We start from the raw sequence: 144179 nt of genomic DNA, 5'->3' as shown, positions 1-144179 counted from the left end.
ATCCACACTGGATCTGTCCCACACCTGTTAACCCCTTGATGCTGGTATTGTCAGCCACGGATCAGCGGCACTTTGAGTTTGAATGTGTACATGCAGGCATTTGGATATTGCCCATCAATGAATGCAGCAGGAATGCGGCCACAGCGTTCCCTGGCTCATCACCCTTCATTGAGCTGCAGTCACCGCCGTCAGCCAGCGTTAAGGGGTTAAATGATCACCTGTCTTTAGGTTTAGGCATTCTCCTGATGACAGTCACAGATAACTGACTAAATCTTCAAATCTTCAGAACCACTTCTCTTGCTAGAGACTGTCACTTCACATGCTGTTCATATAGAACTTTTCCCTAGTGATTTCTATCGTATTCAACATCACCTACCTAGGCAGAGTCAGCATCCAGGATCTCTAGTAGCTACCATTAAACATCAGCTTTGTTAACTTGAACTTTGCTCCTCCACCCCTAGCTACCGACTTCCTCAACGGGGTGTGCTCTAGCGCCCATCGCATGGCAGATGGCAGAGAGGTTGGAGCATAACTACTTCACTGAAACATCCGTCTGTGGTGGCAAGAAATTGGAGATGCAGTGGAAGACCAGGAGACTACTGGTGAAAGATGCTGGTCATCACCTGGCTGTCAGCAACCTCCCTATGGATGCCACAGACAAAGAAAAGGAGACAATACCATCAACGCATGTCATTTGTAACCAGCATGCTTTATATGCAATTGTTGACCAGCTAGGAAGGCAGCTGCAGCTTGCGTGTGTCACACTTGATCGGCAAGTTTCTAATATTCAAACATTCGGTTAAGAGCAGTTTTGAAATCATCAAATACTAAATTATTTGAAAATGGACAGGCCTACAAGCCACACTTTAGTTGTAGCCAGCAGACCAGCAGTTTATAGTTCACAGTATTTCATTATAAGTTCCTCCTAACTGGAGTTGTTTCCTGCTTGGGTTTGTCTGCTTGTGGAGTCATTGGTTTGTAGATCATTGCTGTGCTTTTACAGTCATTTTCCAATAATGCTGTGTGGCTTTATACTTTTGTCCTACTGTCCATTTGTTTATACCTTAGTTTTTCTCTTATTCTCCTAATATTTTATCCAATTGTTTATTATTTTTATCCTTGGCAAAGTTTTATTTTTCTCCATTGTTTGATCCAGATTGAGATTTCTTTCAGTTAAGAAGACTGTTTTTTTTTTATTTAAGGATACAAATTGTTTTTGTGTGTGAAAGATCTCCTTTTTAATCAGACTAAATTCAAAATTTGAGAAGTCTGTTTGGTTTCCCTGATTCCTTTTCTTTTTTGTTCCAGTTTCTAGAAGTACATCGCGACATAATAATATCAAGCAGGACTTTTTCTTAGTGAGCCATTTTTTTCCGTTACACAAGTATCAAACATCTTGGAGAAAATATCACAATTTTATGTGTTTGCATGCAGTTAAAATAAATACATTTATAAAATACCAAACATTTAACTAGTGGTAACCTAGAACAACATTCCATTTCAAACCTGAAAACCGAGCTTTCCCACCACCACTTTCCAACCACCACTACTTCAAAAAGTTCTGATGAAGGTTGATTGGTCAGTCAGTTGTAAATCCACTCGTGAGAAACGCTCTCCTCTGCAAGGCTATCGTGCTGTCTGTGTGGACCACCTGCAGAGAAGATGTGAGATAGAAACAAAAAGGCATATCAGAGTCAAGTCAACTTGAATTGGATTGAGAACAGTGGGGTCTTAGAATAGTGTTTATCAGACAGGGCTCATAGTGGATCATCAGACAATTTCAGAATTTCAGAACATCTCAACTACAAAGAAGATTTTGAATTCATCAAAAATAAGACATCAATGTTGTAGTTACTATCAAGAGGACATGCAGACTTGAATTGATCTCAAGAGATTATGGAGACTATAATCGGATGACCACATTTGAAAGCAATTTCTGAGGTAGAACCAGTGGACACTTTCAGGGCATATGCACAATCAGCGAATCATTCGTAGTTTGAAAAATATGTTTACAACTTGCAAAACTGTCCTTCAAATACACATGTGTAAATCTTTGTGACCACAGCAGAGAGTCTACTCTCTACCTTGGAAGTCAACTACAATTGCTCCTTGATTTCAAAGCACAAGTGCAAAATCAGAGACCTTATTAAACTGGTAGTTCTTGCTAACAATGACTGCGGCAGATCTTGTCTCCTGCGTGTTTCTCAGAGCCCATACTGACTATCAGGAAAGGAAGGAAAGAAAAACAAGAAATTCATGTTTGATATCTGAAGGAAATAAATGATCAGGGCTGAGAATGACCAGAAAGCATAATTCTTGACAAACAGGGGAATTTTAAATAAATTTGCAAAAATGCACTGCAAAACCAATTTTGGAACCATTACATGTTGAGAATCAATTCCTTCCAAAGTTAGAATGCATGTGAAAAGTACAAAATCTGACTTGAGAATGTATTTTGCTCTGACAAGGACCTCTGAATTGGCAAATGTCCGATCATAATTTCAGCCTTTTCTTAGGTTTATCCGTTCCCTTTGCTGTCTTGAATTGATCATCTTCAGTCAGATGTTTTGCTCACCTTTGATTAGAATGATTCATTGTCATCACAACAAATTCCTCTACAGCCTCTCATCTCCAGTGGGGAGGGGGGGGGGGGGGGGTTAAACTGCAATAACAAAATAACTTGCAAAACAACATTATCCAGTGGCAAATTGGTGAATTTCTTTTTTAAATTAATCAATTAAACTGGAAGTTGTTCAGTTTTGAAACTGTTCAATTTGCCGAAGAAAAAAAACTGACCTGACAAAATCAATTTTAAAACGTCTCATGCAGAGCATCAAAAGCCATTAATTTAGAATGCACTTCAAAGAACAGAATTTGATTTGTTCACAGACAAATGTCCAATCGTAATTTCAGCCCGTTTGAAGATGTTTCTCCATTCCTTTTGCTGTCTATAATGGATCAGTTGCAATCAGATGCTCACCTTGGATTGGACGATTGGATTCCCCTGAAGTCGTTGGCTCATCGCTACTTTCCCACTTCTCTCCAGTAAGCTTCTCATCCGTGGTAGCTTGTACCTTGCAGTGTTATCAAAAACAAAACAAAACAATCATTCAAGTGGTCAAGTTTTCAAAGTACATTTTGCACACAAATCTTGTCCACAAATTTTGTATTTCCAATTATAAACACAAAAGCAATTTTATTTGTGTTGTTTTACTTATTTGTTCTCTTTATTCAGCGTGCCCAGAATTTTTAAGCTATAGATTCAGAATGCCGAGTTAAAACTGGAGTGAAATTTTGAGAGGTGGAATCAATTTCACTTTCAAAAAAAAAGGCCTTTGTTGACCCACTCTGAAGATTGTTTTCCATTGTAAGAAAAGGTTTTAAAATCTTTCTCCAACAGAATGCTTTGGTTTACTTGATGGAAAACATAATAATCCCAGAAACAAATGGAATGTTTTTTGGGGTCTAAAATTGAAGTCCATTTTGACTGATCGGCAATAATTATGATGTTTGTTGAGAATTCATTTTTCAAAAGTTGCTAATTGAATTTCACATTTCTTCAAAAAGTCATTCCTTCTTAAAATCTTACCTTGTTTTTAGATGTAACCCTTCTGGAAGCACATCCTGGTAAGATTAGTTTAAACAGGGCCACCACGTGAAGGTCCCAGGATACCAGCCCCAAACACGCTTTCAGTATCGTCAGGTCCATTGCTGGGCAAAAGGCCGGCCCCGGAGGGCCATGCACAGTTGCCGACTGTCCGGTACGCCCCCCCAACCCCGAAGGATCAGGAGAGTACCCTAACCTATATGCGTGCCCCCCTAAGTCCATCCCCCATTACGGGTTCATGCGGTCTGATAGGAAGTAGCAGCGTTTGCCGGCTGTGAATACAGGGCCACACCCCTATAAAGAGGGACGCACTACCTGCTCCTTTATGGCACGGCATCCTAGGGTTTCCAGGCCGCTGCGTAGGACCCACGCCCCACGTGGATGCCGGAGCATTCACGCGGACGCAACCCGTCCCTTGAAACTGGGTTTGCCTCGCACCAATCGGAGCACCAGTTCAACCCCGATTAACTGGGTTTACCCCGCACCTCAATCGAAGAACCAGTCCAACTCCGATTAACTGGGTTTACCCCGCACCTCAATCGGAGAACCAGTCCAACTCCGATTAACTGGGTTTACCCCGCACCTCAACCGAAGCACCTGTGGAGAAACCACCACCTATACCCCACACAAACCACCACCTACACCCCACACAAACCACCACCTACACCCCACACAATAACAAGCACACACCCACCACCAACCAGTACATCACAAACACATATGTCAACCACCCTGGACATTCTTATTGTTTAAGTAAAACATTAACTAAAATGTTGTCTGTTTAAAAAAAAAAAAAAGTAATTGTTAAAAATTTAGGCTGATAAATGCATTGCAGAATGTTTTCTCCCAATTTTCCTTTATTTCTACAAAATCCCGACAAACAAATTTAATTTTGTGCTTATTTCCAAAACATCGTTTAAACTGAAATTATTCCAGGATGGTTCATGTAACATATACATGTACAAGCAAATTTGAGGGTTTTTATTGAGAAATTTGATTACAAAATTGCTAAAAACTGCCGCGCTAATTGGTTCACATATTAAAAACATAATAATGTACTGCAGTTGCTTCAACTTTATAGAATCAGGATAGATTCAAATTTGCTTGCACATGAAAAAGTACAAGAATTGTGGTTTGACTTACTCTGAACAAAACGAATGACTCCACTTGCAAACTGTCACAATCCGGGGGGAACAAGTGCATGTGGCCTTGAGCTGCAAAGAAAATGGTTACCTCACCTCAGTTAACATGCAACCTTGTCCCCCGTGCGCCGATGATTCCGAACAATCCAACGAATGACTCCACTTGCAAACGGTCACAATCCAAGAGGGAGGGGGGGGGGGACAAGTGCATGTGGCCCTGCAAAGCAAATGGTTACCTCACCTCAGTTTACATGCAACCTTGTCCCCCTGTGCCGATGATTCCGAACAATCTATCGAATGACTCCACTTGCAAACTGTACACTTTCACAATCCGGGGGTCTCTTGTGCATGTTCACGTCTGAAGAAAATCAATGCAAATAAATTAATGTTCATTTAATTTGAAGTATTTTCCTTGTACTGCCTTTGGTCAAATAATAAAAAGCTGAAATTTATAAAATACCAGATTCATTATATCTGCCTTGTTACACTCTAAATACAGATTGGTTAACATAACCAATCATTGGTTGAATTAACCAACAGTTGTTTAATATGTGTTGAACTAATCGGGTTGGTTGGATACATTTTAACCAACATTGGTTATTTAACCAATCTGTTTTTAGAATGACAAATAGTGTCATGCCCCATAACATATGTTAATTTGTGAAACAAACCCAAACCTAGTTAAATGATGCATTGCTATAGCATCAGCAAAATCCTTTTTAAGTATCTGACAATTAACAATGATTATTTTTTTGGGAGGGGGGGGGGTTACCTCCGAGGTTTCCGAGTGATACAGGCATCCACAGGTAGCGAGGATGGCGAATTCCACTTCTCCCAACATCAGAAAGTCACCAGAATTCCACATCTCCCACACCGGGCAGTGTTCCTCAAGGTTCCAGTTGGTCCTTCCAAACAAGCATCGTCCTTCCGAACAAGCATCGTCCTTCCAAACACGCATCGTCCTTCCAAACAAGCATCGTCCTTCCAAACAAGCATCGTCCTTCCAAACAAGCATCGTCCTTCCAAACAAGCATCGTCCTTCCAAAAAAGCATCGTCCTTCCAAACAAGCATCGTCCTTCCAAACACGCATCGTCCTTCCAAACACGCATCGTCCTTCCAAACAAGCATCGTCCTTCCAAACACGCATCGTCCTTCCAAACAAGCATCGTCCTTCCAAACAAGTGTCCAAACAAACTTCCAATATTGCATGGAGTTCAAGGTAGGCATGTTCTTCAGTTGTGCTTCCAAGACGATTGTATCAAGTTATGTTGCAGTTTGCAACGAGTCCGCACTGGAGAACTGCAATACTCAACCAAACGTTCATGTCCATCCTTTGTTCCAAACTGTTCAGATGTGCAGCAGTATTGCCTGTACTGTTAATGTCCAAAGTTCATCCAGGGGCAACTTCTAATTGGAGGTGATTTTCAGAGTTTCTCTGTAATGACTCTCACATTTTACTGCTCCGTACTGAACATTGTCCCAAGTATGTCAAGGGCCAACTTGAGCAAATGTCATATACCTCAATTTTTAAATCATGTGGTTATGGCAAACAAGAAATGTGAGTTACCTTGTTTGTAATTACAGTTTTAAACTAAAATTCTTTCAGGTTTATGCCTTATACTAACTAGTCCTTTCAAACATTTCTTTTTATGAATGTAGTTTTTAAATTGAATTTTTAGATTGAACACATCCTTCATTGTTTGGCTATTTATCATTTATATCATCGTCGTATAGAATATAATTTCATTTCATTTGATTTTTTCGTCAATTTTTAACATTAAGATTTTTTTAAAGATTGTCCGTTTTTTAGATTATGCTCTGAAAGAATTTGTTTAAAGCATTTTCATTTCCTTTCTTGTTTGTGCTCATTATTTCAGCCAAATGTAAAAGTCGACTCAAATTGTTTGCTTTTCAATAAATTTTGTAAATGCTAGAACTGTTTTTACTAGCAATCCAGCTTTGAGAAACTAAGAAGAAAATGCACAAGTGAACTCAAGTTCCCAAGAAGCGTGGAATATTTGCCCAGTCCTTGCAACATTTGGACAGGTCTGGTTAGTGGTTAATTAGGTGGTTTATGTCGTCAGTGCCAGTGGTTAATATGACTGTCCGTCAATGGATGCATGCAGATGATTGAATGACCTAACAAATGCTGCAAGGGTCCACAGTTTTACACAGAATAGTGGAAACGAAAATGACTTTGGCATACTTGAATGCTACCACATTGTAGTCAAAACTGGATTGCCATCCCAAGTGAGCTGCCTCACATCTAAAGCTAAATTTGACTTTTATGAGCTTTGTCCTTAGGTTTTGTTACATTTACGGTTCTGCTGATGCTTTCTAATTTCATTAAATCACGAGGAAAACTTCGTTTTAGGCACTGAATATTGTTAAGTCCAAACAAATATTGATTTCATTTATTAAAGTGAATTGTTAAACGTATTTGAGGTTTAAAGTTACTTTTATGAGCACTGAACTAATGTTTAGGTTAGGTTTACTGTGCAACTTGTTTTCAAGTTATTTTAAAACTGGACTTAGTTTTAAGCATCTACGTGCTCGAGGTCTAAACATCATGAAGATTGAGTCCATTTGTTAATGTATTTGGAATCAAATCATCACTCATTTCAGATTTCAGTTTAACTACATAACTCATAAGATTATTTCCATGCCCTAAGAAGTTGGCCCTATAGTCTTTACTGGAGCTTTGTTCTAGAGCATATTAGTTCAATGAACAGAGTTTAACCATGACAAACCGAATGGCAAGGACTTTGAAAGTTGGGCATTCCTTCAGTTGAAGATCAGCTTTGTGTGGTTCACGTAAGCATTCTTGACAGCATCCACTTCATTGGCTCTGAGTCTGACTGTCATGCTAACCAGCTGTAAATAACAAGAGTGCAACTGATCAGTTTTCAATGGCAGACTTGTGAGAGCTACCATTCAGTACTGAACATTCAAGAGACATGCAGGCAAATAAAATAGACATTTGAAGGAAGTGTATAATTATTTTGAAGGCTAGATTTAGCTGACTTTCTTTCAGTAAACGATGTTTAGCCAGATAGATTATACAGCGCCCCCTTTTGACACGTATACGTGTAGGCCTACATTATAAAATGTATTGAATTACCAACAGTGTTTGTGCATGTGCAAGACCTGTGGCCTAGTGGATAGCATGTGAATCTTTAGCCCCATAATGTGGCCAGTTTACTGGACTGCCTCCGTAAACATAGGCCACACAGCCACCATCTTAGAAACTGACTCGGCGAAATTTTGAAAAAAAAGAAGTGATTTCCACATTGCGACTTCAAACCCAGTTCATTTATGCTTTAAAAATACACTTACCCTCTTAATAACAAAATTAAAACCTGCTGCAAGTGTCAGTTGCCCACCTGCTGCGTAATTTACGACATTTTCTGGAGCCTTCTTGGCAACTTGGTCCAACCATGGAGCTATCTCCATGGTCCAACTGAACAATGCCCTCGCGCAGATCGTTCACCTGTCAATCACGCGTGCAGGACGCACGCTGCAGGCCCAGTGGCAGTGGTAGAATCTTTTGGTCTGGGAACCGGACTACCACTGGGCCTGCGGCGTGCGTCCTGCACGCGTGATTGACAGGTGAACGATCTGTGCGAGGGCATTGTTCAGTTGGACCATGGAGATAGCTCCATGGTTGGACCAAGTTGCCAAGAAGGCTCCAGAAAATGTCGTAAATTACGCAGCAGCTGGGCAACTGACACTAGCACTTACACTTACACTTACACTTAAGATTTGATGGGAATATCAATTATAGGCTTAAGCCTTTTAAGACCCCATATCCAGATTCTTTCAAGTAACTGTCAAATCTATTCTTGAACTGGTTGACATTCATGGCATTTACGACGTAGGTTGGGAGGTTGTTCCAGTTGTCTATTACCCGTTGGGAGAAGAAGTGTTTCCTCAATTGGAGACCTTTATGCATTCTTTTCTTAAACAGCTTCAACCTGTGACCTCGGGTACTCGTACTTGACTTGGAAAAGAACTTTTCTGGATCAATATCGTCAAAGCTATTCAGGATCTTACATGTCTCAATTAGGTCACCCCTTACTCTCCGCACTTCAAGTGGGAATAGGTGTAGCTGCTCCATCCTTTCGCTGTACGGTTTTCTTCTCAATTCTGGTACTAGCTTTGTCGCCCTCCTCTAATTTTGTTATTAAGAGGGTAAGTGTATTTTAAAGCATAAATGAACTGGGTTTGAAGTCGCAATGTGGAAATCACTTCTTTTTTTTCAAATTTCGCCGAGTCAGTTTCCAAGATGGTGGCTGTGTGGCCTATGTTTACGGAGGCAGTCCAGTAAACTGGCCACATTATGGGGCTAGTGAATCTTATGAGTGACAGATCCCCAGCACAGCAGGGTTCAATTCCCAGCTCTCAACATTTTCAATTTTTGTTCATCCCAAAAAATTAAGAATATCCTTTTATTATTTCAAATCGACTAGAACTCCAACATTTAATTACTGATTTTCTTTTTCTGATTCTTGGCTCTGAATGATTTGTTTTAACCCTAACCGCCCTGAATCCTCCAAAATCCTTTTTGCAAATTGGAGGAATTTGCAGGATTGAGGTTACATGGCAAAAGTGCGTTGCTGATTTCGGAGTACGCACTGTGTCAAGGTCTTGGGCCGGACCTTGTGTTGTTTATGCTTAGCCGTGCATAAAGTTAGTCCTTGATTATACTTGACATCCTCCGTACTGCTCCAGGATGTCACTGCCTCTGCCTCAGCCTATTGACAGTCATAGCTGGAGGATTTTGCAGGATTCAGGCAGTGGTCATCCCTCCATGGACCATATTCAAGAAATAACGGAGGAATTTGCAGGATTGAGGCTATATGCTACTTTTCCATGAGGCCAATTGGAGGATTTTGCAGGATTGAGGCTACATCCTAGCAAAAAGGCCTAGGGAGTTGGGGTTAATTAAAGGGAAAAAGTCCGAAATTGTAAAATGGTCAGATTCCGTCTAGTGAATACGAAGTCACAATGACAATGTTGGCGCGGATCCAGACTAAGATTTATCACGGTAAAAATGAAAAATGTCACTGCGCATGTTCAGTGCCTATCCGGCAAAATATCGTTCACTTCAAGAAAGCCGGCCCCGGCTAAATATACTCCCAGTCCCACTGCCAAATTTGAACTTCAATAAATAAGACAAGTTTTTGCATCAAAATTCCTGTTTTTATCCATGCCCAGCATGCATTGCAAATGTCACAAATGTTTATTTTATCCTTTTTGCCCCTCCTGCCCCCTCCATATAAACCGTTCGGTGGGTCCCCCCCCCCCCTCCGCAGTCAAATTTCTGAAACCACGCCCATTTTCAGATTCTCAGAGAATGGAGAAAATAACTGACGGAGTTCCTTCTTTAAAAACTTAGGATTTCGAACCGTGTTTTCCACTGCATCAACTTCAGAAGAATCTACAGTAGTTCAGTCACTTCTACCTAACTTTCCAAGGCCAAATGGTTCACTTTTCAGGCCAAAATTGGCAAACTTACTTTGACTGTTGTGACGTTTTTTCGAAAGTCCTCCACCATACGTGCCCCGCCAATTTACGAACGCGCAACGAACCACGTGAGACTGGTTTGTGAACAAATCCCTGGTCCCTGTACTATTGCAATCATTTCAAAGGCATTGGGAGACGCGAACCAGTTATTTGTGCGGCGCCGCGCCTTCCATTTCGCTGAAAATTACCCGGCATTTGTTGTGGGGTAGTTTCAGTTTCTTTTAGCTTGGGGGTAAAAGTCGGTTTTTTCCTTCTAATTCACAATTTTTGTTTATCATCTTTTAAAATTCTCACAATTTTTATAAAACAATATTGGAGACATGTATCTAAGAAAAGATCGTCTGAAAAATAGTTTGCTTTGTTTTGTTATATTTTGAACTAAGTTCCCTTATTCATGGATGGTTCACCCCTCCATTAATTTGGTATAGCCGGGACTTTGCGGAATGTATATGCAAATTTACAGGTGCCAGTGTCTTTTCTTTCATCACGTGATAACTGCACCCCCTTCCCCCCGCGACGCCCACTTAGAAATTTCTAGAGTGCCGCGATTTCTATATTACTGTATTGTAATAATATTTTCTCTATTCAATATATATTTAATATCTAATATTCATCTATTTAATACATTCAGCCATAGAGGGCGGGCTTTCGATTAGTGCGGCCAAAATAAACTTGTCCTCGGATAACCCCTCCAACCCATAATAATAGAGTAAGATATTAAACTTTACAAAAATATATTTTTAGGGAATATGGAAGGGAGGTCAAACAAAATGCGCATTTCTGTTCTTTTAAAGTGGAGGGTTTTTTTGGTAGCGGGGTCTAGACAGCAAGTATAGTTAATTCATGAAAGGGATGAGGGGGGGGGGTATTTGTTGTTTACATGTTCCATTTTTTCGGTGTTGACCATTTGCTGCTAGAAAATATTTTAAAAGGCTTTTTGTTTTCAAATAAGAGTCACCGCGGTGTCACTAAGCCCACAACAGCAAAACTCAGCAGGTCCACAACAAAACAATGTAATGAAACAATGATTCATTCAAGACAACTTCAACTTATTTGAAGTTGTCTTGAATTAATCAAAGAAGCTGTCTTCTTGCAGACCGAAGTGGGGGCCACCAGAAATGCCTTTTAAGATAATTCCACCAGGGAACAAGTGAAGACGACTGTTTTTAATACGACATTGTGGTCTATTCATCCCCGTTGCCACTTTATAATACAAAGAAAGAACAGAAAGGAAACACTGCACCCCTCCCATAAAATGCAATCTAGCCCCGCCCCTCCACATAAAGAATTGGCAACAACTGGCCTGTCGGTGACCCCTTTCTTAATCCCCCAACAATAAATGCTTCTGGATCCATCAGTGATTTAGCTGTCTAATCATTTTTTTTAATTGCATGAAGTAAATTTGTGATTGGGTTGATATATTTTTAAAGGAATTTCTTTTGATATCCTCATTATGAAGCCAGCATGCCTGATTACAAAACCCAAGTGGTGACCCAGCTGTAGAATTCAGAGGCGGGAGATTGGTCCATCACTGAGGGAGGAATGGAGGCATAACACAACAATCATCTAACCTCAAAGATTTCTCCTTGATTGACTCAAGTCATTGCATGCAATGATTTATTACACGATAATAATCATACAAAGTACACAATGTCAAATAATAATCCCGGACGTCTTAAACTTTCCCCAAAATATCTGGAAAAACAAAAGAAGAGATCAGACATGTTTCTGCACCAATAACAAATAATACAAATGACTTACAAATTCCAACATATCTCTACTCATAGTTAACAAATAAACTTACTTCCGCCAAACGGTGCAAATATCAGATATTTAATTTTTATTTTCAAGTTAAGACAAGATAAGTTTGCGGTAGCGCCTTGTGAATAAATCTCTTTTGTGAGTATGTGTGGTTCTGAAAAGAACCGGAGGGACTTAACGTTTCGAACACTATGCTCTGCCCGTCGTCAGGAGAATGAGGGATTCCAACGATGATGAGATGTTATAAGGATGGGTGCGGTGAGGCGTGAGAAGGATGCAAACTGGTGAAGCTCGAAACCGGTGAAGCTGAGAAGGATGCAAGTTGACTGATTTATTCACAAGGTGCTACCGCGAACTTATCTTGTCTAAGTATCTTTCCACCATGCAAACCTTCAAATCTTATTTTTAAGTTAAATAAAGAAATTGACTGTAGCAGGATGACCGTTCCGGATTACCGTACCGAAACAGGAATCCGGAGGTCACAGGGTCAAACCAGCTCCAGTCAATTTCTTTGTTCAACTTTCACGTTATTATAATGCACCGAGTCAGTTCTCCCTTGTGGTTTATTTTTATGACTGAAACCAAACTATCCAGAAGTCAGCAGATTATCCTGACTTGGAGTCCGTGCCCGAGTGATGACCTTATCTTACAGAGTTGCACATTAATGATCACAAGATAAAAAATCACAATGATGATAGTTTGTAAACCATGGCTTAAAGGCATAGGAACATTTGTATTTCATGCAATTTGTTTGTTTCCAATACATGTAATATCATCACTGTCCCACAGAAGAATACTCTCAACCTAACATGTTGAGGCTTTGGATATTACACTTTTTAAGAAAAGAGTGAAATATCCATGCACAAACTTTTGATCAATAAATGCGATTTCGTCCATAGAACTCTTATTTCAAAAATCAGTCAATTGACTTATCATTGGAAATCACCTAAATTTCTTGATTTCTTCTTAATGACAGCAAGCCAGACGGAATAATTTCACGGGGTGTTTAGTACCAGTACGATCTTTAATCCAAGTGAGCTTTTTGATTATAATTTGGTAGGTTACTTTTGGGATAAATGCAAATGATCCCATCCCATATCCCTTGAAATGTGTAAATTAATGAGTACAAAAATCCCCATCATTTAAAATTGCAATCAGTTCGGCTTTGCAGTTACAGTGTGTAAATCTCATTTTAATCAAAATCTTCTTTCATGTGTCATGCCAGCAACAACAGTTAAACATTATTAACATTCAGTTTACATTTCCAATGTGAATAAATCAAAACGTTGATTCAAAGTATACTTTTTCTCTCCTGCAGAACGACTTTTACCAAATTGAATGGTTGCATTTGGGCATGTTATAAACGACTGCTATCACCTGGGCAACTGCAAAATATCAAAACTGTTAGAAACAAAAATGTCATTTTTGGTACGAGAAAATTTATCATACTTGGAACAAACGAATCTAGTGTCAATTAATGCTTTGAAGAGGCTTGCAATGATAAAAACAAGCAAATTGTCCACTTGTACCTATTTCAACATAATCAGAAACCAGAAACCTTTTCGCGTACACAACAATTGCAATGATTGGTCCTGAATGAGCAAACATGACTGTCCTCTGACAAAAATGCGTCATTTGGCAATGCAACATTCTACATGTATATATATTATACATGAATTGTTTGACAGTATGAACACTGGTTTAGTAACTCTCAATATGCACATAGGCCTACAGTTGAATAGTAAACGAAATCCACGTTATACTGTCCTTACACAACGGAACCACTTTAAAGGTATATTACATAAACAGTCAAGGTTAAAGATCTATACAAAAGTTAGCAAACTGGAATCATAATTTTTGCCATTTTATGCGTAATTTACATTAATTTACACAAACGATTTGATAAAGAATGAAGCACAAACGCTCAAAAGAAACGTCTGTTTGAAAGGCATGAAGTTGCAAGAATTTTCCGAATTTGTACATAAGGCAAATGCAAAACAATCCAAAAGTACCCGAGGATTGGAGTATTATTCTGTATACTAAGTTTTGCACAGCACTGGTCTATGGAAGGGTGTCGTGCAGCCGTTTGCGTGTGGTCACATTAGTTTGTTTGAATGCCATATTACTACATTGATCGGATAACAGGGTAGGAGGAGGCCTTTGTCACAAAAGTTGAAGACATCTCACACAACTTTTACCTAAGATGATGCGAAACAAGATATTTTCTCAAAATAAATGGAAAGGAGAGGTGGATTCTCCTGTTTAATTGACGATTAGATTGTAGATTTATAATAGTATTCAGAGGTCACCCAAGATACAAGGTCAATTTAATATCACTTTCAAGGGACACCCAGAATGCTTAGTACAGTGCTATTATGTTTGAAGAATTCAATGAATCATTTTGTACAGGAAATGTTGATAGACTTTTCACATTGATTGAATGATCAATTGATGGATTGAATTTTTGGGGGATGGAGGTTCAGTAGAATGAAGAACTATGCTGGGTATATTCGTATTCATAATGTAAGAGGATTCCGAATACTCTATTTGTATGGAAACTGTTTTGTTTACTTTTTCATTCATTATCAAGCCCCTTACTGTCATCTGAAAATAAAGTTGTTGTTGTTATTAATTGTTGTTGTTGTTGTTTTTTTAACTGATTCTTTTTTAGGGGGGGGGGGGGGAGGGGGTTGCAGAGCATTGACTTCACATAAAATGACCCATCATACATGCTACTTGCTCGTGAGCGTGGTGCATTCATAAGGAACAGAGTGAGAGTTATGACTTGGTGGGAGATTATTTAGGCTTGGAATTTTCCCTCTTGTGTTTCCGTCAGGTGAGGGAGGTCTTGACTGACAACTTGTCTGACGAGCTCAGGATCGAGGCCGATGTTAAGAAGTGACAAGTAATATAACTTAGGAAGACCTTGGAGATGATGGGTGAGAGCCCTCACTGCATCCAAACTGAATGCATTGCCATCAAGGTTAAGCCCTTGTAAACCATGCCCAGCAGGAAGGATGCTTATCAGGTCCTTCACGTCATCATCTACCAACCTGCATGCATCGAGCTGCAAGACTGTAAGGGATGACAGTATGTGGCTGACATGTCGCACCTGTGCATGCAGGTTGGTGCCATACAGTGCGAACATATCCAACCTGCATCCTTCCAGTGCCTTCAATAGATCAACAACTTCATCCGGGGATCGTTGGTGCATAACCAAACCAAGCCCGTCTATTTGTTCATGCATGCAGAAAAAGCTGTGTGATACACGCCCCACGTCAAACCATGACTTTGCCAAAATGAAAACCGTAATGTTTAATTGAGCACGGCACTGTTCATCCACCCCACCAAGTGTTTCCGCAATGAGGCTAAGCTCCTCCTCCTCCTGCTCAGACAAGTAGTAGTGAACCACTATCAGCCCAGCTGACTCCATGCTGTCACTCAGAAGAATTCCCCTGAGAAAGGTAAGCTCCTGCTTTCTTACATACATGTGAAAAAATGTACCTTCAAGTGGTGGAGTGACATGCTGTAAGTAGTAGCTGAGTGATTTCAGGTCTTCGTTACTCTCACAGTCTACCTCAGTTGGTCTGACAAGTTTGGTAGCCAACTCTTCTGAACCAGACTCCAACAACAGCAGCCGAGCCAATCTCTGCAGTTTGCTCTCGTCACCTTGCATCTTTTTTATGTGACTCAGAATGAGGCCAGCAGCCTTTCCTGATCTACCGCAACAAAATCTCAGCAGGTATTCCATTTCATGAACATTATGGGTTCCAATCCGCTTCAACTGGCGACAGAATTTTGTTTTGCCAAAAAAAAAACCGTCAAGCAATCGCACCAGGTGACATGCTGCGAAGTATTCTTGGATGGACTTGTGGGGGAAAGTGACCAGCACTTTTACATCCAGACCAATTGTGAACGTTTCACGTTGAACGAAACCCACACGACAACCCTCAGCTAAGCAAGACTGACAATTCTGAAATTCAGTTTCATCAAACATGAGTCTTTCCCCTCTAGAGTCTAATAACCCTTGCAATGCAACACGCCCCAAGCCATCAATGATGGACATCATGTTAGACATTAACTGTTTATCACTCATTTCTGTATTGCGGCGCTTGAAAAGAGCCACTGCAAACTCTTTGTACAGCTCAGTAATTCTCATTGGCAAGGACTTTTGATTCTTCCAAACAATGCACAGCATCTGGGAAATGACTGGAACTACAGATATTTCCTGCAGATTTGCATTGTCTTCCAGATATGAAACCAACGCCTCTCCCATGTCAGCATCATCAGGATGGTTTAATCTGATGTACTGATCTCTGTCTCGTGGTGTGAAACCTGATGTTTCAACCCGAGCGTAATTTGGGTGACCCCCCAATACATAATCCACCATGTGTGGTCGGGTAGTGACCAACACAAAACTTTTGGTAAGGACTCTGTTGTGTAAGATATCCTGAACCCTGTACACGCCCTCCTTAGATTGCAAAACATGAGACGGAATTTCATCTACTCCGTCCAACAGCAAAGCAATGCCTGATTCATGATCATCAATGAACCCTTTCACTTCTTGTCTCCTCAGTTTGGTGTTTTGTGCTAGAATTTGGTCAAATATGGCATCCAAGACACAGCTAGATTGCTGCATTTGTCTCAACTTTATCCAAAGCACAAGATCAAATCTACCAAGAAGGGGTTTTGATCTAAGTGTGATGCAAGAGTTTGCAACTTTCACTAACAGGGTTGATTTACCCGTCCCGGCCCCGCCAACAAGAAGAATCTTGATTTCTTTAACTTTTTCCTGATTGAACAAATCATCCAAGGAATTGAGAATGTCATATAGTGCTTCATCCAAGAATATTTTTCCTTCTGGTAATCTCACCGACCTCACTGATTTTGTTTTGTCTGGAATGTTCTTTTGTAGATGGAGCGGAATAAAGAATTTATCAATTTCTACATAACGTGTCTCCAGTATAGGGTGTGCAGGAATAGTCGTTGCAGTTTGCTTGTAGTTGTCAATAATTTCATGTTGCAAATCCTCAAAGGTACCTGGCCCCTGGAGACTGGTGATTTCTAAAAGAAATCATAAAATTAGTATGAATAAACTATTTTTTAAAGGGAATATACCTCATTTGCTTTTGCTGTAATTTTCAGAAATGAATGGAATTGGGGGGTTGGAAATATATAGCAAATATAGTTACACTGACTTTTTTGAGGTTTTGGGTTCGAAAATGCTATGAAAACCAAGAAAAACAATCATTTTCCTGTAGTCTGGTTCTCTGACTCCATTTAAGAAGAAACAGAGCAGTTTACATATATTGGGGAATTGTAAGGTCAGGGAACCAGTCTAGCTGGCTTGTACCCGTTCATAGGTGTGTAATCAATTGCAAACAAGTGCGATGGCCAACAGGGGCCAGTATTTGAAAAAAGCCAGTTTTTTTCCAACGCTGGTCGGTCAGCGTTGGAAATTGATACAAAAATACCACTTTTCTTGAAAATGACAGTATGCTAGGTACCATGATTTTACAGGATGCTTTACACTATCATTCACTAACAGTCCAGCAAGGTATTTCAAAATGATTTGGTAGTTTTTTTTTTGGATGTTTGCAAATGTTGTATTTTCCCTTTAAGTATACATGAACATGATTCATAACAATGCTTTCAAGCTGCAATTCATCAAAACCGAACAATCTGCATGCCCAGTTTTTAACCTATTATTTTTCTTCTGTAAACAGGTTTATTTGTTTTACCTGTATTCCGTAACATATTCGATTGGTTGAAGTTTCCAATTACATGCAGTAAAATGTACACTGAGAAATTTTGCCTGAGAATTAAATTTACGTATCCAGATTTCGTTTTTAAAGGGTCTATGTGGTGATTTTTTCTTATTTCTTAGGCACACAATTTGTGCAACTTTCTACTCCCTTAAATGTATGAAAACTATTTGACATCCCTATTATATGAATTTGTCATTTCAGGAAGACACTGTTCAGTTTAGGGGTTTTCTGTTCAATTAGGCACCCATTATTCGGTCAGTAAAAACATTTTTGAGAAGCTCATTGGCTTACTGGCATGTAGTGACCCAACAACGAATAACCAAAGAAAATTTACTTTGAAAAATCCTGTTGATCTCTTCCCCTATTAAGGTGCATATATATGTTAAAGTTCTACATCTCGAGAACTACAAGAATAGCTAAATAAGTCATGGAACTATTTTCAACATATAATATATGCTAAAACAGTACACCATCCTTCCCCTGCCCGCCCCCCCCCCCCCATACATTAACACTTGATTTAAGATATCAAAATACTTCATCGTATTGACTAAGATTATATTTACCTGGTCCTTCCAACGGCGAGTTGTAAGTGATATTAACTCCACTTGAACCAACAATGACAGGGTTCTGGCTACCGCTGACTGTGCCGATGCTTCCTATGCTGGCTCCACTTTGTTGTGGGTAATCTACAATTAAAAGCAAGAATTAAAATATCCTTCAATTTAATTCAATTCAATAATTAGGGAATAACAGTGTGAGGATCCGGTCTTCACTGCGTGACAATGACTGTGTTGGGGGATGCCCGCTGTTGAAGGTACAGTCCATCATTTGTAATTTGTGTATTATGTTCGTTTGAACTTTGAAGCAACAAAAGTGCTCAAAATCCAAAGAAGGTGCTGAACAACTAACCTGATGAGTGCTGAGCAACTAACCTGATGAACAATACACATTTTAGCATTTGGACATGATCTAGAATTAGTGTCCAAGCAAAATGGCAGCCACCGTGTGACACATAACTAATGACTCAACAAAAACTTCATATTCACCCTCAAAACAGCCACAAAATGATCAGGTAACCCACCTCAGATACAAGTACTTAAAGTGGAGATTGAGGATTAAGATCGAAGTAAGGTTTACTAACGATCTTGATGAAAAGTGACATTTCCTAATCAATCCTGAGAGCTCCCCTCGTCTCTGCTTTGCCATTCAAATGAATCATCGTGTACGCGAATGCGAGGGGAGTTCTCGGAATTGAATGGGAAAATTCATTTTCATCCAGATAGTAAGTAAAATTTACCATGTGATGACAGCGGTCTTGGCTGTAGTTGTTGCGTTGGTTGTGGCGTTGGTTCCTGCTGGGAAGGATGTCCGCTGCCAGACTGAGTCGTTTTTTGATCATCCCTCACTCCATCAGCCGGTAGTTGTTGGGTTGCAGCTGTGCTTGGACCAGGGTTAGTTTGTGTCTCATTTTGTCTTCGGGCTCTCTTAGCCGGTGGTTCTGCCATTTAGCGCTGGTGATGTACGTGGGCACAGTTTAGTTACAGACAGCTTCGGTAGTTCAACCCCGCATAATCCTGTGAAGAAAGTGCTGCCTTTTTCAGATGTCTACTTCTCGTGAAATTACCAGATTCATTTGCACACGTTTGCGTATCAAAATTTCAACATAAAATTTCACAAAAATTAGACATCTGAAAAAGGCAGCACTTTCTGATTAGCCTATGCATGCCAGGCCCTACATCATGTACATAACATGTCATGCATTGCCATTTGGCATTAGCCCCATAATGTGGCCTATTTTACTGGACAATGCTGGACTGCCTCCGTAAACATAGGCCACACATCCACATGTACAAAAACGTGTCGCACTTTGCCAAATTTTGATTTTCACATGATTTAGGCTTAGTTTGTAGGGGTTTTTTTGCTTTAGATGTTAGAAGTATACTCGCCGTCTTTACGAAATTCACTAAAGACTAAAGTTAAAAAAATAAAGTCAAAGAGGCGATAATTTGGGTCCCCGAGTTACTGAAGATCTTACTATCAAATCATAGAAAACCTTCTGCCTCTGGAAGTTTTCACTGACGTAACTGATGCCAAACTTTCCCTTTCTTGCTGAGCTTTCTAGGAGTAGGAGTTCCAACTTTCATCCTCACGTCACATGCATGTCTACGTCTAGTCTTTATAGTTTGATCATGGTGACCGGTGGTCCGCACGCACACGCACGGTCCTACTAAAGCGCGTCAACATCGTCAACAAACGTCACAACTCTCAACGGTCGTCAACGAGCATCAACAAATTTTGTACATGCTTTTGAACATTAAATATATGGTAGAAAAAAGCAACAAAGAACATTTTCTGTATATCAATTAAAGTTAAAATTATTTAAAAACTTGTTTTTTTAACGCGAAATGTACGATGAATTTGTCGATTAGGAGTTAAGTTGGCCGCCATCTTGTTTATGTGAAGCTTAGCCCTACTACGCATGCGTGAGGTGTACAGAGCCATACTACGCATGCGCGAAGTGTACAGCGCCATCCAAACAAGATGGCGGCCGACACTAATCGACAAATTCGTCGTACATTTCGCGTTAAAAAAAACAACAAGTTTTTGAATAATTTGAACTTTAATTGATATGCAGAAGATATTTTTTATTACTTTTTCTACCATATTAAGCTACTTTTAATGTTCAAAAGCATGTACAAAATTTGTTGACGCTCGTTGACGACCGTTGAGGATTGTTGACGCTTGTTGACGCGCTTTAGTAGAACCCCACACGCATGTAAATTTAGAAATCGAAACTTGACGGGCGCCCTCTCTAATTGGACGTAGAGATCTTACTTTCCGAGGGCGCCCTTCTCAATTAACGGTGGGGTGGATGTTTGGCACTTCAGTTACGGAAAAGAAGACTTTTAATAATGAATATAAGAATGTCAACTTTCAAGGAAGAAATACTAACTCGTTGTTCGGACATTAACTCAGGGAATACCTGTTGGAGAGAAATCGTCAACATGATTAAAAGTAGTGTGTTTTAGCGCGAAACATACAATTTGAATTAAAGTCAACTTTCTGGAAGAAACCCCCCCCCCCCCAAAAAATACACTCGTTTTCCAGACAAGGCCGGAGTGCCGAAAGAATAATATAATCCATTACAAAATTAGTTTAAGCGTAAAAAAGTCGAATTAAAGCCAACTAAAATTCTCCTTAAAGAGGGCGCTACAAAAATAGTGGTCACAATCGGCCATAGGCTACCTGTCGTATGGAATTGAAACATCGTCTATTGATCGTGATAAATAGCAAAAGCCATTTGACTATTAAGAGAAATAGTCAAACAATTAATGTTTAATCAAAACAAATTAGTGTGTTAAGCACGAACAAAAAATATACAATCAGTGGTTGTTAATTCTGTTCAATTATACAGGGTGACCCCAAAAAATCCAACCCCACATTTGCCTTTTAATAATAATAACGGGTTCTTATATATAGTGCTTTAACAAGGATCAAAGCGCTTTACATTATTATTACCCCTGATCATTGGGCCAATTAAACATCCAATATACCATCTCAGCTCCCTGGGGAGTATACAGCTCGAAAAAAAGTGTACAGCTTAAAAAAGGATCGCTGGATTTTTATATTTTTGGTATCAGATTAAAGCTGAGAGCTTTTTCTTACAAATACTAAAAAAATCATGAAAATAGCACTTTGGGTTGCTGAAAAAAAGGCCAATTAGGTAAAATTAGTCATTTTTGTCGTCCTGTACCTGCACACGAAAAGACCACAGTCGGTTCTGTGCAAAAGTGAGGCAACAGTTCTGTTTGGAGTGGGAGTGCAGCCCATTGCCATGTTTTCTCCGTTTTGACACAAGACACTGTTGATGGGAAAAATATTTTTTTTGTATTGTGTCCTTTTTGTCTATTTGTCCTGACCAATCAATTAAAGGTATCAAACTAAAGTGGAATTTCTTCACGGCTATACAGATGAGGTAGGACTGAAATTTCTCAATTAACTCCTCTTTTATAATTTCTTTTTCGTTATTTGGCTAACCCTTCCCGCTTCAAAAAAAACACAAAACGAGATCTGAAAACCCCGTTCCTGGTACTAGTCATAACGCATTTTAAATTTCCGCTACGGATTACAACTAAATGCGACCTTGAATGAAGACTAGGCAGACCAGGAGTTTAATTCAAATTATTCCCAGCTAGGGAGTCCATGTTCACGTCGTGCATGAAATCTCGCGCGATTTTACCCCATGCTATGCTCCGCTTAATTTCAACATGGCCGACAGTGGGGAAGCAAGCGCCGATGTCGGCAGTTCTTTACCCAAATCCTGGAAAATTGCTTTGGCGATCGGAGCTCCGATCGCCATCGGTGTTGCTGTGGGCGCCTTCTACTACAGCAGGAGAAGATCTGATCTGTCGAGCGGTGAAAAAGGAGGAAAAACGCAGACGAAGGGAAAAGCGAAACAGGGCGAACCTACCGCTCATGCCGCTGCAGCAGACGAACGGGTAATGAACGTGCGGTGTGCATTGGTGGATGGTGGGCGGGGTTTGGGAGGTGGGCGGAGTTTGGGAGGTGGGCGGAGTTTGGGAGGTGGAGGGGAGGGGTTGACCAGGAACAAGGTTTGTTCTGCACTACACTGTGAAGAGTAACATTTACCCCACGTATTGTGCCGATCGTGAAGTGTAGGGCCCCTGTTTTGTTTTGATTAAATTCAAGTCAAAAATGTTTTTAATGTTATTGCACCTTTCATGCCTTTTAAAATTTAGTTTTACAAACGCAGACTTTTCTCAATTCTAATGACACCCGTTTTGCAATTTTGAACAAATTCTGGGTAGAATTTACGATTTTCCTGCGTGATTTGTGCCTTGTGATTCAGCGCGCCATGCGTGCCGTGCTCACAGTCAGTACATCGCGCGGTGATCCGCTGATGCCATCGTTATTTTCGGGTCGCCTTTTGTCATCATTTTACCCCCAAATTTCCCTCAAAACAAAAAATCAAAACCCTGCCCTCCATCCATGACAATACATATATCATGTCGCCAATTGGTTTGGTAGGCCTAGGTCCAATATTTTCATAGGTCTAATATTTTCATATTACTTTTATTTCCAGACCCCTGAAGAGAAAGCTCAAGGAAGTAAGAATAAAGGCAACAAATACTTCAAAGCGGGGAGATACGAGCAAGCCATCGCATGCTACAACGAGGCAATAGAGCTGGTCCCACTCGACAAGACTAAAGACCTATCCACTTTCTATCAGAATAGAGCTGCAGCACATGAGCAATTGGTACGAAACACTAACACTCCTTCAGTCCTTGATCCTTTAAAATCCTACAGGAGGTTTTGTAAGAAGTTGAAGAATTTCAAAATTTAGAGTGAGCCATTTGCACAGTGGAGGATTTTGTAGGATTGGGGAAGGAAGGGCCCAGCCACTATTACTTTACATTGGCACTGATGCCCCATGAAAATATGCTGTTGTGTTCCTGCAAAATAGTAGATTTTGGAAGATTCAGGCAGATATTTTTCAGGTATTTTTGTTCAAAATCCACCAAAATCCAACATTGAGACCAATATATTGGATTATTAGGATTAATTCTGAGGAATCTTGGAAGTTTCAAAAGTTGGCATTTTGCTATTGTTTCCGTTTTAACTCAGCAGTGTGCAAAATGAACTTTGTTCTTTGTGATGGATTGCAAAGATTTCACACAAATCTTCATATTCTAAGAAAGTTGTAAGTAACTACAAGTTTTTTTGAAAAAAAAAAGAATAATTTTCTTCTTTTTTACAGAAAAATTATGCACAGGTCGTGACTGACTGTACAAAAGCGCTGGAGCTGAATGCACGCTACGTCAAAGCGCTGTTCAGACGAGCCAAAGCGTTTGAGAATATGAACCAAAAGATGGCATGTTTAGAAGGTAAGGGAAACACTAACCTGTGTACAAGGGCGGATCCAAGGGGGGCCAAAGGGGGCCATGGCCCCCAAAAAACAAAGCAAATTTTTTTTTTTAGATGACTTCGCAATAAAGGCAGGCAATGAGTACACCACCATCTTTTCCTCAAAAAACATTGGTTAAAGTGGTCAGAAATTGCCTCAGATCGCACCACAGAGCATCTAGAATCCAAACAAGTTTCGGGGCACTTAAGCGGGCCCCGAACCCCACGCCGTAATTTTTTTGGACACACTTTTTGTGGACCAAATTTTGTTTTGCCCCCCCCCCCCAAAAAAAAATTGTGCTCTTGATCCGCCCTTGCCTGTGTATAAGGCACAACAAAGGTATAAGTTTTGACTGTCTGTGGCTGTTTAAACAGGGATGTTTACCGGTTTTTGTTGTTGATGAAATTTGTTCGTTTTAGATACGACTGCCGTTTGTATCTTGGAGAACTTCTCCCACAACCAAAGCATGCTGCTGGCGGACAAGATGCTGAAAGAATTAGGCAAAGAGAAAGCACAGCAACGATACAAGGTACCAGACCTGTAATGGGATTCATGGGCTTTAAGAACCCACTCCCAAAGAAAACAAATACAAACCAAAACACATGACAAATGATCTTTCATGCTCGACATGACATATGTATTTTGTAACAATCCTTTGTACAACTGAAAATAGAAGTTTGTTCATAAAAATCTCCAAAAAACATACACATTTTAATTTGTGAAGTGATTGTGGCACTGCTGAAAATTCCTATTCATGATGGAAAAAATATCATCAGTTTTCACTGCTGGGCAAAAAAATGGTCTTAAAAGTTTTATGGTTGCAAAATTTTAAATCATAAAACACCAAACAAATACAGAACTGTCAATGAACGTTCCATGATCCTGGACGGAGACCAATTCAACAAAACAACTGGTTTTGTGCTGATTAAATATATCTGTGCGTAGCAACTACTAAAAATTAATTTGTAATTAATGTTGCCCTTAGCCTTATACTAATGCTGAATTTGCTTTGTTTTGCGTTAAGGAGCGAGTTCCTAGCCTGCCTTCTGGACAGTTTATCCGATCCTACTTCTCGTCTTTCTCTGATGATGGAATCTCCAGATCAAGCAATGACTATAATGATGAAGGAGCAGGGGATGTTGGGTAAGGTCAAGGGTCACACTTGGTTGTTTGTATACCCTGGAGACGTGCCCTAGATACAAGTATACAAGAACAGGTAACATCTTCGGAGCGATTAAAATGTGAGAGTTTGGAGAGTCAAATGTACATTGACCGGAAAACATAAATTTGTAGGAAAATCTGTATGTCAAGACTAAAAGGAAATTGAGAAAGTGGCATTCTTGTATCACGAACAGAAACACAGGCTACCGCAAGGCACATCGTCTCTTTACCAACGGCGATTACAACGGAGTGATCGAAGCATGTGACGAGGAGATTAACACGGATGGAGACAAGTTGGCCGAAGCTCTTCTCATGAGGGCGACATTCTATCTCTTGATGGGCCAAGCAGCTGAGGCCAGACCTGATCTGGATCGACTTATTGGAATGGACGAAAGCAGTAAAAAAGTGAGCATAAATAATATTTCTTTACAGTGGAAATGCTAACTCTAATTCCCATGGTATTTTTGGTTTGAAACTTACCAAGGCCTCAAAAATCTACCCCTTTTTGCCCACAAATTACAGTTGCGCTGTGTTTTCCAACTTTTGTTTTATTTTTCTTTTAGCTGCGTGCCAACGCTTTGATCAAGCGTGGCAGCATGCATATGCAAGAGGGCAACTCAAGCGACGCAATGAATGACTTCGCTACGGCCGTGAGAATCGATCCTGACAATGCAGATATCTACCATCACAGAGGCCAGGTAAATAGATTGCTATTGCCTCCATGCATGGACAATAGAGGGAAATAATGCAGATATCCACCTCAAGAGAGGTAAGGTAAATAGAATGCTATTGCCTCCATGTATGGAAAATAGGGGGCATAATGCAGATATCTACCATCATCGAGGTAAGGTAAATAGAATGCTATTGCCTTCATGCATGGACAATAGAGGGAAATAATGCAGATATCTACCATCACAGAGGCCAGGTAAATAGATTGCTATTGCCTTTGTGTATGAACTAATGAGGGCGATGATGCAGATACCTGTTGTCACAGAGCACGGGTAAATATAATATAATATACTATTGCCTCTGATAGGGGATAATGCAGATATCTACCACCATGTAGGCCAGCTAAATAGATTATTGTCATGAACTAATGAGGGCGCTGTACAGCCTGGCAACAAAGACAAGCCAATGGTTCTTACATTTCACTGGTTCACAAGCAGTTTTCATTCATTTACTTTAACAAATCCTTGTCTTTCCATTACATAATGGCTTGAGAAAGAGTTGGGAACCAGTCCAGGCGGGTTCCCATTCCCTCGGCCATATCCAAGACATTGAGAAAGAGGTTTGGAACCAGTCAAACCTGGGTACAAGTTAAAAGTAAATTCTTACCTTTTTTTGGTCAAACAGTTGAATCTTCTTTTGGACCGGATCGACGACGCAGCGCAGGATTTTGAGAAATGCAACAAGCTGAACAGCAACTTTGCCCTCGCACATGCTCAGTACAGCTACGCTAAGTACCGCCTCGCGCTTGTTCACCAGAGTCCTATGCAGCTACACACGGCAATGCAGGAACTGGAGAATAGCACCAAGAAATTCCCAACATGCGCTGAGGCCTTCGCTCTGTATGCACAGGTCAGTAGCTAAAGTGGATAAGGGATTCAGAGTATGAGAAAATAAACCAAGGATTAAGAAGATTCAGGTATAACATAATATGCCATTTCGCTATTTTGAAAGAACTACGCATGCGCGCATCACGTTCAACAATTTACTTTTGGGAGATAAAACAGTTCACCACACGTGTAAAATGATAGGGGCTGCCAACGAAATCCAGGAATAATTCTTGTTTTGAAGTAAATGCTAAATTTTGATGTTTTAAGATGTTTTGTATGCGCCAATTCTGTGCGAGCAAAAGTTTCAATCTTCGTTTTTATTGCAGAATGCAGATTTGGTTACCATATCACTAATACTAATTCTAATAATGTGTGTGTAAATCTGCTTTGTGTATCTCCTGAAAGTAAATGGTTCAATCTAATGCGAGCAAATGAAGTTGAAACGGCAAAAAGGGAAATAATATTTCCATTAGGTGCTGAAAATTTGTATAGTAATTTCTGCAAGGTCAACACTTTTATAATGGCATTTGAAATCGGTGCCCCTTATGTCACAACTCTCCGTATATGGCTCTGACATGGTCTAATGAATACTGCCCTCTTGTGTTGTACTTTGTTTAGGCTCAGAGCGACCAGGGCCAGTTCCATGTTGCAGATGAGTACTTTCAGAAAGCGATTGCTCTGGAGCCGGACAACCCGACAGCTTATGTCCATAGAGGGTGAGTCCGTAACTAGACCAGCAATTCATAAATTTCATACAGATGTGAATAATTTGAAATCCAAACTGATGTTTGACCAAAAAATTTATCTTTGAGCAAAAACAAACTATTGTCATAAACACCTTAAAAAATTACCATTGATCATGCTGACTGGAAAATGAAATGAATTTTGAGGCTTGGACACGATCTGGCACTAGGTGACGCTGTTCATAACGGCTACTTGTGTATAATCTCTCCGAAGTGGCTGTTTATTCACTGGTGTTGGTAGCTGAATGCATTGAAGTTATTGGTTGGTTTATCTCCTAAATACTCCGCGTGGGAGTTTATACAGGAGGCCAGAAACACCAGGGCAAACCCCTTCTCTTAGCGATGTGTCACTGGGTTCTTTTACGTGCATTGCATTACACAACACACGGGACCTACGGCTTTACGTCCCATCCGAAGGACGAAGCAATAATGGTTAAGTGCCTTGCTTAAGGGCACAAGTATCCGCCGGTGGGCTCGAACCTGAGCCACTGTTGCCTCTGAAACACCAGAACATGAGTCCGGTGTTCTCAACCGCTAACTCCAGAAGTGCACCAGACTTTTCCACCTGATGCACTGTGTTGCTTCTTGCAGGGTTAGGGATAATGTTACTTGAAACTTGGTATGTACAAAGAGTCTACCATTAGGTTTCTGTACAGTAGAGCAAATCGCGAGGTTTCAGAAAGATTCCTCGACATTTTTTTCTACTTAGGTAATTTGTTTCTTTTTCCGACAGACTTCTACATCTAAGTTGGAAGAAAGACGCAGACGGCGCGATCGCCATGATCCAGAAAGCGCTGGAAATAGACAGCAAATGTGACTTTGCTTACGAGACACTCGGAACAATAGAAGTGCAAAGGTAATCATACAGAAATGACAAAATGGCAGCTTTTAATCGTACAGTGCCAACCTTGTTCCCAAGGTATGCTGCATTTGCAACATCATTACTAGACCCTGGGAAGGCTTTCAATATCCTGATTGGTCCCACTAATATTAAGACGACGATTTTGCATCGCGTAGTTAGCGATTTCAGTTATTCAATTTGCATTTGATGTTTTACTATTAGGTGTGAACATTATGCGCATTTGTAGTTCCAATTGTCCCTCAACTGTTTTGCTGAACATCATTTTTAAGTTAAATAGTGGAGACTGAACGAGTTATTTATACCTTGCTTTTCCAATCAAAGTTTTGACATTCTTGCGTGATTATCACACACTGAGTTTTGAATGTCGTTTTTTTCTTTTATTTTTTCAGAGGCAACATGTCAGCTGCTAAGAGCTACTTTGAGAAAGCGATCGACTTAGCGCGAACCGAGATGGAAATGTCTCATCTCTTCTCGCTTAGCGTGGCAGCGGAAGCGCAGCGCAACGTGACCACCAAGTACAACATAACACCGCCCTCGCCCATCTTGTAGATGTCAATTCAAATCGTCAATTTCAAGCGTCAGAACTAAAGATTGTAGCAACAGCAAAGTGGCTGGTTTTCTCTCTTCGATGTATCATGTTCTTTCTACTAAGTTTCATACAGCTACTAAACACAGAAACTACATTGTGCTAAGTGAGAACAGGTTACCAGCCAAAATTTCAAGCAGTTTATTGTATGCAACTGGTTCCCGGCTGATTTCTGCTAAGCGCAAAAATTGCTTTTAATAGCTTTATTTTCTTGCAAAGCAGCACCATTAAAGAAAAAGTCTTAAATTACTCTGTATTATTTTGTATTCATTTGGTCAGAGTTAATTGTATGAATCATACTCAAATGCGCCATTTTGAGAACAGTTTGGTCAGAATGAGTCCATGGTACTCTTTAAGCGCCAAAAATATGTGCTTAGCAAAGCTCAGGTTGCCAGCTAAAATATCGTGCATTGTTTATTTCATGTGACTGGTTGTCGGCCATTTTCTGCATAGCACGCAAGTTTGCTTACCACTTTATTATTTTTTCAGCTCCATGAAATATGGCTAAGCTTACACTTAAGCATAAATTAAAGGTATAGTTCATCATTTGTAATTGGTACATTTTTGTTCATTTGAAGCAACAAAAGTGCTCAAATCTAAAGAAGGGTGCTGAACAACTATCCTGATGAAGTTTCAGCTCAGCTTCAGCTGTATATTGCAAGAAAAACAACAATCTAGGATCTCGATTTCAAATCAAAAGTTCTTTAATCATGTTTTGAATTGAGCCTGAATTCAGCATCCGAGACACGTTAGCACTGAGCCGATTGCAGCTACGCGATGTTGCGCACTGATCAAACGAACTAAAGCAAAAGCGCATGTGCGCGCTTCGCCAAATATTTCCAACGGTGCGTCTAAATGCGTTGGAAAGGGTTTTTTTCGATTTCTTCAAAATGACAGCTTGCCGTTAAGAATCATTTCACAGGGAGTTTAGTCCCCTCACTATCTTTCAACCAAGTATGCTTTTCAACAATAATTACGTCAGTTACTTTTTGGATAGCTGCAAATGATGGACTGTAACTTTAAGAAGTCATCTTTATAATTTAATTTTATCTGGTAATATTCAATCAGATATACAAGTGAACCAATTTCATTTGAATAAAAAAAGCTTGTACCAAATTTATGGGACTGATAAGCTCACTATTTTCTGCTAATAGCGAAGCAATATTTAGTTCAAATTAACTGCTTTCTATAATGCAAGTACAAGTACATACCATGAAAATTGCCATGGTGCTTTTCTATACTTCTTTACGCATATAACACCAACAGTTATGATTTTACATTTTATTTCCATCATATAGACATTTGAGTGGATTTTGCTTTTATATTTTAGTTAACTTCTCAATAATGCGAGCTGGCTAAATTTCTTTCCAAATTCCTATTGGAAAATATGGTTTTCAAGACTTTGTTTACATTAAACAAATTGTTTTTATAAAAGAAGTCTATGATTTTCAATGTTAAACCCTCAGATTTTATTTACTTTTTTTTCTGAGGTCTTTGAGGTACTAAAATTGATCTTTTAAAGTTAATTTGATTAAAAAAATGTGCATTCCTATAAAAAATATCAGCAAATCATGGTTTGATATCGAAATATCAAATCGCGTCATTTCAGTTTCCAGTGCTTTTTGCTATTTCTGAATTACTGTGCAGAAAATGCAGTGGTACTTTCTTCATACTTGAAAACTTGCATATTAAATGCACGAAGTCTCCTGTCAACTTATAGTGGCTAGGCACTTCCTGGATCCAAAATCCAACACTGTGCAGAAACCTAATGGCACACTCTCTGTACCTACCAAGTTTCATCGCAGTCCCATTAAAAGTCACAGTGATTGGGCCTTCCCCAATCCTTCAAAATCCCACAAAATCTAAGGTTTGGGTTACAGTAGAATTATCAAAAAAACACCAAATGTTCTGTATCAGTCTTCTGATTTTGTAATAAAAGTCAAAATTGTTAATTTTTCGTTAATAAATTGTTAAATGATCAGAACTTCAGAACATCATTTAAGTGTCAAATTTGTGATTAGTTTGTGTCAAGTATAGAAAATATTCATACATGTACAAAATGTTCAAACCTCATTTTCAAGAAACAATATTCTACTTTAAACTGTTGTGTCCTTTTATCATTTGCCGAATCGGACACGCGAGTAGACATACCACATCAATGTAAATCAGGTTGCTTATGGACAAGACTCAAATTTACATGACGTACGATTTATTGACATGTTGGTCAGTAATTTACATAGACTATTAATGATTGGTTGTTTTCTGTCACATGACTTAAAGCATGTGCCAATGATAAAGCCAGCTACTGCCAAAAAAGCTTTTTTTAAATATATACATGTATACTCAGAAAAGAATGTAATATCAACAAAAAAGTGTATACATGATAAGAACTAAAAGGGAAGAAAATCAATCTGACTATTTGGGAAAACTAAAGAAACAAAACCAGAAATATTCTAATTACAACAAACTTCGAGCTAACAAAAATTTAAATATCAGAAATTATTGAATTGCTAAGAACAAATGCGTGTTTTTGGGTGCTGCTGAATCAAATGTGACCATTCAAAAAAAAAAAAATTATTGTTACAGTATAGTAACAATGCAGTAGTAACAATGATTTTATTTTTCTAAATCACACTCTTCTTTTGGTTATTTCTTTTCGGGGAAAATAATTTCCATCGTAGTTACAAATTTCAGAAAAAAGGACAATTATGGCGAAGTACATGTAATGTTAATTCTATTGAAATGAAAAGATCTAAGATGTTTCTTACCCCAATATCTGTACACGCAGATCTACCCATGAAATAATACCAACTTGTGAGTAGCTAACAAAATGGGGCACAAGTTTAAATACGTTTGGGAATACAATATATTTACTACCATTTTACCCTTCAAACAACTGAATTTCAAGTTGAATTTAAGAAAGGCAAAGGTTCATCATACGGGTGAAGTAACAATGAATGTTAAAAAGAAATAGTTATTTGAACCAAATTTCAAATTTTGCAGTTCTTGGCTTTAAAGTTTGAAGTGGCGCAGTCCTTGGTATATCTACATAGAAGAGACAACCACAATCAGTTCTACCGTATTCATTCCTTTGAGCCTGTAAGCTGGACCAACATTTCTAAATCTATTGCTAGCAACAAAACAAATCTGAGGTTAAAAGGTCCCACTGAAATTAAAGGGAAAATACAACATTTGCAAACATCAAAAAATAAAACCACCAAATTATTTTGAAATACCTTACTGGGCTGTTAGTGAATAACAGTCTAAAGCATCCTGTAAAATCATGGCACCTGGTATACTGTCAATTTTCAAAAAAAGTGATATTTTCGTATCAATTTCCAACAATGGTCGGCCGACCAGCGTTGGAAAAAAAACTGGCTTATTTCAAATACTTGCCCCAATTGACCATATTTAGTTAGTCTTTATTTGTTTGCAATCGATTACACACCTATGAACGGGTACAAACCAGCTAGACTGGTTCCCTGACCTTACAATTCCCCAACATCTTTAAATTGCAGTGTTTCATTTTAAATGGAGTCAGGGAATCAGACTACAGGAAAATGATTGTTTTTTTTTTGGTTTTTATAGCATTTACGAACCCAAAACGTCAAAAAAGTCAGTGTAACAATATATACAGTATTACTAACCCCCAAATCCATCCATTTCTGAAAATGATGTATATTCCCTTTAACAAATGAGAATGGGTCTATTAGATAGCAGCCATACTTTGAGATTGTCCCCAAGAGTTGATCACTGAATTGATTCCAAGTTAGGTGTTTTTTTTCCTCCAAAGTTGCCCTTTCTAAGTACATTCTATTACACTGTACAAAACCAATCTCTGAATAGAAACATTATGTACAAATTTGGTATGTTGTAATTTTTTATCAATGACTGGAAACAACTGGTAGTGTTATTCAAATTAACCTAAAGTGCTAAAGTAGCCAGACAAAAGCACAAGTCAAGAATATACCTTTTTTTTACTACAAAGAGAAAAAAAATGTTAAATTAAGATTTCTAAACTTTAAAAGCTACACAAACGTTTGGATCATCAGATCTGGCTTTGACTACATTAAACCAGTACGAACCGGTTCCAACCAGTGTTGTAGATACACAGCCTGCTGTATATGCTCGTTTCACATCAAGTGAACAACTTTTCTCCATTCAATCAAATTGGTATCAACCGGTCCAAACCAGTGCAAACTGGTTCCAGCTAGTCTTCATCATGAGCAGTTCTAAATACACAAAACACAATGTCTCTGCTTCAATGTGCTGTAACTAGTCGTTCAATAATCCCCCAAAAAGCTTTGAAATTTGTAAAAAAATTCTATTCAACAAAAGCTTTCTTTAAAACAAAAAAATCATTTCAATTTCGAGGGTTTTGCAGTTTTCTTGAGCAAAATTCCACACCAAAACTTTTCTCACTGTAAATACAAGCAGTAATGAACCGAACAAAACATGTGCACTTTTGGGGGGATAAATGACGTACATTGCCAGTGAAAAAAATTCATAAAACAAATCCTATAATTTTTTATCATATTCTTGAGAAATACACAGAAAGTAAAATATATTTCTTTTACAATCTTTTCATAGTTTTTGTTTTTAATAGAGAATATACAAACTATTTGCATATGCATATTCAGAGGTCATGTGCACTATTGAATGTATAATGAATGACCAAGGTCATAACCTTTGACCTCAATGCTTAATATAGCTTTTGATTAAATGTCAACTAAGCATATTTTTATTGATAATCTAATTTTTTTTGGGCAACAAGCCACAATTAGGAGCACACAGTTAAATATTAGAATTTTATTGAATTGATTGAAAGCATCGACTACGGTTGCTAGGAGACAGGAATGGACAAATACATTAGCCGCACATGAAATACTAAACGTATAAGTATTCATACAACCATACATTTATGCGTTCTCTAGAAAATTCTTTTAAAATTTGTCTCTTTTTTTATCTTCAAATTGTACTAGATCAATATCTCATAAATTAAACAAAATATTTCACAGTCATTTGAAAAAATGTAATCACTGCTTTTCGTGTAAAAAAACCCAGAATTTTTATATAAAATTTTACAAAGTTAACACTGAATGTGTGGCATGCTATTTATAACTTTATATTAATATTCACAGATTGACTTTTTCGACTCGAAAACGGCATTCGTTCTCCTACATATTACACAAAAGCCTCACTGCCGGAATATAACCAAAAGAACATAAACGAATGAGGAATTCTTTTGAACTTGCTACGAATGATATCTTAGAAAATAGCTGGGGGAAATGGCTTACATATGATTGAAAATGTTTTTTTAAATTTAATTGCTTAAGCTCTAGTTTTAAATAAGAATAGTATTGTGTTTGATGTATATTTTGCTGTTGAAAAGAGGTTGTTTAAAATTACTGCTACGTCTGTAGAAGCTAGTTGCTAAGATACAGTACAAATATTTTCTACCTGGGCAGTGTACAACTTGTAACTTAGAGCTTAACGTTGTACAAAACCTGCAATATGTTGCAAGCCATTGTACTAAAACTTGCAGAATGTAGCTAGGCGTTGTAAACAAAAAATGGCACTGAATATGCTTTTTTTTTAAAAACAGGATAGATAGTCTCTATAGCATCCGACTGGCTTGTCCTCATAACAGAGACTGACTAGCTTTCATCACAAGTCTTTGAAAAGAAAAAAAAATCCCGCTATATCTTCAAAAGTTCTATTTGGAACACAGAAAGCACTGTGCTTTATATTTATCTAATCTTTAACATATACATATACGCACATGTTTGGAGCTATTTCAACAGTAGTCATCAGCATCATTTCAATGAGGAATACACATAAAGCTGCAGGGACTGTCTTCAAGTACTGATTATACACAGAATTTCTCCAACTTCTTTTAAGTACTTAGATTTTATTCGCAGTATTTATACACAGGAAACAGGATTTCATCACCAAATTCACAATCTGTTTTATTTCTCTCGGTGTGTAATTATCAAAACTTTTTTCACTGTTCTATACCATCCTTAACACAGAACAGGATTAATTTTTTCCCCATCTACTTAGCTTTTTACGTAACCGATTGGTAACATCTGGCATAAAGTGTTTCAATTATGGATGATGTGTCACTAAGTAACGAAGCAATCACTGATGAGGTTGCTATGGTGATACAGATTGGACCAACAACATCGCTGCTTGCATGGAAGCTTGGAACGAAGCACTAAGGAGTCTGCTGATGTTTCTTTGGCCATCCTGGAAGATTTCTCAGTGTTGGCATGGCGGCGACAATTGTGACTTGTACACTACTTGATTGTTTCGTAATCACCACTATCATCATCATCATCATCATAATCACCACCATCAACTTCAGGAATCTCACCAACACCACGACTTTCACCCTCGTTTCCTCGATCATCGTCTTCACCATTATCTTCTTCATCACTATCATTTCCATCATCTTCATCATCATTATCACTTTCACCACTTTCACCATCACCACTCACATGTTCATCCTTTTCACCACCTTCTTGGCTGATCTCCTCAACGTCTTCGTCGCTGTGTTTCTCATTTTCACCACCAGCCTCACTAACATCCACAACTTGGTTCGTTTCCGCAGTTGCTACATCTTGCTCACCAACTTCCGCTCCTGATGATTAAAAAAAAAATCAGAAGTACAAATTTGTGATTAGACTTTTGATGGAAGGTTACATCCGAAGAATGTAAATTCTTAAAGTTGAGTTTGCCATGTAACATTTGAACTAACAAGCTCAGTGTTTGAGTGGTTAAGATATCTGACCTAGTAAGCAAATGGTTGTGGGTTTGACTCCCACCTGAGCAAGATTGTGAGTTTTTCTCATAAGCTCCTGGGGCCAATTTCATGGCGCTGCTAAGCACAACAATTTGCTTAGCACAAAAAAAGTCTGGCTTAGTTGTAAAAGCAGGTTACCAGCCAAAACTCCATGCGATGTATATTGCTCGTGATTAGTATTCAGCTGTTGTTTGCTAGAGCATGAAAATCACATGGAGTTTTGGCTGGTAAACTGCTATAAGCCAAGTTTTTTTTGGCTAAGAAAGTTTTTTTTACTTAGCAGCGCCGTGACATTGGGCCCTGGATAACAGTGATTGAGTACACAGTGCTTATAAAATTACTCTCATGAAAAGCAAAACTTAATACTACTAAAATTACTGACTTGCACTATTTATTCAAATCAGAATTTGTTGAGTGACCTTTGCCCTTTACAAAGGAAATTTTAATATCTGGTTCACTATCTTTTTTGCGCATAGAACATATTTCAGCTTCGAAGTCCCCAGACTAAAGACTGTTGCTGTATCACAAAGTTTGAGGCTAGGTCTTGAATTCATAAGATGAAAATTGCTTCAGGGTGATGTAAACTGTTCTGGAATTGTTAATACATAAAGCGATGTCAACCATTATTGTTTCTCATGTAAAAGACTTGTCCACAATCTTGAGACACGGCAACAGTAAATTTAGCATGGGCTTGTGGGTGCTCTGGCAAGTGAAAAAAAAAACAGTGTTGGGACAGACATTCAAATTTAAAGTCAGAAAAGGCTTACTGACTTTGCACTTGATATGATATTAGCTTAACTCTTGTACTTTAAAGGTAGGTTAGATAATTTGTGCATTTCTTTTCCTTTGAAGCAACAAAGGTGCTTACAATCTCAAGACAGGTGCTTAACAATTGACCTGATGAAATTTTAGCTCTGTGAATGCTGTACATTCTGAGAAAACAATATTCTAGGATCTCGGTTTCAATTCAAAAGTTGCTGAGTCATGTTTTGAATCGTGCCCAAAATCGGTGTCCGGGACATGTTCTCATTCAGCCGATTGCAGCCTTGCGATGTAACGCACTGAAGCAACGAAATATAGAAACTGCACACATGTGCGTCGTCGTCAATGTTTGCGCGCACTAATTCACCGATCCGCCAAATTACAAACTAACTATTAACTGAAATTTCTAAAAATTTGTCACTTGTCGCAACTTTGGAAATGGCCTTCTTTTATTGTTTACCTCAAAATGACAGCATGCCAGAAAGAATAATTTCACAAGGAGATTAGTGCCTGTACTATCACTAAACCAAGTAAGCTTTCAAAAATAATTTTGTCAGTTGCTTTTTGGACAGCTGCAAATGATCTACCCAACCTTTAAACAAAATCTTTACATGAAAATATGTTATCTATAAAAACAATTACAACTTTCCACTGTCCAAATATGGCGACATGAACATGCTGTAAATGAGCCAAATATCATGGCTCTGCCAACGCGAAAGTATATTTTATTATTTTAAAAGTTGACAGGTAATTTTGAATGATGCATGCAGAATGGTGGTTAGCAGAGCCATGTAATGTAGAAAGTGCAGAAAATAGTTCTTCTTTGGACTAAAATCATAGTACAAAAAAGTAAATGTTATAATGCAGTCAACAACTACAGGGTGTTTGACAACCAATGTAGCAGTCAAACAACACTTTTTGTTTTAGAAAACTACATCCGTGTAAAAAAACATAGGATGATAGAATGTTTCTTTACTCTTGAAAGAATTTTTGTTCTGTATTATTTGGACTTTTGTTTAAAAGTTACGGCAAAGCTTGTAAAGAAATGTAAAAATCTGTTTTGGCTTTCTTCGCCTTCTTGGTATGTGTATGTGAATGCCTTCATTAGATACCAAGTGACCTACACTGTAACCTGGCATTCAAGTCACTTCATTACAAAGCTGTATCTCTGGACTAGGATGTCCAAATGAGATGGGATGAAGACCATTGTACCTTCAGATTCTACAGATACTTTTTGCAAAAAGAGAGTGCTAGCATTTTTATAATAATATTATGCTTGTATTTATATTATATTTGTGGGTTGACTGCTACATTTTTTGAGACACCCCGTGTGAACAACTACAATGCAGTCTAAAAAATGATATTAAAACACACAAAGAAATGAAAGTAATTAGCAAATGATAAAATGAGCATGCAACATTCAACGAAAGAAGGAAAGGAAAACAGCTTCACATACATGTATTAAAAGATTGAAACGATGTACCAAGAATTATGCATGCACTAAATGAAATCTCTTAACTTGAATCCAATTCAGATTTGATTAGTTGAAAATGGGCGTTATAAAACTAATTCATTTAACTCTTCATTCGGTCAGAAAACTTGAAACAAAAACAAATTAAATTGTTGCAAAATAAACACTAAGAAAAGAGGAACAAATAAATGCAGCTTTTTTTGTAACTACATATTGGAAATTAACTCATGACAAGTTATGAGACATGATTCTAGATTTTTACTGGATTCTTTTGGTTTCCACAGAGCTGCAAATTTTGTGCAGATAAGTTTTACAAACTGAAGTCAAAAGCTCTTTTGAAGTACCGAGTTGTTTTCTTGAAGTTTATGATAACAATGATAATAATATTGGGCTTATACTGCACTTTATACCAAAGATTTCAAACTCAAAGCGCATCAAAATGAGTGCAATTTGATCTCTATCTTCACAGCTACCCATTTATACTCCTGGATGGAGAGAGGCAATTGTAGTAAAGTGCCTTGCCAAAGAACACAAGCAGTATAATCGCGGTCAAGGTTTGAATACATGTACAACAGCACATGAGTTGAACACTGGTTGTTATAAATGGACGACAGCGCTCCAATGCCAACTTATGTGGTACATGCAGACCACAAAGAATTGGATGAAAGCCCAGGAGTTCTGTAGCACAGTCTACGTAAAGCTGTCAGCTACATGAATCAGCACTACACACAGAGACAATACAAATACAGGCAGATAAGGACATGCGCATGATGCTACATAGTACATGAGCTGTCAGCTACATGAATCAGCACTACACACAGAGATGCTACAAATACAGGCAGATAAGGACATGCGCATGATGCTACATAGTGCATGAACCCTTTCATGTAAAGCCCACTTCACTAGTTAAGATTTATCGTCGCAATACGCGTCTCACAATGTGTTCCTTTACTTCCCATCAACAGGGCACTTTCAGATCACACTTTCAAGTTTTTCAAAGCACCACATGTCTGGCAATGAAAGGGTTAATGCACAGATATTTTTGTTTAGCTCCGACACAGCAAGTACATACATCAGACAAGGTATGGAGGGTGAGTGTATGTGATGTTCTTTGGCTGAGAAAGAATGCCTGCAAGAAAAACAACATTGAATATTCATGATTTGAGTCAGGAGGAGCTCTCCCATTGGTTGGGAGAAGAAGCTGCTAATATTAATGAATACAGTATATGCACGAGGCTGACAGAGTTTTCCTTTGATTGGTATTTAAGGAAATTACATTAACATGACTATTAATGACTACAGAATTCCCATTGGTTAAAAAACAAAGGTCAGTGTTGGTGAATATAGGAACCAGAAAGCTCTTTCATTGGTTGGCACAAGCAGGAGTCATCAGTGAATATATGCACGAGTTTAGAGGAATTCCCTCATTGGTTGGTAGAAGGAAAGCATCAGTATTCATGAATTATGCATAAGTAAGTTATTACATCAATTAGTACAAACATGATTAATTAGTACATGTTGTTATGTAGATGATTTATTATAAATATTTATGAGTTCAAAGGTCACGAATGGTGAAATTAGCATAGTTTGTGATGACACACACATATTTATTGATGAAAAGTTTAGGACAGATTAACAGTTTTTGAAAAGAAGTGAATCTGAGATCTTGTTCAACAACATTCTTTCTGGAAAGTCTCTAGATTTGTATTCCCAAAAATGGAAAGAGGAATAAGCCTTTTCGGAGTTCCAACTGCGCGCATTCGTAACCTGTGACAACGCACATTGTTCATCTCAAATGCCCTTTGACAGTACCCACAATGCACAAACAGCCTTTTTGTAAAGTCAGTGGCGCGATGATGTCAAAGGCCACTTGTGACTAACAATGCGCGTTGTCACAGGTTACGAATGCGCAGTTGGAACTCCGAAAAGGCTTATTAAGTGGCTGTGAGTTCATCACCAAACGCTAAAAATCATATTATATCGTTCTTGGGCGCCAAATAGTTTTGAACAAGACTGGAATCAACACTGTGCAATGCCTATGGGCGATGAAGTCTAAGTCTTCAGGGAACCAGACAACATTTGGCTTTATTAAAGTCTACTGCTTTCATGCATGAGAGCACCAGTCTAATGACGCGAGGTGGGTATGACAAAATTTGATTTACATGGAATGCTACCGGTACAAAGACTGCTAACTTTTGTTTTAAAATCATGCAACTACATGTACAGTGGGACACTAAATCCAAATGAAGCTAGTCTCTTGGTGAACTGTTGATCATAGCATGAATTTTACAACATTTCACTGTTCATAAAAAGCTTACATTCAGGTTCTACCGGTACCAAGCACCATATCGTGGTTTTGCTCATGAATAGGGAAATTTGAAGTTTTTGCTCTAAGAACATGGAATTCTGACAGTTTTGCTCATAAATATTGAGCTTAACTTCATTCTTTTGCTTCTGAAAATGAAAATTTGATATTCATTCTTTTGCTCAATAGCGTAGAAAATTTACAGCAATGTTTTGTTCATAAATATGGAAATTCAAGTTTGTTTGGTTCACAAATGTAATTGGACATCCCTGTCTAGCTCATGAATATGGAGATTTGCCCCACTGTTTTGCTCATATATATTCAAACTTGTATCAGCATCAAAATCAAACTGACCAAGATTGCTCTTAGAAATAGTTTACTTGGGCAATCATGTAGATTTCATGGATTTATGAAACACATAACAATAAATTGTGAGTCTAACTGTAGAATCGGTAAATTTTGTATTCAGATGGAGATCTGTTTGCCTTCGATGTTTTCCTAATTGGTTTCCATTTTTGCGCGTGTCGTTACTCACCACTATTTTTTGCATCATCCCCTTGTAAACTAACGTGTCCTTCTTCCTGCCTTGTTTTTTCAGTTTCTGAGTCTGTAGTTGCTATAAGGCTTGTTGGTTGGCTGTTTACGCCACTAGGTTCGCCTAGTGAGGGCAGTGTAGTAGTGTCTGCTTCGTTAGGCAATTTAGGGGACTGTGCTTTTGAAGTTTGTGACAAGTTTGCGAAGTTTGTCTCCGATTGGGAGCTGTCAATCACGCAGTCCTGGTTAGTCGATGGGATTTGATTCGACGTTGAATCTGTTCCGCCGTTTTCATTTCGCGACTTTTCAGCACTTGGCGTGGATATTGCATTAGGGTCGCTTTCTGATGACGAGAATGCATCCTGCGATTGGGTGATTTCAGGACTGGTGTTTATCAAATCGGCGTCGTGTTCCAGCTGTTCCGTTTTAAAACTCCCACTAGCGACAACTGTTTCCTGATCACTATCGCTGTCCTCGTTAAGGAGATCGTCAAGTCTGGTTGCCATGCCAACCTCAACTGCTTGGTTTTCAAGCGCTTCTAATTCCTTTGGTGGAGTGCCCCAGTTTTCCTCGGCGAGGGCGACGTTCCCGATGGACAGCTCCTGAGCCGATTCAGTCATTTCTTCCATGTCTTCCGAGTCTGTTACTGATCTCAAGTTCTCGCCGGGGCCAGTCCGATCCTTGATTCCGTTCACGGAAGCTCTCTTAATATGAAGTCTTTCCATGATGTGGTCAACTTCGGCACTGTCCACGTCGGTGACTTTCCGAACTTGAGCGCGTTGGAGATTCACCAGTCCCTCGTTCACGATCGCGACCGCTTCCTGCGGTTCCGCTCGTTGGTACTGCGCACCAACATTCATTAACTGGTCCCCTTCCTCGCTTTCCATGACTAAACTACTCGGCCGTTCTTTTGGCGTATACGCTTCCTCAGGCTCGGACGATTCCACAGCTCCCGATTCTTCAGAATCTGTCGTGCTGCCGCCGGAATCTGCCGATGATGATATCCTATTGGCTTTCTTCCTCGCTGCAATCTCGTCCGATGTTTCTGTCCGGAGGGCATTGGGTGAGCGTATGTAGAACGACTCTGGTCCAGATTGGCGCTGCTCTTGTTGACGTTGCTCAAGTTGCCTCTGTTCTTCTAGTTGGTTTTGCGACTGCTCCAGTAACGCTTGCTGGGCACGCGTTAGTTCCTGCGTCTTCTGTTGCAGCTCTGACTCGATCCGAGTAAAGTCACCCTGAGGATGTAAACAATCCAAGATAATAAATGTACGTCTACCTTTAACCTTTCATTCCCAATTATACAGGAGATTAACGGCAAATTTCTCTGCGCTTCAACTTTTAGAATTGTAGTCACCTCCTCAACTCTCCAAAATAGGCCACTTTGCAGCAACAAATCAGATGTCCCTTTTTTCACTCACAGCTGACTGTTGTCAACTTTATGGAGACTGTTGTCACCTTACCCAAATTACGTCCAGTGTGGACAGCCTGCCAACTTCTTAAATTGTGAAGTTTGATTGTAAGATTCAAGGCCCCCCCCCCCCCCAGGGTTAAGTTTACAGCGATATCCAAGTTGCTGAGGAATTACTTTGTTAGTTTTATGTATGATTTTCCGCTGGTTTATTTAATCCAAGTGTGGGCGCGTGGTAGAAAAAGCACCATTTAATTTTAACAATCACTTGCGGTAATGATTTACAAATTAAATCCAATGCAAATGTGTGTTAAGGGCGTCACCCCTCACGTTAAATCTTTTCAACAACATCTCAAAATCCTGAATATTTCCTGGTATATTTCTATGGATCCATGGATATAGACCTTCACCAGGCTGCCACCATTTCAGTCATGTTCCATGTATTCAATAACAGTACTAAATGATGTTTTTTGTGCAAAATGGAACCAGACTAGTTTGCCTTCCAGCCTCGCTTTGGATACATTGATTTGAATGGGAAAAATCAAGATGGCCGCAACATGACAAAATGGTCTATTGAAGCCAATTTTCAGAGTAAATATGACCATGTTATTGTGTGTGTCTTACCTGCAGGCTTTTACTGAGTGTCTGGATCTGTGTGGTGGCTTTGTCTATCAGCTCCTCTCGCTTGCTGTCTCGCTTCTCGTAATTGGCTTCTGCACATGATAACAAGCAAGACGAGGCAAGCATCTTAAGGCTGTCACAGAGTGTACAAAACTAGTCCATCAATTCAGATTGGCTATTCACTGGAATCTTTACAATGGGCCGGATTTATAGAAATACTGTGGTGCTTATATAGCGCTTTATACCAAAGGTCTCAAAGTGCTTCACAATTATTACCCCTGTTCAGCAGGCCATGAGACCAGGGCCCAATTTCACGGCGCTGCTAAGCACACGATTTTATGCTAACAGAGTCTTCATCTATTTCACGGAGACCGTAAGCATAAGCACAGCAAAAGGCACGCTAACCTTGGGGGAAAAATTTGCTTAACGTAGTGACGTAACAATAGAAATCTGCATGCACGCGCGACCGTTAGCACGTCCACGCCGTGAAATAGTGCTTAACGTTAGCAAATTTTTCTGCTATGCTATACACAACTTTTCTGCTAACTGTTAAGCAGCGCCGTGATATTGGCCACAGTTTTTGCAGCAGCTCGAGATCAGCGCATTCTAGTCTTTACCTTCACAGGTACCCATTTATACTCCTGGGTGGAGAGAGGCAATTGTAGTAAAGTGCCTTGCTCAAGAACACAAGCACCATGTTCCCCGTCAGGGTTCAAACCAAAGACGAACACTCTAACAGCACTTCGTTTTATGGGGTAATCCTATACGATAGTACTGCCAGGCCCATTTCACCCACAGCCTAATTTTGCACGTTATTGGGCAAACAAGAAAAAAGTCTTACTTTGTAGAACAGACAGATGTGTGCTTAGCGCACTGATCATATAGGCCTTGTCTGTTGCACGAGCATCACTTGACATGTCCTGAGGAAAAATCCAAAACATGAAGATAATTATTTTAATGAAAATCATGCACTTAACTTTCCAATCATTGCACTTTCCTAAAAAAATATAACTGTATATTTTAATTATTTTAACGAAAACATCTGAAGCAGTGTCCTCAGATTTTGTGCATACCGCGACCATTTGTATCATGTAATTGGTTAATTGGCGTACCTCTTGTAGCAATTTGGCCATAGTTGACGAGGCTTCTAATGGTGACTCCTGTCTTGGTTCATCTAAAATTAAGAAAAAACAATAGTACAAAAATTTATTTCGGAAATTATATCGAACTGTCAGCGCTTTCACCCACATAATGTTTATTCATAAGAATGTCAAAACTCTGTAATATATAATAATCCGGACGATTCTTACGGACAAAGTGAATGAGGCTACCAGCAGCTTGTCTGGTACATGCCCGGATATGAATTGAGATGGCCCTAATCATTTTCTTTGCAAACTTATACAAACTTTGAATACTCAAAAGGTCCGGTTGTAGGTAAAGATCTGAAAGATGTGATGGAAGTCTGGCTGACTGAACGTACCTGTGACCATAGATCCTTGTATAACCACCTCCGGTTGACTGACTTGCGGTGGGTGGTTGATCTCTATGCTGGACGGCCCGGCTTCCATATGCTTAGCCGCACCTTCTCCCGAATCACTGGGGGAAAAAAAACCAAGAAAAAGGTGGTCCCATTACACAAAATTCTATTCAATCCATTCAGAGTGGCTACTCACTGGAAATCTGCATGTACCTGGTTGCAAAAGCTATTATAGTTCACTTTTTCTGTTGGAAAGTCTTGGTACCAAATACAGACTAGTCTAGTCACAGACTCCCCTGTTTGAATTTACCCACTTGTTATCTGCGTGATCGCAGCTAACAAGTTCCAATTGAATGGAACTTGAGGTCAACAATTTGAATTGTTTAATCGTCATCAATCCGCAATATTTTCAATGTGTTGACATGCTTTCTTTACTTTCAAAATACCCGTTCATTGCCCTTGATTGAATGGGCCCAGTCTGGACACGACATAAATGCACAATAATAGGACGCTACACATGTTGTAGATCCAATACATGGTGCCTGGATGTGCTGTATTCTCGTAACATCTCGCAGGTTTTTGAGGTCAGCTTACACACTCCATTGTGCGTTCTGAAATGTGTCTATACGGAGGGCGCTATTTCAGGAACGCAGACCAGATAGCACTCTTTGAAGATCTCTGTGCATATGCGCAAAGGGTACAGCAGCAATGCGCACAATGTGTTTGAGAATCCCCCCTCACTCTAATAATAATAATAATAATAGTGGATATTTATAAAGCGCACGTTTCCACCAGGACTGGTGCTCAAGGCGCTACATCATTATTACCCCTGCTCATTGGGCACATGAAACATTCCAAACACCATCTCAGCTCCCTGGGGAGTATACAGCTAGATGCAGCCTGTTAGGTACAAGGAAGCTAATTCAATCACAATAACCATCTCTGCCCTCACAGGTACCCATTTACTCCTGGGTGGAGAGAAGCAATGAGTGACAAAGTGCCTTGCCCAAGGGCACACGCACCATGACCCCAGCTAGACTCAACCCACAACCTGCAGCTCTACCCGCAGACCACGAATCAGTGCCCTTAACCACGAGGCCACAGTACTCTCTTGCAAATCAATAAGTGGTACTTCTGCACAAGTCCGAAGTAATTTTCTTTAATATTTATTCAAATAATCTAAGAAATCAGGTTTTTTTATCATCAGCTAAAATAGGTGGTAGATTATAAAAAAAAATACGATAGGCAGCAAAACATTCAAGAAGGCAGAAAACTTTGGCAAAGTGGCATAGCATCTGAAGAGAGCCCAACTGTTTGAACTCTCTTGTGGAGCACACTGAACTTACGGTTTGCCAGCGATATCTTCCGAATCCTCTTCGATGATCTTGAAGTAGCTGTTGGAGACCGTGCTGCTGGCCGCACCAGGCTCGCCCGTTTTGCCGTTCTTTCTGATCATTTCCTGAGTTCTTAAGATCATGTCCATCCACGCTTGGCGCTCAGAGGTCGAGATGGTGGTGAGCTCGTAGATTTGCGGCCCAGCGTTGGACGTGCTCACGAGAAAGAAGGCTCTCTTATCTGTGAAAGGAAACAATAGATATGACTTGCTTGATGGAATTTGGCATTGAAGGATTTAGCAGATGGGTAATTCCTCAAATTCGGTCATCCCAGCAGACTTGCATTGGTTTCCTTTTGTCCCTTTTCCTTAGAATTTCACTTCTTGGGTACCGTTTGTCTAAGGGTAAGTAGTGGGGTAGCATTGTTCCCTAAGTTTCCCTTTGTATGAGTACCCCACAATTAGCTGTCAGAAGTACGGCCATACATGTCAGACCCTTTAATGAGCTGCTGTTGGAAAAGTGAATGTGATACATCACTAATAATGTGACATCTAATGAGTAGAAAACAATGACAGACCAAACTAAGGTACCACCACCTTAACGACCTTACATCATGTGGTCGGACATACATGTACGTTGGCTTTTACAGTGAACTGGCCAGCCGACTCCGGCAAGCTCAGTTAAGACATATGTACTAGTAAGCAGGAGGTTGCGGGTTGGAGACCCACTTATTCAGTTTGTGATATTTTTTCTCACAGTCCGTAGAACAACACTGAGTTTACAGTGCAAAATCTCAATTCGACCTCTGCCCAGTTCCGTCTCATTTTGCCAGAACGCCTCGTATGTTATCATAATGAAAGCATATTCTTCTACTGATGCTCACGCAATGCTTTTATGGACTTACTCGTTGCCACTTCACGACACAGCACACTATTGATCTTAATGATGGGACTGTGCGTGTTCTTCTTCTCCTCCAGCTGCGTGGGTACCGTAGTGCTGTGACATTTCATGACGTAGCGATCGTCCTGCTTCTGAAGCACTACTAGGATGTCCGAAAACAGAAGCGCGTAAATATCTGAAGAAAATGAAAAAAAAATAGAGTTGTCATTTTTAACAAGATGAAACTGGAAAATATAAGTGTGTAAAATATCTGAAAAGAAGTTAAAATAGAATGGACGTTTTAACACTAGCCAGGTCTAGTAAAGTGGTCCCAGAGTGCACACAATTCTTCTCAATAAACCAGTTCAGTATTTCAATGACCCGAGGTTATTCGGGATAACATCGCTGACGTGATGTCACGCGATGTTACGCCATGTTATGCTATGTTACGCGCACGCTCATTCTGCTGGTAATTGACACGCAAGCGCGGTGCGCCCGCGTTCATGCGCTTAGATAACTTCTGATCTAAGTAGCTTGGAAAGATTTGTGTATCAATAACTTTGTTGTTGCTTTTTACCGAGTGTTTTGGTTTTGCTGAGTTTCCACGTCAGGGCGCCATCGTGAAGAAGTTTCCGTGATGTTAAGTCCAGACTCTGAAAGAAACACAGACAAGGAATATTAACATCAATTTTTTAGGAACCTTTATTGGTAGTTATCCGCAGACTAACAATTGTACATCAGGCATTTGACAAAATTGCATCCAATGCTAAAAAATATTGCAAGTAAAACTTGGGCGATCCCCTGGCAAACTTTCTGTCCATGTTACGTACGTAGCACTGTTAGCATAAATATCTTGTCAAATTTGACTGGAAAGTTTTAAAGTCTTAAAAAAAACACAATCCTCAACAATGGGGTGGGAATGTACAAGTGGGAAATCGGACAAACAACTTGATATTATTATTACAGTACTCCTAAACTGACAGTATTTGTCATTGCGTTGACACACCTCCAGAATCGAAGTCAGAAATATGTGTGTGCAGTTTCCCATAATGGTGTTGGAATTTGCCAGCATGGGTATGGTTCCTAGTAAATCATCCTAGGGAGTTGGGTTTAAGAATGTGCAGGAAGTGAGCCTGACCACAGAAAGAGGTGATGTCACATTTTCAGCGTATATGCAGCTCACTTGAGGTTAACTTTTTAGAGGATTTGCTGTGTAAATCACATCCTTTTAAAGGGAATGTACATCATTGGCTTGTGCTTCAATTTTCAGAAATGAACTATTTGAGGGGTTAGTACATGTATAATAGATCAAATTATTGTTACAGTGACATGTTTGAAGTTTTGTTTTCGAAAATGCTGGAAAAACCAAGAAAACCAAAAATGTTCAAGTAGTCTGGTTCCCTGACTCCACTGAAGATGAAATGGATCAATTTACAGATGCTGAAAAATTGTACGCTAAGGGAACCAGTCTAGCTGACCTGCACCCATTCATGAACATAAAACCAATTAGCAAACAAAATTGGACTGAAAAATGGTAAATTTGGAGCAGTAGTGAAAAAAAGTTAGGTTTTTCCTACGGTGGTCGGCCGACCACCGTTGGAAATGTAAACAAAAATACAATTTTCTTGAAAATGACTTCACACCAGGTGCCATAATTTTACAGGATGCTTTAGACTGTCATTTACCAACATCCTGTAAGGTATTTCGTAACAACTTGGTATTTAATTTTTCGATGTTTGCAAATGTTGTATTTTCCCTTTAAGTACTAGCGAGTTTAGTGGTTTAGTTCCTCACCTTGTATTCAGCAGCGATGGGGTGGTTGGAGCGCTCAAACGGACCCTTATCTAAGTGTCGGTTGATATCTACCAATCGTTGATGGTTCTCACATTCCTTGACTGCCTGGTTGACATGTGCCAGTAGCTTCTTGGTGCACTGTGAACATTTACCCAGGACTTCATACTCCTTTGACTTGGCTGTTGGGGAAAAAAAGTAACACTTGCATTACATTGTATTAAATTATACTACATGTACTTTTTATTACATTGTAATAGATTGCATTACATTGTATTAAATTATACTACTTTTTATTACATTGTATCAGATTGCATTACATTGTATTAAATTATACTACTTTGTATTACATTGTATTAGATTGCATTACATTGTATTAAATTACATTACTTTGTATTAGATTGTAATAGATTGTGTTACACTGCAAAAAGTCTGTTGAAACATTCTTATCTACAGAGTGAGTCAAAAAAAGCAGAACCCAAACCCAAAAAAAATATATTTCATATTTAACAAAATATGTTGCACCAACAATAATGACTGGAAAGCCAATTTCATAAGCTACTTTTAGATGAAAAAATTACTGAAAAATGCTCAATCCATTCAAAGAATATCACCATTTACATGCAATGACCCTAAAACTTGTTTCGTCAAAAAAACAGCAATTTATTGTGTATTCTGAATGTTTGGAACAACAAAGAAAATGACACAGAATACTTGTTTCAACAACTGCAGTACACAATATCTTCGTAAACAACCCTGGTTAGGCAAACAGTATGATTTATAAAATCCACTTTTTAAAAAGACGGGCCTTCAAAAGGACTTTGTTAAATATTTTAAACTTTTAAACTGAGGTTTTATCACTGGTGATGTTTCAAAACAATTGTGACAACGATTCTTCAAATCGCATTGGTTGGACGAAACAGGTTTTAGGGTCATTGTGTTTAAATGGTGATATTCTTTGAACGGATTGAGCAATTTCAGTTATTTTTCATCTTAAAGTAGCTAATGAAATTGGCTTTCCAGTCATTATTATTTTTGGTGCTACATATTTTTTAAATATGAAATATAATTTTTTGGGTTTGGGTTCCACTTTTTTTGACTCGCCCTATATAGGTATAATATCTCTATAGGTAAAATAGACACTTATCATCCTTTGCTAAGAGCTTTCTAAGTGCTTTTGTGAAGAAAAAAAAGATTACTTGAGTAATTTGCCAACACTAAAGGGATACTTACCTGGTGTATATTTCAAGAGGTTCTCGATGAGTAACGGGTACTTGGTTAGTCTCTGCATTCCAGTTGATATGATGGCTTGTAAGGGTAGACGCCGACATAACGAATTGGCCTCAGCATCCTGAAATACAACAAAAGACAATTCAACTGCTGGTGTGGAGACTAACTAGTGCGTGTACACTGTGTGAGAAATAAACAGTGTTTCACTTTTAGAAGGTTTCTGTGCAGATTTAATCCCAAATTATTCTCAGCATTTTGTCAGGAGCACTCCAAAATCCTCCATGTGCAGAAAACCAATAGCACACTCTTTGTACCTACCAAGTTTCAAGTTGCATCAAGCCCATGTGAAGTCATAGTGGCCGGCCTCTGCATTCCTCAATCCTACAAAATCCTACATTGTGCATGAACTCAATGGCACACTCTTTGTACCTACCACGTTTCAAGGAGCATCAAGCCCCATATAAAGTTATAGTGGCTGGATTCCGACTTCCACAATCCTACAAAATCCTTCACAATCTACTCGGGATTTTGAAGGATCAAGCTACAGGTGAGTTTAGGGTATGGTAGGCAAAGCAAAATCTTAATTTCTGAGAAAACTTCAACTTTGGAAATACGACACAAAAGCTAGTTGAGAACTGATAGTTGCAAAGCTTTGAGTGGTTATACTGCCCTCAATAGTCAAACTATGGCCCATTGCAGCTAACACTTAGACATGTAGGAATGATAGATAAAAGGCATTTTGTTTAGTGCCTACTGTTAGGAACTGCGCTAAGCGGCTGTCTTTCTTCTGTCTGTGCTTCAGCATCTCCAGAGCAGCTTTTTGGTTCTGGCAGAACGTGGCGCAAATCCGCTTAGCAGTTTCCCCTGCCTCACCGTCAAACTAGAAAACAACAAAAGGAAAAAAAAATTAATTTGTACCATTACAAAAGCTGTTTGAATCTGAAGTCACTGTTAAGTTATTATGGAACTATTGGGGCTGTTCATTAAAACTGGTATATTTTCTGGGACCAACTTCTCCAAACCACCAAGCACAAAACGTCTTTGCTGAACAAAAACAGGATACCAGCTGAAAATAATTTGCATAAAATGCGTGTATTATGCGTAAGTGGTTCTCAGACCATTTTTGCTCCAGCGTAAGTTTCCAAGCTAAGACACTAACAACCCATTGTAGCTCAGAACCTGATCCAAAGCAGTCAACGGATGGGTAGATCATTTGTCATTTTTTTTAAAGTTTGAAACGACAAAAGTGCTCAAAATCTACAGACTGGTTCTTAAAAACTTCTGATAAAGTTTTAGCTCAGTGAATGTTGTATATTCCGAGAAAACAATTTCTAGGATCTTGGTATCAATTCAAAAAGTTGCCAAGTTATGTTTTGAATTGCGCCCATAATCAGCGTCTGGGACAATATCTCATTCAGTAGATTACAGCTACGTGATGTCATGCACTGAACCGACGAATAAAAACAACCACGCGCATGTGCATCACGTCCAAAACTCACAAAAGAAATTTGTTACATGGTGCAACAGTTCACTTGCTTTTGTTGCTCCAAACGTTATGTTTCAATTGAGAGATGGAATCTCCCCTTACTGTTTTCAGGAGGACGTGCCCGACTTGTTGAATGACATGCGACGTCTTGCGTTCCTTCTTCATGTACTCGTTGAGTGGCCCATGGAGTTCCAGCATCTCGTTGAGATTAGGGAAGATGGCGTGAATCAGCTCCTTGGAGAGAACCTGCTCTCGTAGCATCGGCCGATAAAAAACCCTGTCAAGAACCTTCAGATTGCGAACGTGCGACCTCTCCGTGTGGAATAACTCTGTGGACACACACACGTTTTTGTAAGGTTTATTCAGCGAACAAAATTTGAAGTCATTTGTAAGGTGCAACCATGTAAGCCAGCAAGCCACATGGTTCTTAAAGACAATGCACGCACGCATTTTGGTAAACCTATAGGTTGAAAGGAGCACGGAGTGCGTCCGTACTACCAGAGCATGACCCCAGAAAATGGCTGTCACCTAATTAGTCCATCAATTAGCAATTTATTTAAGTCACTGTCGGACTGTTTTCTTAGCCATATCAAATACTGGACTCTCACCGTATTTAGAGGCACAATATTTGTTTACAAGCTTTCGACCAATAGGAATGGGTAAATTACCTAATTTCCATATAATGTGTCCTAAATTGTTGACCAACTTCAATTAAATGAGGCAAAATTTAAGTTCAGCAACTGCATCCATTTTTGAAATCAATCCCAAAACTCTCAACTCACTAGGCTTGTGCAGTATTGGATTTAAGAGTTCTTTGTATACCGCCATGAAAATATAGCAGTATTCGTTATTATAGAGTATTTTTCTGGGCCGACTATTATGTTATCAAAATACAAGAAAAACATGTAGAGTTAGGAACACTGCAAACACGCAGGATAGGTAGAACATCAACGGCTTTACAGGATTACTAGTAACTTACTAGAAGTAAGCACAATTTTCACTTGATCTATAATACCATGACCAACATTAAATAATTATCCATACATGTACGGGGCCTCGTAGCCGAGCGGTTAGAGCGTGGAGCTACGGAGTAGAAGGTTGGCGGTTCGAATCCCATTCGGACCAAAAACTGGAAAACTCTCTGTGACGACCCAACAGTAAAATGGGTACCTGATTCGTTCAGGGAAGGTAAGACGGCGAGAGGAGAGGACTGGGCCCCGCCACTCATATGCCGCGCCAAGACACAGTGGACCTCTAACATCCCACTGCCCCTACGGCCAGTAATGGCTATGGGATCTTTACCCTTTACATGTACATTGTAGGCTTTTGTGTGCAGGCCAAGTTGTTTCTGCCATCTTTTTTTCACAGGGCATCTGCACACATCTGGCCACATTTAAGAGGGCAAATCGCAGTAATAAAACTCCATACCAAGGTTGTTGGTATTTCGGTATTTAAAAAATTCAGTCAGTGTTGTTCGGTATCAAAAAGATTTGATAGGGCATTATTGAAATATAGTCCAGGCCTACAACTCACCATTGATAACTTCCTGCCTCTTGACTTCCTTCGGCTTGAGGCGCTTAACGATGTCTTTATCCACAAAGTCCTGCCAGTTGGATGGCTCAGCCTCAGCCTCCATGTCCGAATCCTCAGCCTGGTCTTCCTCATTGGGACGACAGGATAAGGAATCATTGGATGCAGACTGAGAATCCTGACTTCTGAATATTGCATTCACACGAATATACGCATAAATGGATATATGAATAAATGAATATATGAATATACAACAGTTTACACAAGAGAATGACACTCATACATTGATGTATATTACTTTCGACTACTTCATTCATGTTTATTTAGCTTGTTAAGTTGTGAAGCAGAACACGTATTTTCCACTTATAAATTATTGATTATTTTTTCTCTAAGCTCAAATCGGATAAGAACTGGTCAATACCCCATGCATGCCATGTAACCCGTTTTTTTCTTAGTAAATATTTGGAAAAAAAATGTTGCAATCTTACGCCACTTCCGCGATTGTATACAAAGTCTATGGAGAGCCAAGAAAATTTTCTTAACACTTCATAACAAAATTGGAAATGTTTCTCAGTCCAAGATTCATGTCTTTACTTTTTTTTACAATGAATGACCTTCATTGAGATGATATATGAAGAAAAGTGGCTTCAGATTGCAAACTCTTTTCCATGCTTAGCAGTTTGATATTAACGCTTGTTGATCAGCTTACCTCGTTGATAAGCTTGATGATGAACTGTCATGTGCTGTATTGGTGAGAGCAGTCACCACGCTGTGTCCATCCATGTCAACGTCACTGATAACAAAAAGAAAATACATTGTAAAAAACTTGTCTAAAATGAAGCTGTTCAAACTAAATGTATGAATGAGAGTGAATGTGAATTGCTTCTAGTCTACACAGAAGTGCTGACAGACAGATCCATCAAGCTCCACTCTATGCTGTTTTGACCAATCACAACTGAGATGAATGCGTGACATGAGGGCAAAATGTTTGGCATGCCTGCGCACGCTCATTACGCATATAGCTGGAATATGCAGTGTGGCATTGGAGAAGCGCACATGTTGTTGCCTATGTGCGCAGTGGGCGGAGCCTACGCAGTGTGGCATTGGAGAAGCGCACATGTTGTTGCCTATGTGTGCAGTGGGCGGAGCCTACGCAGTGTGGCATTGGAGAAGCGCACATGTTGTTGCCTATGTGTGCAGTGGGTGGAGCCTACGCAGTGTGGCATTGGAGAAGCGCACATGTTGTTGCCTATGTGCGCAGTGGGCGGAGCCTACGCAGTGTGGCATTGGAGAAGCGCACATGTTGTTGCCTATGTGTGCAGTGGGCGGAGCCTACGCAGTGTGGCATTGGAGAAGCGCACATGTTGTTGCCTATGTGCGCAGTGGGCGGAGCCTACGCAGTGTGGCATTGGAGAATCGCACATGTTGTTGCCTATGTGTGCAGTGGGCGGAGCCTACGCAGTGTGGCATTGGAGAGGCGCACATGTTGTTGCCTACTGGTATGTGTGCAGTGGGCGGAGCCTACGCAGTGTGGCATTGGAGAGGCGCACATGTTGTTGCCTATGTGTGCAGTGGGCGGAGCCTACGCAGTGTGGCATTGGAGAGGCGCACATGTTGTTGCCTATGTGCACAGTGGGCGGAGCCAAGTGGATCGGTCTCTTGTTCTTTGGCAGTCATTCTTAATAACTTGCATTAAAAATAGAGCAAGGGGAACTACAGATACTACTTTGATGCGCCATTTGAAAACTTGGTAAGTGTCGCGCTAAAACCACTATCCGTTTCAGACTGCATTCCAGATGTGCCAAAAAGGAAATTATTCCAACGATTTAAATTCAGTATTTGAAATGATTGCATTGGAACAGTGACGTGTGTATATTGTTTTTAGGAGCGACAATGATGAAAAACTGACTTTTGAGGTCATTGAGAACAATTGGAAATTATTCGTAAATTTTGCCTGTCCAAAACCAAAATCCATTTGGATCAACTTGAGTTCGTTTAGACTAATTCGACGACAGCCATCTTCTGAGGTGGCACTGCAGCAAGTGCGGATCCAGGGGGGGCCAAAGCGGGCCATGGCCCCCCCCCCCCCCAAAACGAAACCATTTTTTTTTTTTTTTATGTGACATCGCAATAAAGGCAGGCAATGAGTACACCACCATCTTTTCCTCAAAAAAACATTGGTTAAAGTGGTCAGAAATTGCCTCAGATCGCACCACAGAGCATCTAGAATCCAAAAAAAATTTTTTTTGACCCACTCTTTTGGGGGACCAAAATTTTTTTTTTGGCCCCCTCCCAAAATTGTGTTCTGGATCCGCCCTTGCACTGCAGTGGCGCCAGGCTCACGTGAGTCGCGCTCAGGTACCGGTAGTACGTAGTACGCACACACCCCTGGACTCCTGAGACTAACAGTGTTACCAAAATGCGTGCCTGCCTCGTCTCTAAGACTGAGTGCAGCGTGCGCGCCAGCGTGGCACCACCTCAAATGTGGCTTCTGATTTTGTTAGCCTGATTACACTTTAACATTTGGTTTGGAACGACTCTGGAACGGGAGTCTGAAATGGGGGAAATGGACTACATTTGAAGCAGAGTGTGAACAGTTGTTGAATCCAAAATAATCCATCTTCACAAAAGTGTGAAATCTGACTATCTGACTATATGCATGGTACAGGGATGTTTGTTTATCCCCATCTTTTCCCATGGAATGGTTTAATGTCAAAACGAACAAGTGAAGAACAACAAATGACATAATGATTCAATAGTGCACACTTGAATGGCCGTGTGGGTATTTTTTTCCTTAAAATAAAAATCTTATGAGTATGTGTAATCGTGATGACATAATGTAATTTTATGATGATGAAAGTGAAAAATGTTAAGTGTCCTCTATGATTGATCAAATGACCGAAAATGCACTGGTAAAATGGGGGAAAATAAAAGCTACACAAAGTAACCAAAATAATGCATAAAATAACACAATATTTTGTTTGAATGAAGATGTATGAAAGTTGTCATTTCTATAATGATTTTTGTCTTCGAATTTTCACTCGTGCCTACCACCCTATTCAAAAACGCTGGTGATGCTCATTTCATTCATTGAATATTCTGCAGGAAATGCAAAGCATTGTGGGAAGTTTTCTACCATCATATATATAATAGACATGAATACATTTCTAATGGAAGAGTTGACCCTGGATCACAAAATAAAACCTGTCCAATGAGGACTCAAAGAAATCAACATACACAGCAGCACCTTTCAATAGGGCAGTAGGTACACGCAATTGCCCCACTACGAACTACGGGGAACCAGTTTTGGTTAGTGATACCAGTTTGCGACCTCTGACCTCTATGGGTTAGTGAAATGAGATGGTATCAACTTACTCAGTCGATTGCGATGAGGTACGATCGTTGGAGCTACACGGGCATTAACGTGAAGAAAACAAAATTCAAACAACGGAAAGGAGAACAGAAAAACCAAAAGGAAAAATAAAAAAAACAATCAAAATGCAAATCTCGCAAGCGATTTATTAAAGAATACCAATTTTCTTTTGTGATTGTCATTACATTCATAATTGTATTTGTTTCATGCGGAACTATTTAAAACTGGTAAAAAATCAAATTTAGTGGGTTTTTGGGTCCATACACACCTTAACATGTTGATGACAGAGATTTTGAGTGATTATGTCCAATGAAGTTTGGTTCAAATGTGACTGGAATAGTTTATATCACATCACAAAACTGGAGTAAATTGAAATGGACTTAAAGCATGCAAACATGATCAGGCTTTTCAAGTGAAAATACTTTGCTGAGGTTTCATGGATTAATTCATGAATATTCATCATGCATTAAATCTGGGATAATATATAATTCATGCAAGTAACCTAAAACCCTCGGCACTTACATGTATGTGACTCTTATCCTAAATCTTACAAAATCCACCACTTTCTATGAATCTACAGCCCATTCTTTGTACCTACCAAGTTTCAAGGGGCATCAAGCCCCATGTACATGTATTTGGCTGGGCACTACCGTACCTTCCTCAATCCTACAAAATCCTCCACTGTGCAGGACCCAATGGCACACTCTTTGAACCTACCAAGTTTCAAGGGCATCAAGCCCCATGTAAAGTAATAGTGGCTGGGCTACTTCCTTCCTCAATCCTACAAAATCCTTCCAGGGCTTTCATTTTTTAGATTGTGGTTTTTATTTAACATGTAGGTTGTGGTTTAAGACCTTCTAAGGAATAACAAAGATTCAAAGACCTTGAATTCTCACAGAATCGTTCAAAATTAGTTTGGTTCAATTTTAAAAGCAATAAATGAAGTGTTCTTTCTTTATAGCCATTCGTCTTTTAAAAATTGGATATTACCCTTGGCAGAAGTGTTCGGGGGGGGGGGGGGGGGTGCATTGAGGTGATTTGGCATGTTTTTGTTTTCAAAAACTGTTATATCTTAGAAAAAGCAAACAAAATATAGAGATGTATCTTTGGGTGTGATCAAAGTTTTTTAACATCACTGTGAATGCACAAATGTTAACTACATGATCATCCATGGTATGACTATCACATAAGAAAACTGGTATTCAGGTGCCGACTACCAGGCAGCAGCAAGTGCACTATCATTGTCTTGGTTACGACCCCAAAGGTCAGATGTCAGGACAGGACTCGAGGTCACATGTCAATGTTGAACCCCCCCCCCCAAAAAAAAATGTAAAAAAAATATTGAAATAATAAAGACTTCTTCACAAAAACAAGAAGATCAGCAGTAAAAAAGACAGGAATTTCAATGTTTGAAATTGATGTTTTGGTGCAGGAATGGCACCAAAACATCAATGATGTTTTTGAAATTGTCCACAAAGATGAAGCAACATAAGCAGTACATTTAGCCAGTTTTCTGTTAAATGTATGAGTGCGTACCATGTGCTAACCCGCAAATTCAATGGTTTTTTTTTAAATCACATCCCAAAAATGCCCCAAGTCAAATGGTATGCATGACTGAACCTTTCCAATGGTCCTAACCAAGCCAATGATAAAATAAAATATCAAAACAGAGGGAAAAAGAACAGAAAGTAACTGTGCATTCCAAATGTTCTGAACTAAAAGTGAAGTAAAATCTGAAGCTGGTTGAAATAATAGCTAGATTGTAAACTGGAGTTGTGCATGCTAAAATGGCTACTGTTGTGCCAACATGATAAACAGAAAATAACGGAAACTTACGATGAAACAAGCACACTTGTGTCACAAACAAAAGGGAAACGAAAAAAAACAACGTCATGCATTAATTAATGGTGCCATAACAAAAGAAATCCATTTGCAGACAAATAAAACTCCATGTGATAAACCCTGGGCCCAATGTCATAGCACTGCTTCGCAGTTAGCGGAAAAGTTGTGTTTACTATAAGCAGAAAATCTTATTGCTGCTTAAGCACTATTGCATGGCGTGGACATGCTAACGGTTGCACACGCACGGAGATTTCTATAGTTACGTCACTGATTTAACCCTACCCCTGCCAGACGCAACGCAGTGCATCAGGTGGAAAAGAACTGGTGCACTTTGACGCATTCAGCTACCAACACCAGTGCATGAATGGCCAGGTCTGAAACAATGAGAGCTAGTCCCATTGAACAATGCCAGAGTTGTATCCTGCTGCGTGCGGTGATCACACACTCTGAGGCAGCGTGGCCGTGGGACTTTTCCCCCGATGGATCTTGCAGCACTTAGCAGGCTTGTCACTTAGTCAATTGTTGCACGTTGCTACGGTTTGGCCGGATTCTATTAAACATACCCTGGAGGTTAGGTTCAAGCAACTTTTTCCTCCGGGATTAAGCGTGCTTTTGCTTAGTTTACTGCTTACAGTTAATGGGGGAACGGTTAGCACAAAATGAGTTGTGAAGCAGCGCTATGAAGTTGGGCCCAGAACATGTGCCAAATTTATGAAATGCTTACAAAAAAATAAGTGTGTACTAAAACACAACCTGAACAGTGGAAAATATTGGAGTCAGTTCTGACATTGTGTCATTGCTTAAGAAAATTGACCAGCAACCATCCCAAGGAATCTAAAACAAACCCAGGACTACACTTCACATTCAACTAATCAGGGCACAACATGATACACCAAATCAAACAAATGCTTCTTTGTCCCAATGCTGACCACAACTAGTTTTCAAATTGCTTGATGTTTCCTACCTTCTTGATCGACGATCGCCGGGCGGTCTTCGTTCTCTCTTCTCCTCGCCCTAGAATAGAATAAAAAGTCACAGTATTTAAGGTACAGTCCATCATTTGGAATTTGTGCATTATGTTCGTTTGAAGCAACACAAGTGTTCAGAATCTAAAGAAGGGTGCTGATGAAGTTTCAGCTCAGTGAATGCTGTATATTCCGAGAAAACAATATTCTAGGATTTCAAATTCAATTCAAAAGTTCAAGAGTCATGTTTTGAATTGGGCTTGAATTCAGCATCAGGGACACGTTTTCATTCAGCCGATTGCAGCTACACCATGTCACGCACTGAGCCAATGAATAATAGCAACCACGCGCACCGACGCCTAAATAAACTTTTAACAGATATTTCCAAAAAATGCGTCACTTGACGCACACTTTGCAAATGGTCTTCTTTTACTGTTCTATTCAAAATCACAGCTTGCCAGAAAGAGTAATTTCACGGGAAAGTTAGTGTAACAGTCAGCCAGTAAGATAGACGCAGACGACTATAGAATGACCCACTTGGTCCCACAAAAATCTCGCTTTGACAGGAAACAAAAGTTGCACACACCTTTGTTTTGAGGCTTGCCGATCTGTTGAGGAAGGAGCGTTTGGTTGCAGTGGTCTCTCCCTCCGTTACGTCCTGCAGCCTATCATAGCTCTCTGAGATCCCGCTGTCAGTTTGCGAGGAGTGGGAACCGACGAGAGGGTCGTCTGTCTTGACTTCAAACTGTTTGACCAGACTGTCAACGTTGACTTCCTTCTTCAGTTGGGCTGTGGAAATGGTCAGAGGGTGGCTTCTGAATGAATATTCATTAGGGGCAAGCTTTGATAAATGTCAGATGTTGGCCTCTTAACCCTACCCAAATGCAACAAAGGTAACTATTTGTTGCATACCTCTGCATTTAGCAGGCAACTCATTTTGAAGAATACCCGGTGTGGTTGGGGTTTATGACTGAAATAGGTCTTATTCGTAGTACCGGTAGGTTAACATCACAAAGTCTTAGCCAGAAAACGGTTCATTAACGCAAAGTCCCTACTGTCTTTTACAAAGTACTGGACCAAGTCCGCCAAAATCCATCAATCACACTGCTTCCAATGCATGCTTTGCTTTAGGCCTCCAGGCCCAAGTCCATCATACTCCATCAATATTTAGTCAAACCAGGCCTGCAGGACCAAGTCCCCCAAATCCACCAAAATAGGGGGATGGATTTTGACGGAGTTGGGGAGGTCAGGGTATGTTCTAACAGACTAATGAGGAAACGTTTGTGAATTTGAACACTGGATGTTGCCCGTTTTGCTGTCCATGTACGGAGGCCTATACTGTCCCTGTTGATAATTTGCAACTGGTGCACAGACTTACTGATTTCTTCATCTTCGCCTAGCCCTGGCCTGATGGGTGGAATCGGTAGAGGGCTGATGGCTGCACTGGGAGATGTGGCTGTCTTCTCACTATCATCCTTCCTATCACCTGCGAAGAAGACTGGAGGTAATAAATAACAGGATGTCAGCACAGCACACCATGCAGACACGCCCATGCAGACACGCCCATGCGGACACGCCCATGCGGACACGCCCATGCGAATATGCCCATGTGTACACACCCATGCGGACACGCCCATGCTGACAAGCCCATGCCAACACGCCCATGCAGCCTTGTCCATGCGGACACGCCCATGCCGACACGCCCATGCGGACACGCCCATGCGGACACGCCCATGCGGACACGCCCATGGGTACACGCCTATGGGTAAACCCCTATGCGTACACGCCCATGTGTACATACCCATGTTGACACGCCCATGTGGACACGAGCTATACGTACACGCCCATGCTGACACACCTATACTGACACGCCTATGCAGATATGCCCAATAAAAACACCCATTGTGACACACCCATATGACAAGCCCAGTTATGCCCATGAGTGCATGCCCAATCAACTGTGCTGATTTGGACACACTTTATAAAGCCACATTAATTAATGCTGTTTATACCAGTCATGGCCATAGCCATGCCCATGTGACCACGCCCATGTTACCACATCCATGACTGCACCCATGTGACCGCACCCACATGACCACACCCATGCAACCTCGCCCATGTAACTATACCATTCAACCACATCTAAATAGCAACACCCATGCGACCACACCCATGTAAATAAGCCCAGGCTGCTGAGCCCATGTGGTCTTATTTACGTAGCGCTTTCAAACCAATGGAACCACACCTTTCTGACAACAATTGGCCACACCCAAGCACCTCAAACAGCGCCCTCTACAGTGATGGCATAGAACCACTATCATGCAGAAACAGCATGGCAAGTGCTCAATTCATCAATATGAAAGTAACAAGTGCTTAGTGCCTAACTCCATGCTAAACTAGATTATGTACACTCAAATTTCTCAAACATTTTTTCTTATGTAACTGTTCCAAGACCACTGTTTTTTGAAGAGACCACTTAGCATTTATGGTATTTCTGTTACAGACTAACTTCAAAACCCATGGCCCTTAATGCCACAGCGCATCAATTTCAGTCAAAATGTACAAAATTATACATGAATGAGCTAAAATTCTTAAAAAGTCTGCTACCAAAATAACGAAAAAACACATACTTCCAGTTTAACTGAAAACAGTTTTGAATTGAAAAGCTCATTACTGAACAGTGATTTCTTGCATCATTTTGTTATGACTGGTAAATTGGGAAACAGCACTCCGTTCAAGAAAACAACTTGACTTGATCAAGAAAGCCTCTAAATATTGCACTTAATGCTTGTTCATAAAAGAATTAGGAAAAACAAACGACGTAGCACTGATCTAGTTCGGCTACCCTCCAGGGTATGTTTGCTAGAAACCCTGCCAAACGCAGCAACATGACACACGTCTAAATGACAACCCTGCCCAGTGTTGCAAGATCCATCAGGTCAAAAGTCTCAAGGCCAAAGTGCCTCAGAGTCCGTGGCCACCACACGCAGCAGGATACAAATGTGGCATTGTTCAATGGGACTAGCTCTCATTGTCCGAGAAGCGGCCGTTTATGCACTGGCGTTGGCAGCTGAATGCATCAAAGTGCACCAGACTTTTCCACCCGATGCACTGTGTTGCGTCTGGCAGGGTCAGGGCAGGGGTGTGAGTGACCACTGATAAAAATAGCTGAGAACAGCTGAAAAAGGTGTAAAAAAGCTGAATTTTTTAGATCTCTTATACTTTTGTGCACAGCAAGTGAGGAAAAGAAGCTGAAAAAAAAGCTGAAATCCAAAACCAATAAAGCTGAAATCAGCTTTAAAGCTGAGATTTCACACCCCTGCAGGGTTAAGCACAAGACTGATAAATAAAGGACTAAACTGGGCCCTACTCAAAGAATCACAATTTTCAAGTTTTCTGTTAATGTTTCACAGCATGCAAAGCGCAATGTTATTGCCTCCACAATGCACCACGATACCTGGGGGAAGGTACTGACTCATTCTGTCGGACGTCCGTCGCTGACCGCCAGGGATCATCCGCCTCCAGTTCTTGGACTTCTTGCCCTCTTTGCCTTGGCACGGATCCTCAAGTTGGTCTAGGCACAGACCCGTCTTATGCACGTTGAACTCGCAGTCTGCAAGCAAAGAGACATTCAGAGTTGACGGCCACAGTTCAAACTGTGCAATAACTTAAGCAATGAATCTGCGTTACCGACAATCTAATATGAGCAATCTAATCTGAGCTTAGCTGAAGTTGCTTAATTTTTTGCTCAACAGGTTCATCATATTGCTCAGGTGGCCAGAACAAATTAATTGTCAACTCTCCTCACATATCATAGACTCTTTCTGTGCAGGGGGATATTCCCTAGACTAGGGTGGGCGCGGCTTATGGCCAAATCTGGAGCGGTCAACTACCAATGGACAAGGAAAGGTCGTATGTCAACTTACTTTGCCACTGGTACCCTTAAAAATCTGGTTCCAATAACCAATAACGGTGTACTAGTCAAAGGTCAGAGATCAAACTACTGACACTGGTACCTTTGACACTGGTGCCCATAACAATTACCACTTAAAAAGTAAAAAGTCAGAAGTCAAATTACTTTGTCACCGATTCCCTTAACACTGGTACCCATTACAGTGACAACTGATTAAAGGGAATATACAACATTTGCAAACATCGAAAAATAAAACTACCAAGTTTTTACAAAATACCTTACTAGGATGTTGGTAAATGACAGTCTAAAGCATCCTGTAAAATTATGGCACCAGGTGTGAAGTCATTTTCAAGAAAATTGTATTTTTGTTTACATTTCCAACGGTGGTCGTCTGACCTCCGTTGGAAAAACCTAACTATTTTTCAACTACTGCTCCAAATTCACCATTTTTTCAGTCCAAATTGTGTTTGCTATTTGTTACATGTTCATTAACGGGTGCAGAGCAGCTGGACTGGTTCCCTTACCTTACAATTTTCTGGCATAGATCTATAAATTGATCCATTTTATCTCTAGTGGAGTCAGGGAACCAGACTACTTGAACATTTTTGTTTTTCTTGGTTTTTCCAGCATTTTTCGAACACAAAATTTCAAACAAATCAGTGTAACAATATTTGATCTATTATACTAACCCCTCAAACAGTTCCTTTCTGAAAATTACAGGAAAAGCCAATGATGTACATTCCCTTTAAGCAAAATTCTGAGGTCAACTTTGAAACTGGTACCCTTTAAACTGGTACCCACTGCAATGTTTAATGTACTCATCAAGATTCAGCAGTCCGCTTACTTTGACACAGGTGCCCTTAACACTGGTTCCCATTTTACACTAAACAAGGTCAGAGGTTGACTTTGACACTGGTACATAGAACGCTGGTTCCCATTACGATTACCAACGGACTGGTAACATTTAGAGACCAACTTACTTTGACACTGGTACCCTTGAAAACCGATCCCCCACAGCAAGCCGTTGCAGTGATTGCAGAATACCGTCGACTGGTAGTGCATCTCAACAAACTGGTGTCCCTTGATGTGTTGTTTCTTGTTCTTGCCTCCCCATTTCGTCCGTTTGTCTCGGGCCGTGAAGCTGGGGCATCTTTCCAGGGGGCTGTTGCTGGTGACACGAACGCCGACCTGCTTCATGAAGGTGGTGATGGCAAATGCCATGGCGACGTTCTTGTCTTCTCGCTCTGCTTCCAAACTAAAAAAGAAAGATGTTGGATATAGCTTAGTCAACTTTACTTATCACGGGATGCAAAAATTGTAGTGCGATTTAAATCCCGTGTCAGGAACCAGACACTTGTGTTCTTAGGCAAGACACTTTACTACAATTCCTCCTCCTAACCCAGATGTAATGATGGGTACCTGTGAGGGTAGACACCAATTGTACTGACTGAAAAATGGTCTCATGGCCTGGTGAAAGGGGGTAATAATTGTGAAGTTCTTTGCACCATTGGTATCAAATGTTCCCTAAGCACTGCATTAATACACTGTTATGTTACACTTTCACTGTTAGAGCGCCCTCTATGCCACGGTACATACCCATTGTACTCGCTCACTGTGTGACATATGTGGTAGATTTTGAAAGAGGGGGGGAGGGATTTTGTGTTTTGCATATTTGGATTTAGGCTTATTGTTGTGAACACCCTCCCTTACAATCTCTGTTAGAGCGCCCTCTAAGTCTAGGTGAATACCATTTCATTAGCTCATTGTGTGTCCGACTTACGTGGTCAGTCTGTCCAAATGTGGCATCAGCGTCTGCTCCACGATCTTCAGTTCTTGCGTCCGGTCCATGTCCTCGTTGTGAAGCTGCTGGTCGCCGAAGATCGAGCCCAGCCCGAGCGCCCGCTTGGCCCGAAAGTCTGCCAGGAGTTCTCGGATCTCTGCGGTGGCGCTCTGTCGCGCTGCCAGGAAGATGCTCTTCATGGCCTCCTCGTTCTGCAACTGAGTGCTCATGGTGGTTTCTGTTTCAGCCAAAATAAGTAATTAACAAAGAAGAAGTTGAAACCAAGTCTTTAAATGGGGGGGTGGCATGGGTGGCTAGTGCCTGAACTGCTTGCCTCTCATCACTGTGGCCCGGGTTCAATTCCCGGCTCACACCATATGTGAGTACAGTTGTGCATTGATGCTCTCCTATGCCACGAGGGTTGTTTCTTCGGTCTCTCCACTTTTCCTCCATCCTTGAAATACAGAGATGCCAACTTTACAAATTACAAAATAGTCATGATTCTTCCTGCAAAGAGTAATGCTAATAGGACCACAGTCAAGTTTAAGAGTAACCACAGTACTTTTCAGAGTAACCACAATGTTGGCGTATAGGACAACTGGAATTTTCAAGAGTAGTAACATGCCTCGAAATCCAAATAATTACTCCAAAAGAGCAATGGTTGGCATCTCTGAAAATAAACACTTTTGATCTGTGCTGCGTTTACATGCCTTTGGCTTGACCACGTTGTAGCCACGTCCTTCGCAATTTAAATAAATTACAATGGGAAACTGACTACAATCCCGGCCAAAATGGTTGGGACACTTGGAAATAATCTTAGCCTTTCACGGTCACCCACTCCCCCACTCCCCCGGTCAATGGTGTTCTCTCCAGCTGATGAAGCACACACCGCGCAATGAGAGAGAACATTGACAGGGGGCCGGGGGGTTGGGGGCCCAGCGAGATTTGGCCAGGATTGTAGGTCCCCTTTACTCAATGTGAAGTTGATGACGGACATAGACTGGAGCACAGTTATAAAAACAATTTCACAGAAAAGCTTTGCTCTTGAACGTGGTTCTATAAGTTTCACACTTACCTATAGACTGGACGATCCCATCGTTCACTTGTATTCTCAGAGGCTAAAATTAAAAAAAAAAAAATTTTTGTTTTTTGTTTTAATGAAGCAAATGCAGCAAACTTTAACATCTGCAAATGGTGTGTCAATTTTGATATTAAAGTTTACCCAAATTTCCGGTCTTCCATTGCAGCATACAAGTACTGAAGGAACAATGTGAAACCACATTTCCAAACACAATACAAGGCAGAACATTGGATACCCTCATACTTATTAGTATGATGGTATCCTAGTGTTATATTACGCCCCACCAGCCCCCTCCCCCCCCCAAAAAAACAACCTCAAATTGCAGCTTATTACTCTTTTTCAAAATGTCGATAACTAATTTTAACCCTGGATATTTTGCGTATTTATATGCAGATATGCAAGTATGCACATGCTCCTGATCTACAGAGGGCGCTCTTTACTTACCGCTAACGGAGCTAGGAAGGTGGAGAAGATCTCATAGACCCATTTCTTCATTTCTTTCAGGCTTCCGGTTCGGTAATTGTCCGTCACCAGGTAGAAAAACTGGACAAGGGAAAAAAGTCAAGCCTATGTCAAAGTAAATGCATGAATTGACAAATGTGGATATGGATGACTTGTGATTGACTTCAGATTGACTTGTACTGGACTTGTGATTGACTTGTGATTGACTTGTGATGGACTTGTGATTGACTTGTGATTGACTTGTAATGGACTTGTGATTGACTTGTAATTGACTTGTGATTGACTTGTGATTGACTTCAGATTGACCTGTGATTGACCTGTGATTGACTTGTGATTGACTTGTGTCTGACTTGTGATGACTTGTGATGACTTATGATTGACTTGTGATTGACTTGTGATTGACTTGTGATTGACTTCAGATTGACTTGTGATTGACTTCAGATTGACTTGTAATTGACTTGTGATTGACTAACCTGAGATTGGCCGGTGATTGACTTGTGATTGACTTGTGATTGACCTGTGATTGACCTATGATTGACTTGTGTCTGACTTGAGTCTGACTTGAGTCTGACTTGTGATGGACTTGTGATTGACCTGTGATTGACCTGTGATTGACCTATGATTGACTTGAGTCTGACATGTGATGGACTTGTGATTGACCTGTGATTGACAGGTGATAACGTATCATTGACTTGTGAGACACATGTAAGTTGATTAGAACTATTTAAAATGTAATCAAATATCAATTTCCTGACCATATATTTGAATATTTGATCAATAAATGTACCAAATAATTGAACATTCAAATACATATGGCCCAGCCTGAACACTTACCAAACTGGAAGGATCACTATTAGAGATGAGATAATGCAGGAAGATGGACATGTGTGCTGGTTTCTTCTCAAGCTGTTCCAGCTTAATAAACGGACCGTGATCCTCAAACTGCAGCATAAAACAAAGCAGACAGGAAACAATTCAAGACATATCAGCTGGAATCAAGACTAACTACAAAAATTCTAAAAGAGAAGTTAGCAAAGCACAGAGGATGTAAAGCGATCAGATTACAAGCAAAGGTAAGTCAATGTATTATTAAACTTTTTGTTAAATTGACATAAGTTCTGTCACAAAGCTGCTAAACAAATGAAGATGCTAAGTGCAACTCAGCGGGGAGCCAGCCACATGCAATATGCCTCGCATGACATTTTAGCTGGTAACCCACATTTGCTAATCAGATGGTTTCCATGCTTAGCAGCTTTTCTAGGTTTAACAGTTCTATGAAGTTGAACTCATAAAATAGCAAAAATTACTGCGTTTTGCAACTCAACGATGCCGAAAATAAATCAGAACATACATGTAGTTTATCTACAGAAATAACAGTGCAGAAATAAAAGCCTGCTAGAATAATTAATTGCGATTTTTGGGGGGTTATTAAGACTAGAAACAGTAATGTTATGAAAATAGTGACATCCAACATGTCCAATGTGAACCAAAGCTTGGACCAATTAAATTCTGAAATGGATCTGCGCATGGACTATAGATTTTCTATGTCAAAATTAGACACGTACCCAGTTTCAAAACGAAGTGTACAAAAACAATAGTGTACAGAGTGCCTTTTACACCAAGTTTCAAGTTATGCTGGTATTAAGCAAAATGTTGAATCTTTACCAACAGACCATTATCATGTTGCAGCCAAAGCGAAGCTGGAAGGAAAAATAGTCTGGTTCCTTTTTTACACAAAAAAATATCATTCGGTACTGTTATTGGATACAGGGAACATGACTGAAATGGTGGCTGCATGATAAAGGTCTACAGCTGGAGTACCTCGTAGTTGTGTAAGGAATAAACTAACTGTGCAGATATTTCTTCGAAAGTTTCTTCAAATTTTCATAATTACTGAACACGTTTTTTAGTAAATTTGTCTTGTCTACGTGTGGCATTTGCACATTGGTCAAGCGCGAACGATCCCTGAAAACTACAACACTTCCAAATCCTGGCTCCCTGCTGTGCATTACAATACCCACAGCTAGTGGTAACCAGTGTTGCTATCAACTTGGGGCAAGTTCGCGCAAGGACTATAGTTAACCATTGGTCGACTAATGCTTGCCCGAACTCTGTCTAGTCGACGATGGTTAACTACGCTAGTCGACTATTTGGAACCAACCTACTGGGGTTGGTTGCTTCGCTGGTAACCATAGCCGCGCGCGTTCATAACGTACAGCAGGGAGCCAGGATCCAGACGTTTTGCAATGACATTTTGACCAGCGTTCGACTAGAGACGTTCGCACTTTGCTATTAGTGCGCAGACGTAAGGTACGTCACAGATCAACACCTAGTCGACTAATGGTCCTTGCCCGAACTTGGCCCTAGATGTCTTTGGCTGGCATGCACTCAGACATACAATGTATGTAACGACCATTTGAAACTAAACATTTCAATTATGATACAACTTTCTCCTTTTGTTAAGATGCATAAGACCTTGTGTGTACTCTTTCCAATAAAAGCACATACTATAACCATGGTAACAGTGCAATAGACGTGAACATGCATGGAAATATAACGCACAACTTTCACAAAACTGCATTATGTGCATGTACTGCTTGCGTATTACAAAACAAAACCCAAACGACGAAACACGAACACAGTTTCAAAAAGAGAACTGCGCAAAAACTTGTAATACATGTAAGTTGGATACTTCTAAACAAATCATCTTAAAGACACAAATGACACAAAGCTGGGAACAGATAGATGGCACCAACAAAAAAATATGAAGATGAAGAATCGAAGGACACAGCTATTTCTACTCTACTGCAATTGGAATGTACGACCAGAGAATGAATATCGCAACATGCAACAATTGTCAACCTCAAGAAACGTAAATCCAACAACATGTTAAATAACAGTATTTTCATGGGCTGACATTGTAGTTTGGTTGAAATACAAACACTGCGCATTTTAGCAAATAAGGACACTCTTAATGACACCATTGTGAATATATAAATATACAACAACTCAAGGTTGTTCACCTACTGGTAACTCTTCATTGTTAATTTTTTTGAAAATCTTTGATTTTTAGATTGCAGCAAAGTTACTAAACTGCTTCAATAAACAATTTTTTTTTAAATTTTTGTATCCAGAAAATGGAACCATTAAAGCAGCCTAATGGGTTTTTTTTTATAGCGCTGGATTTTGGAGGTTTCAGGAAAGTTTAAATGAAAAATGCCCAGAGACGTCAGGTTTATATGACACAACAAAGTCAAGAAGACTTTTTGAACAACAAACACAAAATGACTGGTGTAATGAAGTTCATCTTCATTCATGATTAGACTTTGATGTTACTCCCCAGATACAACCGGTCTCTGGCTAGCGCAGGAAAGCCGCCATTGTGGTAGAGATTACTATCAACAAGAACAATCAATTCCAGGCCTCGAGAACTTTGGCAGTGCTACCCAGGGAATTCCAAGCATACCTCAAGTGTGTGCATTAGCTTGACTACACTGCACTTGAGGAATGATCAGAATTTGCTGGAAAGCACTGCCGAAATTCCCAAGACTGATTTTGATTGATCTTGTTGATAGCAGTTTCTACCGTTGGGCAAATTCATCGCGATTGTCAGGGACCGTATAAGGCTGGCCTCAGATCGACCTGTGATTGCTGACGCTGCGACGGAACTGGCCGTGGTAAAGGCATTTGTCGACTCTTTCTGTGATGGTATCTGGCTGCTAAAACTTTTATAAAAAGCTAGGCACGCACTAGATGTATGTAGTGTGTGAAGTGCGAACAGCGACCTCTGGTGGCTACAATAAGTTGGCGAAGAAAGCAGGGTATGTTCGTCCTTGCGCAAAGCACAGTGCGCGGCTAGCGCTTACAAATGATTTTAGCGGCCAGCTACCACTACTGATGAACGCCTGGAGCAAGGCTAGTTCTGTTGCTGTGCAAACAAATTCCGGGTCGACCTGAGTCCAGCTTTCAAGGAGTAACATGCAAATCCAATCTTGAATCAAGACTAGCATGAGATTAGCGCGGATAATCCAGAGTAAGACACTTACGGATTGGATGTTTCCATGCGGCTGTTAATCAGGGAGAGATAAAGATGGACATTACCGGATTAGATTAGCAACAGGGATTAGCATTGGAGCAGAATGCATTAGGGATTAAGAAGGGATTAAGAGATTAAGGAGGGATTAAAAGCCAGAGAAGCAATTGGAAATTACAGAGACAGATCATGAAGCAAAATAAGATTCTGCATGGGTAAATTGCATGGGTTGCTGAGTGCAGAACATGCTTAGCGCAGAAGATATTTGCTTGGCAACACAACAGACTGGTAGCCAGCTCATTTTTGCTTGCTACAAACAACCTGCTAAGCAGAAGTTCTAGATAAGCAGCTCCACAGAACCATACCCAGTATTTCAGGCTTAGGAAAACCACTGGATACAATTAGCACATTCAACATGTTCAACATGAAAAAGGGTTCCAATGAAATTGTTGATTTTCAACACATGATAAAATCGTTATTGTCCAAATTCACTAATCATCGGACTTAAACAACACACATAGAAGAAGTAAAGTGTTTGCTTTTTTTTCTCCAGAAGTAAATATGCCTAGAAATGTAAAAGGCGCTACATTTTTAAGCTGTGGCTGGGACTTCTACATTCACGTGTCACATTGTGGTTGGATGGTTGGCTTGTTCCCAGAAAATTAACTAAAAATGAGCCCTCTAAGTTTACCATAAAATACCAAATACTAATTTTCACAAAAAAAAGCAAACAAACTAAATGAAATACTTCACAAACATTGTTTGTAACAATTCTAAAAAGTTGTTTATGAAAATGTTGTCGACAGAGGCAAGGTACATGTACATGTATGTGCAGTAATGTTATAGTCACATGGTATACAGTGTGGTATACAGTGCACTCTCATTCCGTACGAAAAAGCTTGTCGGTTGCCGTGAGTGGGATGGTACGTGCCACGGCCTGGGCTTGTACGTACAATCTCCTGTCAACTTCATAGAGTTTCACGGAAGATAGCCAGAGTTTATTGTGCACTCGCACGTGTTGGAAGGGAATTCGGTAAAATCTGAACTTTTTTCCCCTGCAGGGGTTTTGTTGGATTAGGACTGCAAAAAAACATCTTAACGAAAACATCTCAATGCAAAAGAGTTAGGATTAAACCAAGCTAACGGTCACATACACGATACATAATAGCAGGGGTAGGGAAGGAAGGGAATGAAAGAGTTACGTGTATTCACTGTTTGTTCCTCATAGCCCCCTACTTATGTGTTAGACAAAAAGCCAAACAAAATAAGAAATGCAAACCACAGAAATGAGACTAAATGTGAGGCATTCTGGCAACATGACATAGAACTGGGCACAGACCGTAGTGGAGAAAAAATGTAAAAACAACTAAAAAGGGGGGGTGATTTTTTTTCCCATTTTCAGATTTATATTTGTAATCTTTGATGTTTGCTACAGATATTTTGACGAATTAGTATAAAAATCGTGGAATAAAACTGCTTTTAAGGAACAACAATTAGCATATTTAATTTTCACAAATACAAAGCTTAGAACTTCAAAGGCCTTTTTCTCAGTATTTAACTATATTGACACGCCGATAAATGCCAACTTTCAACAGCCATAAACTTGTCAACGGAATATCCGATTGAAGTGCAACAAACAGTGTTGTAAGGAGAAGTTTATTCTCTTTCCTAATATCTGCAAACCCTCATTTCAACCTCTGCCCAGTTCTGTCTCATTTTGTTAGAATGCCTCACAAATATTTCAACTAACTATAACTTCATTATAAAACAGTGCGGAAAAAAAAAGACTCCAGAGCATAAAGGAAAAAGGCTAGAAAGACAACACAGGAAAAAGTCCACAGTACATGTTGTCGTGTGAGTGCAACAAGGTCGTAACTCCATTCTGCAACAAAGTCGTATCTCGCGCGAATACGCTCCGTGCAACAAGGTCGTATCTTGACGCCCATTGACTTTGTGGGTGCATCCGGGTTATTTTAAGTGAAATACGACCTTTTTGACATTCTGAAACTCGCCTTTCATGTATGGCCCATTTTAGGAGATATGACCTTGTTGCACGGACACGACGATGTATGATCAGATAGAACATTACAGGAAAACATAGCCGACTTCATGGACAATTTGTTAATCCAAGCTGCTATATACAACACAGATTGCATGATGGTAGCAACGTATCCCAGAATTCAATGCAGGTCAAAGGTCAGGTTAAACATGACTTCATCATACATACATGGTCAGACATGCTTTCTTGTAATGTTTCAAACTTGGGTTGGCTCACAGAACATGCAGAATCCCTCTTGTGCTTTGTACAAAACAAAAGAGGGAGCCGTCAAATTGACACAGCAGACAAAAACACTAGGACTATAAACAAAAAACCTATAAAGCAAAAAGATCAAATGTTGACATCATCATGATTCACATGATGTTACACTCGATACACTAACCAAGTTTCATTCCAACTCAAACTGTACAGGGTGAGTAAAAAAAACCAGAGCCCAAACCCCCAAAAGTATATTTCATATTTAAACAAATTTGTAGCACCCAAAATAATAATGACTGGAAAGCCAATTTCATAAGCTACGTTTAGATAAAAAAAATACTGAAATTGCTCAATAAGCTCAAAGAATATCACCATTTAAACGCAATGACCCTTAAACCTCTTTCGTCCAAAAAAAGCAAATTATCTTGTATTCTGACTGTTTGGAACAACAAAGAAAAAAACACAGAACACTTGTTGCAACAACTGTCAACAACTGTTGTACACAATATCTTTATTAACAAATCGTGCTATTAAAGGCAAACACGATGATTTATAAAATCCACTTTTTTTTAAAAGACGGGCCTTCAAAAGGACTTTGTTGAATATTTTAAACTTTTAAACTGAGGTTTTATCACTGGTGATGTTTGAAGACCATCGTGACAACGTTCTTGAAATCATTTTATTGGGGGGGGGAGAGGTTTTAGGGTCACTGGTGATATTCTTTGAATAGAATGAGCAATTTCAGTAAGTTTTTTCATCTACAAGTAGTTTAGGAAACTGGCTTTCCAGTCATTATTGTTAGTGCTACGATTATTTTTTAAATATGAAATATGTTTTCAGCGTTTGGGTTCTGCTTTTTTTGACTCAAGTCTGTGGTACTTTGCTGAATGTTAACTTGCTTACCGACAATTTCTGCTTACCAGCTCAACAATAAATACTTAACCAGTTCTTTGTGTCAATCACTAAGGATCCAGTCAGTCCCTAGTAAAACGCATCAAATGACATGTTTGCCTACATAGTTTTTTAATTCTACTCAAACTACACTGCGTGTAGCACAACTCAGAGCTGAACACAAAGTAGGTAAGCGCAAAATATTTCACTTAAAACTCCACCCAAAATGTCATGCAATGCATTCTGCTAGTGACGGTTCCAATCTGGTTTTGTTTTCAGCTTTGCAACATAACTTGCTAAATCATATTTTGCTGCTTAACGGCTTGATAAGACTGGGTCGAATTTGTTGGAATATGACGCTTAGCAGCTTATGCAAATGAGGCTCAAAAGCAGCTTACCGTTTCATTATCAGATTGGAAATCGTCGTCTTCCATAGACATGATTTGGACTTGAGGCGCCTGCATGTTCGTGAGGACTTCGGAGGTTAATGGTTCCACTGTGCCGACGGTGGCAATCTTGAAGGGTTGGCTCGGGGGGACCACGGTACCATCACGATGCGGCTTAGTCTACACACACACAAACACACCCAGACTTGTTTCACATAAGTAGTGTGGACTTTCCTTTCTTTTCGTGTAGTTAAGGAACACCAGTTGAAAAACTCATTTTTCTCAAACTGTGAAAACTCTTTCAACCCAATTTTTTTTCTATGATTCCCTTTAGTGTTTCTCTTCATTTTGCTACAGATAAACCTAACCCAAAAATGCCTCTAAACCTGTTTTCCAGAAATGGGGAAACACTGTGTGGACGTGGGCAAGTCCACACAACGTCGGTGCTACCTACATTATGTGGACGTGTTTTGTTCGGAAGTCCACACTGCGTATGTAAGACAAGCTCACCCATACTGAAATTTGTATCCTTGTGGAGACATTTCTTTGTTCTCGTGTAGTAAAGTTTTCGAGTTTGAAAGTGAAGTTTTAAAATGCTCTAATTTAACCAGAATTAATTTCCTCGGCTAAAATTTGGGCTTATCCCTTTTCTAAAACTTTTCCATTTGCGACAGATCAACCCACCTTGGAAATTCCTAGTTTTTGAGTAAAATCCATATCTATTTTGTGAAAATCTAGTGGAGACCATTCATCGATAGAAATTGTCCTGTGGAGACGTATACAATCCTTTGTTCCCTATTGTACACACGTCTCCAGAGGGCACAGTGTACCAGATCACACGTTTGTTTTACGTACTCCACGAGGAAACTTCTTTGTTGCCGTGTAGTAAAGAAAACTCGGTACAAAAAATAACTTTACTTAAACTGCGAAAACTCTTTCAACCCCAAATTTGTGTTTTTTGATTTCCTTGAATGTTTCTCTTCATTCTGCGGTGGATAACCTCTAAACCTGTTTTCCAGAGAGGGCAAAACATTATGTGGGCACGGCTTAATCCAGTTAGTTAGGTAAAAAGAAGACAATAGACTGGCTGTGGGACCAGCAAAGAAAGGCACAAGCTGCCTCGAGCGGAACTCGAACCCACAACCCTCAGCTTGCTAGTGCAGATGTCTCAACTACTGTACCGTCATACTGACCACTGATCCCCCTTCCTGATTCTCAAGGCTTGAGTCGGTGTCAGTTCTTCGCTTCGCCGGTGGTGTAGAGTTGGGAGAACTGTCGGCCATGTCGCTGTCAGCTCCGCCGGGCTCGGCGGGTAAAGATTGACTCTGAAAAACACAAAAATAAACCATTATCAAAAGTCGAACAAAGAAATTGACAGCAGTGGGACTTGAACCTGTGACTAGGGCTGTGCATTGGAACATGGTACCCGAGAAACCGACCGTTGATATCAGGAACCGGATCCAAACTATGGAACTGGATAACCGAGCACCCAACCGATGACGTCAGGAACCGGTTCCAGAGTATGGAACCGGGTATCCGAGTAACCGACTGTTGACGTCAGAAACCGGTTTCAAACTATGGAACCAGGTACCCGAGTACCCAACTGTTGGTGTCAGGAACCGGTTCCAGACTATGGAACCGGATATCCGAGTATCCGACTGTTGACATCAGAAACCGGTTCCAGACTATGGAACCAGGTACCCAAGTACCCGACCGTTGGTGTCAGGAACCGGTTCCAGACTATGGAACCAGGTACCCGAGTAATCTACTGTTGACGTCAGAAACCGGTTCCAGACTATGGAACCAGGTACCCGAGTACCCGACCGTTGGTGTCAGGAACCGGTTCCACACTATGGAACCGGGTACCCGTAAACAACATAACAAATAACTTAGTTACTTCTCAGACAATGAAAAAGGAAGCTTTTGAATGCCACTTGTGGGGAATTTTCAAAATGCAAACCGGGAAACATTGGAAAACAAAACATGTTTCAGGTTTATGACACTCGCGAAAAGTTGCAGTTTACACCGTAAAGCTGTGCTCACTGGACACACTTGTATGTTGCTGTATTGACGCACCGATGCGGCAGTATCATCGTGCCGACCTGTATGAACATTCTGAAACGCAACTTCCGATATTGGCTTTTGGGGTTGTTCTTTTTTTGACCGGGTACCCATATTTTTTCAATCGGTTGTGGTACTACCTGTAAATGCACACCCCTAATTCTTTGGATTACCGTTCCGGTGCTCTACCAACTGAGCTATCCAGCCCTACATGTATGTTGGGGGTTCACCATTTTGTCAATGTCTTTGTTCAAGGGGCGCTAGTCAGTAGCCATAAACCCGTATATGCCATATAGCCAGGGATCACGCCCAAAGTCATGATGCTAGCAACATTAGCAACGCTGCAAACCTAAGAAATGGCAAACAGGGATCCATCTTTGCCTAAGAAGCTGCTCCAGGAAATTGATCCCCATCACATTCTTACCCGTCCTAACTGCTCGATGTTATCGGAGCGTTTGCGTCTGATTTCAGACTCTGCGGCTCCCATACCCCGCACATGTTTCTTCCTGGCAGCAGTCTCTTTAGACTGTGCATCCGAGTTGTTCCTCTTTAGATTGGTGCCGGGTTGGATTTCACTCATGACACCCAGAGTCTCCGGGCTTGATCTTTGCCTCGCGTGAATGATGCCATGAGGTAACTGTTGGCAAAACAACCATAGAGAAGTAATCAGTGACGAATTCACATATAGCTCCATTAAATAAGCACTGAAGTCTTGTTCAAGTCAATAATGAGTTCACATGTTCAAGTCAAGTTAACACAGCAATGACATAGCATTATGCATTAACCCTAACTCCCCAGCATAATTTACTAGGAATCATACCCATTCAGGCAAATTCCAACACCCACATTGGAAATTGTACACACACACTGTTGGACTTAGTTTCTGGAGGTATGCCAACCCCAGTCAAAAGGCCATCAGTTTAGGAGTACTGTACCTATCCCAACAGATTCCAACAAAACCTGCTGTTTGATGGGTTGAGTTCAGTTAGGGTTAAGGAGGAGTCAGAAGGCAGTGGTTTTGTATTGCTGGGATAGGCACGAGTAAAACCTGTAGTGCATTCATTGTTAATTAAACTGACGAAGAACAGCCTCTGAGATACTTGCAAAGCATAAGGTCTAAAATGAACTGTGAGACTGTTTAATGTTGTGGTTGAGTCAATCACAAGTCCATCACAAGTCCTCACAAGTTCATCACAAGTTCATCACAAGTTCATCACAAGTCATCACAAGTCCATCACAAGTCCATCACAAATCACAAGTCCACCACAAGTCCATCACAAGTCCATCACAAGTCCATCACAAGTCATCACAAGTCCATCACAAGTCCTCACAAGTCCATCACAAGTCCATCACAAGTCCATCACAAGTCATCACAAGTCCATCACAAGTCCTCACAAGTCCATCACAAGTCCATCACAGGTCCATCACAAGTCCATCACAAGTCCATCACAAGTCCTCACAAGTCCATCACAAGTCCATCACAAGTCCATCACAAGTCCATCACAAGTCCTCACAAGTCCATCACAAGTCCATCACAAGTCCTCACAAGTCCATCACAAGTCCTCACAAGTCCTCACAAGTCCATCACAAGTGAAACTCAAGTCCAGACAAGTCCATTGAGCGACTGTTTAATGTTGTGGTTGAGTCCATCATAAGTCCATCACAAGTCCATCACAAGTCCTCACAAGTCCATCACAAGTCCATCACAAGTCCTCACAAGTCCATCACAAGTCCTCACAAGTCCATCACAAGTGAAACTCAAGTCCAGACAAGTCCATTGAGCGACTGTTTAATGTTGTGGTTGAGTCCATCATAAGTCCATCACAAGTCCATCACAAGTCCTCACAAGTCCATCACAAGTCCATCACAAGTCCATCACAAGTCCATCACAAGTCCTCACAAGTCCATCACAAGTCCATCACAGGTCCATCACAAGTCCATCACAAGTCCATCACAAGTCCTCACAAGTCCATCACAAGTCCATCACAAGTCCATCACAAGTCCATCACAAGTCCTCACAAGTCCATCACAAGTCCTCACAAGTCCTCACAAGTCCTCACAAGTCCTCACAAGTCCATCACAAGTGAAACTCAAGTCCAGACAAGTCCATTGAGCGACTGTTTAATGTTGTGGTTGAGTCCAATAAGTCCATCACAAGTTCATCACAAGTTCATCTCAAGTCCCTCACAAGTCCATCACAAGTCCACCACAAGTCCATCACAAATCCATCACAAGTCCATTACAAGTCATACAGTCCTAAGTCATGTCAGCAGCTGTTCAAGTGAAGGAGTTCTTCTATCAATGTTCCTCCCCTTTTACATGTGACCACACTTCTGAAATGACTTGTGATTTTTTTGGTGACTGGACATATGATGGACATAACTACAACATACGTAGGTACTGTTCATCCCCTGTTTCTTGTAATGTCACATGTGACTGACCCGACTGTTTGTAGGGTAAAGTTCTACCATTTCTGCTTAAGGCATCATTTTCTACCTCTGTGTCAGTTGGCTGGAAGTTTGGGGGGTAGAGTTTGGGTGTTAGAGGGCGCGAGTAGAAACGTTTGTTTGGGTGCATGGGATGAATTTTTTTCATTTGGAAGCCAGTGGACCTGATTTTGTAATCAAAATGGAAAGTTATAAAGAGGGACATTAATTCACCTTCAGAAGTTGCAGTTCATTGGATTACAATGTGTTACAATGTATTTAACTTCTGATGAATCCATAAAAATATATATTTGGGTGGTATGGGGAGTAGCATGCAGGGCAATTTGTAGTCCGAAATGGGCGTTACATTGTTAAGATGCTATTGTCAAAATTTGAATAAGGGATTGTCATTGATCAGTTGACAAACCCATTAGCACTTTGTACAACATTGTATTACATTGTATTACATTGTGTTACATTGTGTTTATTCACTGAAAAATCAATAAAAGAATAGAGTGCTCTGGTAGTTTCCGTCCCTACAGTGAGTATTAGGCAGGCCGATTTCGGCAAGAGTAAGTTTTTTAGCTCAGCACTTAGCTCAGATTGACCGCACACGGTGCGTTTTTCACCTTGCAAGGCGAAAAAATCAAGTAGGATAGAAACTTGCCTCACGGCCTTGCGAGGCTGAAAACTCTGCAAAAATTCACCTCGCATGGGGATATTTCATGAGCTATGTGACTTTTTGCTCAGCACGTAGCTCTTTCAAATTCACTTAATCACTTTTGATCCCTTTAATCCTTTCCATTTTGAATACAACTTAGATTTAATACTGGGAATTTGGAGTGGTGCCGGTTTGATTAAATAAAATGGCAATGCCTTTTTTAACTTATTTGCTTGTCAAACTTCCTGAAAAGTGCAAAGGAATTGGCGTTTGGAAAATGGGTCATTGGATTGTATTATAGGGTTTGGAATAAGAAACTGTGCATGGGGTTTAGAGGGTGCATATTTTTGGAATTAAGTTCAGCAGTAAGTGGGTTTTGGGAAATAGAAGGGGAAAATGTCCTACTTTGAAGGGACACCAAAACAACAATATATGAATAATGGAACAAGAGGAGAAAAACTCAGGACGAAAACATCACAGCAAGGCTGGGTTCACACTTGGCGGGAAAGTGAACACAAACACAGTTTAATATCATACATGTACATTTAACCCTAACCCCCAAAGGGCTGTTGTGGGTCAAGTACCAAATACCACAGAATACTACATGTGCTGTGCACACTGGAAAGAAATGCATACTACAGGTTACTCCTCAGTAGTATTTTGTAGCATTGGGGGCGGTTAGGGTTACGGCACGTATTTGTGCTGCGAGTATTTGTAGCAAAATTTGTAGCAAATGTTACGCGTTTGCAATTTGCAGGAAGTATGAACTGGCACTAACTTGGCAACCTGTTCTGAAAGGTGCAGGTAAACACAACGGACCAAGCCAAGTAAAGCTGGTCCCAAAGTGCACATAATTCTACTCCATTGATTTAGAATGGCTTGTCACTGAAGTCTTTTCAAGCATCTGGTCTACACAGTAGGCCAGATTTAATAGCCACTTAATTCCTGTAAGATAGCACTGCCCGACTCACAAATGATAAAGCAGATTTGGGTCAGTTCATAAATGAGGGGTCAAAAGTGTGACTTGTTTGTGTCTCTGTCACACCTGACCTGTGTAGGTTGCTATTCAAGTACCATTAAAACTGACCTCAAAGTCATTTGTATCTGTTTGGCATGTACTAGGCTTTACATGATCACTCATGGAGATAGAAGGCATTAACCCTAACCCCTTGGGCATTTTTACTGGAAAGTATCCTGAATCTGTCAAAATCCATCAATTTTGCCATGCAAAAAAAAGTTGGTGGCCAGTGAGCCCATCAGAATCCACCACTTAGGCCAAACAAAAAAAGTCTCCGGTTTCTGGTATGGAGCTTGCCCAAAAAGTGGTGCGGCGAAGCGGCTTTTTTTTTTTACCTGATTTTTTGGCTTCAAATGTCGGCTGATGACTGCAAATGGTGCCCGACTAAACTTAGTGCAAATATATGGAAGTCCAGAGAGGCCACATAAAGCTTATTCTCGATACTAACCCCATCTAAAAACACGTTAAAATTGTGCAGCAGCAGGATTCCAGTATAACCAGTGAGTTTGGCGGTTTTGAGACATCATCTTTCATTGAAAAAAAACTTTTTCATTTTGCCGACGCGCATGGCTACGGTGACGCGCGCGCATACCAGAAACCAGAGACTTTTTTTTTGGCCTTAGACAGCAGTACATGTACGTAAATCTGTTGAGATCCTGAATCCATCAGAGTCCCCCAACTGCTCAATATGGAGGTATCCTGAATCCATCAAAATCCTGCGGTACCGCTAGGCTTCATGTCCTGAATCCATCAAAATCCCCTAACTTTTTCAATATGGAGGTATCCCGAGGCCGCCCAAATCCCCCGAAACAGGGGTGTGGATTTTGATGGATTCAGGTATGTTAGGGTTAAAGAATTCCCCCTGAATTTACACACTCTTATATAAGTTGTACCAGTAACAAGCACACACAAAAATTGAACTCAATTGTATGGACTGACCCTTTACTTCAATAGTTCAAACCAACACCGCAACTGCACACATTTCGTCAACACAAACATTCAGAACAAAGATTTGTTGGAATTATTAAGTGCGGTGATCAATGAAAGGGTGCGATGGATTTCAATGGTTAGTTGTGAATTCCTTACCTTTAATAACACAAAGCCCTTTTTTTTAAATTAGTGTTAAAACTGTTTTTAGTAGCCACACCCTTGTGCCGCGCCCAAAAGGCGTGTCTCAACTCACCCAAGATCTAGTTTCTGATTTACGCTTTTCTTTATGATTCTGTAAAATCAAATACAACACGAAGGACAAAGAACAGAAATGAAGGACATGCAGAAGAAACATTGGAGATGTTTGTAAAGACTTTGACTTTTTCTGCTTTTGCTTGGGTCACAGACTTTATCATAAAGCGCGTCCCAAAATACCCGCAACGTTTTTTTGCGAGGATCTAGTGTCACCGTGGGAACATGTGCTGTGATTATTTTTTATATCATTTTAAAGCTTGGAATCTGAACTTTATCCCTGGTAAGTATTGGTTTGATTTTCAAAAGGGTTTTGAAATGATTCGTGTTCAAATAAAGACATGTCAAAAACAACCTCAGCCGATTTCAAGGTAAATCTATCAATGTATATTTTCTAATGTGGGAAATGTTCATCATGTTCATGATGTGACGATCTCGTTGCCTTTTACTTTCTGTGTTTCCTATTCTTTTTAATCCACGTAGACTAAAACTTAATGAATTCTTCGTATCAAGTATGAAATTCAAGTGCAAGTACATATATGTACCTATTCAAAAAACACGCTCAAAGTGTGACTCGAGTTTCCATCTGATATTCCTTGAAATCGGTTGATTTTGTTTTCAACATGCCTTTATTTGAACATGAATCATTTTTAAAATCTTTTAAGTATCAAACCAACACTCGCCAGGGATAAAGTTCAGATTCCAAGCTTTAAAACGGTACAATAATGGCGGCACGTGTTTCTGCACCGACGCTAGAGCTTTGCAAACAATGAAAATGGTGGGTATTTTGGGACGCGCTGTAGAAAATTAAACTATATGTCTTTTGTGAAGAAAACTTTAAGTTGTTTTTTTGATGAATTTTGTACTAGCCATTTAACGTGCTCCAACAAAATGAGGAGTAAGTCTCAAGATATCGTTTGTGTTTTCTTTTCAAGACCCAATTCAATCAGATAAACTCAAATTTCTTCTAACATTTTTTAAGACTTACATGTTGTAAATCACATGTAACTTTTTTTTAAAATTAGAAATGTGAACGGCTTCTTATTTCTCGTCAAGAGAGGGCGCTATTATGTAAACATGGCGGGCTTGAGAAATGGATTATAGAAAGTAACCAGTCTTACATTTTGCTGTGCGTTCCTGTTTTTGTTTTCCACTTCTTGGTCTGCGGAGCTTTGAACCTCGCGAGGATCTGTTGTCTGGACCGGAGCATACAAGAAAAAGGTTAACTTAGTTTAAGCAAGGTATATGAGAACTAATATAGTTTTCAACACCTCAGTTATTGCTGTAAAAATGGTTAATAACAAAGTTAGTTTGGTATCTGAATTAAAGGGAATATACATCATTTGCTTTTGCTTTAATTTTCAGAAATGGATGGAATTTGGGGGTTGGAAATATATAGCAAATATAGTTACACTGACTTTTTTGAGGTTTTAAATTCGAAAATGCTATAAAAACCAAGAAAAACAATCATTTTCCTGTAGTCTGGTTCCTTGACTCCATATAAGAAGGAACAGAGCAGTTTACATACATTGGGGAATTGTATGGTCAGGGAACCAGTCTAGCTGGCTTGTACCCGTTCATAAGTGTGTGATCGATTGCAAACAAGTGCGATGGTCAATTGGGGTCAGTATTTGAAAAAAAAGCCAGTTTTTTCCAACGCAGGTCGGCCGACCAGCGTTGGAAATTGATACAAAAATACCACTTTTCTTGAAAATGACAGTATACCAGGTGCCATGATTTTACAGGATGCTTTACACTGTCATTCACTAACAGTCCAGCAAGGCATTTCAAAATGATTTGGTGGTTTTATTTTTTGATGTTTGCAAATGTTGTATTTTCCCTTTAAGTAGTCCAGGTCAAAGGTCATTCGGGATAAAATCACCGATGCTATGTTAGACGATGTAATGGGAATGCCCTTTCTGGTTGAAATAAACAATTGACTTCATGCGTCTGTCTCCCTGCGAGTTCACCCACACTTATATGGGGTTTATGGGTACCACTATTATTGGGCCCTAATCCCCTTCACTTGTTCTCCTTTGTTCCCTTAGAAAGCTCAAAACCCATAGCCTTAGGGTTTGGGGTACTTCAATTTCTAAAGACAGACTTGTGGGGTACCATTGTCCCTATTGTTGCCCTTTGTTCCCGGTACCCCATAAGTGCCAATATGTAAGGGCATGCACTTTTGATGGCGGTTTGATTATCCTGAATGACTGGTAACCCATATCGTGGTCTATTGGCTTTGTGCATGGATGGTAGAGGGCGCTATGTTCATTTCTGCAGATCTCACCTTGGCTTGCATACTAGCGGCCCGGGTGAGCTGACTTTCCATGACCTTTATCCTGGTTGTGATTCCACTCAGTTCTCTGAAGAGTTTCTCCGTTGGATTAACATCATACACGGATTTCATTCTCTGCAAATACACAGAAACAAAGTGCTTAATACAATGACAATATTATAAGTTATCCCGCGAGCGCTCGTGGAACACGGAATAATGTAGTGCGTCTGTGTCCCACCGACTGGTATGTGGGACACAGACGCACTACATTTTCCATGTTCCACGAGCACGAGCGCGCTAATGAATTCATCTTCAAGCAAATTGATGCACTACAAAGATTGAAAACCCAAGCTGTAAACGAACTTAATAGCAGTTGTTTTATTTATTACATGTGCGTGTTTGTACAGAATAGCACTAGCATAGAATTTCGCATGGACCTTGGCCGTGCTACATGGTTATATGCATGAGTACTTTCCTTACACACAAATATGTACATTAAACTTGATTTAAACCATTGCTATGACGTCACACTATTGTTAAAAGTGTGGATCCGGATCTACGAATCTCTTACACTGGTCACAAAGTGCGGATTCGGAACGACGAATCTTTAGTAAAGTGTGGATTCGGAATTACGAATCCACACTTTGAACATGTCAGACAATTGTTCTCCACAATGAGCATGAAAACGACCGTCTGCGTGAAAATTTGCTTTCCGAAAATTACCAATGCATCTTCACTGTCAGATTTTCCGCCATCACTGCAAAATCTACTTTTAGTCAGAAAGAAATCGTTGTCTGAATTATCCATTTTGACGTAAGGAGCCTATACACACAAAATGACTTGGTTGTACAAATGTGTCGATACACATGCTAAACACGCCAGGAAACAATGTTGCAACCTGACGCCACTTCCGCGCTTGTGTACAATGTCGATGGAGAGTCATTTCAAGTATTATCCTAACAATTTTGGAAACATTTATCAGTCCCAGTCTTATCATCATTTTTGCCACCGACGAATGGCCTTTATTGAGATGATATATGAAGAAAATTGTGGCGTCAGGTTGCAGCATTCTTTCCAATACTTCTGTTGACACAAATGTTTAAGTCGAAAGAAAAACCCTCGCAAGTGTGGATTTTTAATTAACGAATTCACTCGGCGCTTCGCGCCTCGTGAATTCTTGAATTACGAATCCACACTTTCCCGTGTATTCTCCTTAACATAGCCCACTGAATCTACATACTTATGTACATGTTCCTGTACATGTATGCATGCACTTAATGTACGGGTATGTACAGTGGCAGCCATGGGAGGACCAAGACTTGACTGACATGGCTTCACGTGTATGTGCATTGTAATAGACCAATGTACTACCAGTCATTTACGATGCCTCAATATCCTGGTTCCCTGCTGCACATTTCAATACTTGTGGCTACTAGTTACCAGTGATGCCATCAACCTCAGAAAGCTGGTCTTAAATAGGGCGCCCTCTACTGTTCCGACGTACCTGATATAGTTCCTTTTCCTGTTCTAACATTTCCTTCAACGTCTGCATTCGCTCATTCTTCAACTCTGCATCTTTCTCCGGCTAATAAGAAATTATGAAATGAAATCAGCAGCGTAAATAAAATTTGAGTACGACACACAAGCACTAAGATTTTTTTTAAGGAAAGAGTTGTACAAAAATGAAATTCAAATAGAGATTTGGTATTTGTTTTTGTGACAAATGCGGGCAATGGGGCCCGACACTATATGGTTGAACGTTGTTTCAGTTCATTCATGAACAATTCGCCGTGGCCTCGTGATGTGGAACATTGAATTCGTGGTCTGCAGGTTGTGGGTTCGAGTCCAGCCTGCGGCTATGGTGCCTGTGCCCTTGGGCAAGGCACTTTGTCACTCATTGCTTCTCCCAACCCAGGAGTAAATGGGTACCTGTGAGGGCAGAGGTGGCCATTGTGGTTTATATTAGCTGCTTTGCACCAAAATGGCAGCATTGAGCTGTATAAAACACCGGGAGTTAACTTTTGTTGGTATACCGTTAGAGGGTTTCCTTTCAAATTTATCCCCCAATGAAGATTTTTGTTTTTGTGATTCTAGGCAAATGCATGCCTATAGAAGCACATTTCTGGTATGGCTACTAGCACGTTAATGGCGCTGCACAGATGGCTACTAAAAAATAGATCTTCAGTACCAACAGCTTTCAATATGGAGTTTGACCAAGCCTCTAACGTCGTTGGGGTTCACCCAACATATGCTCATCTAAAAATAAACCTTTTATAGCTTTCTCATCTTTTCATGGGCATAATAAAAATATGCTCTGAGCTACAAAAATGAACAGTTTGTGGCTACACTGCACGGAATATTAATTTTCCACTGACTGAAACTTTGGGCATTATGATGGACTTTTTGCAGCATGGAGATGCAAACGAAAAAAAAAATATTCTAAAATACTTCCCCCCCCCCCAAAAAAAAACATTCCCCTCAAGATTTCATACTTTTTCCCAATCTCAAAATCTAGAATTACAAGCCTGAACCAATTTGTCGGATAGCCTTTAAGCGATTAGCCAAGTAAAGTGAAATTCTACGGATGCAAGTTTTTTTTCGTACCCGGTACGTGGCAAATTCCACGCTCCTTTAGGACTAACAAATAGAAGCACATATTGAATGAAAGGGAAAGATGATTCTGTGGGCCATATGCCAGCCATCTGCGCTGACATTCCGAGCCCTGGACAGAAGTCCAGCGTTCTCATCCATCAAACGATCTTTTGCCTCCGTCTTTGGGATTTTCGGCCAGGATTTCTTTTGGCTGGCCAGGTTTGCAGCAGTGCGCAAGAGAGTGTTTACATTTTGGGGAGATTGTTGGAATGCCTAGGCATGCTAGGTTTTGTGATTGATATGGTTAGATACAATCGTGAGAAGGAACATGCTCTTAAAATGTGTTTGAGTTTATCAAAATTATTTCAATTGGGAGATTTTATTTGGATTTCTTGGGGGTGGGCTGAAATGACAAAATAAAAAAAAATTGTTTGGGATCTGTTAAACCTTTTCATGTGTACAAGCGTTAACATTTTAAAAACAAATTAAACAGGAAAGCTGAAAATGAGATCTTTCTAGAAATGAAGCTTTTAATTTTTTTTTTTTAATGTTTTGTTTGGGAAGTTGAGCTGGGTTGCTTTGGAGTGGGTTGGGCTTAGTTGGCTTGTGTGGGTTGGTTTGCATTAGGTTGCATTAGGTTGGGTTGGGTTGGGTTGAGCTGGGTTGAGTGGGTTGGGCTGGGTAAGGGTTGGGTTGGGTTGGGATGGGTTGGGTTGGGTTGGGTTGGGTTGGGATGGGTTGGGTTGGGTTGGGTTGGGTTGAGTGGGTTGGGCTGAGTAAGGGTTGGGTTGGGTTGGGTTGGGATGGGTTGGGTTGGGTTGGGTTGGGTTGGGTTGGGTTGAGTGGGTTGGGCTGAGTAAGGGTTGGGTTGGGTTGGGTTGGGATGGGATGGGTTGGGTTGGGTTGGGTTGGGTTGGGTTGGGTTGAGTGGGTTGGGCTGGGTAAGGGTTGGGTTGGGTTGGGTTGGGATGGGTTGGGTTGGGTTGGGTTGGGTTGGGTTGAGTGGGTTGGGTTGGGCTGGGTAAGGGTTGGGTTGGGTTGGGTTGGGTTGGGTTGGGTTGGGTTGGGTTGGGTTGGGTTGGGTTGGGTTGGGTTGGGTTGGGTTGAGCTGGGTTGGGCTGGGTTGGGTTGGGTTGGGTTGGGTTGGGTTGGGTTGAGCTGGGTTGGGCTGGGTTGGGTTGGGTTGGGTTGGGTTGGGTTGGGTTGGGTTGGGATGGGATGGGTTGCACTGGGTTGAGCTGGGTTGGATTGGATTGGGTTGGGTTGGGATGGGTTGGGTTGGGTTGGATTGGGTTGGGATGGGTGGGTTGGGTTGGGTTGGATTGGGTTGGGATGGGTGGGTTGGTTGTGTTGGACTGGGTTGGGTTGGGTTGGATTGTGTTGGGTGGATTGGATTTGCATTGGGGTGGATTGGATTTGCATTGCGTTTGATTTGCATTGGGCTGGGCTGGGCTGGGCTGGGCTGGGCTTGTCTGGGCTGGGCTGGGCTGGGCTGGGCTGGGCTTGTCTGGGCTGGGTTGGGTTGGGTTGGGTTGGCTTGGCTTGGTTTGGGCTGGGCTAGGCTGGGCTGTGCTGGGAAAGGTTAGGTAGAATAACTCACCGTCACTGCTACAGGTCGTGTGACTTCACGTCGTTGGTTTGGTTTGGCCGTTGCGTTGCCCTGATGAGGAGGCGATAACGGTGATTGGTTCTTCATTCCTGGCGGCAGGCCAAGCAATGTTAACGCTGCGTAAGATGCCGCTACATCCCCCAAAAAATACAAACAGTCTAGTCATTCATAGACACATGGAATTTACAATCAAACAACCCTTTAAACTTGCATGGATAATTTATCTCTTATCTAAAAGGTGATTTATTTGTCGTAATGAACCCTCTTCATGCACATCTTGGGAAACCGTTAAGTCTTTTTTCCAAGAGCAAGATCCTTTGGGACAGACTGTTCAGTGGAAGTGAGGCTGAATGAAATCTTCGGCAGCCACACTGCTGAATTGATCTACTCGATCAAGTGATGGCTGGTCCACTGGGAAATTCTACATTCATGCAGTCGGCAATAGAGCAATCAATCTATACACCGATCCTGGATGTGAGAAATGCTTCGCTGTAAGCTCTATCTGTCGAACATATAATGCTCGTAATACCGTACATGTACCCTAAAACCATGAAAACTGATGTACAAGTATTGAATCAAGAGTGGTTTTCTACCTAAAAATATATAAATTTTGTGTTAATAATTCGAGCACTTTGAATCTGGGCAATAATCTGATCATTTTGAAAATGAAGTTGATGAAATGTGAAGCAAAAAAATGGTAACTCAGCAACTCATGCAGTGACCATTTTTTACCTTTTTTAAAATCAATTAAGAAGAGAAATTAATATCAGCAAGCTTTTACCAATTGTTTTGTACACGTCAATATCCAAACAACATGGAATTACTCATGAACTTTTGTGCCAAAAAGTTGACGCTCCTTTTGAGAAACATCATACTAGAATCAAACGTTCTCTGTGCATGCTACCTTTACAAGAGGATATATTTTCCGGACTGTGGGGATGGAATGCTTGACTTTGTTATTCCAAAACATGAAAAAGCGTGAATCAGTCATATGCCTGAAATCTAGCGTCCCTGTGTGTATTGTGTGGCAGTGGGAAGAACGTACCGCTATACTATCGTTTCGGACCGCAAGTCATAAAAACTCAATACGTTTAATTGACGCATACTGACACGTAAATGGAGACTGACACAGGATTGACTGTAACAGATACTCACATCGGATGAGTTTCACAACTTCAAGGTGATTGCAAGACGTGACTAGAGTCCCATTCACCTGAAAAACGATACAAGAACGCCAATAACGGTTAATAGAGGGTTGGACCATCAGTGCGACATTCATTACTTCAACACCTGACAGCCTCGTTCTTTGGAAAATTAAAACTTCTCCTCGCGCGAGGACAGTGATGAATGAGGCTTGGCAATGTGATGTCAAGATGCTGGAATTGTTTTGGCAGATCTTTGGGTTCTGTGTGTTTTGCTAATGTGAAATCTGTTAATCAAAGTGGAGATTTGCTCAGAGTGGGCATTTGTACTATACAATACATGTAGTCTGGCTATTCCTCATTTTCGATTACAAAATTCTAATCCATTGATGTACATTGTAGAATGGCTACATGTACTTGTTGGAAGTCTTTTCATGCATTTGGTCTGCACAATGGGCCAGACTTAGCCTATTCATTGGTGTGATGGGTAATCCTATACAATAGCACTGCCCAGCTCACAAGTGTCAGTGAGTGACTCAGTAAATCAATCAGGTACAAAGAGGACTATGGGCTCCGTGCGTGAACACAAGAGGGCGCTTTTCTCTCCAGTAGGGAGCACACTACGTGCGCGTACTGGTTTAAGCACATACATGTATGGTACATGTACGAAGTACACACGACAACAACAAAGCCATAGCTCCTTTGCATTAGCGTCAGGCGTCGTTATTTGGAATGAAGTGGTCTCCCCCAACTCTCCCTTTCTATACCATTGAGGGGTACCGGTACTCCATGCACGAAGCGGATAGGCTGGCCATCTCTGAGACCAGAAAAATGGTAAGCCGCATACACACACATGTAGGCATATGTGTATTTGCTGGCAATTGGGGACCCCCTATTGTCCCTCTTTTTGTACAATGTACTTCAACTTTTTAGGAAGACCTCCCATATGTTTTGTACACAAATTCACATTGAGGACCTCTCAGGAATTGGGGACCCTATTGTCCTCTATTGTTCAACGTCCTCTATAGAATGCAGAAACAAAATGATACATGCACAGGCAGTTTTCATTACATGTAAACCAACAATGTATGGGTAACAGGACGATAGAAATGTATCTCACACCATAATAATAATAATAATAATAATAATAATAATGGAGTCTTACATATAGCACACGTATCTACCAACACCTACGGCTTTAGGTCCCATCCGAAGGACGAAGCAATAACGGTAAAGTGCCTTGCTCAAGAGCACAAGCACCATGTTCCCATAGGCTACACAAGGCATTTGCATTTGCGCTTCTTTCCCAATTTGCATTATGAGCAGCTCACAAGAAAAAAAAAACATCAACGTGCTTGGTGAAATCTTAGAACAATTTTGTAAGCCTAATCCGATCAGTGGATGCTCAAACCCTCTGGCTGAGGGAAAAAGAATTTAAATTTGAATATTGAGATCACAAGGGGTTATGTTGTGAATAGTGCTGGTGGCACTGAGACTGGTGCTGTAGAGAGTACAATCAGTATGTTGTTTAACTGCTTGGAGGTGATTGGGTACTATTCCATACTTTGTAGAACACTAGTGCACAAAAACTATACAAATCCTTTTTCTGGGCAGTCCAATGTACATGTACACGACATGTACATCTTGTGTCCCCACTGCAGAACATGGTAGATGTGTATACATTGTACATGTACAGTATACAGGTATGCCTTTTCACAACACTTTTAGAAGATTTCAATTTTTGAAATTGCTAAAGTTCCATTTGATCAATAAAAAAAAACAGTGAAAACATCTCTTTAACAAAATTTGACATATTGTTAGCTGAAAACAAGATGTTTTTCCCCCCGTTTTTATGGAATCCGTGTACAAGTACATGTACCGTACCGGTACCGTAGCACTTCAAGTGATACACAGACAATTTATCCGGCAAATTAATTGTTGTTCGGGTTTGCGCACATTCTAATGAACATTAGCCGTACTTCTCCTCAGGAACATGCATTTATGACATCCTAAACTAGTGCGCTTCTGCATTACATATAGGGACCTGTACATTCCGAGGACAGACACACAATAACAGAACAACAGATTCTTTGTTGTCCTTGAACGTACATTGTTTGTTGAAAAAAAGTCCTTGAATGTAACTGTGTGTGCTTGGTACATGTATGGGAGAGTGTTTTATATGACAAAGGGAATGACAATGTCTTGTCCTCAGACGTAATGCTAAAATATCGGTGTAACTGTGGGCACAAGCAGTGTGCTCCAAACACTACTCTCCTGAGTGATCAAACAGCGCCCTCTACTGTTCATGCTCAACTCCACTGTGAATCATTCATTTCGAAGCTAATGGAATAAGAAGATCCCTGCGCCATCTGACGGCAAGCATGCAGCAAGACAACCACAAGGCGCGATCAAGAATTCGCACCATTTAACGGACATGAAGGAATCAACTACAGATGTGACTTTTAGAAGACTTCAGAAACCCAAGAGTGGCGAACGTGACGGTGTCTAAAGAAACGGCATTCCGATAGGTCGGTCCATGTGTATACGGTCTGTCAGTCTACTGCCGTGCCAACCACGGCAGGAATGTGGACTTTTCAGCCTGGAATGCAAGACTAATGGTAGCACTGACAGACCCTAATACTGCTGTCATAAACAACAGATAACCAATGCTCGACGTAAACAGATTCGTATTAAATAAGCCTCAGACAAATCGAATAATTAAATATTTGACTGAATATTCATATTCCATACTCAAGGTAAACAGGATTGCAGTACAGCTGAGACAATCTGAAATAATCAAATATTTAAATTTAATTGAATATTCATACACTGTATATTCAATCCTGAAAGAGAACTGGTTAGCACAATGGTGCAAGTTTGAATTAGGCCTATTCAATATTAAAATATCAAACTTTGTGTCTGATTGAATATTCATATTTTTGAGGCGACAGGTGAATACAAATATATGTAATCAACAAAGTTACAATAGCGTTTTATAATATTGCTCACAATCGCCTACAATGTACCTGTAAATGGCATACACCAGTATACATTTGTATCCACGATGTACCAGTTTTCGAGGGTGTAAGGATTTATTTCTTGTAAGCAAGAGAAAAACAATGAAAAATTTTGGGCTGGCGGTGGAACACGTACTGCACACACAACAAATCAACTGGTTGTGTGGTACGAATCTGCGAGTGTGCCTTGCTACTGGTACAGGGTCAAACCTCGAAAACTTGATGCCTCCAAAACAGGTACAGGGACGATTTATCATTGTTTCAATTTTATGAATATTCATTGATGGTAGCAATATGAACAAGTTTCAGGATATAACAAAATAACAGAATTTCAACTCTTTAGTAGAGTTTGTTTTCTTTACACTACATGTATAACTGATTTAAAATAAAACAACAAGCCAAGCCCATACAGTGCCGTTGGTCTGTGAGTACACAAAATGCTTCACCTGATTCAGAATGGTTATTCACTGCAAGTCTTTACCTGTGCAACTGATCTACACAATGGTTCCCCTATTCACTGACATTATGGGTAATCCTATACAACAGCACTGCCCAGCCGACAAGTGACAGCGAGTTTGTGAGCCAGTCAGTGAGGTGCAGACTATTGGCAGGAGTAGTGGTGTGCATTTTCGGGTAGTATGGGAACTAGCTACCCAATTGAAAAAAATTAAAACGTGGGTACCAAACCCAACCCCAAAATTGAAATCTCGGAAGTTGCTGTTGATGTTCAGATTGTGCATAAAGGTCCGCACTACTACATCGGTGCGTTAAAATGTAGCAAGATAGAAGTGTGAACAATGAGCTTTATAGCTTTACGGCGAAAACTGCAACTTCGCCAGCGCTGCGTCACAAATATGAAATATGTTTTGTTTTCCCACTAGTCCGGTTTTCGCTTTAAATACTTTCCACAAATGACATACAAAACATTTCTTTTTTATTGAGAAGTTAGGCCCTTCTAGGTCATTTGTGAAGTTGGTTACGGGTGCCCGATCCCATAATCTGGAACCGGTTCCTAACATCAACGCTCGGGTACTCGGGTACCCGGTTCCGATGCACAGCCCTAGGCTGGACTAGCAAAAAAACAACTCAGAGATGACTTCTGAATTCTGACAATGTTGATTCATTTTTGCCAAGCTTGTCACTTTTCCAACATTGTAAGCTCTTTTTCCCAGTGGCTTCTCATGCCTACTTCAGTTTCCCACTCATGTGACATCGAGTGCATGCTTGAAGCATAATGGGATTTGCAAATGGGTTAACATTCACGGCAGGCACGCACACAATTGAACATCCTAACTATAACGTTCGCGCTGATGGTCTAGCTGTTTGCCGTGAGCTACGAGAACATTACATTACGTGACTTAGTAAATGTGAGTGAGCGGAGCGTTTCGTTGGGAAGATGCCCGACGACTGAATTGTCACATCAGCAGAAATGTCTACTGATGGATTTTTGTTTGGTTAAGGTTTATGACAGATACAGGCGTGGAACTGCGAATTTAGAAGAAGAAAAACGAGGAAACTCAAAACACAAGACTTTCTGCAGTATCTTTCAATTTGTAATGGCATTCACGCGAAGCAAAAAGCAAGGAAATCAGCACATCCAAGGAAAAGTTGCATGCCTGTTGATACCGGTATTTTACTTTTTATTTCATGATGATTATGTTTACAGTTAAACAAACTCACATGTAATTTTACAGTTGACCAATATTTTCCTTGTAAATGAAGAAAAGTGTTCACTTATCTTGATTATGGTGGAGTTTTATAAAAAAAAAAAAGAAGTCCGAGTCCAAAATATATAGGGCCTATTTCCCCATTGAAGTGTTCAGGGAGAGATGGACTTTGAACAAGTCTTCTTAGACTTTGTTGTTACAACATCTGAAAGGCCGACTTTTGCCATACTTAAGTTAAAAGCCTTCTATAACAGGTACTACACGGATTTTGAATTAAATTATTGATTGCCTAAAAAACAAACAGAAAAAGCAAAAACAACGAATAATAGGCCTCCCTCTTCCATTCACGATAGTTGCACACACATGTTTACATTACATACCAAGTGTGGGCATTCCTTTGCTTTCGTGAAGTTAAGAAAAACCTCTGAAAAAAACTCAATTTACTCTCACTGTGAAAACACTTTCAACCAAATTTTTTTTCTACATGTAGGCCTACATGTATGATTCCCTTTAGTGTTTCTCTTCATTTTGCCACTGATAAACCTAACCCCAAAATGCATCTAAACCTGTTTTCCAGAAATGGGGAAACACTGTGTGGACTTGGCCAAGTCCACACAACGTCGCCTCTACCTGGTTTATGTGGACCTCTGTTGTTTGGAAGTCCACACAGTGAATGTAATGCCTACCCACACACCCATGCATGTACATGTACATTAGTGATCGTACATTAGATCATCATACATTTACTGGTACTCGAAGATAATCCACTGAACAAGTACATGTACATGACAATGTTAAATGGGACACACAGATGCATTTTCAAGGATTCAATTTTTGAAATTACATTTTTAAAATTTCATCATCATCATGCAAAATCTCACAGAAATCCAGCAACGCCACATGAACGTACATGTAAGTGTGAAGCTTGCTAAACCAAACAAGTCTAAACTTTCCAAGCAGTGATTGATGCAATTTTGCAGCACATGGACGTACATCACATATTCTGCAAGCGTTGTCACGATATCGGACAAAATTGCTCCTAGTTTTATCTTCTTGTTTCACTGTCAACTTTGAAAAGGGCGATGGAAACTAGAGCCGTGCTGTAACGGCCTGGGCCGTCAGACAGTAATTTAACAAACACGGACAGGAAACATGAGATAAAACCAACCATGACTTACACAAGACGCGACAGAAAATCCATAAGTATCAATCCACAGCTTCTAAGTCAACACAACTCCGTTCCACATCAACACACGAGGCTCCGAACTTTAAAAAAAACTGAAGTCTGTCAAAGTGCGAACGTGGATGGATAAAAAGACCAGCGATGTGATTTCCTCGGTAAGACTTAAGCATCCCTGGAGTTGTAGGCTCAGCTGTGTGCAGAGTTTGTGGTGTGTCTCCGTCTGTAGCGCGGTGCAAATATGAGACAGCGTTTGGTGAGCGTGTGTGTGTGCGGCTGAGGGGGGGGGGGTGTAGAGAATGACCACATCTGTCTCTGTATCTCTGAAATGGCAGGGCTATGAATAGCTCCTATGGCTGAGTGACAGGCACGGCGGAATGGCAGCCACATACTGGGAGACCTCGCAAAGACGTCAAATTATAAGCGGGATAGCATCATCAAAATGTGGCTTGTCGTAAAGGGGCACATCATCAGTGAACATCCGTAAAATGCCAATTTTCATTATACGCTTCTCCACTCACACTTCTACAAAGCTTCATACTAGCAAATATTGGCTCTTCAATAACAAATCACGCCGACAGAAAATAACATGATTGACAGTGCTTCAAAACAATTTTAGGAAGTTTTGAAGACATTTCGAACTAATTTAAGCACAAAGTCTAGAGCAGTTCTTGACAGTTCTAGAGCAGTTCTTGACAAGAAATTGCTTCTCTGCTGTTGGGAATTAAAAAAAAAATTATGAAAGAATTTTTGAATGAAATGCATACATGTACATATATATACCTTAAATCTACACAGCATGGCTCAAGTCTAGAAAATCCATGAAGATGCACACGTTCTTCAGCTACGCAGTTGTAAATGTATGTATGCATACTGGTACACTGTACAGTACATGTACATGTATGGCAAGTATATGGATCATTGCCTAAAAATTGGGCGTTCTAAAACTTAACTTATGCCCTTTGGAAAACCAGTTCTCAGTATTCCGGACCTTTCTAAAGTACTATAAATAAAGGCACAAAGAAACGTACACAATATATGCGGCTGAAAAAGTTGAGCCATTGTGAGTGCAGACTCACACCCCATCTGAAAATGGAATCGCCCACTGGAATTGCTGTTACTGTGCACTTTGAGGAGTGAATTTGGGAATTCCACTTTTATACAAGGGGGTGTGCCTAACGTTCTCACTTACTTTGGCACTGAATTATAAAAAAAAAAGGTGTTAAATTACATTGAGTTTTCTAGTTTGTTTACTTTTCAAGCGTTTATTAAGTTGTACAATATGGAGGGGTGTGTGTAATGGAAGAGTCCTTGTATGCACTTTATATTTGAGGTCAAGGAAAGGTCGTGTTTTCTTCATTCTGAGCGCTTGATGGCAGTCATATGGTACAATCAAACTATTCAACACAAACAGCATGCCTAAACTGGATACCAGTCCTTAGATGTGAGAATAGGCAGTTTCTAAATAATCAAATTGGATGATCGTGTGTCAAAGGTCGCAAAGGCTGCAAGGGGTGATTTTTGAATTTATTTTGATTTTTAGATTTATTGGTAAGTTGTTATTTTGATACATGTATATCTTTTACACATTGTTTAAATAAAAAGTACAAACATCGAGGAATAAAGTGTCTTTAAGGAAACCCAGTTGGCATCTTTCATTTTCACAACTACAAAAGATGAAACTTTAGAAGCCACTTGCTTGACATGTTAATACATTATGCAAACTTTTACAAAATGTAAATAGCCATAACTTGTCAACGGAATGTCTGATTGAATATGAAGTGCAACAAGCAGTATTGTATTTGTAGGGAGAATTTCATTCTCTTTTCTAATACTTGAATTCAGGGATGTTTAAAAATCCAGAAATCATGAACAAAACAAATTCTGAAATAGAAAAAATCTCGATGAATGTTAGTTTACCCAAAGTTCTGTCCTATTGTTTAGCACATTGTACAATGTACATGAACATAAACATGATACAGTCGATTCTCGTTAGTACAAACTCTGTTAATACAAAATTCTGGTTATAACGAATATAAAGCCTTGGTCCCGACTGTGCATTTATGTGCACAATGAATGGGACTGATGTTCCTCTTAATACAAAATTCTGATATAACGAACAATTTGGCTAGGTCCGAACGAGTTTGTTATAACAAGACTCGACTGTACAAAGAATTCCATATTTCAAAAGGGTTTATTAGAAATCACAAAAGCAGGAGAAATCATGTCCAACCCCCCCCCCCAGAAATCAAAAAATGTCTGACAAATCTCAACCCCTTCTTTAATGTGCTAAGTATTATACAGTTGCTCACTTCAAAAACTCCTTGAAATTTTCGCCCCCTAGCCAGCGTTAGCCACTTCACTCAACGACTCATGAAATCACACAGTGGCTATTTATATTTCATCCAGTATTATCTTGTATCTCCCGGTTGCATGTAGTTCCTCGCAGCAATCCTCGTAATGACACCGAGACGACTGTTTCCTATTCGGACGGAAACTCGGTTCCTTCATGATAGGACTACTTTAAGGAGCGAAAGGGGCAGTTGCGGGATTAAGGATAAAACGGTTGCCGTAGCAACTAGAGTGGCAACTTTTCTTTTTTTTGGGCTCGAACAGAAGGGGAGGGGGTGTGACATTTGCAAATTTTGACCTTTTTTTTTTAGTCACCAAAATTGTCAAAAAGGCTTATTAAAGCTCAGCGCGAAAGCAAATACCAATAGGAATTGTTGATGTCACTGCAAGATTTCGCCCTGCGAATTCTCAAAAGTTGAGCACTTTTCAACTCTGGTGAATTTCGCAGAGACTATTTTGTGATTGTGAAATTTGTTATGCATTCAATTTTTGTTCAAAGTATTCGACAAACCTTAAGTTGATTTACTGGCAGCAAATATGCATAAACCACCATGAGAAGCGCCCCTTACAGTTCAATGTTGTCCAACTTTAATTGGTCACCAAAATTGTCTTGGCAACAAAACTGTGTCACATTTAGACATGTATGCCAAAATGCACAGCGCCACCTAGTGTTCTATCGTGTCCAGTCCCACCATGGACATCTTAACAAAACCTAGACCTGCCATTTACATATATAAATTACGTTGCGTGTTTGTAATAGCAAAATACTGCATCTTGTAACCGCCATGTTACACAAACGCTCATTCTGCTTGTGAAAAACGCAAACGCCATGTGACCGTCTCCTGTGCGCCTTTGAAGAGCGTCCTATAAAATAGCAGTTATACTACGCAGCGCTTTGATTATAACAGAAATTTCAGGCAAATGGCAGGTGTAAGTGTTTTTTTCTTTAAGGTGTCTAAGACTCCCGCTGCATTCAGAAGCGCCCCCATGTGTCAGATGATGTCCAGTTCTCGCAACTTCTTGCCACTCTTACCACAAAAGCATTATCATTTTAGCCAAGACTCTGATCTCTTAAAAACTGGCTTTTCCGATTCTTTTTCTTTTTAGGTGGGGAGGAGGTTAATATAAAGGAATTTAAACTCCAGCAAAGAATATTAAATACATAATGGGCCATTCATTAAAATTCTAAAACTTTTGTTTCTCATAAAAGTCAGTGCTAAAAGTAATGTAAAGGATTTCGGGCTAAATGCCATGTGCACTGCACATGTGCAGTATTTTCAATTAAGCATTCATTCATCTTTCGTCCCATGAGGCTCGTCAATTTGTTTCTCTTCGTGCCGTCTCTATCTGCAGATAATTTATGTCTTGGGGCCGTCTCTCTCTCCGGTGTACATGTACTCTCTATTGATCGGGTCATTGTGTATAGGCAATGCCATGTAAAGTAATACAGTCCACAAACTTAATTAAAGGTGCAATCACAGATCTACATGTCTTACTCAAGAAATGTTTTGTGCAAATATCTACATGTACGCCTCTGAAATGTACAATGTATCAAATACAGGGCAAGTCAAAAGAAAGTGATAGAATTTGAAAAATATTTGAAAATTATTTGGCTTACTCCATTTCATCAGAAAAAAACAGAAGGAAGTACATCTTATTGACTTGTAACGGTGAAAATTTCACAAAATTTGCATGTTCTATTCCAAAGTTATGTCTATTTTAAATAAAAAGATTACAAGACTCGGCTGTCCACCACTGATCATTTACTGTTCTACCGGTACGAACTGATGAATACCCATTAAATACAATGAAACATGGACATTTTCCCACCTCCATGAATGAACGAGAACTTGCAAAGGAAAACATACAGAATCACCATCAATATTTCAGCCGAAAAAATGACTTGTTCCTCATATTCAAAACACAAAATCTGACAGTAGAAAAAAGTTTCGGTTTTGATTTCAATCATTAAAATCTCATTTATATTTGAATGCTTGTGTGTAATCTGTAATTGTCACTAAAAGCTCAATAGCTTCCAATGGCTTTCGTTCTTTTAGTAAAACATGCGTAACTTCTGATAGCATGGATCAATTTCAGTCATTCTTTTCTTTTTCAGCTGAGTGGACGAACATGCTCTTTTAATGTACAAATGTATACATGTACATGTACTTCATTGATGTATCAAATTTGATTGCTTTTTAAGGAAAGAAATCTTTAACTTGGGTCACTTCTTTTGGACTCAGCCTGTAATGACAAATACGGTACTTTCGTGATTATATTTTCCTGGCCCACTTTTTTTTAAAACATTTTTCCTGCAATTTTTTTGTTGACAGCAACGGGCGCTGTTGTGATGATGGCTTTGCTGGTACACATTCCACAATTCAAGTACTTTTAGATGTTTAAACGTTTACACAAAACAATGTTTTCATTTACAAATTTTCCAAAACATTTAAACAAAACCCCAATTATAAAAAGGACCTACCTGTAGCTTCACAGATCCTCCTTTGAGTTAAACATGAGTAACACAAAGGTATTGGTAAATAATTAACCATGTTCTCAAACCCATTTAATTTACAAAACCTTAGAGGGACAGTAATATTTAACTACATTCAGGGTACATGTAGTTACATTTTCAATTTTTAAATGAGGGCGTGCGTATTCTGTAAATTATTTAGGAATTACAAATCAACACAGAAATAAACACACATTCTGAAATGAGAAATCATAGCAAAAACTACCTAAATAATGAGAGGTTTGCGGAAACACCATGTGCGAATAATTTCTCAACTAAGAGAATGGCTCTGAAAAGAACCAGAGGTATAACTCTTCAGAACCATTCTCTTAGTTGAGAAATTATTAGCACATGGTGTTTACGCAAACCTCCCATTATTTAGCATCTACACCATGCAAAGCCTCAAATCTTACTTAAAAACTACCTATTTTTTTTGCAACTTCTAATACTAACAGAGCTCTGCAAAAACTATTCCTGTAAAACTAAACAAATTTTCCCAACATGCGTGTGTATTCGGGGAATTACAATGTATGTAGGAATTTCTCCAACTGATTACTCAGGAATTTGGGGATACCTTGGAATTACCACGACCCAAAGGTCACAAAAGGTCACCTATTAGTTGCCTAGCAACCGTACTGTTAATTATGAGCCGAAAAAATTCTTTTGGAAGTGGAGAACTGAACTCAGCGTGCTGCCTGCGAGGCATGTGGCTGATCGAAAAATGCGATAGTATACATGCCCAATAAATCATTTTAGTATAGACTTACGAGTAGGTGCCACTATAGATTTCGAAGTCTGAGTGAGAAATTTGAATCGAGTGGATCCTGACTTGAGCGCGCTCTCGCAAATTAATAAAAAAGGAGGTTCAATATTTGGGCTTCGCCTGAAATTAAAAGTGTGGGTGGATTTTTTATGCTTGGCAATATTTTATCTTACCATCTCAGCCAGATGTAAATGTTTTTGATCAAATTATTAAAATTTAGGGTTTTTACTGACCATGGGCGTGTGCAATGTCATGAGTTGCATAAAGATACATGCGTGTAAGATACAACATTTGCAACTACTGAATCGTTATGAAATACGGTACCTTAATTGACTGTACACTTGTAAGTGAATAATAATCTCAAGCAGAAAATTATAAAATGAACATTAGAAAATGCATGTCAAAATCAATTTCGGCGTTTTTATTTTTATTTTTGAGTAGCCAAGGTATCCAAGATACACAATACGCATTTTTGCTGGGAAAACAATACCCTCAAAAGTGGGGAAAAAAATACCCTCAAAAGTGGAAAAACTGAAGAACTTTTTCACTGCCATTGGCAGCCCAATGCATTTTTTTTTTAAAGCCGTTTTCGTGACATGAGGTCAGTGAAGTTCCAGGGACACTGTCGAAGTTCCTGTGGCATGTATTTGGAGTAAATGAAGCTACATGTACAGAAATATATTTGGTTTCCTCGGAAAGCCAATGATTCGCCCTTTAACATGATGTCTTGAACAGTTAAAGGTGGGGGTTATTCCTCGTTATGATATGGCAGGTCACTGTTCTTTCTTTCGAAACTAAATTTAAATCTCAAAGAACACCCCTCTATAATACCTGCATGTATATACATGACCTCCCAAAATGATAAATCGCTACAAATTTTCCCTGAAATTTTCTGCCTTATTGTTGACCCTTCCCAATTATAAAACCCTCCCTCAAGATAACCCCCGCCCACATATTCTTCAAGACTGCATCATTACATCCCTTGTGACACATTTTAATGGGTCTCTCAAAAGTACACTGCCATACCCGACACCAAATTTTTCCGGCTGATTTAGAGAAAATCACCGCGCAGCGCTTGAAGCTATAAGCGGCCGTCTGAGATTAGAGGGGTCTTTATTATATTTTTAACCTGGGGTTTAGTGCTCTGATCTTTAAGGTTTACCCCTGTTCAGGGAAATTGGTTAAGTAGAGCTAGGCTCGCTGGGGAAATTCGCCAAGATTTGCAGTTATCGATGGCTGGTCAGTGTTGAGACCTGGGCTGTTTTTTTATTAAGCAGAAGATTTTGGAATATCACGCACTTCCAGCCTAGGATCTAATCCTGGCAGGTGTTGTTTGTGTTTTTTTTAGTCGATGATTGTTTTCTTGTACTTTTGTTGTTTTAATTTCTTTTTCCTTCTTGTTCTTCTATCTCAAACCCCATCAGGGTAAATATATTTGATTTCTAAATGTCATGAAAAAAAGCCCTTTGTTTTTGCATTTTTTTTTTCTTTTTTGGGGATTTGTTTTGTTCTTCGCAAATCACAACCGAATGTACAATGTACATACCCCGGCCTAGTTAAAGGTAGAGTAGATCATTTTCAGCTATCAAAAAGTAACGGACAAAATTACTGTTGAAAAGCATGCTTGGTTTAAAAAATTTAATGGCACTCAACTCGTTGTGAAATTATTCTTTCTTGCATGCTGTCATTTTGTAGAAAACAATATGGCCATCTCCATAGATGGGTCTAAAGACACAGTTTTGGAAATTTCTGTTAGTAGTGCGATTTTATTTGGAGAAGCCGTGAATGGGTGCACGCAAGCGCCGACACAACGCACATGCGCGCACGGTTGCTATAATTCGTCGGTTTAGCGTGTGACATCACGCAGCTGCAATCGGTTGAATGAGGTGTCTCAGACACTGATCCTACAAATATTGTTTTCTCTGAATACACAGCATTCACTGAGCTAATTTCATCAGGTTTAGTTGTTAAGCACCCTTTCCTTAGATTTTGAGCACTTTCCTTGCTTGAAACGAAAAAAAAAATGCACAAAATGAGAAATGAATCTAGATCTTTATACATGAACATGTACTCTCATGTGCAGTCAAAATTCCAATAACCAGCATTTGTTCTTGTCATGATTTTTACCCATTTGCTTCTACTTTCTCTTGTTTTCTTCTAGTTCTTCTATCCCGTTTCCACCAATTTATTTAACTCATCTCCAGAAAACCTTTTGTTTGGTGTTGATTTGGAAAAAATGTAGCAACCTGACGCCACGTTTCTCTTCATATCATCTCAATGAAGGTCATTCATTGCAAAAATGATGATAAGACATGAATCTGGGACTGAGAAACATTTTCAATTTTCTTGACTTTCAATAGACCTTGCACGCAATCGCAGTATTAAGTGGCGTCAGGTTGCAACATTTTGTCTGTTTTCCTTTGTGTTCCTGCATGCCAAATCACACAGACTGATACACATATTATTCTGGTTTCTATTTGGCGTCCCACAAGTCAATTGCTTTCATTTCTACACCTCCGGCACATTTTAAGTACTCCTCCCTACGGTTCGGACCGTACCATTCTTGACTGACAAATAACAATTTGCTCAAAATCAGACTATTTTTAGACTGTCTGTCTTTGTCTTCTAAGCTTCCTCATGTTGCCATACTAGAGTGTAAAACTGTTGGATGGGCTGCATTGTCAAGTACAGGAATAATAAACAAGGAAATACGGAGAATGTGCCAGGGCGCCACTGTCTGAAATGTTTAGCTCAAAAAATAGCCACCTTCATTTGACTGATATCGCAGTCACATTTTACTTCGTATTTTATTCTACATGTAGGTCAAAATGAATTTGTCTGCTACTTTAACAAATTAACAAATGTTGATGATAAGTTTGTTACAATTACAGTGGGGCAGATAGGGGAAATATGTTGGGGATTGTGCCTTTGATGATACAAGTATGAAATTTGGCACACAGTCAGAGTATGTCATGAGAAAAATATCTGACTATAGGGCCATCGCAGATTTGTCCTTTGAAAAAAATATAGGTAGAATAACAAGCAGTTTTTAAAAGTTTCAAAATGGCTGCCAGCTTGTTAATCTACCTATATTTGTCAAAGGGCAAATCTGCGATGGCCTTATAGCCAAATACCTTTTCTTAAGACATACTCTGACTGTGTGCCAAATGCCATGCTTGTATCATCAAAGGCACAATCCTATATTCTGCCGTACTAAAAGAAGATTGTATCCATGAACAAAAATTCCCAATACATGTACATGGTGGCATGAAATGCTATGTTTTTCAGTGGCAGGGTGTGGGAAGAACTGCTCAGTCACGTACGAATGTAATGTACATCATTGTAAATTATTAACAACATATAGGATATAACATGTCTAACCCAATTGGACAAAACGTTTATTCTTCCAAATGAACCACAAAGGGAACCTAATTAGGTGTATTAAAATAATTCTTACAAATTGAACAAAGAAATTGACTGGAGCATGGTGTGAGCCTGTGACCTATGGATTGCCGTTCCAGTGCTCTACCCACTCACAAAACCACAAAGGACTGTGTTCAAAAAGCCTCTGAGAGGATTCGTACACCCACCCAGTTAACAAAAATATTAACTGAAAACCAGTTACATGTACATGTATAGTGTGCAATAAACAACACATGGCATTTTTGGTTGGTGACTGTTTCTTGCTTACAGTAAAACTTCTCTGTGCTTACCAAATTCGTCCATGCTTAGTAGCTCCACAAAATGCCCCAGTACCGATATGCAACCATAGTGACTTTCATCGGATACCAAAAAGAATAATGGTCCCCATGACGAGAATTTTTTATTCGATGTAGAATTTCCCCAAAATTTCCCTGGAGAGATTTGGCCGGGTTTGGTTTCATTGGTTTGGGATTTTTCCGGTGTTTTGAAGTGTAAACATTCTCCAATGAGGTTGGGGAGTTGGGATTGTGAACGATGGCGAGGAAAAAAAGACCAGAATTTGTCTGGTTCAATAGAACGACGGAAATATCCTGGATACTCCGGAATTATGTCTCAATGCTGATATGATGTACAGCATGCATGATCAGGTAAATGTAGATACGTATTAGTGAAATGATGTAGTGTTGTGCATGTTCGAATAATTTAGTATTCGATTACTGGATATTGGATCCAATAGACTATTCAAACATTGATACTAAGTTGAAATCATGAATATCCTTTACAGGGTGAGTAAAAAAAAAAGGAAACCCAAATGGCAGAACCAATTTTTCAATGAAGATCAGCATGTAGTAGGCCTACTATCAAAATCTAGGATACGAAAGCCCAATCAATAATCATCTTCTCGAGACAGCGGACACTTTTCCAAATATTCTACTGGTCTCAGCTAACGATAATTTTCAATTACGACAAGATCCTTGACACATGCGACACTTGTAAAATTTTAAAATCTGATTAATTGGGGCGGCCAGTGTTAGAAAACAAACAGTATGGAGTACCGAAGTGAATTTGTCACGTGCACAAAATGTGCCTGAAAGACGTTTGCGCGTGATTCAGCCCGTGAACCAACTCCATTTGTTTGCACTACACTTTCCGGTTCTAAATGACGTCTCACTTCGGTACTCTATATTATTGCTCTCCTTGAGTTTGACTTTATCTTTGGAAGTTTTATGCACCATGTTTGGAACAGAAGGCACATTCTGTCAACTGATAGTGCACCATGTTCGTTTCGTGCATGTATGTTGCAAACCCCCAAAACAGTCTTTTGCAAGTTCAAAAGTACTGGGGCAGTTTTACATTCGCCATCTTTCCACCCCTTCAGTTGTCTGTTCACTCAGCGCATCCCTCACACCCTGACAACAAGGCAACTCTTAACACCTCGACTCTGTCAGTGTGTCTTTAGCTGCTTCTCATCTGAGTGGTAATCTAAAGCCTCATTAATATGGTTCCGTAACAGTCTGTGGTTAGTGTACGGGTAACTCAAATGTCTTGCACGTATGCGACGCATACTGTAAGTGGGTCATTCTATGAACTTAGGATCCAACGTGTGACATGTATTCCTGCCTTTCTTTCCCTTACTTCTTGGCCATTCAAGTATCATCAATCCTAACTCCATAGAGGCATTTTTGCTAGGATGCAACCTCAATCCTGCAAAAGCCTTCAGCTACATGTACCTCCATGTAAAAAATGCATACTGAGTCAATCCTCCAAAATCCTCCGTTATTTCTTGAATGTGGTCCTCAACCCTGCAATATCCTGTGGCAATCCAGGTCAATACAATGAGACAGAGCCAGTGACATCCTGGAGCAGTGCGGAGGATTTCAAGTATAATTTTGACCTACAGATTTATGCACGGCTGAGCATAAACAACACAAGCCACAAGGTCTGTCCAAAGACCTTGACACAGCACATCCCACCGGTACCAATCAGCCACACGTTTTTGCCTTATAAACCTCGATCCTGCAAAATCCTCCATTTTGCAAAGAGGACTTTGGAAGATTTGGGAAGGTTAGGGTTAACAACCCCCAAAGCCCTTTTGGCTAAGGACCATCCTCAATCCTACAAAATCCTCCACCTGCCACCATTTAAAATGTACATGTAAACTGGATTCAGCCTCAATCCTCCAAAACCATCCATTATTTCTTGGATTTGTTCAGGGGAAGGATGGCCATTTCTTCAATCCTTCAAAATCATCAGATGTTGGAGCAGTGCCGATGATATCCACAAGCAGTGAGGATGATAAATGAACCTAGTATAATCTAGACATACCTTATGCACGGCTAAGTATAAACAACACAAGGTATAGCTTAAGACCTTGACATAATGCATCCTCCAAAATCAACTGTCACTAAAATTGCAACTTTAGAGATCTCTATCATTCCAAGCTCATGTTGACTAGCGCCCTCCATTGCGGACTTCAGATCAGGGCCTGAACAACCCAACTACAATGTACCGGTACATGCACCAAATGACAATGGCATCATTCACAATATTCTCCGCGATAACCGCTCTCCGATTTCCAACCCCGCTTTCGCCATCGGGGATCAAACGTCTTTAAGCTGTCTGATCTTGTTAGCCTGAAAAGTCTGTCACCCTTACGGTGCGATTTCAGCGAATCTGCCTCGAGTGAAAGCACTCCATAAGATAGCTGGATGGTAATTCCATTAAATGGTTGACGGCTTTTCCACAATTCTCATCTCGTAGTATGTTTAAATCCCTACCTGTTTTACACTTTAATTTTAAAGGTAAAGTAGACCATTGTGCATTTGTTTTTGTTTGAACCAACAAAAATGCTCAAAATCTAAAAATGACCTAGTAGTTTCCTACATTTCCGGTGAATCAGCCTAATTAGTGCAATCAGAAAACAAAACTTAGCAAAAAACCTGCTTTGAAATCCACCTCCCATGTCACACCCATAAAGTTGTAAGTTGTAACCATTAGTGTGGACGGACCATAGAGCTATATTAAATTACTAGAGCACTAACTTTGTGTACAAAGTACCGGTACATGTAATGCTATAAAATGCTATATAACCCTGCTATAAAATGCAACAAGTTTCAACAACGGATTCTGTTGTATTGTGCAGTGAACCCAGTGCTTGGCATTAAGCAGTTACCCAGCTAAATGCAACCAAATGCGACAGTACATGTAGATTCTGTTGTATTGCCCTAGGAGCAGTTACCCTAAAAATGCAACAAGATGCAATGAAGTACAGGGACTTGAGTTGCCTGCTAAATGCAACAGTATGCAACAACCTTTTACAACAATACCTTTGTTGCTTTCTGTTGCATTCAGCACGGTTTTAATTGAATTCTTTAGAACATGCGACAGCAACCGACTGTGCTACGGGTAAATGAACGTCATTTTTTTCCGAGCGCTTATTGTCTCGGGAGAAAACTAAGACAGAAAAATTTCATCCTACCTTGATTATCCGATCCCCTTTCTGGACCCCGGCTCTGAATGCGGCGCCATCTAGAGGCCAAATGGAGAGAGGCATTTAGCAAATAGTTCATGAATTCATACCCCATCTTGGGTGTAAATATATCAATGTCACATGGTTTGAGGGTAGTTGGTTGATATTTACTCCTCATGGTAACGGAAGCAGTTTCAAGGTGAACTGAGGACACCACTTAGGCTATCAACTTGCAACACTGAACGGAGTTAATATCAACTGTTCACCGTCCCACTCAAGAATGAACTATACCTCACGAATAATCAGTTTCCATTGTTACTAAATATCCTTAAAAAAACCCAAGAAATTTAACTTCTACATACAAAGGCTAAGATTTGAGAACTGTTTAACCCTAACCTCCCCAACTCCATCAAAATCCATCCTCCCATTTTGGTGGATTTCAGAAACTTGGTCTGCCTGGCCTGGTTTGACTTAATATTGATGGAGTGTGACTTGGGCCTGGAGGCCTGAAGCAGTGCTAGGGGCATCTGATTGATTTTGCCTAGCATCCTGTACTGCTCTTGTCATACAAAAATGTGCCTTATGTACTAATTCCATCAATATCCACTAGTACTTCAGTGGTGGATTCCATTATGTCATGCATTGGCAGCAGAGTGAGTGATGGAATTTGGCGGACTTGGTCCAGTACTATGAATAAGGGAATAAATGTGTGCTTCGGAGGTTTTTATCACTCTGTTTAAGACCACTTAGAGTCTGGGTGCTGATAATTACCCGAGCCGGAGGCGAGGGTTATTATCAGCACCCAGACTCTAAGCGGTCTTAAACAGAGTGATAAATACCGATCGAGCACAAATTGATTTCCATTCATAAATACCTTTTCGGTCAAAAATATCAAATAATTTGTTCAAAAAATCCCGATTTTGTTAAACAAGTTCACTTCATGCTTTTTGAAACATCCCTCTAGCAAATAATGGAGTGTTCAGCTGGCGAGTAAGATGTAAACAACCCTTTTATGGAGATTGACGCGCGCGTAGCATGTTCTGCGCGATGTCGCGCAGAACGCACCTGGGGCGTTGCGTTTTGAATTTAGAACTATAAAATTCTGACTCGCTGGTAGTGTTGCGCATGCCTACGGGAGGATTGTGAACGTTCAACCAGTGAAACGGTAAGAGGCACTGGATTTTTAGGAGTCCACATTTTATTGTGACACTTGAAAAGTGTTTAAGACCAGCTAACCATGTCTTTATCATCCGTTTAAGACCGGCCACGTGACGGGCTCTCGACCAATAGGAATAGCTAAACTGTCTGAGGTATTAATGAATAATGTTTCTTTGACAATTTGTATCACCCCTAAAACATCTTTAACAAAACGGCTGTAACAGTTTTCAGCCAGAACAAATTCAGTAGGACTATGGTCAATTAATTTATTAATTTATTTAGTTTTTTTTGCATGCATTTGCAGCAGTTAAAACGTAAATCAACAGTTCATTGTGTTTGCTGCAATGTTTACAAGGCTTTGCTGCATGGTGTATCGAGGCTGACCCACTTACAAATAAAAAATGAAGGGCGATGTTCTCAAAACTAAGGTGGGGCGGCACCATTTTTTCCTTCAATTTTTTTTTTGGAATATAAAAGATTCAGGTTCTGTATGATTTTCTAAGTTGGTTTGGAACAAGGAAACAACTTTTTTTTCCATGGCTTAATGGTTAAACCATAGTCATCATTTTATAATAATGGAAAATACAACATTTGCAAACATCAAAAAATATGAATTACCAAATCATTTTGAAATACCTTACTGGACTATTACTGTTAGTGAACATGGTGAATGACAGTCTAAAGCATCCTGTAAAATCATGGCACCTGGTATACTGTCATTTAAAAAAAAGAGGTATTTTTGTATCAATTTCCAATGCTGATCGGCCGATCAGCGTTAAAAAAAACTGGCTTTTTTTTCAAATACTGGCCCCATCGCACTTGTTTGCAATCGATTACACACCTATGAACGGGTACAAGCCAGCTAGACTAGTTCCCTGACCTTACAATTCCCCAATGTATGTAAACTGCTCTGTTTCTTCTTAAATGGAGTCAGGGAACCAGACTACAGGAAAATGATTGTTTTTCTTGGTTTTTATAGCATTTTCGAACCCCAAACCTCAAAAAAGTCAGTGTAACTATATTTGCTATATATTTCCAACCCCCAAATTCCATCCATTACTGAAAATTACAACAAAAGCAAATGATGTATATTCCCTTTAAACCCTGAACCTGAAGCTGTGATTTCAGAACTGGCTAATTAATGCTTACCATCTTTGACGCTTTGAATGAAGACGGGATTGTCTCCACTCACAGTCAGGCCGTAACCCCTCTCATCTTTCTGCACAATCACACATCGCTGAATCAGTTGGGGACCTGTCAATGGAGCACATGGCTAGTTAGCAATGATACGCAGTGCTCATTGATCTTTTATCCTTTGTGCCTAATTAAACTATCGTGGTAGAATCGCGTCAACACAGCTTTGAATAAAGACTCTCCTGAAGACGGTCAGAGCATACTGACAGGAACGTCGAGTTTATACATGTACCTCTGGTTCTTTTCATTATTATTTTATTATTATTATTATTAATCATTTTGGTAATGAAACCCAGGATTCCTCAAAAGCGCCCTAGGCACTGTAGCTCGCAAGCCTGAAGAAACCTGTGGAGAGAAGACAATGAGAAGAAATTACAGTTTTAGAGGTGGGAGGAAAAGCCCAGGAGAATATTCTGGGGGAAACCCACGGAATCAGGCAGGGACTGAAAACCCAATCCACATATTGGCCCAGGCGGGATTCAAACCCGGGTCACAGCGGTGGAAGGCGGGGAAAGTACCACTACGCCAACCTGACTCCCCTACGCCAACCTGACTTCAGAACCATTCTCTTAGTTGAGAAATTGTTTGCATGGTGTTTCAGCAAACCTTTCATTATTTCGTATCTCCACCATGCAAAGCCTCAAATCTTAATCAACACAGCTTGTCAAATATTGTCCACTTACATGGCATACAATGAACACAGGACGCACAAATCTGAGTCAAACAAAACTTAATGTACACAATTCCATAGGGGTTGTCTAAGGGGCGTGGCTAACTTGCAAACGGCGATGGTGAGGGGTAGTGTGGTAGTGAAGGGGGGGGGGAATTTCCAGGAACACTTCAACGATATTTCTAATCTGAACGTTGTTCCCACTCAGCCACAACTAAAACTCTCTACCAGAAGCTTGGAATATATACAATGTATTACATTGTAATACACTGTAATACTTGTAAAATATGTTATTACAATGGTGAATACAATGTAATACAATCCATTGTAACACCATCTGCTGCATCTTTACATTATAAATAGCCCATTTCCTGGATGTGGCCTCTTTATTTTGCCAAGCAGCAACAGAACATTTGACAGTCATTAAATATCAATGCCAAACACATTAGAAGATTGCTTTTTCTTTTCCTTTCAATAACAGAATATTGGCAGGACTTGTGCAATACCCACCAATTGTGCATACAGGCGATTGTTACCAAAAGACTTCTGTATTCAGTTTTAAAACAAAGTCACTGAATGTTGGAAAATCACAACATAATTTAACAGTTAAAATGTAGTGCAGATCAAACAGTAGCAGAATAAACAGAAAGGGCATCACACGCCATGTAAAGTAATAGTGGCTGGGCTCTACCTTCCCCAATCCTACAAAATCCTCCATTGTGCAGGATGGTACACTCTTTGTACCTACCAATCGACACCCATGTAAAGTTATGGTGTTTGGACTCTACCTTCCTCAATCCTACAAAACCTCTTGGTGGATTTTGAAGGATCTGAGAGGGTGAGGTGGAATAAGGGGTGGGGAGGGGATGGGGGAGGGGATGGGGGAAGGGGTGGGGGAAAGGGTGGGGGAAGGGGTTGAGGAAGGGAGGTTTAAGGGGTGGGAGAATGGGTGGTAGTGGGGATGTCAGAAGGGGTGGGGATGGTGGTGGATGGGGTGGAAGTGGGGGTGGAAGTGAGGGTGGGGATGGGTTGGAGGTGGGCATAGGGTTTGGGTGGGCACTGGGTTGGGGTAGGAGACGGAGGTACGGGTGGGGATGGTGGTGGATGTTAGTGGGGGGTGGAAGTGAGGGTGGGGATGGGTTGGAGGTGGGCATAGGGTTTGGGGTGGGCATGGAGTTGGGGTAGGAGACGGAGGTAAGGGAGGGGATGGTGGTGGATGATAGTGGGGGTGGGGGTGGGGATGGGGATCGGTTGGAGGTGGGCATGGGGTTGGAGATCGAGGTGGGCGTGGGGTTGGGGTAGGGGACGGAGGTAGCTAGGGAGGGGAAATAGCAGAGACTTACCGTACTGATCTTGGAAAGTTTCCATGGATCTGTAGATTGGTCCCCTAACCCTGGGGGAAACACGAGCAGATAACCTGCAAAGATAAAACCAATACACAAAAATTAGGAATTTTTGTTAGACAGCACAAAATTGAACCGGTGTGAAACCTTTGATTAAGCATTCAATCCCCCTTCGTATTTTTTCTTTGTTCTCTTTAAAAAGTAACTATGACCATATAAAAAAATAGGACTTTTTTTTTTCATCATTCGCATTTGGTATCACTCAGTTTCAAATCCAGGAAATTTGAAAATTTCTTAAAATTTATTTATGCTGGAGGAAACATCCATTAGTTGACTTGTGACTCATACTGTTCTGTGCATTTTGGAGACTGTTAATATTTTTTGAATAGTTGAAATTTTAAAAATAATTTCTGATATTCGGTGGAAGATCGACCATCGAGTATTCGGTTGATTCATCAGCACAACCCTAATCATGTTGAGTTAAATCACCACTGTACTTCTGAACTCTCATGTAATGCCCTCTATCATCACGTCCATACTGCAAAGTCATAATCATCTTGCCGTCAGCTTAAGATACAATTCTTTGTTACTCATCCTGCCGCCGGGATACCGTACCTGTACATTAAAATCCTGAAGCCATGCATAGCAGGCCTGTTTTAATAATCAACGCAAAAAAAAAAACCGACCGAGGTGTACTGCGCAGCCTGTCTGCCCTCTGCATTACGAGCGGACAGCGAAAGTTGACGATCAGAAACCGTGTCGGAGACGGGCGACTGTCTTAATGCAGTTGTCACACGTATCAAGGGCACGCATGAGCTGTAACTAGTAGAACACTGTTGGACTCTGTCTACATATTACATCAAATATAGATCCTCGTTTTGATGTGGGTTTCCTTAACCTGATGTATACAATATGACGCATAACTGATAGAGAATTGATAAAAAATGAAATCTGACCATGAAACATTGAAAAAAATCATACAAAAACAAAGAGCCTAGCTTACAAATGCATGTGCCTGTAGTCAATAAAACTACGGTACGTGAAACATCTGCACATCATTGTACGGCACAATGTACCGGTCTGATGCTGCAAAAATCCATGTTGAAGGCCAAGTAATATCAATTTTGAACAGGTACATTACATGTACCTTGTAGGGATGTGGCTGTGCAACATTAATATGTACGTTTTTTTTACATCACAAAAAATACAAGGCACACCCTGTAAAGCTGGTCCCAGTGTGCACAGAATTATTTTCATTTGATTCATAACGGCTATTCACTGAAAGTCTTCTCATGCATTTGGTCTACGTCTGGCTTGAGTTAGCCCATTCATTGGTGTTATTGGGTAATCCTATATGATAGCACTGCCCAGCTCACAAATGAAAGTCTGTCAGTCAGTGAGGTTCTAGGACTCTACTGGTAGGTTGGCTCTCTTGGACCGGCAATAACGCCTTTCACGGCAGTTGCCATGCAAATAGACTTTGTTCACGAGTCGGCCATAAATTGAAAGTGAGGTAAACTCTTCATATTTGGAAGTTGCCAGTAGAAATGAAAGCAAAGTAAATAGAAGTTCATTACAAATTAAACCAGTCTGATCTGATGAATAATTACATGTAAGCTTTTTTATGATTAAACAGCATGTACCGGTATACTGGTACATGTACCGGTACATGTATGTACCCTAATGTTTTAAGCCACAGTTAAACAAAAATTTAAAGTGAGGCTTGGAATGCACTCCAATCATAAAATAGTCTGGCTGCTGGCATCGTCTCATTCAACAGTTTCCAATTTATAAAATAGGGGGCCTACGTGTAGATTAAACACAATCCAAAATGGAGTCCTCAGTGAATAAGGCCTATTGAGGACACAGCCAGATTCCTACTGGCGTAGCATAAACTGCATTGCATTGTGGGCTTGTGCCATATTTCCACGGCTAACGCAATTAGCCTAATAGGTCTACTAGTACTCCGTAATTGAGTTACGTTGTGTAACTCTGGCAGCTAATGGATCTGACCTTTGTGCTAAATACAGTAGACTAGCTACCAGTACATGGACGGTAGTACTCCAATTCTCAGTAAGGTTTCTTATCGTTTTTAAAACAGTGAACAATGAAGTATCCTTAAAACATTAGATGAACATTGTGTACCGCACGTACCGGTACATGCGTGCTCTTTAGAGGGCCAATCTTCTGCATGATTTTGAACCCTAACCCCTTGAGAAGTTCAGTGATTTGTACATGCAATAGGAACCTTCCTCACTCTTGCAAAATCCAACACCCAAGCTGTTGGACTCTGATTACGGTGGTATGTCTGACCCCATGTAAAGTATTATCAGTTTACTAGTGAGGTACTCACTCCAACAGATTCCAACAAATGCAGTTGGATTTTGAAGACTTTGGGTGGTTAGGGTTAACTCTACCCCCCCCCCCCCCCCCGGCCTTTTAGCTAGGAACCATCCTAACTCCTGCAAATTCCTGCCAATTGCCACCATGTCAATATTGCCTCAATCCTTCAAAATCTTATCAGTTATTTCTTGAATGTGTTCAGTGGAGGGGTGACCATTGCCTCAATCCTTCCAAATCCTCCAACAATCACTGTTAATAGGTTGAGGCAGTGCGGATGATATCAAGCATAATGCAGGGCTCAATTATGCATGGCTGAACACAATGCTGGGTACAGCATACCAACTCAACACAATGCATCCTCCACATTTTTTTTATCATTCAGCCTCAATCCTGCATATTCCTCCAAAACGGCCCGGAGGAGTTTGGTGGATTGAGGGTGGTTAGAGTAAACCCTGGAACTATTGACATTGAATCTTTAGCTCTGTTCCCACCATGCAAAAAGGCCTGAGAAAAGTCTCAAGCTTGAGAAATTTTACATATATACCGGTACTTGAGCGTTCTGACAACCCTTGAGAGAGATTAACATTTCACTTGCTACTCGGCAGGCTTGAGAAATCTTCTCATGCTTGAGAAATTTCACATCAATGCAACCATGTGAGAGGACAACTTGGCATGCTACATTAGCTACATTAGCTGAATCATGTTGCGTGTTTTGTAAATTCACAGTGAACTGGGTTGCACAGATCAATTAGTGAGGGACGGTTAGCGGGAAACTCACCAGTCACCATGAAAAATGATAAACACACAGCTAGCTACATGTACGTGTAGGCAAATTGTATCTTCGTTGCGACACGTACTTGTTCATGTACACGTTTCTGGGCCGATTAACGCGGCCAATGAAAGTGTGCTAACCTACTTTAGCTGCTGTGTCAACAAACCCTAGATGTAGCTGCAAGCTGATATCTAATAACCAACAAGAGTAAAATATTAACTGAAATGAGCCGCCAAATCTTGCTAGGTTGCTGTGTGTTTGCAGTGGAGTATTTATAGCTGTTTCAATTGGTAAAAAGTACACCGAACTGTCAACTGTAATGCATATTTTATGTTGCTGATCTTTTTTGTATTTTCAAAAGTGTTAATTATTGGGGTTTTTTTAAAGATTTTATGCAAGTAACTTTTTTTTATGTGTAAATTTGTTAAGCACATGTGTCGGCCAGTATTGGTGCTCAAGGCGTTACATCATTATTACCCTGCTCATTGGGCCAATGAAACATTCCAAAGACAATCTCAGCTCCCTGGGGAGTACCGGAATCTGTTATTTCGGCACAAGCAGCTAAAATTAATCACAATAACCAACTCTGCCCTCACAGGTACCCCTTTACTCCTGGGTGGAGAGAAGCAATGAGTGACAAAGTGCCTTGCCCAAGGGCACACGCACCATGACCCCAGGCTGGACTCGAACCCACAACCTGCAGAATTACCAGCAGACCCGCAGATCACAAATTCAATGCTCCAGACTACGAGGCCATGACAGATGTGTAGCCAATGTAGTGGAGACTTGACACTACCAGTCCCTTCAAAATCCACCAGGTCGAAAAGATTTTGTAGGATTGAGGAAGTCGGATCCTATAGGGTGTATCACAATATACCTGTACATACCGGTACACGTATGCAAATCCAAAATCTTTGAGTTGGATCCGCGGGCTCAAATCCGCAGACCTTGGGTTCATACTAGCAAGAATCCAACATGGCTTCTACATGTACACTGTTTTGTGCGCATCTAGGGTGCAGTATGACCAACTACCAACAACGATCTGCGCAAACCAACAGGTACCGGTTCCTGTGTGTGAGAAAACACAACTGAGCACACACAGTGGCAATGGCGTGCAAGCGTCCTGCAATATTGACCCAATTTGTCTTTTACGTCGATTTATTTCTCTGAGAGCTACATGTACATTGTAAGCATTGTTGTAATGAAGTGTTGGAACTGCATTTGTAGCTTTGCTCAGAATACATGTCATACAATAAAAGTCCAAAGTCTAATGGTGTGTACAAGGCAGTCTTACTACACGATTGAAACTGATCCACATTGTACCAAACACCATGCAATGACTGCTCTTTCAATCATAAAACTAGCATACACCAACTGCAGATCACAATAATGTGGATTCATTGCCAAAGGCAATATGAGTGATGCACTGTATGGGTACCAGGGTATTAGTACATGTACAGGTACATTTGTACATGTATGCGCTGTGCAATTCTGTGTGGTGTGAGATTATGTGCCCTGCTGTGTACATGTGTTTGTCAGGCAGCAGTCAGCACTAAACAAACATGATTTACAAACACTGACTGCCATTGGATAGCCAAATTAAAATGACACTTTGGTGTAGGTGTACACACGTACATGTAGTCATAGTGCATCTAGCCTATAATGTACTTGGTAAGTTAAGTCAGTCACGCTTGCAATCAAATTTTAATTTTTCCTTCCAAAAATCTTTTGATAATTCGGCCCATGGCCAATTTACAATTTGTACTGTGGGCTACAACGTGTATGTAATAGAAAAGGCATTAGCTCATACCTGTACGTATGACGTTTTGGCTGCTGACCAACCGGTACATGTATTTTTGCTAAGCTTAAAATTGGCTCCTGTAGACGATTTTACGAAACGGTGCGAAAGTTACGCCATGCGTAGGACTTACATGTACTGGTATGTGTACGCCACCATTTGTTCCTTAACGGTCGCTGCGCAAAAAAACTAACAATCAATTTCAGGAAACTTGGCCTATCGGTGGCTGCGCACCATTTTTAAATAATCTAAACATCTTGGACATCTAACACAATTTTCGAAAGGCTGTTCATTTTGTTCAGTCAGGAAACATTCCTTAACCCTAACTCCCTAGCATGATTTATCATTTACTAAGAACCATACCCATCCTGGCAAATTCTAACACCATATGGGAAACTGCACACACATATTTCTGACTTTGATTCTTTGATTCTGGAGGTGTGCCAACCCAATGTAAAAGACTGTCAGTTTAGGGGTACTGTACCCATCCTGACAGATTCCAACAAAAAATGTCCTTGGGGTTTGATGGACTGAGTTCTGTTAGGGTTGAATCACGTCTGCCAGCTCTAAAAATTTTGTCACAAGTAAAATAGCCATTCATTTACCTAAAACACAGAAGCCCTGAATTTACAACGCAAGAGTGATAAAAATTTGAAAGTAAAATTATCTACATGAACCGGTACCATCCCATCAACACTAAATCATTATTTTACCTTGGCGGATGCGGCATGTTGACCATAATGCGCCGTTCCACCAAACCACTGTCATCAATCATGAAAGCATACAATATTGAAGAACGGCACTACACCAAAATAATGACCAGAAATACAAACACTCATCAGCCTTCGGTCAAAAATTCCCATCAAACGCTGATTAAAAATCCACTTGTCAAATTCACCCCGCGAACTCGGTGTAAGATCCGACGCGATCCGCGACCACCACTGCCGCAATATTAAGATTCCAGCAGCGTTTCTGGACATCTGTTTGTAGACGTCTGCCCCGAGATCACTGTTCCATGGCGACCGGGCGTCTTAAGAAGCAATAACGCAGGCAAGGCTTCTGCCCATAAGGTGCGCCTCTCCGTTCTTCGAAAACAAAATCCAATAAATAAATGGGTACCATCGAAGAGAGACCTGGCCACTTAATTAAATGCAGGTCATGTTTTTTTCCTCCTTTTCAGATGCGGCCGTACTCGGCTTACAATCAATTTAACCCTGGAATTTTTTTTGGTTATTAATTTCCTTGAATGAACGTAGGAGAGAAACTGGGAATTGAACAGCTGAATTTTGAAGAAGACATAAAGAAATCGGCTTAAAGATGATGGTTGGCAGAGAATGAAAACTGACACTTGTGATTGTGTAAGCAGACGAGCAATCAAGAATGAATTGAAATTAACGGCGCGCTCTCAAAAAATCTCATTTAAAATTGTTTACTTCATGTACAATCAGATACATACGTGTACATTCTGTATGTTCTAAATCTTAAAGGTTGCCGTCTTGCCGACCACAGATAATTAAAGTACATGTATGCATACTATTAACAGTCAATTTTGAAATTTATTTGAAAATTAAAAAGAGAGCATTGCTTATTGTTCAAATACATGTTCCTTTCTACAAATTTAATCTGTTTAGCACGGTTTTTTTATAACATGTATTCAATTCTAAAAATTATTGTGCAAAGTATTTAATAGCTGAAAATGTTTACAATCTGCACTTCAATATTCAATATGATGAATGACTTACTCTTCATGTACCGGTGTGTGTAGAACCAAGCCAACCAAGTAACAGAAAGACAATGAACTATACCACTCCCCATAAAAGCAATTTCGTTTTTGCTTTGTTTGATTTAGAGGAATGGAGATGACATGATGTCGAATGAAACTTTCCTTTTTTTTAAGCAGAAAACCAACAATTGTAGGATATAAACCATTCTCAATCCTCCAATTTTTTGCACACATTCAGATGAAGGAAACCCAGAGCCTCAATCCATCAATATCCTCCAACAGCCCTGAATCTCAAAATGCATTCATCCTAAATCTTGCACAATCCTCCTCTTCTTCCAACACTGTTCATCCTCAATCCTCCAACATCAACCGGTACCTTCATCCTCAATCCTCCAAAATCAACCGGTACCTTCATCCTCCATCCTCCAAAAAAACCCAAAAAAAGGTGCGAAATGTCCATCACAGTCCGTGTGCCCTCAATTCTCCACAATCCTCAACAATCATCCACATTTGTATGTTGCATTCAGCCTCAAACCCCCCCCCCCCAAAAAAAAAAGAACACCAGAAGGACTTTGGAGGATTGAGGATTAAGGGTTAAATCTATTGTCCATCATTTGCAGCCACCAGAAAGTAACTGGCGTAATTATTGTTGAAAAACATACTTTGTTGAAAGATAGTAAGGGGACTAAACTCCCTGTGAAATTATTCTTTCTGGCAAGCTGTCATTTTGAAGTACCGGTAATCAACAAAAGAAGGCCTTTCCAACGGTGCCTCTTAAGACGCACCGCAGGAAAATTTAAATTAGTAGTTCGTTTTGTTATTCGGCAGAGCGCGCGCAAGCATTGGCACGACGCACACGCACGCGGGGTTGCTATAATTCGTCGGATCGGTGCGCGACATCGCGTAGCTGCAATCAGCTCAGTGAGAATGCGTCTTGGACGCTGAATTCAGGCCCAATGCAAAACATGATTCAGCAACTTTTGATTTGAAATTGAGATCCTAGAAGGCTGTTTTTCTTGGAATATACAGCTGAAGCTGCATGAGCTGAAACTTCATCAGGTTAGTTGTTCAGTATCCTTCATTAGATTTTGAACATTTTTTTTGCTTCAAACGAACAAAATGCACACATTATAAATGATGGACTACATGTATATCTTTAAATGTGCTGTCTTGCGGACCACAAATAAAATTTTAGAAAGTACATTTTGAAAGTAATGTGAAAACTGAAATCAGATATTCTTTGTACCAACTTTCTAGTGTTTAATCTGTTTAACTTTTTCTTACACTATGTACCGGTACATACTTAATTTATTTTAAATATTATTGTGCAAAGCAATTCCTAGCTTAAAAACTTTACGATTTGTACAATATTTAATTTACTGACTGACTAATTCTTATTGGGTAGGCACAGCTGAACCAACCAAAAACTGAAAAGACAATAAACTATACCGCTCCCAAAAAACAATTTGAAATTTTTGTAAAAGAACTGCTTTTTTTTAATTGTTGTTTTTGAGATGGGATATGACACCAATTAAACAAATTTGAGAATTCACAATGCATTCTGGTCTGGTGTCTGCTTAAACGCACTCCGCACATGGTGTCAAATGCCAAACTACACAGTGCAATCCAAAAGTGAGATTTCCCCAGGGGCCGGGACCAGACTATCAAGTGACAGGGGTAAAGAAAAAAACATGCAAGACTCAACCGCCGTTTTGTGTATGAACTGCACCAAAAGGGATTAACCAGGCTTTAGCTGGGATTGTGCAGATGATGTGCATGAAAGGTTTGTTATTGCGCATGTTCACGCTGCAAACGGTTGTTGAGATTCCCGGAGGGTGTGATAATAGGGATGTGTGAAAGCTGGGCAACAAGAATAAGAGTGACCCTGTGACTATTTCATGAACGGTTTGAGATGAAATTCGAGCAATGAATTGGCAATAACCTTATGCGTACAGCCAAAGTTAACTAGTCTATGGAATTGTCCTCAGCACAGGTTGAAAGCTATTTGAGAATCGTCGGAAACACTGGCACCTCTAGTAGATCTGCAGTGACTGGCACATGGGCACAACCAGTACATACATGTATTGCCAAAGTGCCAATAAACAACAACAACAACAAAAACAAATCAAGCCTAAGGCCAAAAAAAAAATAGTCAGTCTCTGGTCAGACCAAATTTCCAGAATTGATGCGGCGATGCATTTTGTTTTCCAAGCTTGAATTGTACAGACATGACCAGTGGGTACTGTTTTGCTTTTTTGGTGTCCTCATGAAGTCATATACTAGTATCTTGGTGTCCTCCATCATTTGCCTTGGTGTTCTCCAGTATTTGGAGTCGAGCTGCCCACAAACTTTGCGACGGTGCAGCAATAAAGAGCTGTTGTACCAGTAGCTACCGCAGAAAATTTGGAAGAAAAAAAAACATTGACGCGTGATCAAATTGACGCGCATGCTGACCAGACACCGACTCTATTTTTTTTGGGGGGGGGGGGGCCTAATTGAACAAAAAGAGTTGAAGAACATTTCATAGAAACATAAAATAGTTGTCAGAGAAGTGTGTATCTTGGAAAGTGCTGGCGGAGGGTTTTATGATGTAGACAGAAGAGTTTCCAGAAAAATGCTCTTCTCGTGCTGCTCCTTTGTGATCCCAGCGACACTTAGATCACGCCATGCATCAAGCCTTACATGAATGTCGTCATTTCTGAATTTTATGGTCGCCATTGACAACAGGTGCGTCTCAGAACTAGGGTTGTAAATTTCGAGACTTTTTAAAAGCTTGGCACGATGCACGGATCTTAAAGGTCTACTGTGCAGAAAAGCAGCTTCAATTTCAATTGGTTGATTCTCACACCCTAGACATTTTTGCTAGGATGCAACCACAATCCGGCAAAATCCTCGGACCGCCTTCAAGTAAAATTGCAGAAAACCTCAATCTCCCAAAATCCTCCACGTCCTAAGAGGGGTGACCACTGCCTAAATCCTGCAAAATCCTCTGGCAATCACTGTCAATATATGAGGCAGAGCCAGTGACATCCTGGCGCAGTGCGGAGGATTTCAAGTAAACTATACATCTACATATACACCACGTACATGTAGGCCTAAATTTATGCAACATCAGCCATACATTTTGGCCTTAGCCACGATCATGCAGCCTCAATCCTGCAAAATCCTCCACTTAGCAAAGATGATTTGAAGGATTTGGGGAGGGTTTATTTTCAATCTTAATTTTCACTAACACAAACCCTCCAAAATCATTCAAAGTCTACAAGGAGGTTTTGATGGATATCGTAGGAATTTGGAAAGAACAGCACAATCATACTACTGGTAGTTGAGAAGTTAAAGACCATGCCATTGGGTGTCTACACTGTGGTGGATTTTGGAGGATGGTTTCAAGAAGAACAAGACAAGGCAAGGGAAGTACATGTAAATGGTCCCAGAGTGCACAAACAGCTACCGTATTCTATTAACCAGAATGGCTCTTCACTGCAAGTACTTTAACCCTAACCGACTAGGCCCTTTTGGTTAGGAACCATCCTTCATCAACCACATCGCAAGAGAGATACCCTATCCATCAAAATCTATCAGGTGACAGGTTTTAACGGTTCTGTAAATTGGCCTCATATTGGTACAATTGACAGGCTGTGGTGGTCTTGTTAACTGAGGGCACCATGCCTTGACTGACATAGATGTGGTGGGTCAGCGCTGGTGAGTGCCTGTCAATGATGGATTGAGCTCAGTAACAATGAAGGCACAAAAGGTGAACTACATGTAATACAAATGTATATCCCAGCTAAGATGGCTGCTACATGTACATGTATACATGCAAGTTGTAGCAGTATTCAAGGTCACCCCATCTATCAAACCCCTTCAACAGGTTTTGACAGTTATGTGGTTTAATCACTAGAGGTTCTGGCAGTTGGTGACCAGCCTGTACATTGTATGCTGGGATTCAAATGGATAGATTTCTTGACGGTTTGTGACAGCTCTGTTGAGTAGGATGGTTAATCATCTTTGGGCATCAACAATTTACACATGAACAAGTAGTGAATTTTCAACTTGAGTTCTCAAATTACAAGCAGTCGAGTACTTGTGAGTAAACCAAACTCCCTCAAAACAAGTTAAATACGTGTTTTCTATACGGGGTAAGTAAACAAAAATGAAACCCAAATGTCCAGACTATTGTTTTAGTGAAGTTCTGCATGCAGCACTTTCAAAATCTAAGATATGAAAGCTTAATTCATCAGCTTTCCTTTAGTACAAGAATCATTTGAATTACTCAATGCACTTTTTAAGAACTTTACAGAATTTTAAACACAACCACCATTTTAAAGTTCTGTCCATGGATCACAAAAAAAGGTGTGTGATCTTTCAGCAAAACGAAAACAATTTAATTACACACATCCTTATGTGATTTGTTTTCGTTTTGCTGAAAGAACACTGAACTTTATTATGATCTGTGGACAGAAGTTTAAAACAGTGGTTGTGTTTAAAATTACGTAACTTGATACATACATGTACGTGTAAGTACATTCGAGAGTGATTTGAATGATTCTTGTACTAAAAGAAAGTTTATAAAAATATCCTAGCTTTTGAAAGTGCTACATGCAGAACTGCACTAAAACAATGGTCCATACATTTAGGTTTCGTTTGTTCTTTACTCGCCCTGTATGTTTTCATTCGAAGTGGTAACAACATGCAAATAGGGCGTTACTGAGACTCAGTTTTTGCGCAGACAATAAATTCTGATGTTCTGCACTGCCTAGCAAATTTCAATGACAGCGGCTGTTCCAATGTTCACTGAGAATCACTGCCACAGTGTAATCTCAACGGGCAAAGATCAAAAGGCGTTCAATGGTAATGCCCCGTTTGTTATCATTACATGTAAGGAGTTGAAGTAGACGTTGTACTTGTATATCATCATGTGATATCTTGTGTGAGATCAGGACACTGGGAACGAGTCAACAATCACGTCTGCGGTGAGGCATCTAACACAACACAGCTACAATTTGTCATTGGATTGTTAACTTGATTACTGCTGTTTGTGTTATTTTATTTTTTTTACAAAGAGCAGACTTGAATTCAAGTCTACTGGTAGTATTGACTGATTGCATTGTACTATATGTACCTGTACTAAGCACAGAATAGACCATTATCATGTTGCCGCCATCTTGATTTTTTTTACCATTCAAATCAACATAAAACAGCGAGGCTGGAAGAAAAAATAGTCTGGTTCTTTTTTGCACAAAAAACTTTATCATTCAGACTGTTATTGGACACAGGGAACATGACTGAAATGGTGGCAGCATGATAAAGGTCTATTGGCGCATCTGGGTAAAAAGTAGACTTGAGAACAAGTCCATTAATTAACTGAAATTGACTTGACGCTTACTACGTACACAGGTATTTTCATGCTAAAAAAAAAAAACCCAAATGTTGTGGATTTTGTTCTAAAATCCTCATATAGATGCAAACATGTATTCTGTGCAAAGTTGTCCTTTCAGTCAAAATCAGTCAAGAGACTGTTTTCAATAATTCAAGAGCTCTCAGCCTACGTACAGGATTTGTATGCCCTTTATTCGTCAAGATTTAGTTGGAAATTTTTTTTTCCTTTTCTGTTTATTGTATTCTTCGGTTCAGTCTCAAGTGCGTGTGCATTATCAATTCCTTGAATCACGATTGGCTGAGTCATAAACGATCCGTTACTAGCGTTATCTATCGTTGTATGCAGCGTAGACCGGTCCACTAAAGCTTGATATTAGGGAGGGGGGGGGGCGTTAAACTTAATAATGATGGTTGCAATGTATAGGACTACAATCACCAAATGCAGGCAGCTGTGATAAAATAAAGCAAAGTCCACAATTGTGTTTCTGAGTACATGTTATTGTGCATTCAATTTTGTGAAGTCACATTTTTGGTTGACAGAATTTATTTTTTCTTTTAACCCCAAACTCCTAGGCATTTTTGTTAGGATACAACCTCAATCTTGCAAAATCTTCTAACTGTCTCCATTTAAAAAGAGCACGCAGCCTCAATTCTCCAAAATCCTCTGCTATTTCTTGCATTTGTTCAGTGGGGGCGACCCCTGCCTCAATCCTGCAAAGTTCTCCAACGATCATTGTTGATATGTTAAGGCGGTGCCGATGCTGTTCAGAAGCAATGCGGGTGATATCAAGCATAATGCATTTCTCAATTAATGCGTCCACCATAGACAATACAGAATCACGGCCTACAAACTCGACACAATTCTCCAAAATCAACCGGCATTTTACCATTCAGCCTCAATCCTCCAAAATCCTCCAAAACCACCAGGAGGGTTTTGGAGGATTGAGGAAGGTTAGAGTTGATCCTTTGTCACTTTAGCAATGTCCCAAACAACCAAAAGACGCATCGCTGGAATTTTACGTCAGTAGTTTGTATTTTCGGCAAAGCACGCGTAAGCATTGACATGATGCACGCCCAGTTGCTATAATTTGTCGGTTCAGTGCGTGACATCGCACAGCTGCAATCGGCCCAGTGAGAACGTGTCTCGGACGCTGAATTCAGGCCCAATTCAAAACATTGAAATCGAGATCCTAGAATAATTGTTTTCTTGGAATATAGACCTACAGCATTCACAAATGCTGAAACTTCATCAGGTCAGTTGTTGAGCACCCGTCTTTAGATTTTCAGCCCTTTTGTTGCTTCAACATTACAATTTAATAATTTTTTATAATGACAAATTTCTAAGATTTCTAATTTTCTAAGAATGTGAATTTCCTGAATGGCCATATGTTTCTCAAATTTATGTAAATGATTGCTCAGGGTTTTCTCCATTAGACCCAGTACCACCTGAGACCACATAATGGTTTAATGGATTCTTCAATGAATAAATACAAAGTAATACAATGTATGACAGGTGCAAATGGGTTAATTAAAGAGAACTCCCCCATAGATGCAGAGGACAGTGTTTTGCGAGCACGACCCAAGTACATGTAGGCACACAAACACACCTGGGCTGGTTTGCATGGTTTGGGGGAAACCAAACAACGAGATGGGTTGGTAAGCTAGATCAACATGCCCCATTGACAATGCACAGCCAACTGTGACTCCAGCCTGGGAAGAATAGGATCATATGATCAACAATACACATGACCTACATGTACATTGTACAATGTACATGTACACGAAGGGTTCTCTATGTACTTGAATACAGCATACATGTACATGTACATGTAAGTTTACATGCAATACATTTGCACACCTGTGTGATGTACAATTGCACATGTAGGCCTATGTGTGTAAATTGTAAATTGTGCTTACATGTACTGAACAAGTACGAGTAGAAAGTGTGTACAGGACATGTACATAACATGTGCATGTATGTTTTGTATGAACACCAACCAGTACAGACACTCGCATGTGTAATAAACATGTGGCATAATGCATGTTGATGTATACATGTACATGTACATGATGTACATGCACATGTACATGTATGATAGTGCAATTTTTTTCCAGTAATCTTAAGTAAAAAAAAAATCATAAACAGAGAGAAATTACAATTAAAAGTAAAACCTGCTACAAAAAAAAAGACAAAATATTTGAAACCAACAATTGTTGGTTTCAAATATTCGAAGTCTCAGACTTGTTTTGTATTGATACAAAACAAGTCTGAGACTTCGAAATTGTACACAAAATTGGTCACACATGTACATGTGTACATGGCGTGTCAGGTAATTTGTAGGCTCTAATGCACACCCGATGCAAGTGTATGCACATGTATCAGTAGCAGCTGAAATTGACCACTATTCATAAAGTGTACTTTTTATTCCATCTCAAATATTGATTTTTTTTTCATCAATTATCAGTCATTTTTTTGGGGGGGGGGGGAGGGGGAAGAGGAACAGACGTTCTATCAAGTCAGATCCCCTGTCGAGCCCCCTAGGACGTTAATCTAATGTTCCTTATTTAGAAACTTAGAGCTCGCCCGACAGCTCATGAAATTGTAGGTTATAAATAATACAAGTGAGTAGGGACTGACGTCTGCGCTGGAGTATTTTAAGTAAATGTCAAAGGTAAAGATAGTACGGGTCGTGTGTGTATTACCATGGAGCTGTTACAGAGGAACAGATGATGAGGCTGTAACTAGATAGAAGATGGAAACAGGCACGTACTTGGGTTCCTTGAACAATGATAATTAAGCTTGAAGGTTAGACGCTACATTCATGCATAGATCTTGTGATGGTACAGATGTTTAGCCGCAACTTATTTGTTTTGACAGAATTCATGACAAAATATGATTTCAATGTCCGATTGTAACAGGTCTCACAGTGCACAGTGTTTTGAAAGGTTTTTCCTAGTGCCAAAATATAGGCACTGCACCAGGGGAAATTTTAGGGTGCAATTTTCCAGCACGTGGTAGCAGAAAATGCAGAAAATTGCTGACGGTAGGCCTACGTATACCTCAAGTTTGCCACTCTAGATAAAGTACCTCATACAAATGTAAGTACCCTAACCCTCCTCAATCCACCAAAATCCTCCTGGCGGTTTTGAGGATTTTGGAGGATTGAGGATGAATGGTGTTTTAACACATGAGGATTTTGGAGGATTGAGGATGAATGGCGTTTGAAGAAGAGGAGGATTTCGGAGGATTGAGGATTAATGCATTTTGAAAAGCAAGACTGTTTGGAGATTTTGAAGGATTGAGGCGCTAAGATCCTTCATTTAAATATAAGTGCACATTTTTGGAGCATTTTGGAGGATTTAGGATGGTTCTTAGCAAAAGGGGCCTAGGGGGGTAGAGTTAAATCCTCCAACTGCCTCCATGTAAAATTGCAATACAGCTTCACTCCTCCAAAATTTCTGTTATTTCTTGAACGTGGTTCTTGGAGGAGTGACCACTGCCTTAAATCCTGCAAAATCCATCGGCAATCACTGTCAATATGTTGAGGCAGGGTTATTGATATCCTGGAGCAGTGTGGAGGATTTCAAGTATATTCCAGGCCTAAATGTACGGTATACACAGCCGAGCATTAACAACACAAGGTCCGGCCTAAGACCTCAACACAGTGCATCCTGGGTCATTCTATAAATTTGGGGTCCAAAGTGTGACATTTTTCCCGTCCCTGTTACCTTGGTACTTTGTAATTTGCCATTCAAGCATTATTGTTTATTTGTTGGGTAGGTAGTTTGCTATTCATAATCACTCTTGGAGGATGACTGCATTAACCCTTACCCTACTAGACCCTCCAACGCATGCCAATATGTGCCTCAAGAAAATCTCCTATGTTTTTTGCATGGCCCTCCAATATCTGCCATGTCATTTCAAGGGTAACTGGACAGGCACTCCAATACATGCCACAGAGAACAATGAGAGTCCTCTGATAACAAAGTGAGTGCCCCCAGCTGGTCAGTATCAGGCACCCTCCAGGGCCTCCAACTCCTGCCAATTGGAGCCTTCACTGCTACATCAAAGTATCCTCCAATAAACTGCAGCTGGAGGGCATTGGCATAACCAACTGACATGCAGTAAACTACCCTCAGAGAGTAAGGGTTAAGGAGTGCATCAGAATTATACAATCATAGATGTCAGATGTAACAGGGACGGGAAAAAAGTGGACCCCAAATTTATAGAATGACCTCAAACTCCGAAATCAGCCACACATTTTTGCCATGTACCGGTATGGCCTTAATCTTGCAAAATTAATCCTCCATTTTGCAAAGAGGATTTTGGAGGATTTGGGAAGGTTAAGATTAAACCAATAGGCCTATAAGCAGGACTTCAGGATGTTTGGCTCATCGAAGAAACTCTTGTTAAATATGTTCTTAGACAGTCACAGGTATATTGACAATGTGGTTATCTTGGTATTATGATATGGCAAAAAAAATTAGTTCTGCTTTCGATTTACATGGCATTCGAAAAAAGGGTAGGTACAACACATGTAGGTAGGAAAGGAACTTTTTTTATCCAATTATTTTTCTGTACGATCATATTGGAGGCGTCTGCGTGCAGTCAAGGGTAGAAATTGATGGTTTTCCGTGTTTTTTTCCACATTTTTCCCATAAAAAAATTAGGGTAGGGGCTGTCAGAATAGGGTAGGTAGGGAAACCGGAAGCAGAAGTATTTTTGGGGGGGCCTCACTAAACTGTGGGGCAAATTGATTTTTAAGATTTTCTTAAAAAAAATTTAAAGCAGAATTAAATTATACATTTGTAGGCCTATAGCTTTTATAGGTTTCGCTACAATCCCGGCCAAAATGGTTGGGACACTTCCTGAGCCTGCCACGGTCACCCACTCCCCCGCTCCCCCGGTCAATGTTGTTCTCTCCAGCTGATGGAGCACACACCGCGCAACGACAGACAACATTGAACGGGGGCCGGGGGGGGGGGGGGGGGTTGGAGGCCCAGCGAGATCTGGCCAGGATTGTAGGTCGGAGTTTATAGACATGCATTCCTAGAGCTACTGTTGTACAGCACAATGTATTTTGAGTTTCACCTCCAAAAGCAGGTTTAATATATTTGTGCACTTGCTATTTTCGTAGCAATAAGTTAATCATTTTTGAATGAGACATCAAACAAAGCAATCCACACTACACGGACGTTTGGTTACTGAATTATTTCTTTACAAAATCTGATTTATTGCTGCCTAACAATAATTTGTATATTGCAGGGCGGGTTCATTTGTGAACAAAAAAAATAAAGCTTAGAAATTCCAGAAGTTTACTGGCTGTCCGCACTGGACTTAATCTCGTCATATGGACAATAGTCTCCGTACGTTTCACACAAAGTCCAATGCCAACACAGCTTTTGACAGTCTACATGTAGTGACTGTCCACCTCGTTTTCAGGGTGTCGAGCAGTACCGGTAGGCTCCCACCCATGCCTGCTCTCTCACCCTGGTATTGGATTGTGTGCATTTCCAAAATGTTTGGATTCGTATGCAAATTAGGAATAGTCTGGTGCCTTGCTGTGCTTTACATTTGTTTTTGTATGTGGGGCCTGGGGTATAAACAGAATCCGTATTCGGAACGGATGACAGATTAACATGCAATGAGCGAGGCTGGAAATATGTCTGCAACCCGCTCGCAGTGAGCAAGGCCGGAAATATCAGGGTGTGTTACCCGCAGATGACAGCCTGAACCCGTCTGGCATCGAGGTTCGTGAAAACAATCCCGCGCCTGGGTCCGATCAATGTCAAAATAATCCCAGCGCAAACTACACGATTGAGGGGGTTCCACACACAATGCAGATGTACATAGTTTAAGTTGGAATAGAAAACTTTGTTGATGCTGTATTAAGTGGACAAGAAACTTATTGAGATTTTGTTGTCCTTTTGGTTGACACATGTTGACACTAATTAGTACGACCTGTTAAGTCATTGTTAGTCACAATTAGTATGGTTCCACTTGCCTTCACTGTGTCACAAGAGGGCCTCCTTCAAATTGATGTAAACATGTCAAATGTTTTTTTCTCATAAAAAAATTGTCAAGATTATTCTTAGAGTGTTTAATGCGAGTTTTGTTGCTTTTTTTTTTACATTATGTTACGTACAGTATGTGTGTCATTTGTCAATCAAATTGTTCTCAGACTTTACTTCCCTTTAAAAAAAATCTGACAGAATGGAGCCATGAATTAGACAGAAAAATGGAAAAGAATGTTGCATCCTGAAGCCACTTTTTTCATCGTATATCATCTCAATGAAGGGCAGTCACTGCAAAATGGTGAAAAGACATGAATCTGGGACTGAGAAACATTTCAAATTTTTTTTAGAAAATACACTCAACTCTCCATTGACTTTGTACACAACTAAAGAAGTGGCGTCTGGATACTACATTCTTTGCAGAAAAAAACTAAATCTAACGTTCAATAATGACATTCTATCTCTACACCTTTGGCACCAAAATCTATCATAATGAGCTACTGAAGCACTTTAACCCTAACGTACCTGAATCCATTAAAATCCACCCCCCTGTTTCGGGGATTTCGGCAGATTCAGGATACACCCATATTGCACAAACTGGGGGATTTTGATGGATTCAGGATTGTAAGCCGAGCGGAACTGCAGGATTTTGATGGATTCAGGATACCTCCATATTGAGCTGTTGATTCAGGATCTCAACAGAATAACTCTTGGCTCTGTTTGTGGTCAAGTAAATACTGCTTGTAGCCCTGCCAAGTCTGTCACCTGCTGTACAAAAATGTATGTACTGGGCAGTTGGGAGCTTGTTACTGCGGCTTATTAGGCCTCAGCATATAAACAATAGATTACAAAATAACCCATCCAGACAAAGCAATGCTGGGGTCGGACAATGGCTCATTGAAATAGCCCTTCATGCAAACATCATGGTATACATAATTACCCACAGCCCAAGTTGAAAGGAAAACCAACCCACATCATATCCACCAGCAGTTAAACCATGCATTTGGTGTGTTTTGATGGATCCTATGCAACAACACACATCACAATTTTCATTCGAGCATGGTATCCTGAATCTGTCAAAATCCACCAGAAATTTAGGTGATGGATTTTGAAGACTCTATGGAAACACATGCTGTATTTTTCTTTTATGCCACCATGGTATCCTGAATCCACCAGAATCCATCGAGACTTTTTGCTGGTGGACTTTGGCGGATTCAGGATACCTCCATTATCTACACTGGGGGATTCTGATAGATTCAGGATACCAGCATTGTTTGCATGACAAAATTGGTGGATTTTGGCGGATTCGGGATACTTTCTAGTAAAAGAGCCATCAGGAATTAGGGTTAATCGATGTAGAAATTTAAAATCTCATAAAGATTTTCCATGTTACGTTGTAATTCTGTAATGTGTTACGGCTTCCGTTAACAATAGCCACTGCGCACTACGTCAAATGTCGTTATCCAAAACACAAGATAAGCCAAACTTTTTAATGTTGGTGTTTTGTAGAGGCAAACAATTTTGCGGGGTAAGTTGTCTACGTGGAGCCTCATAGTTCTAGGCATGCTAGGAGTACATACTTTACGTGGTAATGCAATACATTTTATAATGAAGGCCTACTCATAAACATGTCAAAGGGGGTGCTGTACAATCTAACGTTCGCAAGAAGCATAATACTATGGCTAAATATCCACTTTATAATTAACATTTTGGTAATCCTTACTTTTAGGACCCTGTTCCTATATAGGAAGGGAAAGACTCACCAAAACAGCTGACTAAATGACACTCAAAAGTGACATTCTGATATTTCTTGACACATTTGAACAGTTGGAAATGACACCTTCTTGAATATCAGCAGGTTTAAGTTTGTGGAAAGAGGGCAGGGCTTTGATTTTAGAGGGAAATTGAGGGGTAAAAGACGACGATGACAACCAGAAAACAGACTCAAAAACCAAGATGGCAAACGTGAAAGCTCGATGCAATGAAAGCTCGATGTTGATTGGCTGATAAAAAATAAACATCTTAATTATTTTTTTTAGCAGCCAATCAGCATCAGGCTTTCATTATGTAGGGCTTTCACGCGTGTGAGAACTACAACATGCACGTCTGACTGTGAAAAAAGGTAGGAGGAGTCACTTTTTTTTAAAAGTGCTTTCAAAATTACAACTAACATGAGTTTATATGAAGAAAAAAGATTGCTTTAGCCTGCAAAAGTCACTTTGGTACTGGACAGTCATCTGCAAAAGTCAGTTTTGAACAGAACTCGTAAAAAATAGAGGTGTCCTAAAACTTAAAAGTAAGGATTACTTTGTTTGACATGACTAGCAACAGTAGAAATTGAAGGGGGTCAGACAAGTCGACCGTTGAGACAACTCGACTCGGGAAAAGTCGCCCGTTGAGACAACTCGACCGTTGAGACAACTCAACCGTATGTGCGATAAATGGAAAGACAAGTCGACCGTTAAGACAAGTCGCCTCGCATGTTTTTGGGCCTAGTTTTGGGGATAGTACCGGGGATTTTGACGGCGGCTGATCGCCGTTTGGGAGTTATGACACATAACAGAGCAGAGCCGATATAGCGCAGCGTGATTGTCCGTGCACATCGTTCGAATTTGCCGGGCCGGTGCGCGCATCTCCAGTCAACCGCGTGGCCATACCGTGCACGTGCACGTTACATGTCACTGTCTCAACGGTCGAGTTGTCTCAACGGCCGAGTTGTCCCGAGTCGAGTTGTCTCAACGGCCGACTTGTCCCGAGTCGAGTTGTCTCAACGGTCGACTTGTCTGACATTCCTATCTAGCCACCAATTTATTTGATTCTTTCAAGAGAGTAAAGCATTTTCTAGTAAATATAAATTCTTATATGTTTTCCCAGGAAAAAGCACAGCATATTATCGTTCCTCATACATTACATTGTCACGAAGTGACGAAGTGATAAACAACGTTCCAAAATTTGAGTCCAAATATATTGGAAGTGGATATTTTGCCGGAGGTAATGACGGCAAACTAACGTTTACTAAAGGTTTGCCGGCGGCAATCCATATCAACAGAGGGCGCTGTACTCTTTAAGATAGGGCTGAATTATAAGATGTACTAAATTCCCACCAAAAGTTGTGCAGCACGTTTGGTGTAGTGGTTAAGCAAAAGCTTTGGTAAGCGGGATGACTCGAGTTCGACCCCGATCCCCGTCATATTTTTAAGTTTTTTTTCTCATCCCCAAATAAATAAGAATATTCTTCTTTTATTATTTTAACATGTCTCAAACATTTTATTGCAGAGTCGAGTATTACATTTTCTTTTTCAGATTTGTGGCTCTGGAGGATTTTTTTTAAAAGGGAAATAAAGTCCGAAATTATAAAATGGTCTGAATCCCATCTTGTGAATACAAGGTTACAACGATAATATTGGCATGGAGCCAGACTAAAATTTGTCACCGGAAAATGTTGGCATGGAGCCAGACTAAAATTTGTCACCCGAAAAAGTACAAAAAAACAGTAACTGCGCATGTTCAGTGCATATCCGGCAAACTAACGTTTACTAAAGGTTTGCCGTCTCCGGCAAAATATCCACTGCCTAAATTTAATTGCACAAATGAATGGCGTTTACTTACCGTGCGCAATAACACTCCGAAAATTAATGAATTTGGTAGTGACAATCGTTTCAGCGACACTGGCGACTTTCAGTGATATCCTGCATCAGCACCTACGTGCAGAACTGGCATTCTCGTTGAAGTTATCAGTCAAAAAATCGGCAAATTTCGTCAAAATATATCAAAGTTTTCGCCACTGTCCCATCGCAGACTTCTGGCATTAAACCTTTTTACTCCGAAATGGTTTCCAACTACACTAACAAAAATGAAGTGCGAAACCCCTAAATTCAGCTTGACCCAAACGAAAACGTTCATACTTTAGCTAAATTTCTTACAGAAACTGCATTTTCTGACATTTAAGTTACATTCAACATGAAAGTACCATTAAAAGTTAATATTTTGTTAACGCGTATGGATATTACTCGAGTTATCCGTATTTTTCCAACATGGCTGAATTTCAATGGTACCCAAAGACGCTTCCCATTACTTTTACGCAATGGGCAGAATTCAAGATACCAGCTACACTTTTTCAAGGTCAAAGGTTAGACACTTCCTGGTGACCTTAAAAACAAAACAAAGTCAACTCAAAAGCTGATTCATCGCGATATTTTTATATTCACAACAAACACATGCACAATGTAGGTGGTGCTATATGTGTTTGCTGGCCAGAGTATTTCTGTACAAGTCTTGTTAATCAGTTACTTCTGTTCTGGTTCTGGAATTGGATTCGAGAACGTTCACGATCGATATGAAACCCGCGTGGGCGGAGCTAGCTTGTAACGGGAGGGGGCGGAGGGGTAATGTTTGTTGAGTGGGGTAATGTTCGACTTGAGTGGATCCAAAATTATTCAAACTAATTTTCAGGTTGTAATTTTTCATCCAACATTTACAAAATAACTTTTTCTAACTTCCTTCCTCAGCTTTTAAAAATGGTTTATATGGAAGTTAATAAAAAAAACCTTCTAGGTATACCCGCCCCAACGCACACCCCCCCCCCCCCCCCCCCCCCCCCCCAAGCGACAAAATCAGCAGCTATAGTGTAATCATGGAGGAATGGTGTAATCCTCTTCATTCAGTAAAAATTAATCCGTTTAAAAATAAATTCCCCATTCACAGTATTTCAAGTTCAATTGACTAATTATTGTTTTGTATCATCTGAAAGTTTCAAATGCCTAACTACGGTAAGATTATAGGGCGCCCTCTCTCAGATTTAAATATCCAACTATTTTAAACTGAAAAAAAAAACCCGGCCAATATCAAGAACATAAAGTGCAGAAACACCCCGTATCCTGAAAAGGAAGTTTGCAGCAAAAGCAAATGCTGTGCATTCCCTTTAATAGCTTGTTGACTTTGTTGATATACAACAAATATTTCTTGAGTAATTGGCCCGAACGACGAGTGTGTAAAAATGCGTTACTGGCCATAAGTGACCTAGTACCTGTAGAGGGCGCACATCCAAAACTATGGTTTGATTTTCAGATTGCACGTTGTTCACCCTGAAGACACGCGAATGTTTTGGATATATTTAATCAAACTGCTTGACCATTCTTCGTGATATTAATTAGGAAGCCTCTTTCAAATATCACAGTTAAGTAACAAACGCTATTTCAATTCGAAACAACAGAAGTTAGTATTGAGTTATTGGCCCCATAACGAGATACTGTTGTTGAAGTATCAGTATTTTCGAGCTGAATTATTATTTGGGATATATTTATCTTTGGGCATCACAATACTTCTTGATATTTATAAGACGTCTTTGAAACATCAAAAACAATCAGTAGACAAGCTTGGAATTTCATACAACAGATATTTCATGAGTTATTGATCCCACAACGATTGTTATGTTCATAAATATTTTACACCCATGACAGGCCAAAAGTGGCCTATAGAGGGCGCACATCCTAAATATATGGTTGCATTTTACTTGTTCCCTTCATATTGTAGGCCAACATTGTACATTTCACACTGTCTTCAGTGAAGGCACGCTATTGTTTTGGATGTATAAACTTAAAATTGTTTGACAATTTTCATGGTTTTAGGAAGCTAAGCCTCTTCAAAACATCACACAGCTAATCAAAAACGTCACTTCAATTCAATAAAACAGATTATTTCTTGACATGTCCGCACAAGGAGTGTTCTTTTGTTGAATTAAATGTGATCTCGCGCTAAGAGCACGCCGTTGTATTCCCGGCAAAATCTCGATTTACAGGCATGCCCTTATTCTCCGGTGTATGAAAGCATTTTGAGGGCCGTGAACGTCAGATTGTATTAGTGTGAAATGTGGATGAAATTAGGCCCTAAAATGGCGCAGTGCAGTGCCCGTCTAAAATGTGCATGTTCGGGAAGCGCAAATTGCTTTGCCACCAGTGGCGTCGCCAGGGGGGGGGGGGGGGGGGGGGGGGGGGGGGGGGGGGGGGGGGGGGGGGGGGGGGGGGGGGGGGCACGTACCCCCCCCCTGGAAAACCTAGTGCCCCCCCCCCGAGTGCCCCCCCCCCATCAAATGCTGGTGCCCCCCTATCCTCTGCAAAATTCTGCGCGTTGTTAAAATCATTACCTCAAAAATAGCAATTTCTTGAGATATCTTCAGATCGAATTTAGCATCAAATGTGGCACCATTTTGCATCTAGTCCATCCTCCGTATGCGAAAATTTTCCAATGGCACCCCCTCCCCTTAGACCCTTCCCTCAGGACGGCGATCCGTATCCACCTAAGTGCCCCCTAAGTGCCCCCCCCCCCTCAAATGCTGCCCCCCCCCCCCCCCCCGTGCCCCCCAGACTGAAAAGTCTGGTGACGCCACTGTTTGCCACTGGTATTGGTTGCTTGCTTGCAGAGTTTTTGAGAACTGCTCGTGCAAACAACGCAGGCGATTCATTCAAAGGTGTTGTTTTCAAAGGTTGAATGCACACTCACGTCAAAGTTTGTGCCAAGTTTGAAGTTTGAAGTTGTTTGGGCGAGTGGTTCTCGACGAGTGGTTCTGCAAAAATAGCGCAGATATTCACCCTTACTGGACAATGGTATCGCCATGTAGTAAGGTTGCTCAGTCGACCGCCTACTAAAAATAATGTGCCCGTGCAGCCACCACGAACTTGTGCATACGGAAACATGGCATGCAGTGCTATTCACCCGTACTGGACAATGGTATCGCCCCACAATGCACGCGCGCGTGCCCGCGTCCTTTTTGCATTGTTTGTATCATATTGAGCGGGCGGCAATTGAGCGTACGTAGTTCCATAACCATACGCACAATGCGCAACGCGCGCAGGCGCCAGTTGTGGGGCCTTATGACGTCACTGATGGTAAATTAACATCACAATGATATCAAATATTCAAAAAACATGGTTTTAACAACACTGAAATTATTATTACGTGTGGTGATAATGCAGTCATGCACATGGTTAGAACAAATTATGCGTGCGGACTGAACTACAAAGGAAAACATCTTAGGAAAAATTGGGAGTAATTCATAAGATGTCGGCGGCGACTGCCACAGCGCACGCCATTGCAGTCAATACAAGGAGAAGGTATATGTTTTTCGTTTATTTCTTTACAGCTGAGGTTTTTTTTAGGCCTTTCTATACAAGGCGAACCATTCTTCAAAAACAATCGGCAAAATGACAAACGGTCCTCACCTAGAAAAAAAACCGGCACAATAAATGTCAATTTAAATGTTTAAATTTTAAAAGGAGAAGAACATTGGCCAACAAAAGCGAGATGAAAAGTCTTCCACTGGCATTTATTTAGAACTTTAAATTGCTGTGTGGCCTCTGGAAGTATACTTCACTGCGCGTGGGGTGTTAAATGAGACACAAATCTTGAGACATAATTCTTGAGACAAAGGCCTATGTAAGACGTAATGAAGAGCGACTATACACTGTACAAAACTCAGGTACTGTAATGTCATACAGTATTCCTGTGTAGAAAAGTTGATAGAGACAGTACATTATAGTGTTACAAGGGCACCGTTGTTACTCATTACTTTCTCATGCCAATCGACACAACATTTGGTGTTATTTCTGACAGGGTTTTGGGGGACGTTAACCCAGACTGGCGTCACGATGTCAGTAACTACGCCACAGATTTCACCAAGAAACCCATGGCAAGCCAAGCGGGTCGGGTCAGTCTACCCATCCCGGACAATCGCAAGAATAACCCCCATCCCGCTCACCTTGCGCACTTGAGAAGACTCTCAAATGAGGTAAAGAGCGGACAAATTCTATTTTACTCCTGCTCATCAAGCCCATTGCCAAGACCATTGCCAAGACTCGATGTTGTCATTTCAGCGCAACGGACATATTGACCAACAAACACTGCAAAGTGCCTTGATCAAGGACGCACGCACCTCGAACCCTGTTTGTCGGGCCAGTAACATTATTTAGGCAACCTTTCCCTGGGGATTACAGATATTTCCAAGTTCGGCATTACTTTCGTTGACCATCGAGTAGGGCGAAACATTTAAAACACAAGTACCCATTTTACCCCTGGCTGCGTGAAGCAATTACTGCGAAGTATCTTGCCCAAGGACATACGCACCTCAAACCCTGCTCCTCATGTCTGTTAACATTCCAAAGACCACCTCGGCTCCCTGCAGAGATGCACACCAGGACACAACTGACGTTGCCATTTCGTTTAATGCAACATGCGATAACAAAACAAAGCGATTGAAACACAGCCATCTTTGCCCTCACAGCTGCCCGTATCTTTGGCTTGAGAAGCAATTAATGCAAATTGTCTTGCTCAAGGACACATGGACCATGACCCACATGGAGGACTCAAAACCCAACTTCGCAGAATGACGTATTACTCACAAAATCTTCAACTCAAATGATGCATATCATGAAATGGTATACAAATATTGAGTGGCTCAGCGTGGAATGGGAGGAATATTATCGCAAGGTAAAATCTGGACTTTTTCCATTTCAGGAGGCGAAGCCGAGTGAAATGGAAAAGTCCAGATTTTACAGAGCGATGATATCCTCCCATTTCACAATTTAAAGCCACTCAATATTTGTTTTATATAACTGACATATAGATCCTTGTCATTTGATATTTGAACTTTTATTTCAATACAAACCTGGAGGAAAATGTATTTCTCTCTTCCAAACCACCCCTTCACGAAAATGTTTGAACCCAGATCTGTAGCGCTGGCTCTTTGGAACAATACGCGCTACGCGCAGCGCTGAACGCGTACACCAGCATGCATTTGCACACAAATGGCGCGTCATGATCCTAACTGTTGAATAGTATACAAATATTGAATGCTTCGAGTGGTGTTGTATACAAATATAACATGGTTTGAGGGTGGACAGTCGATATTCGCTCCCCGAGGTATTGGAAGTTGACAAACTAGTTCCCGAGGCGAAGCCGAGGGAACTAGTTTGTCAACTTCCAATACCGAGGGGAGCTAATATCGACTGTCAACCCCCCAAAAAACATGTTATATTTGTTTTACTATACCTCGTTCATATTCAGTTGCGAACCGCGCACACCAGCATGCATTTGCACAAAAATACCGCGCCGTAGAAATAGTACTTTGGTTGCTATGCGCATAGTACTTTGGCCGTGCACAGAAAGATAGCAAAATTAGAAAGTAACATGTGACTCGCTCTCGGCCAATCAAGACACAGAATCTGTGGGTGAGGTGTTATAATATTTCCCATTCCCCATGGGCGGATAGTACTTTTTGAGGCTCGGCATGAATGGGAGCAATAACGAATGCCACTTCCACCAATCAAATGACAAGGATCTGTGTCGGTTACATAATAGTAAATGTGTGTTGGGTAATATCAAATATTGGGATATGATTTGTTGTTCCACAAAAGCCCGTGTGCACAGTCAAGACAGTCATCGCACAGTCTGACGATGAGGGCGCCACACATACCATGACCTCTTCCATGAGGACACATTATCCAATCAGGGAGGGTCACGCGCGCATGGTCAGATCGACGCGCTTTGGGTGTAATCCTTCAAAGAAGGTGGCCGCATGTGGCATTGGTGAGTACACATTCATTACAATACACTGAGCTGGCGAATGTCAAATTGGCACTGAAACCAAGGGCCATACATGGTACTGTCTTTTGTTGAGAGGATTAAATTAAGGAGAATACACGACAAAATGTGGATTCGTAATTCGTAAATTAAGAATCCATACTTGCGAGTGTAAAGGGGCCGGGTTATTTTGACCATCTCTCAGCCGGGGGGGGGGGGGGAGGGGGCGGATTCGGCCCCCCCCCCAAGATCTCGGCCATCGAGTGACGAAAAATTTTGAAACTCGATACATGCATAGAGCAACTCTTCCTTGACATACTCAAGAAATTTCATGACTATAGGTCAAAGGGTTTTGGAATTATGGCTAATTAATTATTCATATGTATGAATGGCAATTCTGCTCTGTGTACACGACGTATATGCGAAAATTCAGTTTTCACGGCGCGTAGCGCCGGAAAATTTTTCGCTACGCGGCAACCCGTGGTCCGATTTTTATGTTTTTGGTATCAAAAGATGCGCAAAGCTCGAGGCTCAAAAGTCATAACAGCTCGGGTCGCGAAATTTTTTTTTTAGAGGCTATCACGGAAAATGTTGAGGGGGGGGGGGCGGATTCCGCCCCCCGGCCCTTTTAGGGTTAAACCATTGCGTCAACAGAAGTATCGGAAAGAATGTTGCAACCTGACGCCACTTTTTTCTTCATATATCATCACAATGTAGGTCATTCGTTGCAAAAAATGATGATAAGACATGAATCTGGGACTGAGAAATGTTTCCAAATTTATTAGGAAATGCTTGAAATGACTCTCCATAGAATTCGTACACAATGTCGTCAGGTTGCAACATTTCTCCCTGGCTTGTTTAGCGTGTGTATCGCCACCACCGTACAACCAAGTCATTTTGTGTACATAGGCTCCTTACGTCAAAATGGATAGTTCAGACGACGATTTCTTTCTGACCAAAAGTAGAGAATCTGACAGTGAAGATGCAATTTTCGGAAAGCAAATTTTCACGCAGACGGTCCTATTCAGGCTCATTATGGAGAACAATTGTCTGAGGTGTTCAAAGTGTGGATTCGTAATTCCGAATCCACACTTTACTAAAGATTGGTCGTTCCGATCCACACTCTGTGACCAGTGTAAGAGATTCATAGATCTGAATCCACACTTTTAACAATATTGTGACGTCATAGCAATGGTTTTAAGAAAAAGTCCTCAGTTCATACAATGGCTTAGCATTAAGAGCGTGGGTTTCAATACTAATTTGAAATGTGTCTATAGACATGAAATGTTAACCTATTTTGCTCTTCTCCGTATCGAAACTGATGATCGAGGCTCTCCTTGTATTCACATGAACAGCTATGAAGACCTTTTTCATGCTGCCACCATTTTAGTCATGTTCCCATGTATCCAATAACAATACTGAATTGTAATGTTTTTCTGCAAAACAGGAATCAGACTATTTTTCCTTCCAACCTCGTTTTGGTTACGATGATTTAAATGGGAAAAAATCAAATTGGCCGCCGACAACATCATAATGGTGATAATGATAATCGTCAAACAACTTATGAAATTATGATACTATGACGTAATAAGACAGCGCGATGAATGTAGGCCTCAATGTCTCTATCGTTACGATGACTTGACAGTCAAAACCAATGAATTAACAAAAAAGCACAAGTAAAGAAGAAATCAAAAGAATATTGCAACATTCACTTTCCATTATGTTTTCCCCCTTTTTCTGAAGTGCCGAGTACCCCGGAGCCCGAGCTGGAAACAGAACGACTTTTGCCGGCATGCTACAAGGTACCCGACCAATCCAATAATAAATGAAAAGGAGCGATTTAACTGGGCCACTGATACAATTTCGCTGTGCATTATGGGAACAAGGTGACACCTATGTGCACACATTTGGGGGTATTTTTTTGCGAGCATAACGATAACTACGAGACGCGATATGTTTCACGCGGTACTGCCAGCAACTCGTAGCTACGGGGGGGGGGGGGGTCCGCCCCCATGAAAAATATGGGTAGAAATATTTTTACAATAATGTCGGTGATAAGTTGAAAAGTTAATCGTCGAAGCGAACGCATGGTGGCGCTCTATAATCAAAATATGCCTGCATGTCTATGGCCTGCATGCAGTTCGTGTGATACACAGTATATCAACGTCTTCACCCATCACCACAATAATTCTCAAGTAGGATATTGTGTCGCATTTTGTTTATAACAGAAAGCTGCGTTTTTACTTCATCGTATGTTCACGCTATGGTCAAATTAAAGGCCTAATAATAACAAGCAATACGCGATGTTGCGTATAGGCCTTGTATTAAATGGGGACAAATAGAAAGAAAAATATACACACATTAAAACGAGAGCTGACTCCACAGTAAATTTTACTGACAAAATGAAACTAGAAACATATATCAATGTTCATGTCATATTTTGTTGTCAACAGCATACTACAATGATGACAACGTCAAGTCCGTTTTCTTATGTGCCACGTCGAAGAAAAATCGTCCCTCATATACAAGGTATCATAGCTATAGGCCTATACTATAAGTGCGAAACAATTTTGGGAGAAAATAATCCAAGAATTTTTTACAACTTCCCATAGAATTTGCGGCAGGTTAATATTTACTTCTTTCTCTTTAATAAACACAAGGCGTAAACATTTTACATTAAATTTGCAATTGGTCGTGAAACCTAAATTGGTGATGCGTTGCTGCCGTGGCGAATTACCTCTAAATTCATCCAGCTCTAAACAATCCCTTGTTGAGTTTATACCAGTCGTGTAGTTTACGACCCCATTTCATATAAGAAAACGAAAAGACAGTGTGTTTTGGGGCTTAATATCTAAACATTTGGCGATGTTACAAGCTGGATAAGTCACTTGATGTGTTTGGAAGCTGAAACACCATGTCGAATATTGCTTAATTTTGTGGAAAGTGGGCAGGGTTTCGATTTATGAAGGGAGCATTAAAGATGTCCTAAACTACACGAAGGCTGAGTTTACCTCAATGTTACAAAGTTAAGACAAACATTAATTCGGCGCGATATGCTGATTTTATATTTAGTTTAATGCCTAGAGTGAACCCCTTTAAAATACGCTAAAAAAACAGTGACGTTTTTCTGACAAACTGGTGGCTGGATATGTAAATGGATGTAACACAAGTTTATTCGAATTTGGTATTTTTGAAGAAACTCTCAAATACTCACTTTGAATTTTCCACGTGCACCACGTTAGAGAATACTTGTTTGATTTTGAGCCCAATTTCTTGACACCACGTTTTTCTCTTAATTTCGGGCTAAATTTCATGACACTAAATTTGTTTACAAGCTGGGGTTCACTAACGGCAAGCATTGTTATCGTGCCAGCATTTAACTGAATGAATTTAATTTGAAGAGGTTTTGCAACACTGTATGAGGAAAATCGGGGGAAACTATTAAAGTTCGCCATGTAAAGGAAGTTCAAGCTACGCATATTGCTGTTTTTGTTTACCTTTTTAGACGAAGGTTTCACACTGAGCGAGCCCCAACCGGGCGATTCCATCCAGGTCGGCAAAAGTTCCCTCCCGCGTCGACCAAGAAGACGACATGTTGAAAGTGCCCCACAGACAACACTCCAGGTAACACAAACCTCCGTGCACAATTACCCCCTCAATTGGTCAAAAACAGAGACTTGAAGGACCGTATATGGCGCAAATATGTTGATGAAGTGACGCAACGTTTGCATTAAAAACCCAGTTGGTTCTAGTCGTATATTAAGCGAGAACACTGATGGTAGGGCGGGTACCAATCGTACCGCCGGCCTGGTGCTCGTTGTTCAGTAAGGCTTTATAGATAGTGAAAATCATGCGGAACCAGTGAAGTGTAAGCGTTCCTTATGTAATGCAAATTCTTTTAAAAATTTGAAATTAGATTGAAACAGTTTAATTTGTTTCTGTTAAACTTTTTTATGACATAAATAACTGTTTGACAACCATATAAAGAAAAATGTGTTCAACCTCGTTTCGAGCAGGCTGTGGTGGGAGCGTTCTGCTCGACACCATGGGGACGAATTTGCGTTTTTTTTCCCGCCCAATTTTGAGCACCGCATGTTTATAGAACCATCGAAAAAGAGAGGGCGCTCTTGCATTAATTCGAGAGCGGGGCTTCAGAGGGAGGGGGAGGGGTGAAACTAAGGTTATCATGAGATGGTGTATCAGTAAGAATCATTTAAGAAAATTTAAAAGACTAAAAGTTTTTTTATTCTGTGTTTAGGTGCGTCATTTCGATGGGGGTGCACCGCCAGATAACACGCGTACTATCACTGGACGCAAGAAGCGATATATTCCCAACATTAAACTCCTTGGAAACGCTACACTGCCGACTTGGATGACCGCTTCCTTCTAAAAGCTTTTTGACAAAAAAAAAACACACAAAACTTGTCTCTTTTTTAATTTTTGTTTCAAACAGTTCCAACGTTTTTCAATTAATTGTTTAGCAACATGTCACTAAGTCAATCAAGAGTGTGCTCTTCGAATGACATAAGATAGAATTTAATTTTTTTTTTCAGAAACAGTATTCATTGATGAAAAAGCGTACTAAAAAGAAGCTGTTGAAAGTTTTCACATAATAAATTTATTCCAACATAAATCCAATTAAATCGCTAAACATGTACTTGGCTTTTTAAATTTATTTTTCATTTTAAAGAACATATGATTTTTGCCAGATACCATTATTGTCTTAGGAAAGATTCAACTTTGATCGGCAGGGCTTTTACTTTTGTGCCCAAATCAGACCACAACTGTTACAAGTTTCCTAATTAAAAAATTTGACAAGCGAAACTGCCACTAAAATGCGTTGTTGTTGTTGTGGTTGTGGTTGTTGTTGTGGTTGTGGTAGTTGTGGTGTTGTGGTCACGGTGGTTGTGGTTGTTGCGGTTGTTGCGGTTGTTGCGGCTGTTGTGGCTTTTGTTGTGGATGTGGTGGTTGTGGTGGTTGTGGCTGTTGTGGCGGTTGTGACGGTTGTGTGGTTGTGGATGTGGTTGTGGTGATGGTTGTGGCTGTTGTGGCGGTTGTGGCGGTTGTGGCTGTTGTGGCTGTTGTGGTTGTCGTGGTTGTCGTGGTTGTTGTTGTTGTTGTTGTTGTGGTTATTGTGTATGTTTATTGTGGTTGTTGTGGTTGTTGTCATATCAGACTGCCTTTGCGCCATTAACTGTGCGTGGTTTCTGCATTGAAACTTAATCGACACTATGACATGGAGTGTTGCTGTATGGAATCTGTCAGGAACGAAAACAAGGGGAATCGATACTACAAAGAAAAGGAAAAAAACGATAGAAGTTGATGTACGTGCCAGCAGGACGTACGCTCCATACTTTTTGCTACTCTCTATTTCTTCATGAAGAGGGCGCCCTACACAAACACTGGTCAGCAACGTTAAAACTTCTGTCAATGCGGATCACAATCTGCCCATTAAGCAAAAATACAACACTAGGCTTTGTGGAGACAATAACTTAAGACCAATACATTACATCGGATTGAAATTGCATCCGATTATTGACCATACAATTTGACACAACCAGTTTGAAAATTGACGTGAACCGTGGAAGAATACATTTAATATGATTT

The 144179-nt window shown here is 40.3% G+C and overlaps 4 protein-coding genes and 2 long non-coding RNA genes across 28 annotated transcripts in view; 2 read left to right on the top strand and 4 right to left on the bottom strand.

Annotated features, from left to right (window-relative positions):
- The window catches only part of LOC119733282, a 9068-nt gene extending 5056 nt beyond the window's left edge, over window positions 1-4012 (bottom strand). Inside the window, exons 1-6 of one of the 9 annotated variants that reach the window (XR_005271741.1) lie at window positions 3590-4012; window positions 2981-3074; window positions 2576-2796; window positions 2143-2220; window positions 1542-1651; window positions 377-642 (exon numbers count right to left, since the gene is read on the bottom strand). This is a non-coding gene — a long non-coding RNA (uncharacterized LOC119733282). Of the gene's footprint in view, window positions 1-376; window positions 643-1506; window positions 1652-2142; window positions 2221-2575; window positions 2797-2980; window positions 3075-3589 lie in introns of all 9 variants that reach the window. The other 8 variants (XR_005271740.1, XR_005271744.1, XR_005271739.1 and 5 more) reach the window with 8 other exon arrangements.
- Window positions 4013-5059: 1047 nt separating this feature from the next.
- LOC119733281 lies at window positions 5060-5727 on the bottom strand. Its single transcript, XR_005271738.1, has 2 exons — window positions 5522-5727; window positions 5060-5107 (listed from the first exon to the last, which is right to left on the bottom strand). It is a non-coding gene; the product is annotated as an uncharacterized LOC119733281 (long non-coding RNA).
- A 7576-nt stretch (window positions 5728-13303) lies between these two features.
- Window positions 13304-20267, bottom strand: LOC119733280. Of its 4 annotated transcripts, none has more exons than XM_038206878.1 (4): window positions 19841-20267; window positions 19103-19379; window positions 18369-18491; window positions 13304-17101 (listed from the first exon to the last, which is right to left on the bottom strand). In XM_038206878.1, the coding sequence occupies exons 2-4, from the start codon at window positions 19308-19310 to the stop codon at window positions 14838-14840; spliced, it is 2595 nt and encodes an 864-aa protein (XP_038062806.1). In that variant the 5' UTR covers window positions 19311-19379; window positions 19841-20267; the 3' UTR covers window positions 13304-14837. The 4 variants fall into 4 exon arrangements, with proteins under 4 accessions (XP_038062806.1, XP_038062809.1, XP_038062807.1 ...); XM_038206881.1 differs by having other exon boundaries at window positions 19103-19316; XM_038206879.1 differs by having other exon boundaries at window positions 19859-20267.
- A 1777-nt stretch (window positions 20268-22044) lies between these two features.
- On the top strand, window positions 22045-29081 carry LOC119733279 (mitochondrial import receptor subunit TOM70-like). The gene is made up of 11 exons (XM_038206877.1): window positions 22045-22304; window positions 22910-23083; window positions 23585-23711; window positions 24151-24260; window positions 24756-24874; window positions 25087-25297; window positions 25456-25590; window positions 26246-26470; window positions 27067-27164; window positions 27925-28047; window positions 28443-29081. Exons 1-11 carry the CDS (start codon window positions 22074-22076, stop codon window positions 28600-28602), a joined length of 1713 nt encoding a protein of 570 aa, XP_038062805.1. The 5' UTR covers window positions 22045-22073; the 3' UTR covers window positions 28603-29081.
- Window positions 29082-34530: 5449 nt separating this feature from the next.
- Window positions 34531-132990, bottom strand: LOC119733277 (rho guanine nucleotide exchange factor 11-like). 12 transcript variants are annotated; one of them, XM_038206876.1, is made up of 42 exons: window positions 132609-132990; window positions 110970-111043; window positions 108912-109016; window positions 106614-106663; window positions 88235-88292; window positions 87071-87210; window positions 84383-84463; window positions 82892-83013; window positions 81725-81806; window positions 80605-80643; window positions 75741-75953; window positions 74437-74580; window positions 73268-73435; window positions 71949-72020; window positions 69735-69755; window positions 66523-66630; window positions 65671-65769; window positions 65221-65263; window positions 64146-64383; window positions 63346-63620; window positions 61910-62065; window positions 59831-59950; window positions 59039-59241; window positions 58452-58501; window positions 57482-57496; window positions 55648-55680; window positions 52982-53065; window positions 52276-52457; window positions 50845-51071; window positions 50011-50136; window positions 49260-49377; window positions 48030-48208; window positions 46813-46888; window positions 46261-46431; window positions 45369-45597; window positions 44026-44141; window positions 43658-43719; window positions 43387-43465; window positions 42549-42637; window positions 40518-41751; window positions 38750-38806; window positions 35194-35282 (listed from the first exon to the last, which is right to left on the bottom strand). In XM_038206876.1, the coding sequence occupies exons 2-41, from the start codon at window positions 110992-110994 to the stop codon at window positions 38751-38753; spliced, it is 5688 nt and encodes a 1895-aa protein (XP_038062804.1). In that variant the 5' UTR covers window positions 110995-111043; window positions 132609-132990; the 3' UTR covers window positions 35194-35282; window position 38750. The 12 variants fall into 12 exon arrangements, with proteins under 12 accessions (XP_038062795.1, XP_038062797.1, XP_038062793.1 ...); XM_038206867.1 differs by lacking the exon at window positions 38750-38806 and having other exon boundaries at window positions 34531-35282; window positions 59831-59938; window positions 132609-132987; XM_038206869.1 differs by lacking the exon at window positions 38750-38806 and having other exon boundaries at window positions 34531-35282; window positions 61928-62065; window positions 132609-132987.
- Window positions 132991-135919: 2929 nt separating this feature from the next.
- LOC119733456 lies at window positions 135920-143396 on the top strand. The gene is made up of 7 exons (XM_038207017.1): window positions 135920-136108; window positions 136608-136782; window positions 138407-138578; window positions 140316-140374; window positions 141026-141101; window positions 142078-142196; window positions 142831-143396. The coding sequence occupies exons 1-7, from the start codon at window positions 136056-136058 to the stop codon at window positions 142960-142962; spliced, it is 786 nt and encodes a 261-aa protein (XP_038062945.1). The 5' UTR covers window positions 135920-136055; the 3' UTR covers window positions 142963-143396.
- The last annotated feature ends 783 nt before the right edge of the window (window positions 143397-144179 follow it).

Source organism: Patiria miniata, unplaced genomic scaffold (genome assembly GCF_015706575.1).
Source record: "Patiria miniata isolate m_02_andy unplaced genomic scaffold, ASM1570657v1 HiC_scaffold_25, whole genome shotgun sequence".
Classification (NCBI taxonomy): domain Eukaryota; kingdom Metazoa; phylum Echinodermata; class Asteroidea; order Valvatida; family Asterinidae; genus Patiria; species Patiria miniata.
Note: the sequence above shows the minus strand (reverse complement) of the source record. Positions and strands in the feature narration are given on the sequence as shown.

What these genes read in the sequence shown, in the direction of transcription:
- LOC119733280 (XM_038206878.1), bottom strand. Translation starts at nt 19,310, where the DNA reads ATGGCAGAACCACCGGCTAAGAGAGCCCGAAGACAAAATGAGACACAA. An exon ending in AAGACCGCTGTCATCACATG is followed by an intron (nt 18,492 to 19,102) that starts GTAAATTTTACT and finishes TTTTAATTGTAG; the next exon opens with ATTACCCACAACAAAGTGGA. An exon ending in CTCGCCGTTGGAAGGACCAG is followed by an intron (nt 17,102 to 18,368) that starts GTAAATATAATC and finishes GATTTCTTTTAG; the next exon opens with AAATCACCAGTCTCCAGGGG.
- LOC119733279 (XM_038206877.1), top strand. Translation starts at nt 22,074, where the DNA reads ATGGCCGACAGTGGGGAAGCAAGCGCCGATGTCGGCAGTTCTTTACCC. An exon ending in CCTTCGCTCTGTATGCACAG is followed by an intron (nt 26,471 to 27,066) that starts GTCAGTAGCTAA and finishes TACTTTGTTTAG; the next exon opens with GCTCAGAGCGACCAGGGCCA. An exon ending in ACAGCTTATGTCCATAGAGG is followed by an intron (nt 27,165 to 27,924) that starts GTGAGTCCGTAA and finishes TTTTTCCGACAG; the next exon opens with ACTTCTACATCTAAGTTGGA.
- LOC119733277 (XM_038206864.1), bottom strand. Translation starts at nt 110,994, where the DNA reads ATGGAAACTTTCCAAGATCAGTACG. An exon ending in CGCATGGAAACATCCAATCC is followed by an intron (nt 66,631 to 69,734) that starts GTAAGTGTCTTA and finishes TTTATGCTGCAG; the next exon opens with TTTGAGGATCACGGTCCGTT. An exon ending in ACATCTGTCTGTTCTACAAA is followed by an intron (nt 42,638 to 43,386) that starts GTAAGACTTTTT and finishes TATCATGTGCAG; the next exon opens with AAGCCAATTACGAGAAGCGA.
- LOC119733456 (XM_038207017.1), top strand. Translation starts at nt 136,056, where the DNA reads ATGTCGGCGGCGACTGCCACAGCGCACGCCATTGCAGTCAATACAAGG. An exon ending in GCAGTCAATACAAGGAGAAG is followed by an intron (nt 136,109 to 136,607) that starts GTATATGTTTTT and finishes TATTTCTGACAG; the next exon opens with GGTTTTGGGGGACGTTAACC. An exon ending in GGTGGCCGCATGTGGCATTG is followed by an intron (nt 138,579 to 140,315) that starts GTGAGTACACAT and finishes CTTTTTCTGAAG; the next exon opens with TGCCGAGTACCCCGGAGCCC.